We start from the raw sequence: 143,507 nt of genomic DNA on the forward strand, positions 1-143,507 counted from the left end.
CCTGAACACCAACTTCCATTATTCCAGGAACCACGAGGCCTCACGGCACACAGCTCAACAATTACTTCCATAAATATTAATAAGCTAATCTGCACATACTGTGAGCTGGTTGCTGCATCTGTAAAAGGGTCAGATACTCTCAAGAACATCAAATCCATTTAAATTTTAAGCTCAGTTTGCATATGCAGACTTTTTTTTTTCTTTCCTCCAAAAAGGCTCTCACAATATGTCGTTTTCCTCCCGCCATCATCACATTCTGAGAGCGCATTTTGTATTCACGCGCTGATTGGATTCTTGATGAGATCTTCAGGGTGGCTTCTCACACTCCAGAGGTGATGAGAGAGAGAGAGAGAGAGAGAGAGAGAGAGAGAGAGAGAGAGAGAGAAGCAAGATGGAGTGGATGAGAGGTGTGTATGTGGGATCAATCCAATTCTGTCTGAGCTGAAGTGGTCAGCTCTGTCATCGGGCGACTGCGCGGCCTCCTCTGCGGTTTCGCTGCAGTGCTGGGGACGTGCGGCTCGGGGTATAATGAGACGCTGTAAAAAAGGGAGGAGAGGCGCGGTATACATTCCTCCTCTGCTCTTACACATACTGTGGCTGCAAACTAAAGCAGGCCTCTTTGGTAAAATCGTATTAGACACTCCGGAGTATTCTCTTGAAAGATATGAATAATGCAACGCGGAAATCTGCATGGAAAGTGGCGATGCAGACGCGAGTAAAGAGAGAGGGAAGAGAGAGTGAGATCAAGAGGAACTCAAAAGATATTGATTCATTTTTGTTCTAGTGGGAGTACAGATGTGTGGACACCAGAGCTTTTCAGATACAGCTGCCATTCGTGCATGATAACTTACATTACGAGCACTATATGTACTTAAACGTGTCAGGAGGAATACCTTTATGGTCAATTTGGTCTCTTTTGCATGTGTATCCCCAGTAGTTGTGTATCAGGTGGAAATCAACACACGACGGTGCCTGAGCACTCACACACTTCTCCGGAGATCCAGTTTAATGAGTTGTAAACGGATATGAAGGCACTAAATGCCCCCTACACACTGTGCAATTTCAACAATGGTGTACGACATGAACCTGATAAACTCTTTCAAACCTTCTGTCATGATTCGTGTAATTGTTGGAATTGAGTGGTTAGAATTACAAGAATCGAATCGAATTGAATAGAAATAGAAATAGTCTATTAATCCCAGAGGTAAATTCTGGATTATATCACAATGGAGTGTTAAAGTCTGATAAGATTTAAAATTGATATTGTAGTTCTTGATTAAAAAAAAAAAAAAAAAAAAAAAAAGGTTTAACTGTTTGATGATTATATTTTTGAAATGACCTAAACAGCCACATCCAGCTGAAAGAAGCCCCACAAAAGGATGTGGATTAAAAATAAATAAATAAATAAAAAAAATGACTGCAGCTGATTGAAGATCAACATATTGCGCTAGGCACTTCAAGTGTTTCTGGTCTTTTTATTTAGCATGTTTAAGAGAGCAGCAGAAAGTGGTTTTGGACGACTACTACAATATTATAATTGTGTATGTGAAACAAAGAAAAATAGATGTGATCATTTTGAATCATGAGTAAAACAAATTCAACGCTTTGATCTGACTTTAAGCATCAACATTTGAACTAGTTTGAGTCATAGAGGCAATGATCACTGACGTTTCCAGTAACATTCTTTTTCTGAGGAAAACGATTCAATTAATCCATTATGTCAACAGGCACCCGTTTTCTTAAAATATTAAAATGTAAGTATTTAGTCACACGATCGAGATTGCACGGCGGTCGAAGTTGACAGTCTTTCCCCCACAGGTTTGATTCTGAGCATAGGTGCCATTTTATTGCGGAGTATTCCCCCTGTGAATGCGTGGGTTTCCTCCCACAGCTCAGAAACATGCATTTAAGGGTAACTGGTGTGTGTAGTCTGTGAGTGTGATTGTGGGTTTGTCTTTCTCACTCTCTCCGTGTTTGCCCTGTGATGGACTGCTCAGCTGTCCAAGGTATAGCGTGTATGGAAAAGGAATGGATGGAGCAATATGATTCAATCCCGGGCTCTGGGCCTTTCGGTGCAGAGTTTGCATGCACAGGGTGTTTCTGGGGACTTCTGCTTTGTCATCTGGCTCAGAAAAGCATTTCTATTATGATATGTCATTTTTGGGAAACATTTTTTTCTTCTTCATGTTTGTCTTAATAAAAAAAAATAAAAATACAAATTTATAAAGAGCCTGTTGCAAATCAAGACAATGCAATATTGTTGGCGTGTCATTCAATATCTCTGCCTTGGCGCAATAGCGGCAGATAAAAGCTGGCTATCAAATCAAACGTTTACTGAACTAATTAAGAATTGTATATTTTTGCGAGGAATCGCCAAAGGACACACCAAAACTCCCACAAAGACAAAAAAGACTCTTGCACTTGCACACGATCCCAGCGTCACGAGCGCACACGATTGCGTCTAAAGGCGCTGCTGGTAGTAGTAAACATTAGAAAGGAACGGGGGTAATTCACTTGATAAATGTCAAGCCAAATGAAGCTATCAGCTGAAAGCAATTTCCTTGTGCTTGCCTGTGTTCTGCGCCAGAGACTTGGGAGATTTTCACCCCTCCATCGATCATGAAGCCTCTGTTTTAGGCCAAGGTACACAATGCCCTCAAATTGCTGACATATGGACCCTCGAATCACCACAAAAACCTGCCATTTCCACCCCGCTCCTCCTCTGTCCCAACGCTGCCACTCCTCTGCTAAACTCTTGTTTATCCAATGACTCTGGCCTGTTTAGACCATTAAAGCAAAGCCATTGAAAGAGACGGAGCACTGAGGGCAAAAAGGAGTACATGCCACTACATGTGGATACCAGCGAGTGCTCATCATGAGAGAAAATACCACCATAAAATCTGATTTGTCACTATTTCTTCATCTCCCTGGTTGCAAAGGATTTTGATAGAAACCTAATTAGGATTTTGCAAAGCTGGAGCGCTGCAATCATCAAATGACTGTGTGGCTTTAACACCAAGTGTGTGGGCAAACTTAAAATAAAGCCTGTCTGACTTGTGGGCCGCCTGCGACCAGTAGCGGAAGCAGCAAAACAAATCACGATGAAGATGATGACACTGACCGCATAATGGCACGGAAAGCCTGGAGCTGGTGTAAACAGCAGTGAGATGAAAGCAGAGCTGTGTGTGTGTGTGTGGGGCTGGTTTCTCAAACAATTCCTGTTATCGTCTCGATTTCAACAAGTGCTCAAACTACAATTCCTGACTGTGGCTTTTAAAAGGCCGCTATTTAAAGGCAAAGACAGCCAAGTGCGCAGCGTTAAAAGCCTCTTTTCCTGAACCGTGGTGCCAGCAGCCGGGGCCTCCAGGTCCACGCACAGGAAAAGTCCATTATCACTCGGACTAATGGAGGAGGGGGCAAACTTCAAACCAAACGCGGAGAAAAAGAAAAGAAAACAGGAGAGGGGAAAAAAAGATGACGCACATGGTACAAAGCAGTGTTTCTTTAATGGAGACCATCAATTATGTTACTTTCCTGACTTTATTGTGTTTAAAAGAGAGAAACCATATTATCAATCCTCTACACGGACAGAAATTAAAGGTCGTTTCCCCCCCCCCCTGCCTTCAAGTGCATTTTTAACAGACTTGGAATCAATGCGAAACAAATGTTTGGCAACACGCAAACAGCGTCTGCTGGGCCGACTCCCACGTATCTGGAACAAACTCTCTTGTGCTCTCGCCACCGAGAAAAACCCGCAGCCAGTTTACATTCGGACGGGTGCGCTCGCTTTATATAAACAGACAGCTCCTGTGGCAAGAAGTTTGATTAGGAGGAGGCCCACAAATCCCATTAAAAGTCGATTCGTCCTATGCGTGGTGTTTGTTTGAAGACGGGAAGCGTAACAGGGGAAGATGGAGGTGACAGGCGATCTGTCCCTGTTGTTTCCGTGCCAGTTTCTGTGGATGCTCGATGGCAGCCAAACACAAATATCACACAAGACCTTTAGAGGAGATGAGATAAGAGGCAGAGAGCCTGTTATTGACTCAAATAATGTCCTTGCCGGAGGAGATGTGTGTGACTCCGTCACTACCGTGATCCAGTCTATTATCAGCGTGTTATAAGCTGCTGTTGCGTGTGTCACCAAACCAATACGAGTTCAATACAAGACCTTGTGTGTTTCTTGTAATCGTCCCGGTCACCCTAACAACTCCTTAGTCTTGGCTGCAAGGAGTTTGTCAATGTCCACCGCACTGCTGTCTGCCATCTGCTGAATCTGTGCAGGCAAAGAGGGAAAGATGGGAGAGAAACAGCATGAGGAGCAACCCGCTGATCCCGACACGAGGTGGGGGGTGTAGGGTTAGTGTGGGGGCGGGGGTCAGATGACCAGTCCTTCTCCCGGGGTTGGTAATGGGCCAGACTGAGGTGTTCGAAAAGCAGGCGGTAAATGTTGACCAATTGTTTATAGATAGAAACGCCAATGACGATGAACTGGCAAGATGAGGAGACAGATTTGTGGTGCCAGCCACCAGACGACTGACCCGATGATGGGTTTAGTCTATTTTTTTTTTTTCCACGAGGATTTTTCACTTTAGATATTGCTTTTGCTTGTAATCATTTCTTTCCTCAGTTGTTATAAAAACGACTTGTCCTCTACAATAGATACCCGGTAAAGTTTTCATGCACCAAATATTTTGAAAAAGGAAGACTTGAACTCTGAGCTCAATTAAAACACGGCGGAGTAGCTTTCTGTTTTCGGTTGCCTTTCAGTAAAGCAATTCTTCATTTCATTCCACACTATTATCTTTACCTGTTGTATTCAATTCACTTTATTATTCCCATTATTCATCTCGTGGTATATTTTCAAAAATGCTTTCATCTTCTCCTGGTACTCATTCATCTTTCCCAATAATAATAATTAAAAAAAAGTTGAGATGCATCACATCCATGAGATGCAAAGCAAAAAGGTTTTTTTGCATCTCATGGGGAGTGTTCTTTACACGGAGTTTCATTTCTACTTTTCCTCAAACGCTCCTCTTTCGGTTTTTATGACTAACTTTTCCTTTGCTCTTCCCGTCCCGTCTCATACCTGTTTTTCGACGAGTCTTAGCGTGTCCTCCGAGTGTCCCTCCTTGGACTTTTTCACCTGGGTGACAGCAGTGGAGCGCACTTTCCTCAGCGTCTCTTTAGCCTTGTTGCTGAACTGTTTGGCCAGCTTGACGAGGCCCTCTCTGTGTTCCCGTGTCACTCTGCAGGGGAAAAGTGGAGGTGAGTTTTCCACAGTTAGGACAGAAGTCATCAGAGAACAAAATCTAGGAACTGCACAACATTAGGCAAAAATGACACCGCAAAACTCATTGTAGAATGACGGCTGTGATTCCGAGGAGTGCATCTGAATAAAAAAATGCACTTTTAATACTGGAAATGTGTATGAGGCTCAGCACTGGTTTCATTTCTATCGTTCAGTAATCCGTCCATTCGACCCACCCCCCCCAAAACAAAAATACAGAAAGCTCCCCAAATTAAGCCAGTGTCAAGGTTTTTAATGTGCAGTGTAATTGCTGGCTCATTACTAATTAATTATTACCCTCCTGTGATCTGAACAATGTTATGTACCGCCAGAGGTTTGCAGGCCAAAGGCTGACATATTAGTTGAATTCACGTTGCTGCATTATAGTACTGAGTGGGTATGTGGTGTAGTCAGTATCCTTTAGATCCAATGAAATGAGGAATTAGTTGAGTTTTGTATCTTTCAGATAATTGTTTATGAGAGAGAGAGAGAGAGAGAGAGAGAGAGAGAGAGAGAGAGAGAGAGAGAGAGAGAGAGAGAGAGAGAGAGAGAGAGAGAGAGAGAGAGAGAGAGAGAGAGAGAGAGAGAGAGAGAGATCACTTCGGCTGCTCCTTTCTAGGGCTGTTATAGCAGATCCTGTGACTCGTACATTTGATTGGGGATAGTTTTACACTGTATACCCGTTCTCATTCTGCACTTAAATCTGTTTCTATTAGCATATCCAGCTTCATCTGTTGTTCCTCTCCACCGACAGGTTTGATATTGGCTCAGATTGGCATGGGCTCACTCACTCACTTTGTTTAAATAAATACACTTGATGTGATGACCAAATGCAATGTTGATGCTGAAATGATGTAGTGAATTCCTAGAGTAGTATTCAAAATAATTCTGCCTTCTCATTGAACCAGTTTAAATGTGTTACAAAACTGATCATTATCTGATATCTGGAGCTAATCGATAAGTGAATATCTAACCATGTAATGTGATTTCCTTAATCAGATTACAGCTTTATTGGATTACTTTATCTGATACTGACAAATAGGATTCGCACACATAGATTTTTCCCGATCATGTTGATGTGCTTGTGCATATATAATTAAACAAACAAGGATTTTTTTCATTTAATTCTTTCATTTCTAAATGCATATAAACCCGTCAGATCTGATTATTGCAATTATCTGATTATTCCCACTTATCGTATTTTTACTGTCATGTAAACAAGATTCTGTATCTCTGTTAAGAAAACAAAACACAAAGGGAGTCACGCAACTTTGTCATTGATGCACAACTGAAACAAAAACTGAGAAACTCAAAAACAAGCAGAAACAACATGATGAAAAGCCGAGTCCTCACTAGTGCAAAAAGAGATGGTAAGTGTTTGTAAGCATGAAATGTAAGTCTTTTAGTTGTGATCAGGGAAACCTGGCGATAATCACGTCTCCCAGACTCAAACCTAACGCGGAGAAATCTGTCATCTCGGCAACTTTGCATTCACTTTGCATTTGTTAATCACGCAGAAAGTCCCACTTCCCATTTCACTCGGCCTCTTTGTCCTTAATTGGCTTTTTTTTATTTCTGCGTTGTTTTTGCCTTGGGGACTATTTGCAAACAATCCAAGTGCGGCGTCTATTTACTGCAAACAATACGGCCTAATTACTGATTCCAGGGCCAATCAAGGAGCGCCTTCTCTTTGGAAATGCAAATGGAGGCTTGGAGCGTGCCGAGACTGATTGCAGGGGGAAAGCAGTCTGACTCTTGTGTCCCTCCTCTGCCAGACTAACACCTGCTGCTGCTGCTCCACACACACACACACACACACACACACACACACACACACACACACACACACACACACACACACACACACACACACACACACACACACACACACACACACACACACACACACACACACACACACACAAGGTGGCACTGATTCGTGTGGACTCACATGCACGTGTGTATATGTAAAAAAACATACTTTATATACACAGGCAGAGTGGTTTAGTGAGTGACTGACAGATTGTTTTGTGGGAGGTTGTTTGAATTGGCTGAGAGGGAAGAAAGAAAGCGAGAGAGATCCAGACACAATACACAGAGTAGAGAGAGCCTGACCCAACCCTCACATCAGCTCACAGAGGCGCTCGATACTTCTACAATTCTACACGCAAAAGTGAATAAAACCTGTCAGCTACAGCAAAGGGAAGCCAGGAGTGGACGCATTAATGGGGGTGCAACACAAAATGATGGGTGAGACTAAAGTTAGTTGTGACCATTTATACATGGGTTATTTTATTCATTTATTGATCATTTTCTTGGTGTCTTGAAAGAGTTTCCAAACCAGACAAACAAAACATTTAAAACCAAAAACTTGAGCCTGATTATTGCATGAGCAGATCATCCAGACATGTCCTAACTTCCAGGAGTGTAAATATGTACTTTATTTAATAATTTCAAAGAAAACAGATCAAGGTGAAAGTAAAAGGGAAAACATGGAAACTGCTTAACAGATGAGGACATTTTAAGCTGAAAGCCTGTGTGTGTGTGTGTGTGTGTGTGTGTGTGTGTGTGTGTGTGTGTGTGTGTGTGTGTGTGTGTGTGTGTGTGTGTGTGTGTGTGTGTGTGTGTGTGTGTGTGTGTGTGTGTGTGTGTGTGTGTGTGTGTGTCTCAAAAGTAACTCACTTGGGAACAGGCACCTTGATGATTGTCCCGTCCACCTCTGGGTTGAGGTTCATGCTGCTCTCTCTTAGGGAACGGGCAGCCGCCGCTGTTGCCTGGAGGCACGCACACACACACAAATATGATTTCAACACTGGTGTGAATGAACAAGCAGGTAGTCGCTCAGCTCCAGCTGGCAATCATTAAGGTGTTGTGTACGCAGCGTGTGTGTGTGTGTGTGTGTGTGTGTGTGTGTGTGTGTGTGTGTGTGTGTGTGTGTGTGTGTGTGTGTGTGTGTGTGTGTGTGTGTAGGGCATGCAGTGTGTCAGGGGAAGCCCAGAGAGTGGAAGCGCCTTGGGCCACTGTCAGCTCTGAGCCCTGTGGAACAAGACTGAGGGGATGCAGGGCACGGTGTTGACCCCTTATGACCCCGCTGGAGAGTCTGCTTGGCCTTGTGGGTGATGAACACACACACATTTTTCTATGTCCCAACTCAAATTTTCAATTAAATTTGGTAATTGTTATGGAAGCAGCTTTAATCTGGTGTACAGTTAAAATCCTGCAAGTTGGCAGAGCCTAAACGTGAGAGTTTCTTATTTAATGTGTGCAGGATGGAGACGAGTGTCGCTCGTTCTCTTCAGGAAGTGTGAAACCATTCAAGTCGGAGGCAGAACTCAACACATTTAGAGGTTTGCAGGGATTTAGTTTCCACATGTAAGACATAATGCAGACATATCCTCCTGTTTTCCATCAGGCACAACAAACAAGATAGTGACATAGCAACAGGATTCAGAGTAAATGAGTCACAACTAATGCACTTATTTCTGTCATGTTAAGCCATTAAGACTAGAATGACCCCAAATTTTTTTCGAAATTTACTGAAAAACATTATTCTCCATTGCCTGTGCAACACATATTCAGCATACACTGAATGACAGGAGCATATAAATTGTCATTTTTGTAATTATTCATCATATTGACAGCGAGTGTGATTGAACTCGTGTGTTACTTTAACATTGTATCACTGCTGTTTCTTCTTACTTTCAAGCTGACATAAAGCAACTAGTAAGACTCATGCACAAGTCTGTTTGAGCCTCAATTCCTCACATCCTGAGGTTGATGAAGTTTTTTTTTTTAAAAGTTGAAAAACAATCAGTGCATTACAAGCTCTATTTCGTCCCATCTTTATTCTACTAAAAACAAAGTGAAATACCTGAATTCTAACCACATTTTACCCAGATTATTCTGCTTCTGAAGCCACATCGTGTTTATACTCAGGCTTTTGAAGTTTATTGTCTAGTTTTTTGTAAGTACTGAGTTCTTGGCTATTCCAACATGCAGAAGCACGGGTTGGAGCTTATCAAGGGGCCACGTTATGGTGTAATTGTTAGCACTCTCGCTTTATTGCTAGAAGGTTCAGTCTGGGCCTTTCTATGTGGAGTTTCCATGTTATTCCTGTCTATTCTTGGGGTACTACAGCGGCACAAAGCAGGATGGATGGTAGATGGATGAATGGAGCGTATCTGTATTAACCTCATGCAGTGATTGTATTTAGTCAAATATTGTTTTTACTGCTGATGATTTCATTTGAGTTCTAAAAATATTGAGCTGATCTTGTCACTAAGCAAACTATTATAACGTTCAACAAACGGTTTAACCTGCACAACAATCCAAAATCCAGGGGAAGTGAGTCTGAATCGTTTTTGGAACAGGAAGATCATCTGGCATAAAAACAATCCATGTCCATGGTACAAGATGCAATGACCCCTAAGACACAATCGTCATCCTTAGATTTTTACTTGGTTTTAATGTAGTGATGAACAACTGCTGCGTCATTTAAAAATAAAAATGAAAACATACAAAAAGACTGTATCTCAATAGTTGTTCAAAGTATCTTTTTGAAGAAACTTTTCGAAGCTAATATTACCCCCAAAACACCATCTGTGATGTTTGTAAAGGATAAAGATAATCAGATGGAGATGAAAAGAAGCTCATTATGTGTTAATGGAGCGGACAAGTGGTCCAGTGTCGGTGTGGACATTGGCTGGAGAGGCAGCTGTGCTGTGTAAATATAACACAACACCAGAGCAGACAAAGACGTGGATAAGAGCATCTGAGAAGCGCTGGTCACACAACCCTCATTTGGTATCGGTTAACTGGTCGAGTGGCTGCTCAGGAATTTATTCAAAAGTAAAATTTTTGGCAGCAAAACGGGAAAAGAATCCAGCTTGAATCTTTAGTGGTAAATATCATAAAAGCACTCACATATGTGAAACCCTTATCATCTTATATTGTGCATTTGTGATACTGGATTTTATAATGTGTGTATTATCCTAGATTGAATTCATATGATCAAAATTTCAGATTCTATATTCAGTATATATACTATTTTACATTGTATATACATTAGTCTATATTGTGTAGTAATTACTTTATAGTGTATAACGTATACTCTTCTTTCATACATCACACATCTTTGTTACATAGCTCTGTACTCTTTTGCACGCTCTCCCCTCTTCTGTCACAACACCTGGAATTTCCCCTCTGTGGAATTAAATAAAAAAAAAAATTGCAATCTAATTTAATCATATCTAAGCATTAAGAAATTCTTCCCTATATACACATTCTGCTGCATGTTAACCAGCTGAACCGAGCCTACACACCATAGAGAGGCCGCCAAGTCCTTAGAATTCCTGAACAGAAATTCCCACAACTCATAGTATTTCTATGTTGCATGAGAATTCCCTTTGCTGAGCTCAAACGTGCAAACACAAGGAGAAAAAGAAAAATAAGACCGTATCGTTTCCTCCTCTTTTTCGATCCCACACACTGTCCAGCTCGAGCTTTTCGACAGCTCCTTCTGGCCTCTCATCCACCGGGGAAAAGAAATGGCCGCAAGATTAAAGGAATTTATTTGTGTGCATTAAATTAATTCATGAGGGTTCGTTTCCTTTGTTAAAATCATCCGGAAAGCCTCTGGTTGCTCTCCTTTGAGTGTGGGGTGATAGATTCATCCCATACCAATGTTTGATCGTTCTCAGCCTCAAATTCATCACCGTTTCCCCTCTCTGACGACCACTCCGGCGGTTTCCAAAAGGTAAAGAAAAAAAAAAAAGGAGCAGGTTCTGGTTAATATGTGGAAGAGAAAGAGAAATTACAGTGAAGTCTCACATCAAACGCTCCCGGCCTGGTTCAAAGCAAATAATCGAGCGGAGAGGAATGCAAGTATGTGTGCTTGTGAGTCTGTGTGTGTGTGTGTGTGTGTCTTTACAAAGACACTTTACCAACACAGTGGTGGGATACTTAAACATGAAAACACAATTCAAATTTCCTCCGGATCTAAGCATGGTGGTAGATGTTGTTAGTTCCTCTTCTCAGTCGCCTCTTAATGAATGAATGGAAAACAATGGCTGGGCCTCTGCGGTGCCCAGTAATGGAGTAATGGATCGGGTTCATTATAAGCCTATTAACTCTGGGTACCGAGGACTCACCTCGGAGTGGGACATGGTTGACTTAGGGTGGAGAGAGAGCGAGAGAGAGAGTGTGTGCGCGTGTGTGTGTGTGTGTGTGTGTGTGTGTGTGTGTGTGTGTGTGTGTGTGTGTGTGTGTGTGTGTGTGTGTGTGTGTGTGTGTGTGTGTGTGTGTGTGTGTGTGTGTGTGTGTGTGTGTGTGTGTGGTCCGTGGTTAGTTTCTAGGAAGGGAAAACAAGAGCTTTTAATCTGATTCATGTATAAAACTGGATTTCCACATCAGATGTGTCGATAAAAACTCTTTCTGAGTTGTGATTTCAGGCAGGTTGAAACACTGAAGGTGCAGGAGCACATTCATTTCCCCTTTTCATGAGTACTGTTTGCTAGATAGATAGAGCTTGATTAATATGGATGATTTTTAAACCTCTGGATACGATACATGCTTTTAAAAACTGGTGACTGTATCAAAAGACAAAATAATCTACATTCGACTACTCCAGAAAACACGATGACAGAATAGAATAGAATAGAAATGAGTTATCAATCCCAGAGGGAAAGTCTTTGCAGCGTTGCTCCACACAGAAAAGCACAGAATGAAAATAAGTTAAAACATCATTAAGACTGATGAGTGTGTAGCTGAAGGTGTTTCTGACCAGGACATCATGGAGACATTGTTCTGGATGCACCTCAGTTTCAGAACCTCTTCTCTCACTGATGCGATGCTGATTAGTCAGATTTAGTATCTTGTTCTCTTCATAATCTCTTCCAACTGTCTTTATTTTCCACTTTGTCTCAATTTTGTTCCGAATAAGCCGTTGTCATTTAATTTCATTTTTTTAGGAATAACATCTTCTCCCTGATGTTTTGGACAAATATCTTTAACCTTTGGACATGGGGCTAACATACAGTATTGTGAGGTCAGTGTCATGTGTGAAGTTGCAGTAATCACAACTCTTTTTCTCACCAAAGTGGCCTCAGTCTTCATTTCTTTTATTGCTTATTATTTATGAAACAAATAAAGAGAAAGCTTGAGAACACTTGATGACTGCATTTAAATACACTTTCCAGGTAACCGTACCAATTGTGTTTCAAAATCAACACAAAAAGGGCCTTCTGCATCGCCGCGTCCTTTTACAACATCAAGACTGATCAAACGTTGAGCTGAGACAGCAAAACATTTACACCACTGCGCCATGAAAGATCAATAGTTGCCCTTTAAAAAAAATATCATACATCACTCTCTGTTAGAAAAATAATCAGTTGCAGGAATTAATTTCTCATTGAGTGTGTGCCAGTTATGTGATGACAGGCGACTCTAAAATATTCCTGAATGTGTTGCAGCAGGTTGCTCATATCCTTGTTAGTTCGAGACAATTACAATTTGTGATGAATGTGGAGCAGTGGCAGGTCAGTGATGGACAACAACATCAAAGGTAGAAGAATTCGTTCCAAACTGGGACTTGGACAATAATCTGACACTGATGAAAGCTCCAGTATTGGTGGTGAATCACTTTTACTGGTGAATAACGGCACTGACTCAGGTGTTGCTGGTGTGTCATCACAAACAGTGTTTAACTGTGTGCTGATCCCAATCACACTGAAACTGACCGCCCATTATTTAAAAACAAGGGTTCATTTGTTAGTGATCAGACTGAGAATCACAAAATACACTGAGAACAAAACAACTCAACTGACGCAACACCCCACTGTGGTACAGAAACACCCACTGGGATACAGAAACACCCACTGTGATACAGAAACACCCACTGGGATACAGAAACACCCACTGGGATACAGAAACACCCACTGTGACACAGAAACACCCACTGTGATACAGAAACACCCACTGGGATACAGAAACACCCACTGTGACACAGAAACACCCACTGGGATACAGAAACACCCACTGGGATACAGAAACACCCACTGGGATACAGAAACACCCACTGGGATACAGAAACACCCACTGTGACACAGAAACACCCACTGGGATACAGAAACACCCACTGGGATACAGAAACACCGACTGGGATACAGAAACACCCACTGGGATACAGAAACACCGACTGGGATACAGAAACACCCACTGGGATACAGAAACACCCACTGTGGTGGAGACATTACTTTTAACGTGGCAAAAGTGTACCACAAGATAATCTTTGATATTTAATGGGGAAAAAAAAACTTGAGTTCACTGAGACCAGGTTGAAAAACACTAGTACAGACGATCACTTATCATGTATTTGCTGAAGAATTTGATGTCCAAAAGTATTAAAAAAATAGAGAGGAAAGACAAAAACAAAGTAAGAGGAGGGAATTATCATTCAAAGAGGAAACTTACCAACTCCAATTTTACATATTAAATAGTATTTAATTCTTTGCCTTTTTGCATCATCTTGTTGTGGTTTCAAACACATTACTTGTTTTGAGTTAAGTCAAGAAACTTACATTGCCTTAACTTAAATTCTAATTCAAGCCTTTGTCGACTTTTCAAGCATTTGCAAGATGATCAGACTACAAGTCAATATAAGTTGAACGTATGTTTGGTGGAAAGGAAATATGATCCTACATCCTATGTTAATTTTAGATATTGGTCCTTTGTGTTTTTGTGAAGAGCATGACTACTCTCACAAGCGTTTCCTCACAGAGCGTGAGAATGAAAACGATGAATGTTTGAAGTTGAACTTTGCAAGTGAAGCTCTGATACGATGAAAACATGATGAATATAATGTAGATGCTCAGTGGCTCAAGAGATCAAAGAGAGCTGATTCTATCAGTCATGACTGCCTCTGGATATACGATTACATAATACTGCGTGCAACCCCCCCCCCAACAAAAAAAAAGACTTGCATATTTAGATTTTCCAGACCACCACAGAGTCTGCTGCTAAAAATGTGAGTGGACTAAACCTTCGAAGGAAACAAGAGAAAGAAAAGAAGTGAAAAGAAGAAAGAAAAATAATCCGTTCCTTCCTAACCGGGGGGTAAGATGAGGTCATTTCCTCTTCTGTGACAACTCATGCACAGACATAACCACACTGCAGAGCGAGCATACATACATGGTGTTTTGTTGCCATCTTTCACCCCATGAACAAAGGGCTGCCCCAGTGATCAATCAATAAGCTTGCGAGACGCAGCTGGACAGGGACAGGCGGGTCGAGTTTCATCCACATGGAGCGGTTGTGGGATTCGAGTCCTGGTCTGGCTCACTTTTCCTTCTGCGTGAACCATCTATCTGCCTGTGCGGTGGCTTTTTTTTTTTTTTTTTTTTTTTACAAAGCTTAGTTACTGCAGATTTGTCCGGCAGACACAAAGTGGTACTTGGTGGAAAACGTTTGGTGCACGTGAGCTCCTTGCGTTTTGCTTGTGTTTTTGTTTAAGTGATCGTCTTACCTCAGGGAAGCCGCTCATGTTGACCATAATGAACAGAGGTGACTTCATGGAGATCTGACCCAGCTGGTTGAGAGGGAACTTCCCATCTTGAGTTGTCACCACGATGTGATCCAGAGCTCCTAAACAAATGTAGAACAATACAAATACAGAATTACTTTTATTCATTCATGTGATTTTTTATTTTTTTTTTTTTCATTGGTGATTGGTACCAAAACAATAACTGGCCAGAAACACTAAGATAAACATCAGTGAGCCACCACATGATAAACACCTGCCTAATATGATGTAGGTCTACAGCTATGCAGCCCTATAAACAACAAACTGTGATGCACTATGTATTCTGACAGCTGTTTATGAGAATCAGCTTCAACTTCTGCAGCGGTTTGAATCACAGTAGTTCATCGGTTAGATCGCATCTCATGTGCCCAGATTTCACTCTTCACGTGCGTCAATAAATTCCCATGAACCTGTTGCTGGATCTACCTTTTCACCCCTTTGGACCGCTGTTAGATACAAACCAGTGCCGACTGGGAACCCCACAAGCATGGCAACCTCATCTAGCCATCACAAACTCCCTGGCATCCTGACACTTTTGGTTCGTTTTTCCTGCTTCTAACACGTCAACTTGAAAACACAAAGTTCACCTGCTGCCAAATACATCACAACTGTCATCAAAGAAAAAATAGCTATTATTTATGTTACCAGTCAGTGGGTCATAATGATATAATGCTGGCTGATTAGTGTTTAATTGCATTAAAATACAGTTTAAGAAATTTATGTTTCAGTAAGAAATGATAATAAATTTAATAAGGCTAATTAAAATAATAGTCATGACGCAAAATCCTGAGTGTAATGGGTCTGACATTTGCAGGAATGAGCACTATCAAAGTAAAAGTCTCTGCTCTTAATGAAATTCCTACTCAGTATGTGACTGCAGATTAATACTGTGAGTTTAGAGTTTATAGAGCGTCACTCCCAATGCATTACATTAGTCTGCTTTACTTGTATGTATGTGTTTTACATGTCACTGATGGTTTAATATGACGAAATCTGTGTTCTTCCGTTATCATCCTCGATTATCACAAAATGTTTGCTGATGTGATCCATTTATACAACATGTTTATTTGCAGTACAGTTCCCACATGTATTTGCTGCTTTCCTGTGGCAACACGGTTTCCATACCGAAAAAAGGATGAATGAAAACAGAGTCAATCATTTAGCCACTCAGACAGATAGTCAGACAGATAGTCAGAAGAAAATGTGCAGCAGAAGCCACAAATTGCAGTAGTAGGTTCGAGAAAAAACAAAAGAAGAAAATTAGAGCCTGCTGTCAGAAAGTTTCCATGGTATCTTGTCTCTTTTCACTGTCAGAGAGAAACAAAGGTAAGACTGCCAACACACACCGACTTCAGCCCCACACCCTCCCTCTTTTCCTCCGTCCCTTCATCCAACCGTCCACCCCGCTCCGTCTCCTCCTCCTGGCTAACCTCAGACGCAGTTGTTTCCTTCTTTATCCACCTCTGCCTTACATCACTGCCGGCCTGGTTACTCAGTGGGGGTTTGTGTATTGGCGCTATGTGTGTAAAAAGTGGGGTGAATGGGAGGTGAGCCAGGAGGGTCGTTTTCTTTATAAAATCAATTCATCACACGGATTTAATCGCGGAAACGGGTAACATATGATGTTACACTAGTATTTATTTCACAACAATGCCAACCTGGGAGCCAATGATACCATCCCCCTCAACTCACCAGCTTGCCCCAGTGCTTCTGTGTGCATGTGGCCCATTCGTACTCATATCTGTCACAGTCTGCCTGTCTGTCTTTGTTACCTGGGCCTCGACAATGAGCACCAGCACATCTGCAAGCACTTTAGCGGGGCAGACAGACATTCAGTCATTTCTTTAACTACGAAGATGGATGATAAGGAAGGGGTACGCCGAGGTTGAGATATGGGCAGCAGAAGGTGGCTTTAAAAAAAAGCACTAAGCCAAATTATGTTTTAAAATAATACCTTATAACCGTTTCTTTGAATATATTTCAAAAGCAACATATATCTTAGAGTGCTTACCATGTACATTGTATTGGTACTTAAAAGAAAAAAAATGTGAGAAATGTTTCTATCAATAATGTAAAAAAAAACCTCACTGTACAACTGAACGAGGGTCATATTGTTAAGGTAGTGGTTAGTAGGTTTGTCTTATGGTTACAACCTGTCTGGGTCAAGTCTGGGCGTCGGGGTCTCTCTGGGTGGAATCTGGACGCTCTCCCTGTTTGTATACGATTTTCCCTGGATACTTCAGTGTAACTACAAAGTTCATAAACATGCATTTGAGGTTAATTGCTGACTTTTGACTGCCCATGGGGTGATTGTCTGTCTTCCCCCGCCTTCCCCCACAGTCTGCTGGCATCGGTTCCAGCGCACCATGACACCGAGTTGGATATAGAAGATGGATGGATGAGTGCTATTGTTTTCTAATAAAAACTAAATTTAACATTAAAAAAAATCCTCAGAATTGTTTAGTAGCTTGTGATGGACACCAATAAATGCATTAAAAAAAATGGATGTTACAACATCAGTTGTTTAGTTCAGATTATATTCCATTAATAGGCCAAAAGAAATCTTATAATCACCCGTATCATTTGTATCTATCTTTTAGAAAAATGATGCTAATGGTTACCATGATCTGCATTTTATATTTTTTGTGGTCACCATTAGTTCTCTTTCAGGCTTAAATGTATTCAGCTCGCTGTAATTTGAACTCTCACTAATAGATTGTGCAGAGTGTTCCTCTATTCTTTGGAGAGAGTAAGATTTGTAGTTTTCCAGTTATTAACACTAACGCTAAGGAAGGCTAACTCTCTGTTGGCTTCGGATACGAGAAAGTAAACAAAGATAAAATCCCAAAATGCTGAACTGCACAATTAACAATGTTTTCATGGAAACAGACTGAGTTTCCAAGCCAGATTAGCTATTTGTGATTACCACAACATGGTGGACGTAACACTGATCCCCGCCTCACTGCATTTATCGGGTCTAACTTTCAGCTATACATCAGCTGCATACAAACACACACACACAAGTATGCACAACAGCACAGATCTGTACACACACTCTTAAGGTTAATGAGAGCCAGATGAGAGGCCCAGGGAACGAACACACACACACACACACACACACACACACACACACACACACACACACACACACACACACACACACACACACACACACACACACACACACACACACACACACACACACACACACACACACACACACACACACACACACACACACACACACACACACACACACACACACACACACACACACACACACACACACACACTTGCATGAGACAAACACACAAAGATTCGGACCGCTGACGTCATTTCATTCCACCATCTCATCTCGTTGTCAGCCCTAAGTCCTGCTGCCTCCCTGGATTACTGTGCAGCTGGACAGAAGAGAGGGGATGAACGGAGCGGAGGAGAGCAGCGAAGGGATAGACAGACTGAGGGAACGACAGGAAGGATGACAGAACAGAGGGATGGAGGCACAAAGGATGAAAGACACAGAGAGAGGAGTGAGGAGTGGACACCGGTGATGAAGGAAGTGAAGAAGGAAACTCTCGAGAATGTTTTTCTGTGGATCGATTACTAATTTTAATTCGTTAAGGATGAGGCGGAGATAGCAAAATGCTTTGGCAAAATAGAAAATTGTAGGAAAAATGAACAGGAAGAGTAAGAAATGGAAGGAAGTGCTGAAGATAGAAAATAGCGTCACGAGAACAAAATCCTAAGTGGTGAAAGAAGGTTGGAAGTTTACAGGACACGGCACTAAAGGTTCAATTATAAAAATCAAGGATGGAATTGTGCTTCTGTTGTCTACATTTCTATATAAAAGGGAAACCTCAAAACAAAAAAAACAAAGTCTATTTATATCTGAGAAGAAAAGGTGGAATGAATTCAAGATTATTTCGGATTGAGGCGGCTGCCTCATCCCTCGGGAGCTTCTATTATACAGCCCACCTCTGACTCCTCCAGCCCTGCTCCCATCTGCTAGAAGCCAGAAGCAAAGGGTCACGACCTGGATGTAGTTGGGGAAATGGAGGCCACACCAGGGTCAGGGGAACATCACGTGTCGATCTCCTCAGGTTAAACCCCTGGGCGCTTTGTCAGGTAAATGCAAAAGGCAGAGAAACACTTTGAACCCAAAGTAAAACGTCTGATGTGCAGAGTGCAGGACACACACACACAGAACAAATTTCACATGAAGTTACTTTATTGATTATTTCTCATCTTATTCATAGTTAACCTTGAATACACATACGAGGAGGAGTGGGCTGCCACAGTGCAGCGCCCCAAGAACATTTTTCTCATACTGCCCATAAGTGTGATTTTGGCCAAAATTGTGTTTCTTCATGTCTCACTGTTACTCCTCATGGCCAGATGAGATCTGCTCTCAGGCCTGCGACTGTGCATCAGACAAAGTTTGTACACAAGATGACTGGATCTACTCATGATGTCTGACAAATGAAGTATTCCGAAGCAAACCATTTGCAGGCAAACACTCCCTGAAGTCCTTGTTTCATAAAGTTTCCCATACGCTTTGTGTCTGACTTGGTGTTTTCAATTCCGAGCCGTTTGTAAAGCGTTCGTGTCCACAAACAATTCAAAGGTGGAACACATGACAACAGTGCAACTGGCCAAGTACTTTTGGCTGAGACTTTTAGTATACAGACAAAAAAATTAATTATGGGGGTAAAAGTAAAATTTTCAGTTGGATTGTTATTGTGCAAGGTAAATGTATTTCAGGTTTGTCTTATATATTTTTCGTTTTTCAACCAACTAAAAATGTAACTTACAAATCCATCCATCTTCTTTACCTCTTAATCCAGTTCAGAACCTATTTTTAACTGAAAGACACAATTAAGTTGTTTTTTTTTTTTTACTTGAAACTAACTTTTTGAGATATTTGATTATTTTGGATGCACTTATACATGTTGAGGGCAGAAATTTGCCATAACACTTGGAAGTCAGCAGTACGAATAGGATCTACTTTGCCACTGAAGACAACACATGTGAATCAAAAAAAGAAGTGAGGTTATGAGACATTAAGCAGATTGACAATGAGAAAAAGCCAATCAAGAGACGAGCTGACTACCTGGTGAAGTCCTGATGCTGAGGTTGCGTGTGAAATCGTCTTTGAGCGCGCCGAGGATGGCGGCCATGTCCTGCTTCACCTCATCCAAACTGATGATGTCTTCCACCAGAGCGGCATTAATATTCACCTTCCCTGACTGGCCCTTTGCCTTGGCTTGAAAGATGAAAGGAAGGGAAGGAACTTAAAGATGAGCAGATGATCAAACTCATATCTAAGACAAATAGCATCTAATCAGCAAACTCACTTCTGGGCCAACAGGAACACAAGCAAAAGGACGGACCGCAGAATCTGTGATCTCCTTACTGACCTTTTGCCTTCTTGGTGGCGTACAGCCTGGTGCATGCAGCAGCAGCAGGGGGCCAACGAGTGGTGCCGGGGCAAAGAAGTGGACAAACATTGACTCTGGAGGAGACTGCGAGGGGAGCCCTGAAATGCCGGACCACGGAGTGACACAGAAGAGGTCGCAGCAGGCTCAGGTTGTTCAAAGCCATGTCTGCACACAAACAGAAGGGGTAAAATAAGAGTGTCAGGTAAAACAAAATTCAGGAGAAACACACAAATGCAACTAATTTGAGTTGTATGGGACAACAACTGACTACCTTTGACAGCTTTAAATCATTTAACAATCAGGTGAATGTGCTGCTGGTGATGCACATCCAAGGAGGTAATAGCTCACATCAGCCAGCAGGAGGTAGGCCGACATCTTCTTTTAACTTAACCCAGTGGCAGCATCTTTTTACTCCTTTCCCATTGAAAGGTGAAATGCTATTTAACCCAAGTTATGTCACTGAGAACGGGATTGAATTCTTAAGACGGACCTGCCATACATATACATACATTACACACTGAAATCAGAGCGATTTCAGTATGAAAAGCTACATTCAAGCCTTTTCTATAAACAGTTTGAGAGGAATTATTGTGGCAAATGTGAAAAAATTGAGGCTTTGCATTGGAGCAGTGGTTAGAACCATCATACTTGCTCATACTTGGTATGAAGAACCAAGTTTGATTCCAGTAGATCCCTTTTTCTGTTGTTTTTTTTTTTTTTTTTTTAAATGGAGGTTCTCCTTATGTCTGCCAAAGGTTTCTTTAACTGCTCAGGCTTTGTTCCAGAATTTAAAGAGATACTCTTTCAGTTTAAAGATAAGCATATGAGACTGAATATATGTGTTGGAGCATCTTCTATTCTGCTTTATTCAACTTGGGGTGAGTGAGGGCTGGAGGTGATCCACCCTGGCCGGGCTTCCTGTCCATTAGGTCAACACAAAGACAGACACACACTCACAATCACACCAACGGGCAACTTAGAGCCACCAATCAACCTCGGATGCATGATTTTGGGCTGTGGGAGAAAACCAGAGGACCCAGAGAAAACCGATGCATGCCCGAGGAGAATATGCGAACTCCGCACAAAAAAGACCTCGAGCCTGGATTGGAAGTGGGGATGACCTCACCGCAAGGCGAGAGTGCTCACCATTACACTTTTAGGTGGTGCAGAAGATGGATAGATCTGTGGAAAATCTTTCAAATGTTCATTGAGATCGTATTCACAACAGTTGGGAAAAGGTTTAAAGTAACCATGACCTTGAATAATGAAAATAAACAGAGTTCATCTTTGATTCCACACTTAAAACAATTGTTCCCAAGAGATTCTGCTGGAAAGGACAGCGGTGACGGATAACAAGTTATTTATATTTATAATTATTTTGGAATAATTACCACAACTGCTGTAAATCAGGGCCTTTCATGCTACTTGACTGATTAATTACTAAAGAATTAGTTTGGGTTTTGATTAGCATCTTAAAAGAACCACTGAAAAGAGGATCACTGTGGGTTATAATTTAGTGGTGGAGCAACATTTTCAACTGTGAGCAACAATTATTTGTGCTACGTGTTTAATCAAGCTCCTTTGGTCTCTAAATAAATAGTTGTTTTTTTAAAATTGCCTGTATAATTTACATAAAGTCAAAATCACATGAAAATATGAAGGTGACAATTTCATGGAACAAAAAAGTTGATTTCTCAATTTTGAGAGGATGAAGATTGACATGTTGGCTTGAAACAAATAAATGAATTAATGGCAGTTGCTTATTTTGCTGTATATAAAATTAAGAATCTGACACTCAATTTAGCATTTAAGTCAGATCACAGATATTTTCTTTACCCAGAATTTCTACAGGAAATTCCAGAACTCGAGAAGATATCCTTGCGACTATATTCACTATTTATGCTGCTCAAAAGCTTCCTGCAATCAACACTACAGGCTGCATCACTCATATTCACACGAACATGCTTTCTTTTCCTCTTCCACTCTCAAATCGGTGCAATGAAACTACGTCTGCTCCCAGCTTGTTTGGGCATTCCTGAAGGAGAACCTCCCATTCGAACACACAACAATACCAGACTGACCCCCTCCCCTGCCTTTCTATGGACGGATTGTACCCCATCTCACAAACTAGCTCTCAGTCAGTGACCCTCAGTGTGTACACACACAGGTACAGACAAACTCATAGATATTCAAGCCCACAGATGCAAACAAACACCAAAGCACATCTTTCACAGTCAATGGCTGTGAACAGCTCGCAGTTCTCTATTGTCTGGAGAGTATTTATAACTTACCTGTGGGAAGAGACATTCAGTCCTATACTGCGTCAACACAGTAATATACTACAACTTACCGAGCTACAAAACTGGAATCCATGCAAGTACTATTTAGACTACATTGTGGACCACCACCTTGTATAAAAACCCTGGACCGGGCATCGATGGCTGGCAGGTTTCCTGACGAGCTGATATGATACACCACAGTGTGGCAGAGCAGACAGGCAGCGATGTGGGATGGTGACAGATCCCTTTAGAGGGGAAGTCGAGCAGAAAAAGTGAAGCACAGGTGTTCAGTGGGATACTGTAGTCTCATATCCTGTAGATTACACACACACACACACACACACACACACACACACACACACGCGCGCACGCACAGCAGCAGCTGCAGACACACCTCTGTTTCATCCAGCTGGTGAGCCCGCATGCTCACAATGTTCCCTTCACAGATCAGGCAGAAAACAACCCTGCAGACTTTCTGATAATGTTCTGCCTCCTCAAACAAACTGTGAGCACTGGGGGTTATATTAATTGTTTCGAATGTTTTTCATCAATCATTAATTTCTTGATGAAATTGATTAATTGTTGAGGTGATAAAGAGCGAAGGTCTTGAAGCTCTCGAGCTTCAGCTGGCAGCCTTTGAATGTCTAGTTAGAACTTGAAAATATTCTGAAAACAATTAAAGTTTCATAGGTACTGTACATGATAGGCAAGCCCATCTGAAGGGTCACCATGCATGAATGGATGCATGCATGCATCCATCCATCCATCCATCCATCCATCCACCCATATACTCAAATTCACACCCATGAGCAAATTAGGGCCATAAATTAGGTTCAAATGCATGGGGGGGGGGGGGGGGGGGGGTTGACAATGGGAGAAAAGCCAGAAAGGCCCTCCAACAGACTCAAAACAATTATATTGTTGCTGTGAGGTGTGGTCCATTCACTATTACCTCACAAAATCGTGGATAAATGCTGCATTCTGAAAATTTCCAATGTGGGATAATTCAGGACAAAATGGATAAACCCCAAATCAATTGAGAACATCATCTTAATGTGTGATCATTATCCTCAACAAGCACTTATTTGCAGATATGACCAGGTTGATTCAGTGTTTGACTGGTACTTTGGTCTAAGAAGTTCAGGAAAGGTTAAAGATTGCTGCTAATCTTGACTCCATGTCACTGGAGACAACAAAAACAAACAGAAATCTCGGTGTAATTATTGACTCAGACCTGAAATTCAACAACAGCATTCAGACAATAACAAAGTCAGCTGACTATCATCTGAACAATAATGCAGGCTTTCAACAATAGATTTTATTTATTTGATGATCTTTATCTTAATAAAGCTTTTGCTTTATTCTTTTTTAATTCCTTTCTTAATTACCTTGTTTTAATGTATCGCATATTAATCGCTTACGATTAAGTTCCTTAATCACCTTGTTTTCATGAATTCTCTTTATTTACTTCTAAAGCACTGTGTCTGAATGCTGGTATGTATACATTTGTCTCTAATAATCTAGGATGTAGAAGACAGTCATTGTTTGATTAAATAAACCCGGTAGATATTTCTCGTTTGTGTCTCTGAGGCGGTGTGAAGGTCGGTGTCATGGGGCCGTGCATGCAACACTTTTAGGCTAAATAAACCACTGTTATATTATATATTGGAGTGAATATCTGCGACGAGATATTTAAACGACATTCCAGCTAAAATTAAGTTAAAAAGCACACTTACTTTGAACCCACAGCCTTTTTTACAGCCGCATGTTACCTGAAGAGGGGAAACAGAAAAAGTCAACGTGTGGCGTCATCGCCCAGCGCCGGTGCGCTCCGGCACTGTGTTGAGTTCAAAGGGTTACCCCGAGTGAGCGGTGCTTATCGAGTGTGGCAGCCACTCATCATCGACAGTAGACATATACGGAAGATCCCAACTAGTAAAACGAGCGCTCCTAACGCTCCCCCTCACGGTAAAACAAACTACAGCATCAGCATGCGTCTTTGTTGTCAGACTGTAGCAGAGAGCTCACCTTGTCGGGGATAAAGGAGGAAAATCAGGCCGTGAAATGATTACTATTTCGTTCTGATGTAACCCAAGCATCCCAAAAGAGGGATCAGTGGCGAATTGAGTCGACGAAGTCGCAGCTGTCTGGACATTTGTCGGAACAACGAGGTAAACGGAAACTATATGCGCTAGCAGAGCTAATTGCTACAGTGCAGCTGCAGCTAGTAAACAACAGACTTGTCATTTTGACGTGTTTACTGGAGATGTGACTTCGTGGATCGAATTTGGATTAATCTTAGGCAATGAGTTTTATCTTTGAAATACAGTACCATAATCCAGGAGTGAAAATTAACTAACGGGCTTGTGATTAGCCAGGATAACGTTTGGTGCTACTTCTTTCTTTGGTGTTTCAAAGTAAAGCTTCATCATATTGTTGACTGACTCTGCTTAAGAAGACATTTAGAAATATTGATTCAAACAATAAATCAATAAAGAAGAGTACTTTTTTTTTACAGTGTTCTTCAATTGGGTTTTATTCTTTACTGACACAATACAGATTCAAAGCTTGCACTATCCACTGTCTGAAGGCTCAGTTTTCTCAGTGCCAATGCCAATTTTAGCATCAGTGAGATAAGTTGTGCACAAGTGTTGAAATATTTACACGAGAGTTTACAACACACAAATTATTATTGGCTTTTTAAATATAGTAAATAGTTTAGCCAGTTATGTATGGGTTGATTTCCTTTAGTGCTTTCTTTACTACTTTGTTACTTGTGTTTTCTATATTTTATTAGTACATGTGAAGGTTGCTATACAGGCTAAATGTGTTTACTACCTTTTATGGATAATTGTTTTTCAGAACAAATGAGCAACTCCCATGTTAGTCATTCTAAATATAGTTTGCTATCTTCAACCTGTGTTTACCTCCAGTTGTGTTATCAACTAGGAATGAATATCGGTTAACAAGCACTTTACTCGCAATTCAGTTCATAATTGCAATCTCATATTCTTCATATTCTAGACAGTTTACCAAATTTTGTGAAATCACTTTGCTGGGATAACATGCTGTTTAACCCATTTGTGGCACAGCACCCGTATGACAGTTGATATCATGTTTATTTAAATTATTGCTCATGGGTTGATTAAGCAATGCCATCACATCTGTATCTAAAGGGAGAGTTGCATGAATGTTGTTCTAGATTGTAATGGGTTAAACATTTAATCCGCATTTCACAAAGTTGTATGGGTATTGTTTAGAGTTATTTGGAACAAACTAAAATTCCACCTGTATTTTCTTTGTGGACCTGTCTTCTCCAGAATACACATGTCGTCTGCAGCAGAGACGGTGGAGAATGCCTCTATTATCTCAGAGAGCGTGTCTCATGATGGAAACCGCTTGTGGATAGGAAACATCGATCCCAAAATCACAGAGTGAGTAAATCGGCTGCAGTATTAATGTTTTTCTCAACACATTTCAAACTCTGTCCAGCTTTCTTTGTAAGACATGCTCTTCATTTATCCAACAACTAGCCTTTAATGGCTTGCTAAAGACCATCCATTGAAAATATAAGAAAAGCTGTAGTACTCCTACTCAACAAAGTGATCCATGTTAGCTTTTTATTTCGATTTTTATAGAGATATATCATCGTGTTTGACAGCAGTGGCCTGGAGGTTGAATAAATTCCCACCTGCTCCCTGAGCACTGCACTGCAGCAGTGATCCAAGGAGATCAATAAAGTAACCTAAATCTTTTAAGAATATATATAGAATCGCCGTAGTGACTGCAGAAGTACTGTGCAATACAATTCTGCTGACCTATTTCAGGTGACACACTCCAAGCCAATGGAATTAAAAACACATCTCCTTGTCGCAACTGAATCACATGTGAATCAACCAGCTGAATGAAAAACAACAGTTGTTGTTGATTTTAGTGGCAACCAGTGTTCGATTTAAGGGAGCCGTAATTTATTCCATATTCTGAACCTCTGGCGTTGGAGTTTTTTAACATGCCAGGCTCGGCCTCACAGAGAGGCAATGTATTGTCTGTGCATAAATGATTGATTAGCTGTGTGCGTGTTGTGTGAGCGTGTGTGTGTGTGTGTGTGTGTCACAGGCTGAGACAGAGCAGACGGGGCTGGGTGTGTGAAAGAGAGGCAGTGAGGCGCGGAGACCTGCTCCGTTAAGGAGCAGCCGTCATTCTTCACTCACCTGCCCTGTTTACTCTCTCTGTGTCAACCCGCAGCGAATTGTGTGTGTCTGAGTGTGTGTTTAAATACACAGTTGACGTTTGGGTGGCAGCTGGTAGAGAGGCACAGGCTTCAACACATCGAGGAGTCCTTGTACATTATCAGTCTCTCTCAGTTGAGACAGCATCACGTGTCCATGCAAAACAGTTTTCTGTTATTGTGTTTGTCTGCAAGGGTGTGTGTGTGTGTGTGTGTGTGTGTGTGTCGGGAACATCCCGACATATGATGTGATGGAGAGAAGGGTGTTTTTTGGGTTGAGGGGTGTGTGGGGGGGCGCTGCTGGAGAATGTTCGGGCTGCAGCTCTGGTGGGCGTCTAGACAGGCGTTTCCTTCCCCTCTCCTCTCCCCTGCTCTGCTCTACTTCTCTTTAAATAGCCCACTACTTTGCACTGTAGAGGGAAAACAAGAGAAATGCCCGTGGCCCCTGTTGCTGATTGGGAAGATTAATTAGCTCCACGGTGGCAAATGTAGTGACTGTGTTTGTCCTGGTAAACCGAACTCAGTGGTCAGGCAAAATGTAGACCAGAGGTACGGGGTGTTGGATGAATGAGGCCAAATACCTGAAAAGCTGATATTAATTCAAAAATTTTAATAGTCAGTAGAATTCCTGGTTTTATGACCTATTTGTTTGGATTTGGTGTGAAAAAAGCAGGAAAACACTTGGCGGTGAATTCACGAACAGCTGAGTAGTAGAAAAGTTTTTAACTTCCAAACAGGAAAATGAAATAAGACATTTTTTAAAATTAAAATACTTAACAAAAAAGATCATAAAAACTTAACACATACACATTGATCACCAAACAAACAAATAAATAAATAAAAAATTGATAAACTCAGAATTTTATGCATTTAACAGGCTGAACTAAGCTGATGTGGAGACTTAATTCAAATGAAAGCCAGGTCATTATTCTTTGGTAAAGTTGTACAAAAGGAGAACTAGAGGGGCGAAATAATGAGTAACAAAAAAAGACGGGGGATCAAATGATTTACGGGAGGTCATTTATTAAAGATTATCTATGCGGACCATCTGATAAACCAATTTTGAGTCAACAGGTGTGACAGGTGACAAAAGAGCATTTGTGTATTTCTTAATGATGCACTCTTGTGTCTGCGGGTGCAATGTGAAGGAATAGCACTCCTCTTCCAGGTCATGGGAAGCGTTTTGGTGAAACTACCCAAACTAACGTGTCTGTTATTATGTTATTAATTCACCAGCATGCAGTGTATTCTAATGTTTTACTTCCCGAGCTATATTTCATTAATATGCTGGTCCTCATTCAGGAATCTGCATTATCCCGTTTAGTTTTGCAACTAATAAATACAGTAGAATGCATAGCATCTGCCATAACTACACCCCAATGTGCGGCCCTCCAGTCAGATTCAGTCCGGATTATTTACTGACCATTGCAGGTCTGAGCCAGCAGGTGGTTTTTGTGGCTGCTGCGAAGGTTGCACTTCTCCACAGGTTTCTAGGAGATGTTGCCTGTTAATTGTGTTCACACACAATTCTCTAATAAGTGCGACATTGATCAATGTGAGCTTTTCCAGTTTTGAGCTGCACAAACTCACCCCAGACGAGGGTCTAAACTAAACTTTAAATCAGGATTGGATATCTCAAGTTTCCTGATGAGATTCTTTAGGACAAGCCTCTGTGTGATCAGAGGTTATATGCTCTAGGTGAATATGTGTTTCGTTCGGTATAATTTATTGTTCTTTATCAGATTATTCAATTGGAGCCTGCATGTAGCCATGATTGATTAAGAGCTTCCGCTCTGGAAGAATGGTGGAAGACTCCTCCTTCATGGTATCTTAAAATGATGGGCTTCACTCTGGCAACTATTGGACTCTTGAAAATAAATTCAAGCTCTGCTTTGTTTCTTAGAATGTGTAGTTGGAACGCGTATTACAAGAAAACAGACTTGTTGAAGAGCCAGCGATCAATCCCAAACTCAAACCTACACGGACAAGCTTCCCTCCTCAGAGCTGACGTGATCATCCTGTCTCATACTTTCCCTCACAGCAGGTGGAACTGAAGCTGTCACCACATATTCATTGTTTTTGTGTCTTTCCCTGCTGAGCAATAATCTATCAAATGCGCCCTCTTTCTTCCCCCCTTCTGGACGTCTTCTTACATGTAAACACTGCAACTACAAGCGGAGCGCAGACATGAACTATGTTCTAACCTGGTCTGCGGCGTTGGATGTCAATTAAAAAAAAAAGTCCAGAGGAAACTGCAGATCGCTGCATTGCGTAAGGAGGAATCCTCAGACCCCTTCTCTGTCAACACTTTCCCTGCTGACCTGTGACTTTTCTGGACTGGACTGCACGTCTTATCTTTATCTGGACTTCCCCCTCCTTTCCCTCCCCCCCTTCCTTCCTCTTCTGCTTCCCCTCTCTTGTATCTTCCTCACCTGGCTTCTCACCTCCTCTCTTCTTTGGCTCATCCTCTTTTTTTTTTTTTTTCTTTTCTTTCCCCCCTACACCTTTCACCCCACTGTCAACATCCCCCTCACTGAACTTTACTCTCCCTTTGCCCACCTTTCCCTCCCTTTCCTCTCTCTTCTCTCCCTCCTCTTCCTCCGGTGGTTTTTACAGCCCCCAGGAGGTGCGGTCCATTGTGGTTCAGCTCGCTCGCATCCAAAAATGTTCTTGGAGTGTATGCTATGTAATTTCTCCGATAAACACACATGCTGAAACGTGCAGTACGTATGTGATTTTAGAGCCATATCAAAAAACAACAGTTCATGTTATCTTTGCAGACTGAGTTGTTGCGTTTGGATGGAATGTGCTCATTTCCCAATCAGTGGTGCAGAAAACAACAAGATGCTCTATTCGTGCATGAGAATCGTGATCTAATTTGTATTTTGGGATTCGTTTCACTTGAGCGCCGTCTGCATTGGGCAGCCTCGTGCAGGATGAGCCAGCATCACATGCGTGGCCTGCAGGGTGTTGTCTGGGAAAAGCACAAGTCCTTGTCTGCCTAAAGACCCCCCGGGGAGTCGTAGAAGGGGGTTTGTACAACCTGTGGCTTAAACCCTCGCGTCAGCCTCAGCATCCCACATTCAGCCCCATTCATACACTCACAACACTTACGTCATGCCATCAGTTTCACTGGCGACACACACAGATTCAGTATTAAAAATAATAGGCGCCTAAACAATAAAGTCATCAATTCCTCTTTAACAGTCATTCAAAACGCTTGAGGTCAGGATGCTCACACAAGGCGGCGGCATCCAAACAAAAACACGAGCTCATGCGTGTTGATGTTTGTGCACACAACAGAAAAGTGACAATAATGGCATCAGATTGTCAGTTTCTCCTTTACCCTTTCATATTAGTGCCAGTATCCATTGGTAATAACAACCTGTACAACATATTGTACATGTCCTGACATAGCTGCTCTTTAAATAGTACTCGATTACTTTTTGTTGTGCATTAAGTTTCTCTTTCCCAACGATTCATCGACAAGCTCTACAGAAGCACCAGGAACCTGTAGTCACAGTAAAGCAGCGGGTCCACATCATTTTTCCCACTAAAGGTTTGTTTGGTTAAAGTGTGTAAATCAAATTTGTGGAGCCTCAGAGCAGACAAAGTTCCCCTATGATCTTTGAAGTCTCTGCTCAGATTCCACTTTGGCAAATAGTAAAACGGCTCCTTGGAATGAGAATGTGGACAAAAATACGATGGGAAATTATTATTAAATCTATTTATTTCTGAAAGGAGGGTACTTGCGAGACAGGACACACACACACACACACACACACACACACACACACACACACACACTGCATAGCTCCTCAATGAGCACATATCTCTTCATTTGTAGTGCAGCCGTCCCCCTGGCTGCTCCACACAGTCGGCGTGGTTTGTTTGTGCAGAGAGCCGGTGCTCAGGGGGGATTTGAAGCTTCCTCTGTTTTATTCCCTCATTGTCCTGCTACTGTATCCTCAGTATTGTCTCAATAAGAGATTTACTGTCACCCTCCTGCCGCAGCAGCTGGCCTGCTGCTAAAAAGGTGTCAGGGAGAGAAAGCTGTCATTCTCATTAGCTCCAGTTGACAGATTCACACGTCGCACGGTGGCATGTGCGGCGTGGAGCCGATCCATGTAGCTGTTTCACATGGACGATCTGCAGCAGGACATGTTGTTAATCATCGCGATATAAGTATCTTCTGATATGATAACTGATCTTGGTGCCTATTTTATCACGTTTAACTTCTTCTGTGTCTATCTGAAGAGACTTTTCCAGATTAAACGCTCGTTTAACGGCTTGTTTTTACATTTTCCTCACACATCTTCCTGCTTTCTTTACGTGCTTCTTTTCCTGACAGATATCACCTCGTGAAGCTGTTGGAGAAGTTTGGCAAAGTTAAACAGTTTGACTTCTTGTTTCACAAATCTGGGCCTTTGGAAGGACAGCCACGGGGCTACTGCTTCGTCAACTTCAGCACCAGAGAGGTACATGAAAGACGACTCTACCCTGTTGATGTGTTTTGTTTCATGTTGTTTATCTTTTAGTTGTGTACTTATGTAATAGCGTGTACGGGTATTACAAACTGAGCTGTGTTTTACTACAGGATTTAAATATCGGTTTGTTAGAGTATAAATAGTATTCAGTCAGAATAAGGGATTCTTTTTCAACTCTAAGTCTCATGCTCACGGAATAAAAAGAAAAAAGCCACGTTCAACAAAAATGTTATATTCCTTCATACACTCCAACACTGTATACTAAAACCAATGGAGTTTATTTATATAAACGTGATAATGCCTTAAGATTTAAATACTTCCACTAACTTCCCAAGACGTCTTTCAGGAGTCGAGACCTCAGTATGTGTGTGTGTTACTGAAGAGAGCTGTATTTCTAAAAACAGGACTTAAAAGGAGCCCGCTCAGCCTCACCGGTTCAGCAGGCAGTATTTGATTTTGAAGTGCGCCTGGGGATCATGATAAGCATCTAGTTTCACAGCTAGTGTCTATCAGTGGGATATGAAGCCCTCCCAGAAGAATTATACCGAGGAAGTGTGTGTTTATTTTACACACTCGCACACACTTAAATGTAGACACACTCAGATAAAGAACTTCATTAATATAATTTAACATCAGAGCCACTTACATGTTTGATTAGACAAAAACTGTGTTTTTTTCCCCACATACACAGCAGAGACACACACTCATTGAAACAACACAGTGATGGCCTTCTGCAGGCAGAGTGGCACATCATCAACTATTATTGATTCTGCCATCTCTCCGTTGTGGCGACTAATGATTTAATGACCCGGGTGCAATAATCAAGACTTGATTTTTAATCAGAATTGTAAAGAACATGTTCTTCTGTCTTTCTGTCCCCTCCTCCTGTCTTGCTCCCTCTCTGTGGCTGTTTACAGGAGGCAGAAAGGGCCATCCAGTGTTTGAACGGAAAACTAGCTTTGTCCAAAAAGCTGGTCGTGCGCTGGGCGCACGCACAGGTGAGGGTAAGTGTCAAAATCAATCCCAACACACACTCCAAAATGATTTTTTTTAAGGGGACATGGCGCACAATAGCTCCTAGCGATGTGAGTGTAGTGATATCTGTGATGTCCTCTGGAGGCTAAACGTTGATTCGTAAACGTATATTTATTTGACTTCAAGAGGTGAAAGTTAAGGAAAAATATCAAATAAAAATAATCTCGAATTAAGCTCATTCTTGAATGCATGTTGTGGGGCGTGAACAGAACATTATTCTTCTATTTTCATTACTTTGAAATTTAATTTGTAGTAGCTTTATAGAGAGCACATCGATCTCAGTACAAACTACCGGTGTGCTTGTTCCTTAACAATAGACAGCCTACTGGCTAAGGGTAAAGGATATCCTGTATAGAGATGAAACACACACACACACACACACACACACACACACACACACACACACACACACACACACACACACACACACACACACACACAGAGGAGGTCAAGGTCAATGTTTCTGCCTCTAAGACAACATGTTGTCTTAGAGGCAGCATGTTGTGAGATAAATCTGCTTACAGAATTATTCCAGTCAAACACAGCTGTCTTTATTTATGCTGTGTAATGAAGTGGTATTTGTATCACAGATGATCCAATCATACTAACACTGCCGTGTCTTTGGGTAACTGAAATTCAAAACAACAACAGACTTCGCTTGGACACACCATTGCTTGTATGTTGTTCCCTCGCGTTCGCCACTGGATTTTCAGATTTAATACAATACAAACACAGCTGTAGTTCATGGTGCTGATTCACTGACATTACAGAATATCTTTACGGGAAGTTTTGTGGAAGTTGGTTGTTGTCTGTTTCTCTCGCCTCTTCTGTCCCGGCAAATGTGTGGTATTGTGGACATAAAGACCTGTTCAAATTAATAAATCTAACTTTTTATTCTTCAACTGAAGAAGTAATGAAAAGGACCTCTACTGTGTTAACTGGTCGATTTGGCCTCATGGCCTCTGGTCAGTGGGCTTCATCAAGCACCACAGACCAGAACAGACTGGGCCAGTGACATGTTGCCACAGACTTTGTTCTTTAGCTGACTGTGTTTTGTCTTTTGGATGTTTGAACGGCATCCTTTTAAAGCTGAATATTTGACCTTCCAGGATGGAATAACTGCGATTCGAAATTGAAGGTGCGGGTTCTTTATTTTATTTATTTACCATAAATCATTTTATGGGGTGGTATAGTGAAGTGGTGAATACCTCTGTCACCACACACACAAAAAAAAAAAAAAACACACCTCAGACCCATTCTATGTGGATTTTGCATGTTCTTTTTACTTTCTTAATCTATGTATCTTAGATGGCATTAGTAACTCCAAATATAGTTTGAATGGATTGTCTGCCTCTTTGATGGACTGCCCAGAGTGTTCCCTCTCTCTTATGTCAGCTGGTTTTGGCTCCAGCCCACCATGACGCCCGTCTGGGTGAAGCAGATATCCTGGGTCAGAGCGTGCCTCCACTTTTAAAAAGTACAAGTAAACCACAGTGCGGTTACCAGCTAATCTTCCATCTAAATCAAGGATGGGCAACTCTGATCGTTGAGAGGGCCACCAAAGTTCTCTCCTCACGACCAGTGAGGCCAAATTGGGATAGAACAACTACCAGCAGGATATCTGAGAAACCTGGATCCAAACTACCTATAATTCCACTGTTTAATTTCAAAACATCAACATTGGATGTGTTTCACTTTGAAATCGGTTGAGTGAGTCAGTAGTACAAATCAGGTTAGTGAGTCTGGCCTTCTTTCCTCCATCAATGGTGAAAGGAATCATTTAATGAGATTCCTAAACCAGCTCAAAGGCCACAAAGAATTACGATGCCGCCTGCATGTGGCCTGTGGGCGGCTTGTTGCCCATGTCTGAATGAAATGGAGAAATGAACAGAAGTTACAGACTGAATGATTTTGTCAAAACTGATTTTAAGACAATGAATCTCCATGTGTTTCATATGAATTACAGTTGATCAACACACCATGTGAATTGGTGTTCTCAGTTTGTGGTGTCATTTCACTCTCACAGGGTTATAGTAGGCAAGACAGCTAGCAGAACAAACAGGCTCTGCCCTTGCACAATTTGTTGTGATATTACAGTTTGATTTGTGTATCGATGACTCAAGTTTCTACCAAGACAATATCTTGTAGGATCTATATACGCCTGATTGGCACTGCATCTGGAACTTTGTTTTAAGTTAGTACCACGTCAAGGTGTTTTTGGCAGACTGTAGTTTTTTCCCCTTTCACACACTTAAATATTGGCCAAATCTGTATATCCTGATAGTATAGCATAAATGACTGTACGGTTTGAATGAAACATGAATTTTTTTGTGTTTCTGTTTGTGAACATGAGCTTATTTTGAGTAATTAGACATTGTAATGGAGGAAAAGCTGATTATTGTTCCCCACTATATCATATTACACAAATCCTTACAGAGATCCCCTAAAATCTTGAAAATGTATTCCGCCAAAATATGACACATCATCGAACCAGTGTGTGAGGCATGAAGCTCATTGACACTTGCTTTTTCCATTTTTTAAGCATTTGCTGAGCCTTGATGGATTGTTCAGTTTAGCCTCTGAGCTCATTCCTCTCTCGCTCTCTCACACACACACACACACACACACACACACACACACACACACACACACACACACACACACACACACACACACACACACACACACACACACACACACACACACACACATACACACACAGAGCTATCTTCCTCCAGAGGAGCCAGTTCAGGTCAGATTGGAAGAGATATTTCTCCTTCTCTTCTGACTTTGACCCAGAGGAGATGATCTGGGATGAATGAGTCAGACGCAGGCCGTGTTGAAGTAGTTGTCAGATTCCCAGGGTCACATCTTGATTTTATTACAAATCTTTGAAATAGAGGAAATCGTACTGATGAGCATTTATTGAATTATTCCCTCAATGCTTTATTTAGAAATCCCTAGATTTCCAATCCGATAGTTCAGTTGTTCAAAGATTTTGGCTTCAATTATTACTGTAGCAGTTTGTTTTTATTACTATACAGTCAGTTTTGTCAGATAATCGCAGATTACATATCGCTGTGTTATTTTTGTCAGGACATCTCTTGTCCAGTGAAACATTTCTCAGAGATGATGACTTTTTTTTTTTTTTTAACAGACAACCCAAGTTATTTTGGCGGAAGTGTGTTTGTTGCATCAGGCTCTGGGTTGTTTACGGGTTCAGTTTGAGCTTAATGGCTCTGTGTAGGTCTCTGTGCATTCCAGCTCCATGCCTTTAGGAATAGGTGGAAGGGCAGTGTCCTGGCTGGCGGACTGGTCATTGTTTAACACTTATTCTTGGCCATACGCATTATTTATTAATTTCATGGTACAGTATGTGAGGATGTATGTGTTCTTTTGTGCATTTATGTAACTTCATGTCATTTGATTCTGTTCCAACACCATGTCCCTCCAAATGGAAGCTGTTGCACCATCGACAGGATGCCGTAGTGCCCATCATGTGACCATTGTTTTGTTTGTGTGTGTGTGTGTGTGTGTGTGTGTGTTTTGTTTTGTTTTTCTCACAGGTTTCCACTAGAACTCTGTGTTGGCTGGTGGAGATGTTTGGAGGAGAAGGTTTTTTGAAAGGAATGAGTGCAGACGTGGGTTGTTGCTCATGAGCTGGTCCCACTTTGTCCTCCGACAGTCCTGCTTGGTTACCGTCTGTGTGACCACACACAAACAGGACCAATACACTTCTTTAATAGCGTTTGTATTTGTTGGAGAAAGCGGGAGTTGAGTCTTCAGAGAGCCACTGTCAGTGTTTATTAGGCGGTGTTACGGGGTTTCTCAATGCCTCGGTGACACGATTCCTTCTTAATCTTATTGCTCGCTTCTCTTTCTCTTCCTCCCTTTTTCCCTTAAATGTGATAAAAGGTGAAGCAAAATATAGTCATTGAATTAAGCAAAAAAGCAAATTGTAATCTTTCTCAATCAGTTTAAACATTTACTTTTTGATTTAATGATATAGTAACTGTAATCTCTGAAACAGGTTTGAAGATTACAGGTTCTTTTTTTTTTTTTTTTTTTCCACTGTCCATTTCTTTCCTGCGTTTTATTACTATATGCACATTGTCCCTGTTGTTTCTTCCTTGACCTGCTATTTCACTCACTTTTTTTATTCTCTCTCCATGTCTGTTCATGTTTCCATCACTGTCTGTGTGGATCTTTGGGCTTTTGTTTGGGGTTTTTTCTTTCTCTCTCTCTCTCTCTCTCTCTCTCTCTCTCTCTCTCTCTCTCTCTCTCTCTCTCTCTGTCTATTTTTTGGCCACCTGTATCGTTGACAGAGGTTTGAAGGTTTCCGTAATGACAAGGCGATGCCTTCGAGCCTGGAACCATCGTGCAGCGGCTCAACAGAGGAAGGATCCATCACAACCAGCCACCTCAGGTGAGCGTGAGAGACGTAAACACAGCATCATCCTTCATGCTGGCAGGGCGATATTAGCTCAGACCACGAAAAGATTCTTCACACTGAAACTACCAAGTCAGAAAAAGTCTTTTTGTTCGGTTCCTCTGTCTTCACTTACATTGAATATCTTCAACTGCTAATCTCACGTTTGTTTTGTTTTCACATTTCACAAACTCCATGCATGATCTCCTGAGGAGGCGATTCTTTGTGAAATCCTAAAGATCATATGAAGGAACTCTTGTGGAGCTAAAGAATTCCTAAAAACTATAATCGACACATTCAGAAAAAGCAATAATTTCACAAGGCTTTAACTATTTGAATGTCACAATTGTTCTAATTGTTCAAGGACAGTCTAGCTTTGGTTTTCCATTGGCGCTCAGGTGTGAACATTCGTTACATTCAAAATGGCATGCGGGTCACATTCTCAAGCGTAACTCTGAAATTGGAGCTTTCATTCAAGTCGGTTCATCTCGGCACAACTGGACAAAAACTTTGGCTTCAAAACCCTCTGACTATAACCAGATACTGCTTATTTGTGACCACATTTTTCAACTAGTGTTCAAGTGCGCGGACACACACTTAAGTTGACTGGTTAAATTGAGCGCCGCGAGATCAGAATGTAACGTCCAGTGTGTGTAACCAGGAATCAGATTCTTCACCGCCGGCACACTTCAGTCCTAGTGTAAACTTACAACTCTCTCCACTCTGCACAAGAGGGGGTACATGTCACCCCACACCCCACCCCACCTCCCACTGATGCGCCCTCTTTTCTTTTCTCCCCCCTGTTTGTAAGATACTTCTCACACACTTACTCGTTCCCTCCTCGGCGCTTCCTTTCACGAGCACCCTCATTTTTCTCGCTCTCTTCACTCACTTGCCGCTCCATATTCTGTTCCTCCATTTAAATACAAGTTCTTCTCTTTCTGTCATGCGGCACAACCACTGATCTATTGCTTGTGCCTCGCTTGCCTGTCATTTGTCCCTCCTCTCGCTGAGGGTGCTGATACTGTACCGTCCTCCCACCCCCCCATTAGCTCAAGCTAAAATCTGTCCATCACTCAGTTTGTCCGTCACTCTCAGTGCCAGCACTGGTATTTCCCTCTCCTCTCACAGCTAACTTCTTCTTTCTCCCTCTTCCTTTTTTTTTTTTCCTCTCCTTTCTTCCCCCTCAAGTACGAGTGCTAAGATCCGAGCAATCGAGGCCAAGCTCCAGATGATGGACGAGAATCCAGATGATAACTACTCAGGCCCGTCACCCTACGTTTACAACAAACCGCCAGAGAGGAAGCGCTGGGAGCCCTACTCTAAATCAAACCACAATAACCAGAGCAGGCCCTTCCGCAGGTTTCGGAGATGACCCATCCTCCAGCGTTCTCCAGAGATATACCCCCTACCCCCACCCCACACCCCCCTCCCTTCACTCTACGTTATTTACATCTCATCAAAAACAGTCTCTCCAGTAGATGCTATAGAGACGTTACACATTGTATCTGGGAGGAAAAGCTTTTGAAGTGGAACCAGGTGAACCAGGCACGGTTGTGTTGGGAGGAAAACCCACAGTCCACACAACACAGTGTTGGTTAGTTCTTTCAGGTTACAGTATGGGTTGGTTGTCATGTGATCAGATACATGACCCACACACACACACATCACAAGGCTGCGGCGTGCTGTCGGGTCCCTCGCCAATCTTCCTCGCCACTTTTGCAGAGTTTTAACGACAGACGAGCCAATAAAGCTGCAAGTTGAATGATGCACGGTCCCCACTGCAAAGAGAAGATTAATTGTTAAGGAGACGAGTCTGCTTAATGTCTGATCACATTATTTATTGACTTTCTTTTTTGGAGTGCTTACTTTTCAGTCCGGCTTTTTTTTTTGGGGGGGGGGGGGGGGGGACTTGTGATTAGTTTGTAATAAAGAAGATCTACTAATAAGCCACACACCACTCAGAGATACTGTGGTGTTATTTTGTGTGTCGTTTTTTTGTTTTTGTTTTGTTTTTTCTCCCCTCAGACCGTTTTTATGACTCTTTTTACTGACCTTTGTGTAGTGTTTGGAGTTTTGGTATTTCCCCGGCCACAATCTTTTTGTGTTATTTTTTTAATTAAAGGAAATCAAGTCTTTGAACCTGCCAAGTGTTTTGTTTGAGAGTTTTATGTTGCTGTTTAAACAGATGAATCCGATTAATGAGTTGTCAGTAAACTGTTTAGATTTGCAGGGAGATTCACTAAAAGCTGATCCAACCAAACTACAATTTATAGAGTCCTAATAGGCTTCCATAAAAAAACTAAATGTGCATTTAACAACATGATACATTCCAGTGTTATTCTAATCAGACAGAAATTGTGAATTATAACAAGATTCTTTTTGTTGATATTTGTAATATTTTGGGGCCTTTTTATGCATTCTATTGTAAAGGAGGTATTTGATATTAAGTAAGTTGCTGTTATTGTGTTCTCGATTGTTCTTTGCAGCATTTTACAGCTTTGGAAAACGACACAAAAAAAATTAATATCCAGCAGAATGAGTTTCAAGGCGACACAACTTTTTTTCTTCACGTCACTGTCACATTTCTCTCAGACAGCGTTTTGTATCGACGCAGCAACAACCAAAACCTACCTCTTCATCATTAAAAGCTCTGTCGAAGTCATTTGTTCTTAAAATAATACATTTCTCCACACGATATCTGCAAGTTCCTCCAGATTAATGATTTATCTGCGCTGTCTGCCTTTTTGTTTTGAATTAATAGTTTGAAGAAGAAAGAAAAAGGCCTCAACGTGTATTTTTGTGATCTGATGAAAATGAATCTGCGAACTAGAAATGTTTATTTTGATGGGATGGCTCCCATATGGATAATTGTAGAATATGTGGATGATTGGCACGTTGATCTGAATCAGTATAGCCTCACAAACAGATCCTGCAATTATCAGGCTTCCCTTCCGTTAGGTTAAAGTGAGCTTCATCTGCATCGATTCCTGCTCGCATTAATTAATCCCCGCTTCTGACAAAGTGTGGCTGTGTAAGGATGCCAAGAACGTAAAAGTCACATCAACTGTTAATAAACTTTCCATTTGTTTTCTCATTTATGTAAAGGGATGCAAATTCTGTGCTATTTAAATAAAGATAATTATTTTTAAAGGAATACCATGAATTAAAAAAATGATTATTTTTCAACTTTATATTTCTATTTAATTTCTACAATGTACTTCATTTGGACCATTAAATAACTGACTAGAAATACAAATTTACGTAGATACATACATCTTACGTACTGATATTAATTAAAATATTTGAACTAGATTGACAATTGTCATTAAAATTAACATCAACTAACTAAATAATACTTTACATAAAACCAATTGAATAAACGAGGTTGGATAGTTTCCTTTGAGGCGTGTTTTAATGCTGCACTCAATGGTCTGAAATTATAAGACGCCTTCTTCTTTAGTTCATGAGCCAATAAGTCGGATAATTGCTGCCTGCATACAGTGAGCTCCAGTTGTATATTCCCAGGAGGGAAGAAAAATGGAAATTATACAAACAACTGCGATTTAGTTTTAGTCCTATTTTTTCTCTGCCTGTCGCAATAAATGTCTGAGATATCAAACACACAGCAGCGGAGTCTGAGTAAGTTTCTGTCCTCGCCGTTTCCAAACTGCGTCCACCCTTCTCACGCACATGAAACTCTTTCCTCACCCTCCCCCTTTTTAAACTATAAGGCAGGCCAGGGAGTCCTACAAACTTTCACTACAGCTGCCTCTCCTCCTTGTTGCACCCTGGTCGCCTCTGCAAAGCCCTGCAGCCTCTCCTGGAGCATCTGAAGCCTTGGAGTTTAAAAAAATATATAAAAAAATCCTGTAGCCAGACTCCTGCTCCAAAGTGGCGAGAGGAGGATATACGGAGGAAAGGAAGAAATCCTTCGGGTCTAAATAAGACTGAGAGCAGCAAGCAACGTCTCGGCTCCGCACAGCTCCGTCGTTGCACTTTGTGTCAGATCGGTGCGCGCATTGTAACGAGAAAACAGTCGACCGTTTTTTTTTGTTTTTGTTTTTTTCATTGCGTTCAAAAAAAAAAAAAAAAGCACTAAACTGCGCGCGGGTTTCGCTCCAGTCCGTGCGCGCTGTACGGATGGTACCAGTTCTGACGCCCATCGCCGACGCTTCCTCCTGATCCAGGACACCCGGTTTGGAGACACCAGCACGCGGCGAGACTCCGGGGGTTCATGTACTGGAAAAATGAAGTTTTGTCCCCTCTTTCAGAGGGAAACAAGATTCTGTCCGATGGAATCCCCACGAAGCAGGTATATCAACTCACTGAGCCGCTGAGCTTTGTGCGTAAAAATGGTTCCCACTTCACTCGCGCGCTGTTTGGGCCTTTACTCGTCGGTCTATACTGACTTCTTACAATTTCATGGAGTGCAGCTTTTTGATTTGCGGTGTGTTGTGAAAAAAATTTGGCAATAATCTGAATTCTTATTTTTTTTAGCCGTTTCTAATTTTGAGCTGATGAGTTAAAATGTGTGTATTTGCATCCAGCAGCATCGTTTGTGTGTGGGTTTTGTTGTGTCTCTCTCTCTCTCTCTGTGATGTCACGAGAATCACGGCTTGTGTACTGAGATCAGCTGCACGCGCCAGCCGCTCTGAAGAGGCACGCGCCTTCTCTTGTTATGAATAGCGTGATTTTCGGTCCGCGAGCCTCTCGAGCGTTGCCAATTCGCCTGAAGAGAATTAGATTTTAATTACAGCCATTAAAAATCAAATTTGCAATTCTTTGGGTGACCCGTTGCCTTTTTCTGATTGACAGCTGAAATTGACACTCCGGGTCCCTCTTATCTACTGCGTTTCAAGCTATTTGTAATTACAGGTAGTTTTTTTTTTTCTTCTTACCCCCCCCCCCCCCCCCCCCCCCCCCCCCACTCACGTGTCCTGGATTGCGAAGAAAATACTATTATTCTGAGAGGCATGGGTTAAGGGCAGGGAAAATCAATTCAAATTGAAATGGCTTCATTAAAAATGTGCCTTTTGTTGCGGGGGCCCTTTAAACAGTTCTAACCGGGGTTTATTGTCAGGAACACTTTATATAGGACTAGCCTTATGAAGACTTGCCTGCAAATGTCCTCCAGAGGAAGGTGAGAAGGGGAAAGTGATGAAGACCTGCAGTTTACTGAACGTTTTCTTGTAGGTGATCTCTACCGAACATCAGAGTACACCGGGAGCCTCGCGCTGCAGTGTGGACTCTAAACACACACCAATGGTGAGAAGCTTTATATTGCCTCTTTACGCTTTTTAAATCCACGGATCATCCACTGCACCGAGTGTGCACGAGCACTTCGCCATTTGACATATGCATAACGGTGCCGAAATGCACATTAGGACAAGCGGTTGTTTTTACATTTGTGAATTAAGCGCACCAATAAATAAAGCGTAACGTTAAAAAAAAAAAATAAAAAATGGCGACTCCTGCAAACATGCAGATGGATTATTGGTGTGTGTGACTGAACTGTGCTGATGCCCCCTTGCAGTCTCACTCGGACGGAGAATCCCAGCGGTCCAACATGGAGCGGGACGACACCCGCTCGTCCCCCAGCACCCCGTCCACCCCCTCCGTGTGCTCGCCAATCTCCACCACCAGCTCGGTTCCGTCCACCGGGAAGAACCTGTGCGCCAGCTGCGGGCTGGAGATCCTGGACAGATACTTGCTCAAGGTGAGTAGGAACAACCAGGGGAATTCTATGATTTTTTTTTGTATTTTTTGGGGGGGTGGGGTGGGGGGGCGTGTTTGTTTGTTTTGTTTTTACTCTGACGGCAAAAGTTTGGCTGCACATACGGAGAAGGATGTCATGTTGAGCCGGATCTGATTTTGGGTGTTCAGGGGCGTGTTTGCACTCGTCTACTGGAAATTAAATAAATACAGATTTTATGAAATAAATCTGCTATCGACCTTGAAATCAGTGCTTTTTAACTGATACGTTTGCAGCCATGCACGAGCAAACAACAAAGCCCTGCAGCTGAAGCAGGCCATCTGTGTTACTGATGTTATCTCCATGTAGAATCTGGTGTCGCGGTGTTTTCGCGATGGCGCAGACACAACAGGGATGTTTCGCTTCATGTTTGACATCCTTACCGTCACTCCACGCCACGTCTTGTCGCGTGCGCTCGCGTGCTCCCAATCAAAACAAAGTCCACGCTCGCGCGTAAATGGCTGCTGATGCCCGTGAGGAAGTGAGAAGATCATTAGTCCGTTTTCTCACTTTGTTCCTCGTTCGAATGACAGAAAACACACAGGAAGCACAGTCAGGATTAAAACTGAATGTAAGTAAGGAATAGCTATTTAGTGTTTATATTTAAAAGAAAATAAATAAATAAAACTAATTGTTCTTTCGTTGTTGCCCAAATCGATCAGGGTATTATCTCTGAATTTATAGAGCCCAGTTGCTGTTTAATAACAATCTAAATCGGATGAAACTAAATTCAATTTGTTCTGCCACTAGTTATTACTATTAATTACAATTAGAAGAAATAGACTATAAATAGCCAAAATTATGCACCATTTATTCTGTCCCACATTTGCATTGTATCTTTTTCGATGATCTTTTAGTCTGTAAAACACACTGGAAACGTAACCTAAAATGCTTTTAAATTGCGTATGTGTTTGTAAATCATTCAAAATAGTTTAAGAGCGTAGAAAGGTTACACTGTATTTTAACACTTTGTTACAATAAATTGTTAAAAATAATTTATGTCGAAATTCTAATTATTGATCAACAAGTTCCAATACCTTTTTACAGATTAATTTATATTTTGAGGAGAAAAATCTGTAATATAGTTTCTTAAATATTAATTCTACGTTCAATTGAGAAGGTAAAAAAATTCAGAAACGTATTACATGACGAGTATTTGCTAAATACACAAATACATTGTAAATATTTAAATTTCTGTCGATCAATTAATTGTCTCATCTGACAATGACTTGATGTATTTTTCTTATTTACATAAACATTACAAAATTGTCGGTAAACGAAAATATCTCCCTCTTTTCCAGAAAATAGGAATTATAGACGGATTTACATGTAGAATATTTTTTTGTAAAACTCACAAAAAACGACTACATGAAAATAATAATATTAATAAAAATAGAATGAGCACTTTTCCCAGCAAAATATTTTTTTCTGCGTACGTGACAGAAATGAGGAGAAACCTCACGACAACAACAAGCAACCGCCCGAAGTTTGCCTCCTTAAGTGTCAGGCCATAATAAATACCGTGAAATACTAAAGAAACGACGCAATATTATTAAGAAACATTCCTATAGGGGAAAACAAAGGTTTTGCACTCTGATCCGCAGCTGTCAATAAAATAGAACAAAAGCAGTTAAGAATGTATCTGTTTCAGGAGATTTCAAGATGAGATGAGTCCAATTGCGCGTGCGCACTTATCGAGATGAATTACGCCCAAATTTAACAATTTAACAGAATTTCCTGTAAGAATAATGATTTCACACGATGCAGGAGTAATTACGCACACATTTACGCCTTTTTCCACAGGTAGTAACCGGTGTGTGTGTGTGTGTGTGTGTGTGTGTGTGTGCGTGCGTGCGTGTGTGTGTGTGTGTGTGTGTGTGTGTGTGTGTGTGTGTGTGTGTGTGTGTCTTTTGCAGGTGAATAACCTGATCTGGCACGTGCGCTGTCTGGAGTGCTCGGTGTGCAGGACGTCGCTGCGTCAGCACAGCAGCTGCTACATCAAAAACAAAGAGATCTTCTGTAAAATGGATTATTTCAGGTAGGGTAAGTTTTTGGCCATCTTTTCAAAATACCCCCCCACACACACACACACCTTTTCCCTCCTATACCCTCTCTCACACTATATTATTTGACACAAGCGTTCATCCTAAGCTTTGACATTGATGTGGGTTGCCTCTTGTACTTATCAAAGGCCTTTTCAAAAACTGAAAGTGTGGAACAAAATAGTCTTTACCTACAGTGAAGAGCTGAAAGATCCGTAGCTGTGTTATGGCTATCAACAACACATTTCCAGACGCTTTAAAAAAACAGCATCAGTAGAAAGAACACCTTAAAACAGTGTGTTGGTGTATGGAAGAATTCCATATATGTGAGAATATACAGTATTTTGAGGGGGCAGTTCTAAATATATTATTATCCGCGAAATATCATTTATCATTTGAAGGTTTAAAAGCCCCATTAAAGACACTTGAGGTTATTCTATTAGTTTCCGCTCTACTACGTTCAAGAGAATTTAACGCAACAAATGTTTTCAAAGGTTTGTGCAGCAAAATACAAGTTCACGGAGAGAGAGAGAGAGAGAGAGAGAGAGAGAGAGAGAGAGAGAGAGAGAGAGATTGCAGTAGTTAAACTATCATTACGCCGTTGACGCACCACGTGCAGCCAGGCGAGCGGTGGCAGGTCGGTAACCTTGTTGTGGACACGTGAAATTTTCCATTCGATTTTGTTTTATTCTATTGTCCAGCGAGACGTTGTTATAATTCTACAAATACTATTAGGACAATATCATTATAACGTGCTCATTCATGAGACTTTAGCAGCATTTGTGGCAGGCTTTTTATAAATCGAATTTCTTGTCATAATCTATATTATTAATAATTTGTGAAGATACAATTGTTTTTTTGTTTTTTTTTCGTCAATGCAAAAATATTTAATAAAATGTATGTGCAGTGCGTGCTCATGCACTTGCGTGTGCAATGCCTGAATTTAAAGTAGGTTCACATTGGCAATAGTAACATTCTGTTCATTTAGCTACAAGTTGATAATACATTGTGTGCATGCCCAAGCCTGCTTAACACTGTGTGTGTGTGTGTGTGTGTGTGTGTGTGTGTGTGTGTGTGTGTGTGTGTGTGTGTGTGTGTGTGTGTGTGTGTGTGTGTGTGTGTGTGTGTGTGTGTGTGTGTGTGTGTGTGTGTGCCCGAGAGAGCTTTGGTGTAAGTCTGATCCAAACCTGACACCAAGCCACGGCTCTGAGGTTTATAATCACCAGCAATTAGTTGTCCTCCACCCCAGACCTTCAGGCCTCCAGACCAGCAATTAGACCGCCCTGAGTGTCTGGTCAGCATGTTCCTGATCTGAATGTGACTCCAATCCAAACTGAACACACACACACACACACACACTTTTAATGTGAATATATATTTGAATCATGCACAAATCAGTTTCACACACACACACACACACACACACACACACACACACACACACACACACACACACACACACACACACACACACACACACACACACACACACACACACACACACACACACACACACACAGTGAGATCTGTGTTTATTTGTGCATGCATAGCAGCTGCCAATCATCCAGCTAATTTTTTCACAAAATGGAGACTCCTGTGTTTACTCTGCCACACCATGATAATATTTTACCTGACCCGTCCCTATTTAAATTCCCCCTCAAAATTCACCTCTTTCACCCCCAACTCTGTAAACTGTGAGACACTGATGGGATTTAAAATATGTCCAATTGAGAAATATTTTGAAATGGTCATGAATAGGTCAATGTAGCTGAGATCATTGGGTTTCAAGACCTCCATTGTTGGAATTATTTCTATTTTGTTAAAAAGTTCAGTAAGATTAAACTGATAACTCTTAACTAATTAGCACATACAAAACATTAATTTATCATTGATTAAATTTATTTCCTCTGGTAAAATAATATTAAGAGCATTCTTCTGAAGCCTAAGTTCACTATTATTGTTATAGATTGATGAGCACCCAGAAGCAACATATGTTCAAATATAAAACCATCAGCATTGTTGTGCTGCAGAACGAGCTTTTTATCGCTACAATACCGGATCTTTTCTGATTTCCCAATGAGTGTACTTCGTTATGAGACTCCACATGAGCAATTGGTGATGATAATTTGACTCTGGTTGTAGTTTGGCCACGGATAAATATTGAAAAATCTATTCAAATGTTCAGGTGAATTAGACAGCTCAAATATTCTCTTAGACAGTTACATACAAAGATAAAAAAAAAAGATATCCAGTCCGTTTTGAACTGTAATTCTTTGTTAAATTTCTAAAGAGTGCTACTAATCCAAATGGTTTTTAATTCCAACACAATTCAAAACACGTTTTCAGTCTAGTTTTATTCTCAGAAGAAATGAGTAAGAGAAAATAAACTTTATGATACAATTTCCATGCTTGTCTCTCAATAGTTTTTGAGTTGAAGAGAAAAATAATGACTTTTATTTTTTTTTATTGTAGATAAGCTGAAAGTCTATTGCAAAAACAAGAGTATCATCTCCCTCACATTCGCATGATCATTTTCAAAACAAGTATTCATATTTGCAGAATTATATTCCTAGGTTTGAGCTTTCTTGTCCATATAAGTCCCCCTGATGGAGAAACCATTTAAAAAATGTTTGTAGTCACAGTGGAGCGTTGCTGCAGGGCCAGGGGCCTGTGCGACAGTTACTCCTGTAAATATAAACTGTGATCTGGGTGTAGGCCAGATTCAAACTAGTCTCAGTACCATTGTGAGTCCAGATCCTCTGGGCTGCTTTCTCAAACCTCTGGAGATATTTCCTCATCTGTGTCAGCCTCTCATCTGGCTTTGGACTGACAGCTGCTTTAATGGGGCGTAATAGCAGGAAATCAGAGTGGGTTTTCCTCCATATACATGTGTATGTGTATGTGTGTGCTGGGGGTGGGGGTGGCGGGGTCGGGGGTTTTGGGGGGTGAGGGGGGGTGGCGATGGGGTGCAAGTTAGCACGGGTTGGGGGCGGGGGGGAAAGGACAGAGCCCCTGCTGTGCCTCTCAAACCCAGGTCAGGCTTTGGACTCTCTCTCTCTCTCTCTCTCTCTCTCTCTCTCTCTCTCTCTCTCTCTCTCTCTCTCTCTCTCTCTCACAAACATTTTCTTTATTAGTATCCTACCAATTTTGCTAAGTAACCCCCCCCCCCCCCCCCACACACACACACACACACGGTTTTGCTGCTCAAAAGAAATCTCAACCATGTCTGTGAGCTGCAGGCCACACAGGAAGTTGCATTGCACTAATCAGCGGCACCCTGGGATACAGACACTGTAACCAGAGTCCATGTATGTAATGAACTTTGGGACTGTGTATGTACATTTAGGTGTGTGTGTGTGTGTGTGTGTGTGTGTGTGTGTGTGTGTGTGTGTGTGTGTGTGTGTGTGTGTGTGTGTGTGTGTGTGTGTGTGTGTGTGCGCGCGCGCGCGCGCGTGTGCCTGCGCGGTGCACATCTTTGTCGGGTTTTTTTCCGTAATAATCATTATTCATCAACCACCCACCTCTGGATAGTTGATTAGGTCTCCATAGCAACAAAGACAAGCAGCAGCTAAGCAGGGCATGGTTGGAGTTTTATTAAGGAACGAATCAATTAAAATTGTAATAAGACATCTGTCACACAGTTCTTTAAATAAAAAGACCTCAGTTGGAGCATTTAAATAGATCGTTCAGATTGGCTATTACAAAGAAAACTACATTCCTTCACGGTTACTGTAATTTTACTGAGTGCACATTCAATATGTCAAGGATCGTCTTTTAAAGTATCAGAGCGTGTTGTATCTGTTAGAAAAGAGCTCCCTGTAAAAAATCTGAATCACTTCTCCTCCTTCCTCATCTCTGTTCAACCTTGTGCCACAAAACTGCACACCTCTCTTAGAATAAATACAATACAGATTAAGACATTCTCGCAGCATAGGAGAAATAATCCAAACAGTGTGCCTGTCGTTCAGCAGCAGGTGAATAAATGTGTAGAAGAAAGAGACATTAGTTGAAAGTAGGGCCAATACGTGCAGTCTAGAGGTAACTGGGCCGTGTTGTGGTGTAGGAATCCTCTAGTGAGTGTGATAGGGGGCTGTGAAGATTAACATGGCTCCAATACAGTTATCAGATTTGTAGTTACAAGGAGAAAACAAGATAGTCACAAGCTGTGTGGTGGTATGACGGTGGGAGGGGATGGAGATAGAGGAGGGTTAAAAAAACGAGGGATGATTTGCAGCTTTTCTGGGTTGTGTCTCACAGCATGAAACTGACAAGCTGTCATGCTCGATTAGCCGCAATGTTCCACAATGTTTTCCTCTTTACTGTAAGAAAAAGAAAAAGAAAAAAGAAAAATCTGGAATTCGCCACGAGAGAATGAGACGATGTGTGCATGCTGAACAGTGAGCCACAGAGTCGATTTGTCTCTGGAATGGCTTTATTGGCTTATAAGAGGTTGTTTGGTTAAGCTGAACATGTCTGTGACAACTTAAGCTCTCGGAAGGTGCTGTGCCAGCCAATTTTATTTTCAAGGTCAACACAAGGACTTGCTGTCATGATTTCTGCTGCTTTAATCTTGACCTGAGTATGTTTGTTACAATGCCTATTGCATCTGTTCTGAATCGAGATGATCTGTTTTCCATTTGTCGTGCAACATTGAACCATGATGATAAAAAAAAAAAAATAATGAGATAAGCAGGCAAATAGATGCCGAGCTGAGCAGGTACGGAGCTAATCCTCCAACGGTAGTTGTCTGATGATGACATATACATGTGCTCCAGCTCACTACTACATGCATGAAAATGAAACCTCTGGCAAACACGCTTGTACAAGGAGGGCTATTTGCTTGTGAGATGTCAGGACTATAGTATGCTTTCATCCTAGATAGAGTGGACTTGAGTGCACTGATACTCTGCCAAACCCACTCACTTGGCAGCCATCGTGCTCTCCTGCACCACCGTCCTCCCGCTCGCTGCCTCTGCCACTGACGCTCTTCACTCTGCCATTTCCCCCAGCACTACAACTCCCGGCTTCAGTCACTCACCTCCTCTCTAGAGGTCTATTCTTTTCCCGCTCCCTCTCTTTTCCACTCCTCCAGACCTCTTCATCGCTCTCCGATTACGGCTCATGTTTGTGATAGTTTGCTCTGTCGCATGCTGAGGCGGCTTCGCCAAGGAAAGTCTGCCCATTGCTGAGACTGACGGCAAGTCTTTTATTGGCCGTCTGCTGATGTAAATTAAAAATCTGTCCCATACAGTCACACATATTGTGCCTGTTTTTGCCCCCTCCCCCTCAGTTTTGTCCCTCGAGTACTTTCTTCTAAATGTAGCCTTCTTCAAGAGATCTGGCAGCTGCTGACCTCAACAATGGCTCTTAACCTCAGCATAACCATCTCAAACCTAAAGCATTTTATACCCATTATAACCCGTAATGTGGCCCTTGAATGTGGAGCTTAAGCTCTTTTTATTCTTGTGCAAAACAGGGAATTTGTCTAATATTTCAGTCGTGCTGAAGGAGAGGTTTATTTGGATGCCTTGCACTGCCAGCTGTTCATTTCGCCCAATCACGGATAATGTTGTGTGTCTTTCTTATTTTCAACAAATCCCCCAAAACAAACCCAGAATTCAGCAATGAATTGATCCTGTTAAAATGTGTTGTGAAAATTTATTTTAAATATGTCAGAAATGTTGTCTCAAGGTATCACAGACTGTATCACTACAGGATAATGTGAGGTAAATTTACCAAGATATCTAAAATAGCTGAAAAAAAGCAAAGCTGGCTTACATCATCAAGTTCTCTCCCTCAACTAACCCCTCTCTTTCAATAACGTGATGGCTACTTATTGTTCTCTGTGCCCCTTCAATCATCCCCTCCACCAGCCAGTCATCCAGAACAGTAAGTCAGGTGGTTTCAGTTTATTCACCATCGACCTCACTGTTGCTATCAGTTACAGTCGGTCGATCCCAAATGATGTCATACAGGCCCCCTTCACCTCATCCCTGAGTGTGTGTGTGTGTGTGTGTGTGGGGGGGGGGGGGGGGGGGGGGTGCTGCTCCCCTGTGTGTCTCTCTGTGTGTATATGTCAGGGCCTTCATGCAACAGCCAGGAAATTGCAGGTGTTGGTTTGTTTGCATTCAAGGCTCGCCTTGCAGCCGCACTCAGAAGTCTTTTCTGAAAGCCATATCCTCCTCCAAAATGTCTTCCTTATAAACTCTTTTTGAGTTCTGCCAGCACTCTGAGCTTAAAAACATTCACCTATAACGTCATCCAACTCAAAATATCGTCAGAGGAAAAAGGTGGCTTATTTACTTTTATTTTACGATTTCAAAGCTACTGCTACAACTTCCTTCATCAAAGAGCATTTAACCCCTGTTCCCCACTGTGTTTGTCTCTCCTTCCTCTCATCCTCTGCTTTCTTTGCTCTCTCCTTCTCTCCCTCACAGTAGGTTTGGTACTAAGTGTGCCCGCTGTGGGCGGCAGATATACGCCAGCGACTGGGTGCGTCGTGCGAGGGGCAACGCGTACCACTTGGCTTGTTTCGCCTGCTATTCGTGCAAGAGGCAGCTGTCCACGGGAGAGGAGTTCGGGTTGGTGGAGGAGAAGGTCTTGTGCAGGATCCACTACGACACCATGGTGGAGAACCTCAAGCGAGCGGCTGAGAGCGGTGAGTAAGGATGGACTCCAAGATAGAATTTATTTTTTCCTTCAGAAATTTTACCTTTCTTTGCATTTCCTCTTCTTCTGTGTGTTACTAACGTTAACCTTTAAATTAGGAAAGTCGGTCCACCGTCGGTCAACATGTTTCCTGTGATTAAACTGTGACTATCTTCTGTGTTTTTCAGGCAATGGGATCACGTTAGAGGGAGCAGTCCCAACAGAACAAGACAGCCAGCCCAAACCAGCCAAAAGGGCACGGACATCTTTTACTGCTGAGCAGCTTCAGGTGAGACTGGTCAGGAGGTCACAGACGAGCTTCAAGTGCAGTTTACGTCCCATTTTGTAAAACTGCAATTTATGACCAACAATCTTTTGCTCATTTACTCTTTATGTCTAGTGAATTAACAATGATGACAATGGCAGCACATTAAAAAAAGGTGCTGCTTGCATTGGATAATTTCAATTTGTGTGAATCAAAGCATCAACATTCTGCTTTAAACACCTTATAAAGGCCTAGCAAAAGCACTTTCTTCCTACAGTTAGCACAGAAAGTGACATGGTTACATTAATATATTCCACTCAGACTTATTTCTAAGCTATAAATGTGACAGTTGTGTGTTTTTGGTCATTTATATAGCTTTACCCACAGACTTTAGTGGTTATAGGCATCATGTTTTCTCTAATGTACTGGCTGCAGCAGCAGATGATTTGATGCTGATATATTGTCCCACTCTGCAGATCATGCAGGCTCAGTTTGCTCAGGACAACAATCCCGATGCCCAGACGCTACAGAAACTAGCCGACATGACGGGCCTAAGCAGGAGAGTTATACAGGTTAGTACAGTCAGTGATCCAGACTCTCCTTGGCTGGTACACATAAAGCTGTGTGTGTGTTGAAAAATCACAGTCACATCATTTTAACACTTGACCCAGGTACACAATAGTGGCTTCATGGAGAACCTTTTGTTCATTAAACAAAACAATTTGGAGACTATAGCCACACAGTGTCTGATTTCATTGCATCTTCATAGGTGTGGTTTCAAAACTGCAGAGCAAGACATAAAAAGCACACACCTCAGCACAGCGGGGCTCCCCAAGGTCATCCTCAGTCCAGGATACCGTCATCAATGCCTGATGAGCTGCATTACTCCCCCTTTGGCAGTCCTGAGCGAGCGCGCATGGTGGCCCTTCACGGTTACATCGACAGTGAGTTGTGATTTGCTTTTGCGTGGTTGACAAGCACTAAAATCTAGACTTTTTATTGCATTTTCTCTGACAAATGAATGCTTATTGTGTGATTTCTTTTTTTTTTCTGTCTTTCCCAGGTCATCCCTTCTCCGTCCTGACCTCCCAGAATCTTCCTCACCAGGCCATGTCGTTGCCACAGCTCCCCCTCAGCCGCTAAGGTTCCACCGTGGCCCCTATGACCCCCTAACCTCCAGATCCTAACCCTCTGACCTCCCAACAAGTGTGACGTCTGCCGACCTCACGCAGAAGGTCACACGGGAGTTAACGTGGAGGAAAGACAAATCTTTACAGGAGCTCTGCCGAGTGCAGAAATGGAAGAAAGACGCACAAACTGTCATGCTCTTCTTCCTCCGTGGACAGGAATATCCCACCTGCAGCAGCTATGCTGTCAAAAATGACTGTGAAGCATTATCCATGAACAGGAACTCGCTGACCGTGTTCTACACCACCAAACGGACCCATTTCAATTAGTGTGTACAGCATCCTCCACTTTTAACTTCCAGCTGAAGAGTTTTAAACTGACCAAGGAAGCAGGACTGAAGCTTCTTTAATGCAGTCAGAATATTGAGGATGAACTTTAAGAGGGAAAAGTCATTGTGGCCCGAGGGCTGGGCCCACACAGTAGACCACGCGAGAGGTAAGACTCCTGTCTTTTCTCTTTAACCAACTATGAAGGAAACTTTAAATGCAGACGTGAACTCTGATTGTTGAAATTGTTGTTTTTTTTTGTTTGTTTTTTCTTATTTGGAATGACATACTGACTTTATGACATCTCAAAATACCACAAACTTCCCACTTCCATTTTTTGGTAACTTTTATGATAAATTGAGTTAAATTAAAAAAAGAAGAATAATGATGATGTGCCTTACCGTTTCCATTATTAATGGAAACCAAACATAAAGTGATTGTTAAGCAACTATTAGGATGGTTTTAAATTGAATTATAGATGTAAATTTATGAGGGTTCGGTTAATTTAGTCAATCAAAAACTGGCCGACTGACTGTCGTTTGTTTTTCATCTATTGGGTCAAACCACAAAGTCCAGCACTGAAGTTGTGCTTTACTAAACCATGTTTTAACATACAAAGTAGATTTTAAATCGTCACAATCCTGAAAACAGGGGGAAGCCTAACATGATGCGTAATAGTCTAAGTTCACATTCCTACAAAATTGGACGAGTTACTTTTTTTAAATGTTTCCCAACAAGTGTATTGTCACTAATTTATAATTTATATGGTTGCCTGTTCAGCCTTTGTGTGTTTCACACAAGGAGGAAAATGGAGTATTGGTACATTATGGACAGTATACAACTGAGTGGCTTTGTACATAGTAATACGTATGGTATGTGTGTGTGATTCTGTGTGTATGTGTGTGTATTGGCAGGGGTAGTGAGTGTGCATCTGTATTTTAGTGCCATGGCCATTGTGTGAAGAACAGGATCCAACAAGACCTCAATGTCCTAGTATTTATTGAGATGGTTAATCCCTGTAAAGCACTTTTCCCTCCTCTTGAAATGGTTTTGTTTTGTTAAAAAACATGAAATTAAACAAAAAGTTTATTTGATAGACTGTGCATCATAAATGTTTTGTGTACTACAATGCAATAAAATAGAATGTGATAATTTTGTGGCTTTGGTATCATTTCTATAAGAAAAAAAAATGCAAAGTCATATTTTGTTTTGTAACAAAACTAAATGTTTGACATAAGACACAGAAAAGTGAGTAGAGCATTTAAATGGCACTCAAATGAAAACACTCATTCAAACAAAAAATAAAATGCATGAGTTGTATTGCTTTTTATGAAGGCTTAATATGTTTATGTGTGTGTCTCTTAAAAGCTTTCATTTTTATTCTATTCCTTTTTTTTAAATAAGTAACTTAGCATCCACTGATACTCTGCTTTGTTCTGGAAAGTCCATGATCGTCACCAAGTATAGGCAAGTACCATGTGTATGTTATTTGTACAACCACAATACAAAATATTGAGAATATTCAGCTTCAAAGGTAATATTTTGCCTGCAACAATGTATTTAAGTCCATGAATGGTCCGCAGCAGCTTACAGCCTATCTGCAAGCATTCTTCCTATAGCTATAAATATGGAGTTGTTTGTGCCTTTGGAACATCCATGAACCCTAAAATGTATTTATTATGGTAAAACTGAACGAGTTATTGTATCCACTAAACACCAGCAGTACATTTAGTTGAACAAATTACACAAAATTAAAACTTAATTCATTCAGTAAAATATGTTTAAAAAAGATTGCAGTTCTTTTACTGTTCTTAATCTTAAGTATCAGTCAATTGGAAAATGACTGCAATTGGCCAAATCTAGTGAAATGTGTGGCTTTTTTCCCCTTTACAATCAGAAGAATCCAAAAGATCTACTCTGATTTCAAACTTATATACAACACAATTGAAATTGAAGTGAATACACAAATAGGGAGGTGTTACTACTGTAAAGGTAAAATGGCAAAATACAGCAGGAAAGGCTAATCAATTTTTTTATTAAATTTTTCTTGCATGCTTGAAAAGTTCACAGTCAGACTGTGTCACTTTGCTCCATTCCTCCGGAGGAGGCTGGTTCTGGATCCACCCCTGCAGATGCATTGCAGGCCCTCCGACAAGTTCGCACAATCCACTCATGTTCAGAGTCATCTGCAGGAGAAAGAATATGAGGTTGTTTTTCATTTGTGCTTTTGAAAAAAAAGAAAAAGAAAAGTGGCGTAAAGGTGAAATGCTAATCCAGTTGTTTGACTTGTTCACAAATCAATACAGTGAACCAAAGAAAAAGAAAAAAATGCATGCGATCGAGCCTAAAAAGTGGTTGCACTTATTTTGTGTGTGCTGGGTTAAATGGTTTAAATTAAAACGTGTAACCACCAGTAACCTGCGTGATTAAACTGCAGGTCATCTGAAGTGTGAGGCTGCAGTGTGAAGTGCCATTCATGTCTGGGGAAGATAAGCGTGACGATTAGTAGAAAATAACTTCTCAGAGCCACTTCAGACACGGATAAATAATAACCCCCCCCCCCAAAAATGGACACCAGTTTTTTTTTTAAGCGAAACGACTGCCAGAGGAGCTGATAATAAACCAGTTTTTTCGTTGTTAAAAAGTGAAACGAGTAGCTAATTGCAGGGGGAAGTGAGCTTTCTGTGAGGAGCGCGCGCAGCTGCACGCACTTGAGAGGCTCGCGGGGCCTCACCCCCGGGGTCCACCGCGCGCGGGGCTCCATTGTGCGGGGGAGCAGGTCTGCGGCTCTCCCACTGATTGGACGTAATTACCAGCGAGGGGCGTCAACACTAACAGCCACTTCAAATCCAGCACACCTCCTCCTCCTCCTCCTCCTGTCTGCTGCTCCTTTTTTACCTGCTCCGACCGAGAAGGTCAATTTGAACTCCGGCGGACACCCGGACAGCTGCCGTGGCGAGCGCGCGCTCTTTGTGACGCTCTCGTTAGCGGAAACAGGTCATTATTAAAGCCTATACATATCACCGTGTTGCCATGGGACTGACCTCAATTAACCACCACCGGCAACCTGCATTAATGATAATTAGATTGGGACTATTTTATATATTTGGCTGTAATTCCGCCCACTTGAGATTGTAAAGCAGCGTTTATGTCGGGATTGAAGTCACGTGTAATAGGCATGTAAGTTATCTAAGGGCACAGGTGGCTGATGTTTTTAGGCTGATCCCTGCAATCTGAAGACACATGAACATTTCTGAGGGGAAATCGAGGTTTACCAGTGTTTAGCAGTTACTACAATTAACTTAAAGACAGCTGAGGACTGCCAGGTTGCAGAGACTCCTTTATTTTTTACAGTGTAAACATGATGATTTTTTATTTTTTGAAAGAGAACGATTTTATTTAAAAATAATTGTGAAGTTAAGCAAGCTTATAGTTCATTCTCTATACTGAATAATATAAGGGGACAAAGATGAAACAAACATAACGGTGATTTAAGAAAGTAAAAATAGAAGAAATATATTTAGATAGAAAATAATAATTGTATGCACATATACAGCATTTCAAATTAATGCTTGAATGAAAAAAAAAGGGAAGGAACGTAGCTACTAAAGTTATGCAGACAAAATACATGATCATAATTAATCCAAGAGGTGCACTACAAGTTGCAAAGAATATTTACTTTGAAAGTGAAAACCTCCCGATACAGCCATCATTAAATACCCTCTATTTCTAAAGTATAAACTGCTTAGGTTTCCCTGTGTGTAGTGAAAGATAACAGCTATGCTTTACATTTTTAACTACATTTTATTTTCGTTTTATTCTTTTTGCTGGTGAAATTATCTTTAATAGCTGGTGGGGGGTGGATGGGGGGGGGGGGGGGGGGGGGGTATCACCCTCTAGCAAGAGACAGGAGCATGGCTATTTGTGATGACGCAGTGGGAATATTCTACAATCATCAACAGGCTTTTGTAGTGACTTAAAATGACCACTAAGACCAACAAGTGTGTATGATATTTTAAGTTCTTAAAGAGTTTGTGAAACCAAGTATTGGGCTGAATGACCTATTTTTTCAAGGGTAACTCAAGTACATTTTTAAGGATGGAATGATCGAGCACAATGACCTTTTAGCTGAACTGACGTGAGTTTAAAAATCCTTACAGTGTATGGCGCTCTAATTTAGGCAATAAAATTGGATTTGTATACAAGTTTATTTTAATCTGCTTTTATTTTTATTGCAGTTGACTTGTTAAAATAAATTGCAATGAGTGAGTCCTTTTTGCAAAGATAACTTCACCTATCTAGAGTTATTCCCTCTAATTGTGTTTTTCTATACAGAGACGCTTATGTTACAAATGTTCCCTGTCAATTTTATTTGTGATGGGCTCTTATTGCAGAAGTTCTGAGGTCCACCATAATGATGAGTGCATAGCCACAAAGCTTCATATCTCTGCTTCCTGTTTTAATTTCAAAGGCATCATAGGCCATCTAAGATTTGTGGTTATGAGAGGTACACATGCCAAACCTGTTCGCGGCGACAGGATAGGAATATAAGGGCCGAATGACCTCCTCTTCCTATCATCATTTTAAAGTAATGTGTAGCGGCTGATAGTGCAAGGACCATTTCAGAACACAAATGTAAGTGTAAAACAGACACACCATACGTTCTTTCTTTGGCTGATATCCTTCTGGACCAGGAACCAGCATGGACAACCTTTATGCAATGTACACAGGAGAGAGTGTGTGTGGAAGCGATAATGGCACCTTGTTAAAGTCTGTTTATCTTAATCCTTAAAATACACTCAGAGGGAAAAGTGTTTCCTTCCAGTCTAATGGTGGTGATTTAACACTCAAACACACGTTTATATACCACGACCTACACACTGGATTAATTACAAATATGAAAATCCTTTTTCTATCGTAGAAATATGCATAACAAACAATAGAGTTTGGCCAGGTTGGAAGGTGAGAGTATGACATCATTTCTGTAATATTAATAGGAGAAAGGAATGACTCAGTGACAATATGAGATCCAACTCTGAAACTGCTCCACTGACAGAAACCAGGTACTTAACTTAGTGGACTAACTCAGGGTTTATTATATGATAACATAAGCACAATTTGTGGTTTCAAAGAGGAGGCCCTACAGTGAAAACTAAATGTGACTCACTTGGACATCTACGTACGAGTCCATCTCTTTCATCAACGGAAATGCTGGATGCTTTTGCTCAGTGAAGACTGGTGGGTTTTACTGTGAAAGGGAAATGCTGGCTTTGATTAACTTTAGTCTGTTTTGTTAAGACGAGATTTTTTTTATTTTTTATTTTTTGAAAAGCAGTGTTACGGTTGGTTCCACTTCTCAGAGTCCGGCCTGATTTTATCTGTCTATGAAACACCTCGCCTGGACGGGGACAAAGGGAGGGGCTGTGGCTTGGTCACCCGAGGTGTTTTCCTTGGCAGTGGAATGTTTTTCAGTGTGGACCTCTTTCTGTGCAGAGTTTCAAATGGAAGCGCTCGCTGCCGAAACAGGAAAGTGCTACAAATAATATGGCAACACATGGCTCCTTCTGAAGCTGCCTGTTGCCAAGTGCAAACACAGCGTACACAACTGAGAGTGTGTGTGTTTGTTTGTCATAACAGAACACGTTCAATCAGCCAGTGGCGGGGATCTGATTGTGCAGATGTGCCCTATGTTTCTTTTTGCTCATTCTTTTTTTTAATTACAGCAAATGCAAATGTCGTACATTGTACCTCCAAACTTAAGCATTGATCATCATCAGCAAGGCCAAATTATGGTTATGTTACCGACGTTTGCTGGGAAGGAGATAAAAATAACCTCTTTAGCTTTTTTGTTTACGAAATGCAGTACTTAGTTTGTTGATTGTGTGATTTGTATCTCAGATTTACCCGTAATCATTCCCTTGTGTTGTAGCCTGTTGGCTTGTTGTTTGTGACACCCCAAGGTAAAAGTACATGCTTGGTGCAAATACTCTCACATCATATCGAAAGAGAAAATTCATGAAATGATAAAGAACTAAGCCAAAGCCACAATCTGAATCACTCTTAATACACAGTATGTTATATACAGTTCTGTTCTTAACTATTCCTGGTCCTCACTTGTTTCAATATGCCAAATGTGTCAAAAGGAAAGTTTCCACATCCTCATAAAACTTTAAAGTTTCACCCAGAGCTTCAATCACACCCGATATCTGCCACCAGTGACCAGTGTGTGTGATTGTTTTTTCTGTAGGAATTTTGTTTATTTCCATGGAACAGACAGATTGACAAAGAACCAACATCCAAAAATCATTTTTCAAATGAGAATTAAAGGACAAATTTGCTCCAGTTGGACATTTCCTGCTTTACAAATTTCTTTGTTTACCCATCAGAGGAGAGATCCGTTGAGGAGACAACAGATGGCAGATGAATAATAAAGTTGTGGTAAGCTGTTGCTAATCTACGATAAAGGTGGGGAAGACCTTCGGCCAATAAACCGCTCATTGTGTCTGGTTTTGTGGCTTTAACCACTTTCAGCTAGGTCCCATTTACAGAGACCAAAGAGTTTGTCTGTGTTTTTGGGGTCCTCACGTTGAAAATATTTTACATTAATCCCTTATATTGCTCTATTCTTAACATTCCTAACATTTGGCCAAATCGAACAAGATTGTAACCATCGTTCTAAAAGCTATCTTAACCTTTGTGCCACTTGTTTGTGTTGTCCCAGTGTTGGGTTGGTTAGGTTGTGAGCTCAAAAACCTTCGCAAACTACATCTACTTGCCATCATTCAGGAACCAAACCAAACTATTTTCGGCATCATTAGATTCCAATGAGTTCTTGGATCACTTGAAGGAAGTGGATTATTATCGGCACTTTTTTTATATGGGAGTCTTTCAAATAAAATACTGTACATCGTTAGTTAAAATAATTAAAAAATAATACTAATCACGGAGACATTATAGAAAGATAGTTCAATAATTAAATGACACAGTAAATAAGTTGATTTAAATTTTTTTTTTTAAATGCCCACAGAGCAGGCCTGTCTGATATCGACATGTTGACTTTTTTTGTTTTGCTTTTATAATATTGATGTTCTGCTCTATCTGATCAGACCGGATGTATTATTTTCAGGCAGACCTGATTTGATAACATTACAGTAGCCAATGCAAGATGTAACAAAAGCTGGTATGTGCAGTTCAGCATTCTCAAATGACATTCGGTCGTATTTTGGCTGCGATTCTGAGTCACATTTAAATAAACACCAAGATTGAATATGATGTGTTTGTAAGATTAACGGAGGATCATGGATTAAAACTATTTTTATAGTCACAATTTCTGTTGCAACTCTTTGATACACATTTTACTCCAGAGTACGTCATATTTTGGAACTTGTTTTTCAGTTCAGCTCAAGTTTATGTTCGACAAAAGGAGCAACCCACCACTCCTAAAATATATTAAAAAAACACACACATTCTTCACACAGAAAGGCCTTGAGACCACACTGAACCACGGATAATCTGTGGGGTGTGAGTGCTGAACACACTTTACAGCTCACCACCTGAACTGATTATTATAAGTGACAGTATTGCGTATGAAGAAATAAGGTCACTATTAAGACTGGGTGTAAATGGACTGACTCAGTCCTTTGAGTCTGCTTGCACTACTTTTTAAATCCTTCTGTCACGCTACATTTCTACACTTGTGCACCAGAATTCTACACATATTCCTGCACACATGCAGGCGTTGATGACAAGAAATTGCCTCAACTCCAAAAATAATCCATACCCTCTTGGGAAATATTAGCAACGGATCCTATTGTTTTGCTCTTTGGCACTGTTCCAGGAAGAACTGTTTGTCCAAGTTAGCAACAGTAACTAAGAAGGGGGAGCAAGGTTTTGTAAAAGGTCAGCTTCGGCCAGTACGCGAAGTCTCGCCGGATATTTCCTAGCAACAACATGTAGTTCCTGGATGCAAAATCTGAATCATGTGTGTTAAAACAATTCCATATGCAATCATTTTTGCAACTTTTGTTAATCTGAGTGCGTGTCCTCGCCAACTCCGCTACACTGGGAGCTCCTTCCTCTTTCTTGCAGCAGCAAGCTCCCCCATTGGGAGGGTGGGTCTTCCCTGTGTCCCATCATCCTTTCAGTCCCCATCCTGGGCGGAAGCCACACGGCAATAAATTCAGTCTTCACACCCACTCTGACAAATATACCTTCACCTCCCAGGGTTGGAAAATAAATCCATACAGGATAAGGGAGCATTCTTCTCAAGAATTGTATACCAAGACAAAAAGGGAGAGCGCGCGCAGGCATAAATAGTGTCGGTAATGCACGAGCATACACAGCAGCACACATCCCACCGCACACATGAACACTGCCAAACATTGCACACATGAATTAAACAGTTCCTGTCTGACTCCACATTCAACTAAATCATAACCGAGAATCAGAGTCTTGTTGGAAAGTGTTCAGTTCCTCTTGTTTTTCATCTCAACTTCCAAAACTCCCCTCCAAAAAAAAAAAATCCTCTTTTTGTTTCTATCCTCTCTTGTTGTCTTCATCTATGTCTTTTTTTCTCCATTCATCCACTGATCAGTCTCAGAACTAAAATGATAACTTACAACTGCCGTCAAGGAAATAATTACAAAGCATATTTCTGTCTTCTTACAGATGCTGAGGACATGCGGAGGATCTTCTGCTATTTCTGCACTTATGTAAATGTGACATTTGTACTTGTGAAATTAAAAATTGATTGTGTTGCAAAGTAGCTCATCTGAATACAAATACTGTGGCAAAAGAAGTTTTAGGGAATCCATTTGGATGAACACCAGGGCCTTGGTGTAGTGGTTAGCACTACAGTTAGCAGCCAGTTTGGGTCCCGGCTTGAGTCCTTTCTGGGACTGAGCATGTTCTCCCTGTGGGAGTTTTCCATGACTATTCAGGGTTTCTCCTACAGCCCAAAAACGTGCATTTGAAGGTCAACCGGAAACTCAAATTGTCTGGGGGTGTTTGTCCCTGTTTGAGTTTTTATTTGATAGAAAGGTGACTTCTCACAGCTGGGAACAGTCGGCGACCCTGAGTTGGATCAAGTCGCACAGAAGATGGATGAACTGATGGAGAGAGGAATGCACAAAAGGGCCTAAAAGGCACTGCAAATAAGAAGAAGCAGAAATGACCAACTGGGAGATGCAAAAAGCATCTGGATGAATACATGAAACATCTATAGAATTCTCTGTTATTGCCAAAGCCTCTGCAACAAAATGTGTAAGGAAGGTTTTCAAAAACTGGCTCAGACTTATACTCTTTGTTTAGTTGTTTTTCAAACATTTTGATGAAATGCAATCAATTTATTGGCATTCACTCAGGATGTTCTAAATGATGTCTTCAGAAATCAAACACAAGTAATTCTGTTCAGCATTGTACCTGTAAGCATTTTTCAGTCTGGGCCAAGGCAGCGGATCGACAAACAGCACATCTTCCAACAACTTAATATTACAATCCCTGAAGCTATGATGTGAGCTGGGTCTAATATTCTTTAACTGTCTAACATTGTCTGGTGATGTAAAATCATGGCAGATACAAGATGAGCACAGCATGCCAGAACATTTAAGTTTCTTCCTAGACACCTGACAGACTGCATTCACTTCAAATCAGGAGTTCAAAACTGGGCACTCATTCAGCTAAAGAAACGTGTCTTCAATTTTCCACTTTTTTACAAAAACCAAAAGAATAGTCTATAGAGGCATGTTTATCAGATCTGGAACCTCCCATCAGATAATACAGGGGTCTTCCATTAAAATCACTCCACAGGCTTTGTCTCAGTCAAAGCCTTACCAGAGTCAACAGGCACACGTTCAGGCTTGTTAAAAGGTCAGATTTGAGCTCTATATGAGATTGTTGTGTTGTTGCTGCCATTTTAAAAGCAGTTATTTGCTCCTGGTTCTTGTCATCTGCTGTTTCAGTGTGAGGCCAGTGGTATCCACAGTGTTCAGTAGAATTGTTCTGCTCGTCCAAGCTGAGCTCATCAGCGGTTCTAACCCCACAACACTAAACCACCAGCAGGTTTTTAGCTCCATTATGATGGGATTTAACTCTGAAAGACTTTTGAGACTTTCCTGGTTGTAAGGAATTTAGCCTTTTCAAAGAAACATTTTGCGTATTGTTTAGACAGAGTTACTATCTTACTTCAGCAAGACTTTTAGTCAATTATACCAACAGTAAGACAATTGTAGGAATGACTGTTGTACAAAACAATGTACAAGTTCATGAAACACGCTAGTCGTAAACCTTTGTGGTCTTGTGCACGTAATTAGAAATAAAAGTGTCATTTCTTTTTCATCACTTTATCTGAGTACAACAGGCTATGATGTGTGAATAACTCTCAATTGTCAGTTGGAGCCAATTGGGCTGCATTTTAAAATCCACACGAAATACAAACATCCTTAATTAATACATGCAGAAAAGCAAATAGTTACCGTCCCGATAATAAAATGTGAATTGTGGCCTTCAGCATGTCCACTTTTATTGAGCTCATACTCTGGGCGTAATCCACTAAATATCTCCAGATAAAATGTAAACACTTAGAAACATACTTATTTCGACACATCTCCTGTTGTCAGCTATATTTGCCATGAAAGTGATACTTAAGTGACATAAATAGCACATTTTCTGCTCACCTGCATTTCTGAGGAATCTGCCAGCGTAGGAAGTGACGACTCTGGTTTTTGGGTCATAGAAACCATCGCCACAATCGAAACATCCATCAGGGATGGCTCTTGGAGGATGTAGATCAGTTATCTGAGATTCTCCTGTGTGGACACAATGATTGTTTTGTATCGAAATATAAAATTTACTTTTTTTTAATTTTGTAAGACTCATACTAAAATCCCATTTACATAAGCCTGCCAGTTGTTTTAGTGTTTCATAATGTTACGAATTAATCTTCAGATTCTGAGTCCTCAAACCTTTCTAATGGGTTTTGATGGGTATCATGACAAAGGGAAGTAAAAACAGCTCCAGAGCTCCAAGAAGCATACTGTACATTTGTTTCGTTTCCAGCATGTATGCTCATCAAGTTTCTGGAATTTGATGAGACTTATGTTATTTTGACATCCTCCAGCATCATTTGTTAATGTTGTGTTTCCACCCTGGATTCCAGCTAAACTGCATTGTGTTCTTTTGGGAGTGGGAATAATGAAGAAATTGTGTGACACAGTGAGCAAATAAATAAATTCTGACCTGAAGGTCTGAGTCCGTTGCACCTCTCACTGTAGAAACGTCTGTCATAATTGTCACAGTAGTCCCAATTCTTCTCCTCGTACTGCAGGCCATCAGCAAAGGTCAATGACCCCTTGAAAGGAAGCAGAATGAGAACAGGGGCCTCGACAGTTTGATTTGATCAGAAAAATAAATCGAATTAAACCTGTAAATGGTAATATTTTTGAAAGAATGTTTTTTTTTTGGGGGGGGGTTACATTCAATCATTTTTATTGCAATATCCTTTCTGAACAAACAGGAATTTTCTTCAGGAAAAAAGTGAAATACACCTGCAACACTGTTTCTCAGACGTTTGCCATCAAAAGCGTGCCACTTGTCAGAACACATTTCAGCAGCCTGCAACTACCAAGTGTGTAAGAACTCACCATCATGGTATGGCTTTGACTTGACTGTTATCTTGGCAGCACTAGATGAGTTAGCTTTCGGTGATGCAAATAAGGGACATCAATTTAATTAAATTTTTTTCAAACCTTTTACACTTTGCCAGGTTGTCTCTCCTTGAACCCACTTGCAGGTAAGTCTGTGCTGGCAGGTAACACAAGTGACGCCCCTGCTAATTCTCAAGCTGGCAAAATATTATTAAGAAATTAATGTTCGTCGCTACTGATAAATGGTGTTAACTTGTGATATTTGCATCTTCCGCCACCATAGTTTATAAAACACTGAAAAAGACAGAATTCAAGAACTGAAACAAAAGCAGAGATACTTATGACAATACACAGGCCTCACTGTTGACAGGACTGCTACATTCAAGATCTGAAGGCTATCCTACGTACCCCAGACATGGTTTCTGGAAAGATAAGTTGCTATTGAGGTTTTCAAATGCCACTTTTCGACGTACCAGGCTCTGCAAAAGAATTTAAATTTCCCTCTATTGTCTTTGAATGGAGAATTCTTAGTGATAGATATCTGAAGACCTCAGCAGATAAAACCCAAACTGTCTGAATAGATGAGTATCACTTGAGAAAAGCAGAAAAATATGTCTTTTGGTATTTTGGGTGAACTGAAAACCGGCGTGTGTGTGTGTGTGTGTGTGTGTGTGTGTGTGTGTGTGTGTGTGTGTGTGTGTGTGTGTGTGTGTGTGTGTGTGTGTGTGTGTGTGTGTGTGTGTGTGTGTGTGTGTGGACTCAACAGTTAACATATGCTGAGAAAAGCATTAGATACAATATCTCTTTGTATTACCAGTGCAGTATGGAGTCACTAAATGAAGAGAAGAAAAGACTCATTAATTTAGTCACTGTGCAACAATCATCTCACAAAGAGATGTTTTTACAGTATGTATTTAAACCTGTCTCTCCTGGAAAAGTACAGGTGTTCCTAATGACAATAATTCCCCTGTGGCACTAAAATGTTCTACATGTCAGTGGACCTCTGAGCACTATGCGCCTATCGAACAGCGACACACTGCACCCATAATTATGGCTGTGAGCTGTACAGAAAATGTGTAAAAATGTAGAAAGTTTCATGGGTATACAAGAACTCTCCAATTTACTGGTACTGATCTGGTTCCTTTGACCCCAGAGTAGTATATATGACATAGTATGTATATTATAATATAGAAGATAGGAGGATATTGCATTTTAAACATTAAAAACCTAATGAGTGTCAACCTTTTACATCTTGGTTTAAAATGCTTCAACCTCTAACCTCTGTCAAAAGTAATAAAACAAAGCTAGGATTCTTTTTGCATAACTGCAATTCACATCCACATGTTGAAATTGAGTCTTTGAATAAAGGGGTTGCATAATTAGCTCTAACTATGCAGATATCCCTTTCTGAGTATGAGTTTCTCGGGTCAATGGGTTGTTTTGGTCTGCCTTGTGTATGGAGGTGTATTTCTTTCTTTTGGGCTGGCATAAAATACAGGTGTGGGGTATTCCTGGGCCGGGGTTAGTTATGGTTCAGAGCCGTGATCAATTCAAATGAACCACAACTGCAGTGATGATAATAATTGGAGTGATCACTATTGTGGCAAAGCCCATGAAAGACTGGATCAGTTCTGAGTGGACTGAACTTTACTAGGTGGGGGGGTGGGGGGTGGGGGAACCAAATTACTACGACAATAACGGTGAGTGATTGCTAAAAGGGACCAGATGGACTATCCACTATAACCAATGTGAAACACACAGTCATGCATGTGAATGCGTACATTCTGACATGCATGCGAGGACACACACACACACACACACACACACACACACACACACACACACACACACACACACACACACACACACACACACACACACACACACACACACACACACACACACACACACACACACACCTGGTTGGCTATGCCGTTTTCCCAGGTGGTCTCATATTTGCTTCCATTAGGAAAGAGTAGCACTCCTCTGCCATGGAACGTCCCGTCTTTCATCTCACCCACATACTTAGTGTCTGTGGGAAAGGTGTACTCTACTTTGCCATCCATCCTGAGAGAGAGAAGAGGCCACACAGCAGGTTAAATTGCTCACTGTCACTTATAGCAGTCATCCATTTAATTTGTTTTTTTAATCTAACGGGATAGTAACAATCGTCTTTATTTACCTGCCATTTTTAGTTCCTCCTTTAAAGTTGCTTCCAATGAACTCCATTAAGACACCAGTTTGGAGCTGCTGTTATTTTCCCCAAAAAGAAGAAGAATTAAACAGATTTATTAAAGCTGCAAGCAGCGTTGAATGCGTCCTCGCTACTCCAACTGAGAATGCCATCTGAATAGTGGACCGATATGGCAACATTTTAAAAGTTAAATGAAGTTTCTCGCTGAAAGTATGGCGAAGATGTTGTGGTTCAAAGTTGAAGAAGAATAAAGATAAGTTGAAAGGTTTTCCCATCCACTTCACTGTTAAAAATAATTCTAAAAACTTTTTTAAAAAAGTTTAAAAGATATGAAGAACTTTAAAGATGACTAAAAAAAAGGTCAGTGTTTTAAAAGTTGAATTGTTTAAATTGGTGAAGGTTTTAAAGAGGTATGGCTTGAGTCTTAAACAAAGTATAATGATTATGTCATCACAGGACTGTATGCTTACCAGCAAGCTAAATATTTCAGTAGCACTCACAGGTGCATGGTTTAATATTTTTATATTGGTCAAAATATATTTGATTGTGGTGAAAAAAATGCATTTACTTAGGTTGTATTGGCAATTAAGCTGGTTCTTTCAGTAACAACTTTCTGACATGAAAAAAACAAGACGAATAATGTGACAAAATCTACTCACTTTTTAATATCAGATGATTAAAATGCAAAAATGACTAGTTTTAGCATTATATAATTATACTTCTTATTGTTATACCTCTTACTAAAACCTTAAGTAAAACACTAGATAGTAAAATAGACCTCCTCAGTTTGAAACTCAATTCAGTAAATTTGGACAAAGAAAATAAACAAGATTTGTTATTTTCCAATAACTCATATGGTTCAGTGCAAAAGTCTGGCCATCAAACATTTCAGGGTAATTCATAATTTATTTGAATAATAAAACATTAAACTAGCGCTTTTTTGGGCCCCTCAAACTCGATTTACATAAAGAAAAAACACAAATACAGGAAAATTATACTGGAAGGTTTATGGAAACGCCAGTTTAGATTATTTTTCATGTACTTACGGAAGTTACGCTTGAAATGTGATGGATGCACCCTTTGAAAAGCGATTTGTACAGCGCTCTATATTCAGTCAGGCTCCTTGACGTTGTTTTGCCACTACCGGAAGTCAGAGCTTATTGCGCGCCTCAAACAGGCCAAACCCGTGGTCTTCGGGATATTATATGGGTGGTTTGCGCAACTTGTTGAGTCTGAGTGGGCTTTACCTTAGCATATCGTCCCGGCCCGCTCTGCTCCGGCACGTACTGCTCAGTGGGACTGAGCTTTATTATTATTAACCCGGAATACAAAATACTGGGCTCCTCGTGAGTGTACGGTTACCATGGCAATGATGCGACTTCCAGTTAAAGTGAGTGATGATAGCTTGAACGAAAAGTGACATGTTTATTTTTAATGTTTTATTTTTCACCACTAATTTTCGACTTCCCGACGCAAACGAAAACTTAAACGTAAAAAACGATTCATTGGTTTTGGATTTTTTTGTTTCCCAGTGCGCATGCGTCTCTCTTCTGCGTCATCAGTACGCGCGTGCCCGCTGTCAGGAGGAGGCGGCGCAGTAAACTGACCTTCTCCGCGGCCTCGTCAGTTGTCCTGGAGCCTGACGGGGACCTTGAATGTTTTTCTTGATTATCTGTTGTTGTTTTGATTGTTAGCCATGCCCACGGCAGTGGAAGTCCCTTCTCTGCAGGAGCTCAAGGTGGACGAGGTGAGCAACGAATCTTGTTTCGCCTTTAACACACAAAGACGGAGGAGCTAACAAGCTAACCGGCTAGCTGCTGGGATTTCTCCACATTTTGCACAGCTGCTGATGTTGTCATTTACCTTATCCGTGCAGCGGTAGTGCTCAAACACCAGCATTTGATACTTGTCAGTAGGATATCTCCCCGTCGACGTAAATCTATTCTATTACCTCGCTACATTTACCATATCAAACTTAGCGCTAACTTTTCGCAGGCTTCAAATTGATCATTTTACAGTCTTCAATAACATTAATTCATCCCAGTGGGAACCGTAACTTTTATACGACGTCTCATATTTGTGTCAGCAGTGTTGTTTGACACACTTAACTTGTCCTTGGAAGTCGGGTGACGACTGTCGGGCAGCCAGCGTCCTGTAGCAGTAACGACGATATCGAGGCTATAACAAACTAGTGTAAATAAGCAGCACGTTTTTTTAGTTAATGGATTATTTAAAATTATACTATATAATGCACTGATCTTGGTATTGATGGTTTGAATATCTTGACACAGTTTATGGATTACATGTCCTGTCCGTGCCACTTGATGATAATAATTTCCTATGATATGAATTATGTCCTACGTTGAATCGGTTAAGGATAGGATAGTCGACACATATTCAAGTGTCTTTTAAAAAAAAAATCTGTTCAGACTCGAAATGGAGTTCACAAAACAAAGCTGATCAGTATTGATGTGTTGTGGATTAGGATTAGTACAAACCCAGCATATATAGAAATCACCATGCTCACACCTGACTGCGCACCTTTCAATGTATGACAGTATCTTTGGACTGTCATTAGTGGATATTTAGAGAAATGTGTCACCTAATGTAATAGATAAAAAAGAATGGTTCAGTACTGTACTAGGTGATATTAAGATTCCAAGTTCAGTGTGAATCTGTTTTTTGTTGAGTGATGCTTTCAGTTGACTAATTTCTTTAAGATGCATCTGTCTTTTTGTTCGTCCAGGTCAAGGTGTCGTCTGCAGTGTTGAAAGCCGCTGCTCACCATTATGGCTCTCAGTGTGACAAACCCAACAAAGAGTTTATGCTCTGCCGCTGGGAGGAAAAAGACCCCAGGAAGTGTCTCGAGGAAGGGAGGAAGATCAATGAGTGTGCACTGAACTTCTTCAGGTGAGATTTTGGTATCAAATACAATGTTTATATAGAAACAAAATGTGAAACATTCGTATGGAAAGGTCAAAACAAAAAGGAAGTTAGCATACATTTTAAAAAGCAGAATAATTGCTCAAACTGAGGGTTGCACTTTATGTATTCTTTAGGTTTTATATATATATATATGTATATATATATATATATATATGTAATTATACACATATTTATATCAGAAGCTCAAATTTGCTTATGTTCAGTTATACACATTCATAGGTAGCAGTGTGAGACGGATTAGGACACTGTTCATTTTGGCACTGTTGTTGGAATATGGGAAACTGAACATTGTCCTCGTGATCAAGGGACATTTACAATGTGGCTGAATTATAGAGAAAACAGAGCCAAAATTTGAGCTGTGTGATGGCAAAACTGCTGTTGGACACTGAAAATAAATATACTAAGCTCCACAGTTGATATCACTTTCCTAGTGTACTTTGTCCTGCTCACAGCTTTACACTCAATCACAGAAGTGAATTATTGTAGTCAATTGAAATAAAACAGTCCAAGCAAAGGTCATGTTTCTATTTAAAACTAGTGATTCAAATTTTCGTGCACAAATTGAAATTGAGTGGAGAATCTACATTTTACAGAAAAGGTTGACTGCAACCCAAAATGATTTGTTGATCTCTGTTAGTAATTTTTCTCTTCACTGCCTTGAGTGAATGGTCTGGTACAGGACAGAGAGAAACGAGCCATCCAACGAGATGTCCAAGGTCTCTCTGGTCGTCTTCAGGGTGTCTCCATAAGTCAGGGCAAACATTTTTCACACTGCTCCGAATAATCGCAAATGATTAATGAGTTCCATGGACTTTTACTATTCAACGTGGCCTGAACAGATTTGTGACGAATATTCAGTGGAAGTTTCAAACAGATCTTTAACAGCTCCCTTTTCAGGATTTTGATAATTTCCTGTTTTATAAGGTCGATAAAGAGAATGTCTTGGATCTTCATGGTAATACTAACACCTCATGGTCAGATACAGAAGGTCTTGTGCAGGTCTGCTGCTGTTGTGATGTTGTCTGCATTGCAGAATCTTTGATCCCCCTGCATTTTATTTGTGTCCTGTGGGAAAGCACTCGTGACAAAAGCAACAGTTACAGAAATATGTTGTTGTTAAATAAATACACTGAGAGTAGAAAGACATGTGCAAGTAATATAATACAGCTGTTTATATTGTTTATATTAAGTTATTCAACCATAGTTTGCTCCAAAGTTGTTGTTTTTTGATTATTTCAAGTTCTTCCGTGTATCATCACATGTAGTTAATGAAAATGTATAACAGGTCGGAGTTTCTGGTTGCTAAATCCAATGCAGGCATCAGTAATCAATAAAAACTTGTTATTCAGGACTAATATGAACCATCAGCGAGATTTAACTAACACATTTTTCTTTCTTTAGCAGAAAAAAAAGCTTATGGGTGTGTGAACTAGTGATTAGTGTATGTTAGCCCTGGAGCCTATTGCATGTGTGTGTGAGAGCCTGAGGAGGTGGTCTGGCATCTTTCACTCTTAACTGCTGTGTCTGTGTTTACTGAAAGTTTGAGACTGAGCTTCAGTTATCTCCTGATGATTCTGCAGTAACTAAGGTGCTTTTGTAAGTGTGCAACAAACAGGTTGTGTTTTTGGTTCCCCTCCTCCTCTAAAAATAAAAAAAAAAATCCTCTAAAACCACATGACCCTTCAAGAAGTACCTGCAATTATTATAATGGGGACAGATTTGCGAAAAGTTGTAATTGCTGTCGGGGCCTGGTTTGATTCTCAAGTGCTTCTGGCAACTGCCAGCCGCCGGCATGTGTGTTATCATAGTTCTTGTTAAAGGCTACCCACAGTGATCGAATGTTTTAATAACTCAAAACCTTTATTAAAGAGTTGTACAATATTTCTGTATATATTTATATATTTTAGAACAGATCACAGCTGTCAGTGTGTATGTTTTGGCTATATCTTGGTATACCTGCACGAGCATGTTATCAATGTATTGTTGAAATCTTTGGCCTCTGCAATGATAGGTGATGACATGAATTCGTTCAGCTTGTAAATATTGGGCTATTTCCACTTGATCACCACAAATAGTCGTTAGTGAGCTTGCAGATTAGCACATTATGTTAAAAGCTCTCGCCATTAATTTTCACCATGTGTCCAGTTTCGCAGTCAACCAGCATCTTCTGTTTGACCTCCCGTTTAGGTTTTTACACAGAACACCTCGTACTGCTCCGTATATCCGTATGCAGGAGTAGATCACCTTTCAACATTATCTGGGTGTGTTCGTCCAGCTTGGGGAAAAAAATGTTGGTTTCTATGTGCTAAAAACGACCACGAGCGTATGAAATTTACAAAGAAATAAAATCAGTTCACAAGTTCAGCAGACTCGGGAAATCCCTACCTCACTTGGTCCCGTTTCTTATTTTAAATACCATCAATTGTTTCAAGGAGATCTCAAGCTTATGTACCAAAGCGTCACATTATCGCCTTCTCTATGTCACAGATGTCTGATTTTCACAGGTTGCTATTTTTCTTCTTTTATTTTGGGTACCTTTTAGGCAAATCAAGGGGAACTGTGCCGAGTCCTTCACAGAGTACTGGACCTGTCTGGATTATACAGGCATGGCGGAGCTGCGTTACTGCCGCAAGCAGCAGCACGCCTTCGACAGCTGTGTCCTGGACAAATTGGGATGGGAAAGACCTGACCTGGGAGATCTGTCTAAGGTGAGACTCGTGAGGGATTGTGTGCTTTTACAATGTGAGCACCTTGGTTGATGGGCTCTATTCTTGCTGATTGTGGGCTGTGCAAGACGGCCTGATTGCATCTGTGTACGAGCCTCATTCAACTACAGTTCGTGGAAGGCAAATCATAGGTTTTTGGTTTTCCCTTGGACAAGAGTGCCATTTTTAAGACTTGTAGGGCTACGTGCATCACTAATTAGGTATCAGAGAGCAAAACAAGCTCAAAAGCCGATCTTAATACAGGATTTTTGGACATTCATTTATGTTGTCTTTTAAAAGACGCTTTCAAAAACCTGGAAATCTATGAATGGCTGTAATCAACCTTCTGGTTGTTTTACACTGGCTCACTGCCGTGTGTGTGTGGAGCAAAACAAAGGAACCGAAATCTGTATATAGTGACCTTAACTAATGCCTCATTGCATATTTTTGAGATATAAAGAATGAACACAGTTTTAAACAGCTCTGTTTGAGCCGCCCACTAAGCTTCCTCATGTCTGTTGTACAGTGACGCTTCAACTCACTGACCCAGCAGTCCACTCTTCACCTCAGTTGGTGGGGGCTGGGTTAGTTGGGTGTTTAACTGTCATTGGGTCTATCTTCACAGTTGGTCACAGGTTGGACTCTGGTCAGTTGATAAATGAAGAGCAGACACCATAAAATTTGAACCAGCTCAAAACACTTGTCAATGGAAGCAGCCACTACCAACAAGCGAGCTCATTGTATTGGAGGACATTTGTGTGCGAGTTACCGGGACCGCGAGAGGCACTTCGTTTGCTTTGCTGTGTTCTGTCACTGCAGTGACAATGTCACAACTTGTGCACCAGGGTGGGAAGATGCAGCCCACCTCTTTTAATTTCAACCTAAGCCGGCCATCTATCTGAAATTTGCCAAACTGTGGACGCATCACAGACTTTCGCCCGTTGCAAAGATCACTTAATGTATCTGGTTCACTGTGGAAATGGTATGTTTGATAAGTTCAAATGATTTTTTTGTGTGAACATTATTTATTTATTGTCTGTTTATTGATTTTAATTCATTTTTAAATTGCCTTGTTTTTATCCTACATGCTTTATCTTTTATGTTATCAGGTTTAATCTTGCTCTATGACTTGTTTATTTGGGCTACTTACAATGTTCTTACATTTCCCTTTGTCCCATGCTTAGATATACTTCTTTGACAGATTGATGTTGTGACTGACTGTATACATGAATGTACACTGTGGAGCTATAAATGAATTGCCTCATGTGGAATGAATAAAGTTGTCTGAACTGAACAGAACTGAGGTCTTTCCATTCATGTTTGTTCCTTGTTGTTTTTATTTGTTTTGTTTTTCTAGATCACCAAAGTGGCGACCGCACGACCTCTCCCAGAGAACCCCTACCACTCGAGACCTCGCCCCGAGCCCAACCTACCTATAGAGGCCAAGCTGGAGCCTTCCAAGCACGGCAGCAGGTTATTCTTCTGGAACTGGTGAGGCGGGTCCAGAAAATCAGTCAATCCTCCAAATCCCTGAGCTCTGTCCAAAAACAGCAAGACTACCTGAGACGATTGCAAATGTATAATCCCACGCAGTAAGGATGCGCTTTCTTTGCACCTTCATCCTCACAAGGTCTGAGTGTTGGGTTTGGACAGGGCTCATGTCCTAACAGTCTTTTCAGAACAGTTCGATAAAGGAAAGAAGGATGGACGATTGTGAGAACAAAACCATGAATCTACAGCTTTCCAGACCACCTCTGTAAATGTGATAAGTGAACAGAAACAACATGCTGTTATCGTTGTTGTCAGATAATAAAGACATAAATTATAAGATTTGAATTTGTTGTATTTTTTTCAAAGCTTCCTTCAGTGACTATAAAAGATTATGGCACAAAGAGAACCTATTTTGTACATTCATGTATTTTCCCTTTTGTATTTCAGGCTCGCATTTGATTAGAATCCATCCTTGTCATATTGGCCTCTGAATCTACTAAACATGCCTCATAGTCTTGTTGGTTTTATTCTGCAGCACGTCGATGTCAACTTTTCCAAACTGAGAGCTCAAGTGTTTAAGTTAAAACACAATGTTCTTTCCTAAAGGAGCTGCTGAAACATCCACAATTATTACAAACCCTCAGTGTGACATATTTGGATTTGGAAAAATTGGAATAACTAAAGAGGCTGTATTTATATTTAAAAAAAACATTTACCACCAAAGTACAGGACTTCTGAAGCAATGAATCTGTGTTTTGTCAAGGGTGTATTGTCAGACTGGTGTAGCGTGAGGTTGAAGGTCAAGGTTTGGGGTCACTACCTGCAGCCAGAGAGGGCTGCTTCTGCTTCCTCCTTTTCTTACAGCTCTTTTCCTGCCTCTGACCTGGACTGGACGAAGACCACAGGAACACTTTTCAGAGATGCACAGCCAAGTGTGATTTTTTTTTTCTTTTCTTTTCTCTCACTGTCTGCACACGGGTGTCTTTGACCTTGAATGAATGCAGAGGAGAAACCATTTCAAAGACACAATTGAAGGACCGCCAGCGAATGCTTGTGTGTACTCACGCACGACTGGGTGGCTGATGAAAAGTTACCGTAAACGCTGAATTAGTTTCAGTGTACACACTGTATCTAAAATCTAGAGCAGTAGTAGTTATAGTTTGACGTGCTCCTTCACAGACGTCAGAAAACTTGACTCCTTAACCTTGATTTCATTAGGGACCAATAGCAGTATAAGATTTGACAGCTTTCTCATACTGAACAAGCAGAGATGTGGCCCAAGGGTTTTTTTTTTTTTTTTTTTTTGCATATGATTTAAAAACATCTTTATTCAGAGCACAAAATCACAGGGATTTTCATATATGAAGGAGGCTGACAGCCATCTGCAGACAGTCACTCAGATTTCATTCAGAACGAGGGAAAAATACACATTGTGCTCACTTTTGTTTTTGCTTGTTTTAGATAGATTGTTGATATGATGCCTGTTGGGCGTCTTATCTCTATGTTCTCAACATTTTTCCCACCGGTTCCTCCTTAACCTACAGACGGCGAGGTCAGCAGAACACAGTCGCAACCTATTTCCAGAAACGACCGCATACATTTTCACTGAGTACAGATGCACAGAGGAGATTGGCAGCCGGGAGCGTGCGCGTCTCCGTGTCTCTGTGGGGGCGTCCCTGGCGATGGTTGCTGAAATCCCCTCTCAAGGTGTGGTCTGGAACTGCGGCTTGCACAGGAAACGTCTGACAGACCCTCTTCTGACCTGGACCGCGGGACAAAGGGAGGAGGGAAGGAGAGATGCAGAGAGGAAAGGAGGTGTGGACAGAGGGAAACCCGAAGGAGAGAGGGGCGAGGGACAGACGGGAGGCAGTAAGTGGGGAGGGAGGGGCGCGAGATAAGATTGGAAACTGCAAAGAGGTGGCTGGTAGTGAAAATATGGATTAACTGTTAATAGAAGGCAAAAAAAAACAAAAAAAAACAACAACAACCAGAAGGTGAGTGAAGGAAAAAAGATCCAGAGAGGGCAAGGTGGAGAATGGCATGGACACGGGCCGACAGAGCGGGGGTCTCTGAGGTTGTTTGGAGGCTGGCGGCGAGGCCCCGGGGCTCGTGGCAGGCCCTTCTCCATGCGACTTACAGGAAGCAGAGGGTCATCGTTGTTTGACACAGCTCCGCCACAGGAAACGGGCTCTGGCACAGGAAAGAAATACAATACGGGGCTTTCATGAAGCTACAGCCCGCCTGGGAGCCCCGTGTGCTAAAATACTCAAACAGCCGAGCTCGTTCATAACACATAACTGTCAATATTCCCATTGTTCAATGTCAAGTTTGACATCATTAAATGAACGTTTGAAGTGGTGAATAGCACCAGCAGTCAAAGCTAAGAGATTTTTGTTCTCTTTCGATAATTAACTTTCAAACAGATGTCAAAAAATTTGATTTTCAAGCCGTTCGCCATGGAGCGTCACATTAAATTTGTGATCAGTGTATCAAGACGAATTAAACCCTGTGTGGAAAATCTACTCAATAAAATTGCAATTGAATTCTCTTTTCTTCTTCTTTCTAAATGAATACATAAATATGGTGTTGTTGACACTACAAGGTACTTTTCATCCTCGACACATCTGCTGCATCAGTACCGCTAAGAGCCCCGAACATGTGAGTGCACTCCACCAGACAAACTCCGCAATGTAGGTGCGTTTGACTTGTTTATGTTGGTGAGCCGTCCTCGCCGTGTGGCTCTGTGATCTTAGACGGTGCCGAGTGCTGCTTTCATGTCTCCTCTCGACCCCCCTCCACCCCCACCCCTCCTGCATGAGGTGGCTTTGAACTGGAATGCAGGTTGCAGAATGAAACACCCACCTACTCTGTCACAAGTGCCACCACCACCACCACCACCCCCTGCTCAGAGGTTACTAATCTGAGAGCTTCAAAAGGCTAAACTTCCCAGGAAACACTCACAAACATGCACATGTGCTCACTTAGATGGTGGACGTTGTTGTTTTTAATCTTCCTAACGTGAGCGATGGAGGCACCGTCACATAGAAATAGATTTCAGCATCACTTCTGTCGGGGTCGCTTCTTCAATCATCAGAGCAAACAGAAACTACATTAACATGGTGTGTTGGTTTTTTTGGGGGGGTTTTGTGTTTGAAAGCACCAAACTTTAATACAATATGAAATAAATGTATCTTATTTATAGACGCTCATATTCAAAATAGCTTTTCTTGAAAAACCTGGCTGAAGGTGTAAACAATTAACCTCAAACCACATTTTTGGACTTTCAGAGGGACGCGGAGCGCCTGGAGAAAATATATGATGTAACATGCTTTCTGCTATCTGCATCTATATTTCACAATTGAAAATAAAATAAAATTACATTTGAAACATTTTATAGACACAGAAATTTTATTTTGACAGTATTCAATAGAGATATCCTGCTGCATATATTCCAATGAGCTTCAAGAACAATATAAGTACGGTTAAACCTCCAAATGTTGTTCGTGAGCTTTATATTCTGTTCCTGTAGTTTGCTCAACAACAGCATCGGCAGAAGATTGGAGTAAACCCTTGGCCTCAGCAGTTGATATTGCCCCATTTTTACACAAATAAGTTCTTAGGGTTGTTTTGCTTAATTATCCATCAGTTTCTAAAACTGGCGTGCTGAAAAATTTACCCATCATCCCATGTGAAATTCCATCAGTCGAGGAATATTTGTGGGAGCCAAACTCTGGGCTTGGACTAAACTGTCCCAAAACCTGTAATTTCTTCTTCATGAACTGTTCTATAGAAGATTTGCTTGTATGCGCGGGATCACTAAAAGTTCTTTTCCGGTTCAACTTTAGCTTTCAATGGCCTCACATTATCTTCAAGGGCTCTTTGATATGATGCAAAATTTAATCTGCTCCTTGGGTTGAATTTGCTGGGGCGGGAAATCCCAGACAAATTGGCAGGCGTTTGAAATCTACACCACTTGTCGATGATTACAGTTTAATGATTTGTCCAAAGAAAAAGATGGAGATCTGTTTAAATCCTTTTCCAGACTAATGGAGATTAAAATAAATCACTTTTTTTTTGAAAACCTTAGAAAGGTTTTTAAAATGTTGACATAACGTCACCATCCACTTCAATACTAAAGCTTAAATGTCCCAGGTAAAACTTTCCACCTTTGGATTGGAAGGTGACCCAGTCTACCAACTCAGCCACAGTTAGCTATTTAAATTCTCTGTGTCCCGTTAATGAAACATTGGCTTTGCATTTGGGATGAGTTTGCACAATGTTCGACAATTGCATTAATCTTTACCATGCCATTGCCATTTGGGACTATGGGTCTCGACATGGTCAGTGTTCACAAAGGTTTAAGGTCCCATAGAGGTCAAGAGAACATGTACATACATATATTCATGGAGCACAGGTCCTCGCAGTGTAGATCTGCTGCGAGGCGACAGACTGATGACCATGACCCGTGTTTTGAATTCCAGCCCGACATGCTTCACAGATGCTCTTTCATGCTGCAGTTTCGCCTCTGAATGCCACGCTTAAGATAACATTTAGCCGACTTTAAAGTTGCACTCAAGGTGTTAGCTGGTCAAAGGCAAGACAGAGCAGGAGGGAGTTCTCGCTTCATGGCACACTAATGAAGCACACACTCACGCAAACACAACAAAAGCCACCGAACGCAGAAAAACACTCTTGCAAGCAGGTAAAAAAAATAAAAATATGTGTTGGTCATTTAAGAATCCAGATTAAATCTGGAGGGCACAGCTGGCGGCTTTGTTTTTCCAGAATTTATGATAATTATATGTTGGTTTTTTTCTTCTCTGAGGGAGAGAGTACAATTTTGAAATGAATCCGCCAAAACACAAGGGGTGATTTTCTGAGGGCTCCATGAACCCATGGGTCTGTTTATTCCACACGTTCAAAAATAAAACTCCGACCATTTCTTTTCGCTTCATGTTTACACTGTGGTATCTGAGCAAATGCGCTAATGTGAAGTGTGTGATGAAATGAGATGTCAAAATGACAGCGCAGTCTGTTGTCGCACAGCTTAGTACTCAATAAGTTGTGGTCGGGGGAAACATACATAACACTGTTTATTTTTCTGCAGGTGTGTGTGTGTGTGTGTGTGTGTGTGTGTGTGTGTGTGTGTGTGTGTGTGTGTGTGTGTGTGTGTGTGTGTGTGTGTGTGTGTGTGTGTGTGTGTGTGTGTGTGTGTGTGTGCGTGTGTGCGTGTGTGTGTGCGTGTGTATGATTGTTTAGATATTTCTGCATCTGTACATGTATGTGTTGTGTGTGTGGTGTGGTGTGTGTGTGTGTGTGTGTGTGTGTGTGTGTGTGTGTGTGTGTGTGTGTGTGTGTGTGTGTGTGTGTGTGTGTGTGTGTGTGTGTGTGTGTGTGTTGCCACAGCTCCTTCTGGGCTGGCTTGTGTTTATCTTGGCCTGATCCCAGACCTTCATCACTTCTCTGCTGATAGCTCCATTCCTCCATCCCTCTGTCCCTCCGGCTATTTACAAGTCTACCGCAGACAGCCTCTCCCTGCGTGCCAACATCCAATCCTTTTTCTTCTCTTCTCCTCTCCTCTCCTCTCCTCTCCTCTCCTCTCCTCTCCTCTCCTCTCCTCTCCTCTCCTCTCCTCTCCTCTCCTTCCACGTATTACTCTTCTTCCTCATAGCCAAACAGATCAAATGATGGCAAAGTGCACGCTCACATCCACCCTCTGCCCATTCTCTCCTTTGTCTGATTGATTGTTTCCATATTAATTTGTCTTGCCGTGTTTTGCGTCACGACCAAAATACAAGTGACGTTACCGAACATTTATTTGCTGGGCAGGTACCAACTGTCAGATTTGCTGCATGTTACTGTAAGGCTTGCACTGTTGCATGAGAAGGGGCTTTTATTATGAAAAGCTTGGTTCACCAGCCCACCATGTATCCTTGGCAGGAGCAGAGCTTCATTGGGACATGGGCATAACCTGTAATCCTATACCATTTTTGTTATTCATGCTGGAATAATAATTGTGCCAGAGGAATACATATTCAAATATCAAAGGAAATGCAAAAATGCATAAATAGTGTCATTTTAAAATACAGAAGTAGTTAGCTCATAGTAAAACAAATATGATTTAGTGAACGCTGGGTGGGCAGGGAGCTGCATGGTATCCATGTAGATTTTCTTTTTGACCTACAAAGTTAATCCTCAATAATAAGTCATTAGGATTTTGGAACAAACCAAAATTTTCTTCACCCAGGAAAATAATAACAATGACATAATAAGTAATAATATCAAAACATGTCTAAATTAATATTGATATTGACAGTGGAAGTCATTCACACCTCTTTAAGAAGAGAACAAATGAACTTGATGAATAAAGGTAATATAAAAAAAAAAAAATACAATAAAATACACAAACTGAACAATTAAAACCGTTTCCTTACATTTAATGGTGAATATACTGAAGAGAAGGCTCTGTGGCCACCTTTCATTTGATCAGTTTTTAGGGTAATTTTAGATTTAACTCATAATATCCCATGTAACTCCCTCTTTGGTCAATTTGTTGTAGTTTACACATCCATTTAAATCTGTATAAGTCAATAAGGTGATAAAATCAGTAAGCTTATACCAATATCTTTACCCAGACACAACTAACTGGAGACATTCTCCAGTTAGTTGTGTCTGGAGGCACAGGCGTGAGCTGGTGGACCAATGACCTTTTAATCAGGTTTGAACCACATAAAAATTGTCATTGCATCTTTTTGCATTCCAAGGGGAAAATATCAAATGCACACATTTTTATTTGATGAACTTGATTCACAAACTGTTATTTCTAAATCACCGAATGGCCACAATTCTCACATGTCCTTTTGGAGGGAATACTTTGGCCTATACAGTCACAGTTTTTCTGGCCCTCAAAATGATCCAAGTTGCTCATCCTTGTCGGAGTAAACAATGGAATATAAGCTGCGAAAACAAAGCATTTGTTAATTCATCTTCTCTTTGTAAAACAGCCAGGCGGTTCTTTCAGGAGTCGTTTGTTTCATTCGTTTGAAGCAGTTTGATTTGATATTCTAAGTATAGCCACTAATTAACTAAACCGACGGAGGAAACTGAGCTTAAAGAGTAAAAATCCTCTTTTCCCTTGTGTGGTGAATTAAATCTAATGTCCCTGTAAGTCATGACAGTGATACGCAACGTACAGGATCGCTGGAGCAGCTAAATGGAATTCAGCCAGGATGAATGAAATTGACAGCCATGCTTTTTGTGCTGTAACGTGCTGATATGTCTTCTGGGAAAAGGCCTATTAGATAGTTCCATTTATATTAAAAAATACATTAATAAATCAAATCATCAGAATATAGTTATAATAGGTGGTTTATAAAATTTACTGTTGGACAAGTTACTAGAAATGTATACTTATTTGAAAAAGTGATGGATTTATTTAAACAGAATATAAGTTAGTATTTATAACAAGCAACATCTGCATTAATAGTACTTTTCCACATATGTTATTGTTTTTTTTATTGTAATTTGTAGTTATTTTACAGTATCTTTTGCTGTTTGAGTTCTTTAAAGTTAAGAACTTTGAATTTGCCCTGATGTTGAAATATTCAGTACTAATAAAGCTGCCTTGGTTTTTAGTTGTTTCTCTTATTTAGGAAGTTTTGATAGTGTCCATGTCATTGGACACAATTGCTGAGCTGTCCGCACCGTGTGGCTGATTTACTCATTAAGTGCCGATGAGGTTTGTCGGAAGTGGATTTTTGACACGCACATGTTATTTTAATCTGTTGGTGTTAATGATTTTAGCAAATGGCTGCAATATAAGAGAATGAAAAATAGAAGGAATCTGAATACTTTCTGTACAGACAGCAGCAGACAGTTGTTATTAAGGTAAACTGATGTTTATTTAGAGGCTGCAAATGTGAATCCTGCTAATGCCAACAGCTGAGAGACAGCAGCTCTGAACTGTAATCAACTATGACAAAAATATAGACTAGCGAGTGTGTTGATGTTGAAAGTAGTAGTGTTGCAGTATTGTTTGACTTTATAATATATTATATTTCAAAGATGAAGTTATGTAACTGGTATTTGTGTTAAAACCATATTGAATTAAAGAAACCCTTTGTATTGATTTACTCCCAAAATGAAATGTGTTATCTATTTTTAAGACCATGATAGTTTTATATTCATAATCGAATGAGACGTTTTTGGACAAAAGAGAAGTTTCAAATCTAGATTTTATTGGGCTGAAATTAAACATTTCATTGACCGAAATCGAATTAGTAATATAGCTGTCAGCATTTAGTGGGACAGTATCTGCAACATCACTTTAGATTTTTACAATCTGCGATTCCCAGCTGACAATGTGGGATGTATGATCGTTCGGCTCGCGTCTTTTATTGTTCCTCTCTTTCCATCTTATCAGAAAATAAGTACTGCATTATGTCAAACCCATACTTTACCAAAACGGTGTCAGATTGATTTTTACTGATGGATATTGTATGCACACGACAGTTGACATGCGTGCACACATACAGTATAGCACACACACATGCATTCACAGCAGTTTGTTATCCGGCAAGTAGCCGGAGTTGTCTTACTCCCATGGAATTCCCTTGAAAGTTGACGTGGCCCTAATTCTGTTGTGCTTGTGGTTTCTGCAAGGTATACTGCAGCATTCCTCCGCCGTGTGTTCATCTAAACACAGCTAGTTAAGAAGGACGCGCCGCGGCTCGGGCTACACAGTTATGGCGGGGCTCCTCTGGGTGGTTCCTATCTGACAGAGGGCTCCCAAAGTTTTGGGTTTCCTACGCATGTCAAGGTAAGTTAGCTGTTCCCAGCGTCGGCCCGCTCTGAGGCCCTGGTGGGCCATCAGTCACAGCGTGCCCAGCCCCTCTCTCTCTCTCTCTCTCTCTCTCTCTCTCTCTCTCTCTCTCTCTCTCTCTCTCTCCTCTTTCCCTCCCTACACACCCTCCTCCCACACACCACCTTGCCTCCGCTGACGCACAGGCCGTCTTCTGGCTGTCGTCCCTAGTTTACATGTCAGATTTCTCCCTTTTTTTCCATTTTTTGGTGTCTCTCAGCCCTTGTCCCCCCCCCCCCCCCCCCTTCTGTCTCGCTGTTTCTGTTTTCCACTCAGATCACAGTGTGTCAAAGTATAGTCCTCACTTGTCATCCTCAATTTCCATTAGCATTAAGGAGGACTGGCTGCTTTCTCATTGTCTGCCCTACTTAATGAGCCACAGGGGAAGCAAGGTTTTCATATCCGGAGGTGTCGCTTAGTGTTTTCATTGTTTTTCCTAGAAACTTCTTCCTTTCAAGTTTTTGAGACATAAAGTAAAAATTTTTTAAAAACTTTTGTTGCATCTGATTTAGAAATCCTAAAGCACACACAGGGAACAAAAGCAGCTCAAAGTGAAGAATTTTTTATCAGCGTCTCCATTTCCAGCGTTTGAGCATCCGTGTGGTTCTCCTATCTCCTATCTCCTCACGCCTCAACGCACAAATAATCACCGCACTTCCCGGTTTACCTTGCCCATTAGTGCCCCGCGCTACACAATCAGGGTTCCAACAGCGTAGCTTAATTGCGAATGCAGACAGTTTGTGAGTCAAAACTAAAATAACTTTATGCACTAGCAAAATAAACTGACAGGGATTTTTCCTGAGAGGAAACCTTTAGTTTACTATATGACATGTTTCTTAATAGTGCTAAAGTGTTCAGTGTTCTTTAAATAAACAATGTGGAGTTTTGCATAGTGGGGCATGAAAGAATGCAGGAGTCTCACTGCCCCTCTCACACATGTCTGCAATTTGGCTGCCTTGTGTATTTTGGATGTTGAAAAAAAAAAAAAAAAAAAAAAAGGAGCATTTCAAAGTAAACGAAAGAAGGAAAGTCTTATCCGCCTGGCAGCTGCGCTCTGGACCAAATTGCTTTCAGCTGATGCGCTGCAGCTCAAACTTGCTTGGGTAATGTCAAGTGATGCATTGCAATACTGAGAAAACAACACAGACAAAAAAATAAATAAGAAGGAAAAGAAATGCCGGAAAGTTCCCGTGCTTATTCAGGCAAAGCTCACAACCGCGCAACAAGCCGGCCATGCTCGTGGAGTTTGTCGTCTGTTCAGTCGTTTTGGTCAGTTGTTCACTTTTTTGAAACGGGTCACGATAACGATCAAACATTACAAATACATTGCATGTCGAGTTGAGATATAAAACACTTAAGTGGCTTCTCATACCAACATTGCAAGAGTGAATTGATGAAAATTAAATAAGTATTATGATATATATATATGATATATTCATCAAGTTGAATGAGAGTGAGAACGTGAGAAAGTCAGTTTAGAGTTATTTGCATGAGTGCAAAGAAAAAGGGGGGAGGGGGAATCTTTATTTAACCAATGGTCATTTCCATGATTTGTTGTAATTTTAATGTAAACTTGGCTCTGCGCTGCTTAATTTATATTGACCGTTTTTATCAACATGACTGATGTCAAGCTTGTGTTACATAAAAATGCTCGATGCTCATAACTATGGCAGAAAAGTTAAATCATCATATTCAGAACATTCTATCTCATTTAGAAATGTTATAAATGCATCAGAGTAACACACCTAAATCTTGTGCATTTATAACTCTTCACCTGACTTGTTTTGTTCTTTGACATCGGCACATGCAAAATAAAATATTGTAGGAAATGGAAGTGACGCTGAGTGAAAAGCAAACATGATGTAAGCAGTACTTCTGGAGCAAAGATGAGATTATGTTCATGTTGAATGAAAAGAAAACTCTCAACACATCTAAAGCTGAGATTGCAGGTGTTCAAGCAACCATAGTGTTTTGAAAATAACTGGCAGTTTAATCCTTATCTTAAGAAATCCATTAATAACCAGAAACATTGAAATAACATTTCTTAAATGCGTCGAAACACATCAGAAGTGATTATTACACTCATCTGATTTCTCCCTGTTACCAGTCTTTTATTCATGTTCCTGTAGAAGAGACGTTCTGAAAACAATAACATAAGATTGTGTTTTTAGTTTCAATGAAACGTCATGAATATTTTTGTCCTCTAACATTGTTTCAGTGTTTTAGGTATTTCCCTTTAATGTCTGAGTCCACCACACCACACAAGCTTTTCTTCTGAACTTTATGGAGTCATTATTTATAATATGCTCAGAGGGTCAATGTGAAATCCCCGGATTCCAGACATAACATTTTGGGCTGCACCAGTAGGGATTATTCACTATTTAAATAGAAATGACAGAACATGCATGAAAATGGTATTTCCTTGATCAGTCTGAGCGTTCCAATTCCATCCTCCGAGAATTGGTGGCAGATGGAATGCTTGAGATTATTTTGTCCTCATGACTTATTGTAAATGTTTATGGTGCAAAAAAACTCTTCCTGCCTATTGATAAGAGATAGCGATTGATCGCTTCCATCTTTATTGTGACTCATCACTGTAATCATATAACTAAAATGACTTCACTTGGGAGGATTTCCCTTGTTTTACATGGACATAACGAAAAAGGGGCAAACGCAGTATAGTTTTGCACGCAACAACCGACTTGAATCAGGGACAGTGAACTTATATGGTAAGTATCGTATTCTCCTGAACGGCCACCAAAGCGCCCAGACGGGCCATTTCTTTAATGACACGTCTCGGAGGAAAACACAGCCTTGCATTTCTCACCATTTTTAATTTCAGACATGAAGAAATCACAGGCAAAATATATGCGCGTCTGCTTCATCTCAGTGTACGAGTTCTGACAAAATATTTCCCCATCAGGAGTCACCACCTGCACACCCTTGACTCTTCTGTGTAAAGACAACATGTTTCTTTTAACAGGGAAGGGGTTTTTGGGGTTTTTTGTTTTTTTAAACCTTGGTCCTTGCCAGACAAACCAAACCAGGCTGAGCTGTCCGAGCTCTGGTGTGCGACAAGAACACAACAGGTTCTCTCTCTCTCTCTCTCTCTCTCTCTCTCTCTCTCTCTCTCTCTCTCTCTCTCTCTCTCTCTCTCTCTCTCTCTCTCTCTCTCTCTCCCAGCCTCGGTTCTGTTTACATTGTACTGGCAGGGGGATCTGGAAGTGTTTGGCTCAGCTCTGCACTCACTGGGAACTATCAGACAATTCTCATTTTAAACTATTTTGATATCAGCTCTGTGGAGAGTTGCCATTTCCCTGAGAACATGACTTGCCTCTGGGCTCTGGGGCCCGCTACACCAGCAGAAGAATAAACAGAAAGAGGGGAAGGCAGAGAGAGAGAGAGAGAGAGAGAGAGCGAGAGAGCATGGAGTGTGGCACTGTGGAGAGCAACAGCTTAAAAAAAAAAAAAGGTTGAAGCACATTATTAGAGAAATATGAGTCCAATTCAAAATCAAGATCAAATCAGGGATGAGGATGAGAAACCAAAATGTCTCATGCTGATCACTCAGTGGAAAAACACAATGACTTGGAACTCACAGAGATCACAGGCGAGTAGCTGCAGTGAGCTTGAGGTCAAGGTTTGCTGGTGAGTGGCTGCCTCTTATGTGGAGGTTAAAGGTGCTGGAATTAGAGAGGAAACCTTCAGCCTGTGTTAATTAGGTGAGTAGTTATGTTTCACCCAGCCCATTTATAGCCTGAAGCTCAGTGTGTGTCTGTGTGTGTGTGCAAATTTGGTTACGGACAAAACAGTTAAAAAAATATATATATAAATAAAAAAAAAGCCCAAACATACAGAATATGTTTAACTCCAGTAACATCTTGTATTGATTCTACAGCAGGCTGGATTAAAAACACTTTTTGTGGTGTGATCACTCGTCATGTCCAGAAAAATGCTATTCTGGTCCCACAGTGTGGACTTAATAAGTACACAACGCAGGATGTCGTGTCTTTGTTGTTCATTGGTTGATGTTGAGTCACTTCAGTACCCGTCTGTACTTCACCTGGCTTCCAGACTTTTGGCTCCTGTTCACTTAACTTCTGTCTTTCTTTCTTTTCTCTTTTTTATTTTGGTTGCTAGTTGCAGTGCTACACATTATATCCAGTGTGTATTCTGTGTAAATATGTCCAGGACTACCCCACTTATTAGCAGCAAAGACCTTCTTTAAGAAACTCTATATCATCTTGTGGTGCAAACTTGTGCTTCTGTTCTAAACAGGGGCGGGTGTAAGTTAGATGAATCGTTGATTTTGGTGCGTGCACCAGCAGTATGGAACTAAACTGTCTTTAAATTCTTGTTTTGTCTCATTCTGAAGTTTGAAGTTACATAATAATTTGGAATTCAACAAACACATTACCTATTGCACCCTTTAAAGTCTCAACGTAAAGTGAAAAAAAATTACAATAGTTAGTATAGAATAGTATAACAAGATATATTATGATATAATATAACAGAGTCTAATAATGGTACAGTATATAGTATTCGTTTCCATTGACTGAAAGAAGAACTAGTTTTTTATTGATTAAGACTTTATGATTAAAGGCATTGTAATATAAAGTTTTATATGGCAGACTATGAGACTTTTCAGTGGTAAGAGGTAAACCAACATGATGGGATGCCCATGCTGCATTAAATACCTTTAATTGTATGAAAATTACATTTACTTCACAAATTTTAAATTAAGTGCTTTTTATTTTCTGCTCCTTTTTCTTAACTCAACAAGCTGTAAAGACACTTGGTGACCTGTTTTGGATATGTAATGCAAAATTAATAATTTAATTTATGTTTTTGTTTTAGTTCTAAACTTGCATTTACATTATTTTAGGTGTTTATTGTTGTTGTTTTTTTGTCCTTAGCTTGGTTCTGCTGTGTTTTTCAAGGTGTCACTGTTTTATCAGCAGGTACACAGATACAGTAGGTGTTGTACACTGAAGTTACCTGTGTCTATATTAAAAAGCAGCTTCTTTATAACAGGTTTTTTTTAATATGTTAAATTGATATAAATCAAACTACTTAGAGGGTGCACTGAACAATGTGCTTTACAACAAACAAATTGAGAGCACAATAAAGACTTCGTAAATATATGGAGAAATTGCCTCACACACAAATGTAAGTGTAATTCTTAGGTTATGATGTATTTCTGTGATTCGAGCCGTTATAGATACTAAAAGCCCTGACACATTACTGCTCATTAGTGAATGTTGTATGTATGTATGTAAGCCAAGTTTTTTTTTTGTTTTTTTTTGTTACATGTATAATCGGATCCTTTTTCAATCGTATGGACTCATTGTCCTGCATAAATGAAACTAATGGCCATCCCAGTGCAGTTGTCCGTTCTTGTGCAACGTTTTGAGCCATTCTCCATTTTCAACATACAAAATTAGACTAACAAACCATGAACTCAGTGAGAAACTGCTTTGGTTTGCCTTGAGAGCTATTGAAGCTGACACACAGGCTGCTAATTGGGAATCGGCTCTGTGAGTCATTTGTGCTGCTTGTTTCCCTTGAAATTGCAATTCACAGTTGCAATAATTCCTCATGACAGTCTCAACCAAACAGAACTCTTCACAACAAACACAAAGTCTACAATCTGGTGTAGGAACGGGTTTTTTTTCTTGTGTGTCTATTTCCATGAAAGTATTTGAGATCAGAATGAGCGCACGTAGTCATGCTGCTGGTTCAAGCACTTAAAACAACCTTCTGGCCAATCAGCAGACCCACCTTCTCCGCTTCAGGTTTGAATGACCTATTAGCCAAATGTGTTTATTCAGTGTTTAGTCACTATTACCCTCGGTATGATCCCGACGCTAAACGGCTAATGGCTGAACATTTTCCCCCCAAGTTCGACTTCCACGTAAAATAATTGATTGCATGTGAGAGGGACTGGCACGCGTTCCTCCAGAGGTGATATCATGTGGTCAGGTCGCTTGTTCCTCACCAAGATAGTGTGATTGTTTCCGGTTCGGAGGAAACAAAAGCAGAGATGTATGGGAGAGGGCAAACTGCAGCAGTAAATCACAGATCAAATCAATCGGCGTTATCGTAGAAAAGGCCCATGAGTCTGGAACAGAGCCAAAGTCAGAACGTGATTTTGTTTTTAAACCTGCATTTCAAATGCCCCATCATTACATGGGCAGGAAACGATCCGCTATCAGAAACTAAACTTAGAGCCCTTGTTTTTGGTTTATCCTCAGAAGAACTTTCAGCTGGTGATATAGAAAGTAAAAAAAAACAAAGTAGTTGAAGAAGGTAGGGAGATACATTTTTTGACAATTAAAAAAAAAGTTTCATTTTCATCTTTCTCAGTGCAGCTCCAGTTTTTTTGATGCATCGTTGACACTTTATCACTGCTTTAAATGGGTGTTTCGATACCTTTTACTGTGTTTTTAGCTACAACAACGTAAAATATCATAGATGAGAACAAATTTTCCCTTTCCATGTATCTCTCTGTGGTTAGTCAATGTAAATGCGTTCCGAAAGTTATGCATGTTTTTGTGGCAACCCTCCAGATATTCAGGAGAAGTTCATACGTTCTTTTGATGTTGTGTTTATATTTGCAATTATTCATTGTGTGCATCCCATGTAATACAACTCTAAGCTTGTCGTGGGTGTCCAGTAAGGATGAGAAGGGACTGTGTGTGTGTGTGTGTGTGTGTGTGTGTGTGTGTGTGTGTGTGTGTGTGTGTGTGTGTGTGTGTGTGTGTGTGTGTGTGTGTGTGTGTGTGTGTGTGTGTCCTATATGTTACATTTGCCTAAACTGCCGCTCTCTCTTTTTCCTGCTTCATTTTGACAAATTTGCGTTTCCAGGAAGTCTCTGAGGTCAGCACAGCATCTGTTGCTACTTAGGTCCAAGATGCAGTTATGAGCACACACACACACACACACACACACACACACACACACACACACACACACACACACACACACACACACACACACACACACACACACACACACACACACACACACACACACACGGGTCGGTATAAGTTACTAAGGAACTGAGAACTAAACATGAAGGTGTATTTCCCAAAGTGATTTTCCACATTTTAAATGTGTTGGGAAAAAAAATTATAGCATTGTGTTTTTAGTATTTACAATATCCACTGTGGTTTTAGCCAACTGCCTAAGCACTGAAAAAAAATCTTCTGTATATTAAAAGATTTAAATTTTCTCTACCCGAATGCGCTCAAATCAAACTTTGAACTTTCTAATCTTCCTATTTTCATGAGTGCATGACCAGCCTGTATGTGTTTTTACTTTATGTATTAAATTACTGACATGCAGACAGTAGTGCCTTTCGAAGAGTTCACCAAAAGCAAACAGAGTTTCTCTGGCTGCTGCGTTGGTCTGGCCAGAACTGCCCACTGCATCAGCTCTTCACCTTCAAGTGTTTAACTCTGTCAGTTCTTATTCTCTCTCAGACATGTCTCCTTGCCCCAAACCACATTCATGACCAAACAAGGCCTGATCCCATCAAAGTGATGCTTCAGCATACTTCACTGAAAACAATCCAGTATTTTAGCTGCGCCACAGCGGTGGAAGCGGCGAAGAGGTAAAAAGTACATTTTGCTCTGATGATTTTCTGGATCACGACCGAGAAGACACTGAGCGGTGCGATGCGAGGAGCCAGAGAAAAGCCAGACATCGAGGAGAAGGACGAGGGTTTCTGTCCTTGGTTTGGTTTGAAGCCACAGGAACTGCGCTTCACGGCCAAGTCTCCGAGCAGAACCGACGTAAATACAACCCAGAACTGTGGCGCTCTGTCTCCACTTAAACCTCATATTTGTTTTCACATTCAAGCCATGATGAGAGGTAATGGCTGAAGCATATATTCTGAAAATCATTATGTACGTTGATAATCCAACCATGGATGGATGGATGGATGGATGGATGGATGGATGGATGGATGGATGGATCTTCACTCTGTGGTGGATTGATCACCTGGCTGGTGTTAGTTCAGCGATAAATTCAGCTTGCGGTGTGATGTCTCACCTCGTGAGACTTCCTCCTGCTTAACCCATTCATTCATCCATTTACGCTACTGCCTTATTCCACGTAGGGTCACAGGTCACTGGAGCTGATCCCAGCTGACCTTTACAGGTCCAACAGAGAAATTCACACACACACACACACACACACACTCACACCCGAGTGTGTGTTTCTAGCATATAGGGTTAAAACCAGAGATAACCTCACTCCGGGTGAACATGAAAACTCCACATTCAAAAGAATAGCTTCAGTGCTCTGCAGAGCTTGTTAATTACTTTTTAATTGCACCAACTTGAGAAACACCAGTATCTTAAATTGTTTTTTTAAATTTTCGCACTGTGCAGCTCAAACATTAATCTTTCTCTTTTTAAGAAAAACTTAAAAAACCAAACTGCACGTCTCCATCAGCCTCTGTTGTGTAGTTCAACTTTTTTTTTTTAAAGTTTGTTATGAGCTGTTTTTTTTCATTGCAGTGACTACTGCAGAAATGCTCAGGGATGAGATGTTGAGATGTTAAGACGTTAAGGTGCTGCCCTGCAGGGTGATGGACTCACCGTGGCCTGCTGTGTTAACAGGGCAGACGTGTTAGAGAAGCGAGGACCACCCAACTTCAGCTTCCCTGCACACAAAATTCAACCAGATGTGTAATGAAGGCCAGTGAGGATGCAGTGTGGACTTGTGGGTGTGTGTGTGTCTGTATGTGTGTGTGTGTGTGTGTGTAATCATTCTCACCTGCATTGCGTGTGCTGATATAACCCCCCCCCCCCCCCCCCCCCCCCCCGGTGTGGAGGCTAATGGATGCAACCCTGGGATACCGTGTTATAACTGAATAAGCTGTTTCAGCCTGTCTTCCTTCATTCACCCCCACCGTTCACCCTCAGCGCACCTTTTTACTCGTCACATCTCTGCAGAACTTACATCACGTCATTTTACATTTTCCTTTCTACCGTGTCCAAAATTTTCTTTTTCTATTTGCTATGTGTTTGAGGTTCCTCCGGGCTTACATACGGAATTAATTTTCGTATTCCACTTCCCTTTTCCCCCCTAAATTCCACACCAACCTCCCTGCTTCGCCTCCCCTCCACCCCTCCGCCTCCTCCCTCATCCCTACCTTACAGCTGTTGTTTTGGATTAGTCAAATAGCTCCTGTCAGATCCAGTGATCCCTCTCCTTTGCCACCCACAGAGCTACACTGCACACTGTTGCTCACTCCTTTTGGCTGGCTCTCGTGCGCGGGCACACAAACCCCACTGATGTGTCTGACAGGTGCGTGTCAAGGTGCGTCTGTGGGCAGGGCCGAGAGGTTGTGCCGGTTTCAGGGAGCTCGGCAGACTTCACTTCTTTTCAGTTCCACAGAGGCGAGACGGTGTTGGCATACCACTCACACCTCTCAACAACAATAAAATAAAAGAGAAAAAAAAGTGGGTTTGTTGTTCTAAACCGGACAAGGAGTCTCTCCTGGTAAATTCCCAGCTTTTGACTTCTCTGAAATTCACCTTTTATTTTTCTTCTTTTTCTCCGTGTCTGCTTGTTCACAACCAACTTTTTTATTTTTCCACTTATTTTTTCTTTTTTTTGGGAGGAATTTTGACAGCTGCAAGTCTGGTTGTCCATGCTGGAGCAGACAGAACGACACTGGAAAGGTCTCTGACATGATGATGGCTGCAGTAATAGTGTTATTTCAGTCATTTGGAGAAAGGGAGTTACTGTGTGTGCAGAGTCCAGTTGCAAAAGCATGACAGAGATATGCATCCAGGCAGAAATGGGAGAGGTGCTACATAATGATTTGACAGAGACATGTCAAATCAATGATGTTGTTTCAGCGAATACAGAAATAAGTTCGCTTTAGTTTTGGGTTTCAGGGGTGGGGTGCTAAGATAACAAGAAGACGAGTTGTGGCGGTGACAGAAATCTGTATCTTTGTGGTGTTAAAATGTTAGAATAATGTATGGGGGATTTCTTGGGGTTTTGTTTTGTCTGGCGTTTGTGTTTATGTTTGAGGTTGGACACAACGTGCAGCAATCACAGATGAAAATTCATCAATAAGCATTAAAGCAACTGATAAGTCACATGAGTTAATTGTAATTGTTGCATTCATGTTAGTTATCAGTGACACAGCTCATAAGCATGATATTGTTTTGATCACAGTTCAATGTTCCAGGAGAAAAGACACCTGCCACCTCCCTGTGACAGTCGGGAACCATGCTGGAAGTTTACATCACATGCGACAAAGTGTGCAAAGTGCAAAAAGCAAGTCAATTTAAATATACTGTATACTTTACAGTCCCCTGGAAAAAAACAATGAAAACAAGATATTCTCTTTGTTTGTTTTACTTTTTCATATAAATAATAAGAATCCCCCCCCCCCCCAGCTGAGGATACGAACCCACCTTCTCCTTCACTTGCAGGCTTCCTCTGCAGGACAATAGCAGGGCAGAGGAGCTGGATGTGCAGAGGCCTCTCTATGTTTTCCTTAGCTCACAAATGCATCATCTTTTTTTTTTTTTTTTTTTTTTTTTTTTTTATTAGTTGCACATATATTTGCAGGTCTGTGTGTGTGTGTGGGGTGAAGGGTGGAGGGTGGAGGGTGGAGGGTGTTGATGTAAAACAATAGAAATTCACGGTGCTACTGTGAAACGCACACATCATACAGCTCTTGTGCCAGTTGCACATCTTCTTGTCAACAGTAAAGGTTAATAAATATATGACTGAAGCACAGGACCACTGACCCCGGTGGAGCACTGGGTTAAGTCTTCACCTTGAGCGCGGGGGAACCCATGTTTGAATCCCAGTCGCAGCAGGAAGGGCGTCCGGTGTCAAAAGCAGCCAAGTGTGCGGTGCAAGTTGCTGCGTGACCCCTGCTGACGGGGAGCAGCCGACACTCCCTGACTGATGACAGAGGACACGGGATATAGAAGTGAGAATTGCATCCACATACCAGCCGTCGGAATTATTTACGAAGGAGATTGGCGGAGGCGAGAAAAGTGTCAGGTGTGTTTCGTGCACGCACATTAAAATAACTCCCCAATTTGACCACATCTCATATGCAGCCATGTTGCAATCACTGCATTATTGTTGCAAGGAAAATGATAGATTTGCAGGGTGGCTTGCGTTAGCCTATAGCCCACCAACTGCCTATAATCGCCATGAGACAATGGCCTTGAGTGCCAGTGTTCTCTTAAAGAGGCATGATAAGCTTTCTTTCATGTTACCCCCTCCTTACCCCCACCTCCATTTGGGTGAAAGCGATGACAAGTCCACTTCAGATGGGCAAAGACGCCACGGACACTGTCCTCTTTCTCTGTGTGAATCACCCGTTGATAAAAGGTGATATGAAATCTGAGAGATTACGTTTGTTTCATTGAGCTTTTCCTCGGGTTCTCTTCCACAATGCAATAACAGTCAATCACCTGCATAAAACAGCCTAAATATAGGGTTTAAGACTTGTTACACCACTACCCACAGCCTTGGCTTATAATTGAAACTTTTCCATTCTGTTATTGTTGTTGTTGTTTTTTTTGTTGTTTTTTTTTCTTCCCCCTTCGAATGCTTTGGCTGCTGAGCGGAGATTGGCAGCTCAGAGTGGCCAGCAGATGAAGCGGCTGGCGCGGTAATGAATAGAACGCTGATTGCAAGATCCCCAAGATGCAAATTACCAGGCCTGCCACCCCTGACGACCGGCAATTACCGGGCCGCCATGGCGGACGCCTCGTGCATATTCATCGCACCCGCTGGGCATATTGATCAACAACTTACTTCAAGCAAGAAGCACTGAAATATATCATGTCGCTCTGTCAGTGCTAAAGAAATGCTCTTTTTCCCTTTCCTGTGTGTCAAAATTGACGCGGTAATATCTGGTCGGACGAGCCCTCTGCCGATGTAAGGAGTATTTATTTTAATCAGGCTCAAGGATAGGCTAATTGTTAATATGTTACATCCAAGGAAAAGTGACACAACATTTCAATCATGAGAAAATAGTCTTAATTCATACTTTAATTTCTGCTTGTGTTTCACCTAATTAACTGCACTCAAAGGTCACCGCTCCCAGTAGATGTCATCAAGGTTCAATTTTACAACCTTCATCCTGCTAAAAAAAAAAGAAAAAAAAAAAGTCATTTTTTTTAACAAATCTGAACACGGCGCGCTTTTTCTTATCTGAATTCCAGCAGAGTTCATCAGCAGGAGTTTGAGATGCGGTGTGTTTTTGTGGCTTACGCTACAACTTCTCGTTAAAAATTAGTCACATTTTGTTCGCTCTTTTCAACAGCGTTGTCATCACTGTAACATCTGTTCAGAAGGGATTCTGTTTAAGTAGTATTCATCCTGGTTTTATCATTTCGGCTCAATATTTTTATCTGGACGGGAAAGGACTTACAAAAAAAAAAATGGAATCACTAGTAAAGACACACACACACACACACACACACACACACACACACACACACACACACACACACACACACACACACACACACACACACACACACACACACACACACACACACACACACACACACACACTCAAACGGAGTGCAGACTTCAGAACATGGCATATGAATATGAAAGGGCTTCTTTCAACAACAACGGAAAAACAAGAGCGCTGCCAGCAGTTAATGGGACCAAATGAAGGAAAGCTGAGCAACATCGGATTTTGAGTTCTCCCCCTCAAAACAAACATCCAATGATCACATTAGCGATGGATCACGGAGCTATATCATTATTGTCTTGTGTGTCTTGTCTGGTTTGTAGCCTTGGTTTTGGTCATTTTCAGTTTAAAAAGGAAAAAAAAAAGGTTCAAATGTTGAAATGGCCTGTTTCGAGAGTTGAATAAAAATTCAAGTCTTGTCCCGGTTTCCTTCAGCTGTTCACGGAGCGTACACATGGCCTTGTACTGTGCACTGTAAGCACTGCCATGATCAGATAACACACAATTTCAGCACATAGCAGCTCACTGGTACTAATACTATAAATTCCTGCTTCAAAACTGGCTCAGCACTTCATGCACATGTTCGCGAAGAGTCTTTTTCAACTATTTAGTCGAAATGTCAAATTTCCACTTATCAGTTGTGTTGTTGTTTTTCATATTGTTTGAGTTTATTGAGACTATTGTGAAAAACCTAAACAACCTAATAACTGATGCTGTTTGATTTTCCCAGTTCGTGTCCTGTACATCATTTCTTCTGAACTCGGGGTCCGGGATACCTCTGTGAGCGCGCCAAAAAAAATCAATGAGGTATGTCACATCGAGAATCGGGCTCTATCTGGAGTCCGGAGGAGACGGTAGAAACTGCTCACTGCTTTTTCATGTTGATGGGAGGTGGTGTTTGGATTTACAGGAATGTTTTGGTAATCAGAGATCAGGAAGGGGGTCAGCAGGTTTTCCACAAAGGCTATAACCATCGTCGTAACATCACATATCCTCAAGAATAACCTTTTCCTCAAGTCAGGGGTGCAAAATAACCTAACATTTGTGTTCTATTTCAATCCTTTCCTCTATAGGGCCTTACCTTTTACAAGGCCATCATTGTAAATAAGATTTTATTTTTAATGACTTATCTGGTTGAACAAATATCAAATTGAATAAATAACAAAGGAGGAAAAACATTTGCTCATAAATTAACCAGCAACGTTCCAACTTGAACACATATTAAAAAAGAGAAAACGTTTTGGGATTTACCCAACCTTATCTTATAAAACCTACAATATACTACAGTTGATTTTAAACTTACATAACTAATGTTGTTTCAGTTCTCAACATGGCTGTAGTGGCGATTTCAAGCAGCTCCCGGAGGTGCTGCCCGGCCTCCTTCTGCTGCCACTTCCACAGGTCATGTACAGGATAAGACTGTGTTTTTAGTAGCCAAGTTTCCATCTTGAGTGAGGGTTATCAGACACACACACACACACACACACACACACACACACACACACACACACACACGCACACACACACACACACACACACACACACACACACACACACACACACACACACACACACACACACAGCGATCTCATTCTCTTTCAAGTTTTCATACAGTCACCAGCTATGCATATAGATCCGTATCTTAAATATTACCAACCCCTCTGATGATAATCTACACACACACACACACACTCACGCACACACACACACACACTTATTGAGTAGTTTGACGTGTTTCCGTCGCACAAAAGCGAGCAGCACTTAGAGAAAAAGGGGGGGGGAGGAAAGCCCGAATGAAAGCAGGAAAAAAAAAAAAAAGATATTTAAAGTGAAAGAAAAGAAAGAGCGAGTGCAGGTGCTGACCTCCAGAGTGGGCTCACATACGTTGTTATCTGCGTGTAATTTCTCCACGGCAGATCCTTATCTTCTTATCACAGGCCGACGTCACCCATCAAACAGTGACTTGGGCCCCAGATTACATCAATCAGGTTCTTGGAGGGGGCGCCGCGCTTTGAGCTCGGTACATTGATGGAACAACGGATCCGTTTCCACCCGTTACCTCCGATTTAAACTGTTGACAAGGAACTGTGAGAAACACGAAAGAGGCACATTTTGGGGGGAGAAGAACGGGAGGTGTATTTCCATTATACTTAGAGTTTCAGAACAATAAAGCCCCGTGCTGCAAAACTTGGTGTGATCGGGTGGTGACCAATAAAGTGAGGAGGTCTCAGAAGTCAGCCACATTTAAAAACTAATGATCACCCTTACGTTGCTTTGTGCAGGCTGATTGATCCCGACTGAAGTGTTTAAGTGGTCTCGCCTAAAGTTTCAATATTTCTCATGAAGCAGTCATTAAATAGCAAGAGGAAAACTTAGTGGACTCTGTAACTTTCTAACATTCATTTCAAATGAGTCAATATTTCAACCATATGTCACAATGTTCGGACATTTTCTGCACAAATGTTCTGCACAACTGCGCCTCTGCTTTATGACCACACAAGAAGCATGGGTTTGGGTGAATGCCTCAATATACAATTTTCATTCAAAACTGGCTCGGCAAAAAACGCGAATACTCTGGAACTCTATTTAACACGTGTCAGACTCCATCTGTTGGTTTGTAGCGGATAATAGTCATAGTGAGAAAGTCCCCAGTTTGGTTTCTCTGTCTTCTCATGTAGATTTTCTTTAGACACTTTGGTTTTGAACACACAGTCCCAAAACAAGTGTGTGAGCTTATATGGTGTCTCTAAAGTGCCTCTAGGTGTGTGTGTGTGTGTGTGTGTGTGTGTGTGTGTTTAGGGAATACCCTGTTCTGAACTGGATAAAGTAATATGGTTGAAGGATGAATAGATATTTGTCACTCTGCACAGGAAATGCATGTGGAAAGCAAATGAAAGCTCACCCAATTTTTCATAAATCAGACGTCTGACCAAGCGATCTGGGCTTGGAATCTTGGCTGTGATGTCTAAACGTGTAAGGGAAACCTGTTCACGCTGCTTTGGCTCTTTACTCGAATGTGTCGGAGTGTGTGTTAGTGCTCACGGGCCAGCAGCAGAGTTGTAACAGGAAGCAATCACTTTAGGAGCGAAATGACCATCGAGAGGCATCAGTCATGCTCAGAGCCAAAGCACTGAGGCTTGAAGTTGAAATTATTTACTTAGTTTCTCCATGATGTCCTCAGTCTCTGACGTTGCTGAGTCAGCCCTCACTGTCATATTTGTGTATTTGTTAAGACTTATTAGTGTACGCCCACATCATGTCATCCCATATGCACAGAATGTCCTCCAAAGTTACCCTCTGCAAAGAAGTATATATTATCTTTCACGTGTTTGTTTTGACTCCAACGTCATGCAGATTCAGTCAAACTGAGACGTATCATTTCAGCCTGCGTAGTTTATTGTATATTATTGCAGCGTTATGACTGTGATGACCTAACCTGAATGTCGTGCGTATCTCCGTGTGAGCGCTCTTTTAATGCTGCCGCGGTCACATGATCGCATGTGACAGGGGTCACCAGGGGTCAAGTGGGGTCATGAGTAGTATCCTGACATCCTGCCAGTCTAATCATTCGTTTATTTATTTAAAGGCCAAACTCTGATCGACACGGACTGAGGGAGAGAGAAGGAGAGAGTGAGGAGGAGAAAGTGAAAGTAGGTGTAGGAGGTTGATTGAGGTTCAGCTTGACCACGGCTGATTTCATGCTGGGATGATTATCTCACGTTTAATTACATGCTTACTATAAATGTTGTACTTTACAACATTGTGCAACATTCAGTTTTGTTTTGGAAAACCCGACAGGTTCCAAACGAGGCCACACATTTTAGGAGCTATTTTCATCAAAGTTTAGCGTGCATTTGTAAAACCATCTTTTACAGGTTAATTAAGTTCAAAAGAAGAAGAAGAATGCTTGTAGAATTCATTTAAATTCACAAGTGACTGTACTTTTCCCAAGTTTTCAATCTGCAGGTATATTTGACTATAAAATACTTATTTTGTTATTTAAAATTGTGTACCTTGAAATCAACATCTACATCATGTCTGCATTAATTATGTATATTTTTAATAAGAATACTGTTTTGTTTTTTGTTTTTCGTTTTTAGTTTTAGCCAAGGTTTCTCTTAGTTTCTTCTGACCAAATTTAAAAAAAAAATGTGTCTGGACTTTCAGCGGTAACACAAGCGGAGTTCAGCAGGAGCTGAAGTATAGCGAAGTGCAGCTTTCTGCTGCCCTCTTCAGGAAAGTACTGGTATTACTCCTGGTGTTACCTTAATGTATTTACCATCTTTCACCGCATGAGGGCAGTAGATGACAGCTCTGAAAACCGATGGAGCAACAGGTTGTATGTTTTTTTTAAACGATTTGTATGTATGTATGTATGTATGTATGTATGTATGTATGTATGTATGTATGTATGTATGTATGTATGTATGTATGTATGTATGTATGTATGTATTTATTTTTTTATTTATTTTATTTATTTTATTTTTTTATTTGTTTATTTATTTACTTGTTTATTTATTCATTCATTCCTTTTTAATCAATGAATTTAAATAATTGTGGTTGAAAATGTTATTGAAATTGTCATGAGAAATAGAAAATAGACAATACAGTACAGCTGTATCTGATGTTGGGTCACGAAAGGCAAAGTACACCTTAGAAAGGGGACCAGACCATCACAGGGCAAACACAAGAGTCACACACTTGTGTGCAATTAAATTCACCACTAAGCCTCATGGGCACGTTTGAGGAAACCAGATCACCTGGAGAAAACTGGTGCACGCACAGGGAGGACATGCGAAGTACTCACAAAAATACTTTTTTTTTTTTTTTTTTTTTTTACTATTTTACATATTTTGAAGGGGAAACCAAAATTGTGTATTCAACACTAGATACCATTCTTTTGATTATATGGTTATTGTATTATTACTGTATAATATCAAATCATCTGCAAAATACAACTCGTGGGAACAAAAAGCTAAATGAATGTGATGTAAATGCAGACATTTGCAATGCTGCATTGAATTTTAATATTATAATCTGTTGAAAACACTTCCTGGACCCACATGTTTTTAGTATCACTGTGCTGCTATAACACTTTGCATGGTCAAGGTTCACAGAAATGACAGTTTGAGTGGACATGTGAAGTAGTATCAGGTCTCTGTACATTTATGTATCGCTGCAGGAAACCCAATATGATACACTGGAGTGAGCCTCAGACATGTTAACATTGAACCAGTCTCCTCGAATGCAACACTTTAGAGACTTGTATGTATGTGAATGTTTGTTTCCTGTTGAAGTGCACCTGTATCATGTTCGTATGAAAGTGCTCCACCCGGCGGGTTGTTGAATATTTTATCTCCAGCAGCTAGACGGAGGGTCGGGTTACTGCAAGATGACTGACTGCAAGACAGTGGGTCTACAGAAAGCTACAGGTGGGGCTTCACACACCTGCAGCTCAGCAGCAGTAAAGGGATGGTAAGAATAATGGGATAATTGTGCAGATACATGAGAGGGCATGTATTGTTATGATCAGAGAGGCTCCTAAAAGCTGAATCTTTGAATTACTGACAGGATGTCAAAATGGATGTTGGAATTGAATCGTCTGGATGGTTAATAGCAGAAAGAAATTGGATTTATAACATGAATGTAGTCACTTGAATCATCACTCATCTCTATCAAGCCTTTGTACGTCTCTTGGGTTTCGGTTTTGCAGCTTGTGTATCGACCCAAAACCTATCCATCCATCTGTATCATTAATTCATCCAGTTGCTATGCAGCTTGTGAGGAGCTGCAGCTTCTTGGCTCGATATGAGTGAAGGCAGGGTCCAGGGGAGGTTGACAGTCTATCACACGGCAAACACAGAGGGACAGGCGACAAACACACCTTAACATTCAAATCTAAGGGTAATTTATAGTTACCAATTAACTTCCCATGTATGCTTTCAGACCGTGTGAGGAAACAGGAGCACCCAGGGAAAAGCTCCTATAAGAGATAAGCCCCTCAGCACAGAATGTTAACCACTAAATGACCCCATCTCGCTTCAGTGACGCACAAAAATGTTTCTCTTGTTACTTTACTTGACTTCACTAATCTTACACCAATCAGGGAGGTAGAAGCCATTTGTAAAATATAACTAATGCATACATTGTGGAAATCGCTACATTTCAAAATGTGTATATTGTGCATTTACACTAAAGTGATCTTCAAAAACAAATCAGACCTACAATATTGCTCAAAACGTATGTATTAAATCAACCGTGAAACCTGACGGCATTGATTGAGTTCAAAAATATTTACTTTAAGTTTAATTACTGAAACAAAAATGCTTCAGGTACCAAAATATAGATTTTGTAAAAGAAAAAGGGTCTCTTCAGATCCTCAAGAAAATGTGTCATCCTCCATTCACACTGCACATCACAGAAAACGAGTGTTTTGTTATGCTACACACGATCCTTCCAGGTGTAGTGAACACCTCCGGAGAGTTATCTCCGCCCACTTCCCCGCACACCTGTATTTAAGCTCACCTGTAGCATCAGCAGCGCAGAACCTCAGGTTTCCCTCTGGATCCCATCTTGACTCCATCTGAAGCCAAACCAGGTAAGACATTTGTATTTTAAGCAATTCTTAAACCACCAGGCTTCATAAAATGTCAAATCTAACTATTATCAAATGTAAATGCGTTCAGCTTTAATGAATGGAGTTACCTGCTGAAATTTTTTCCCAAATATGATTATGGGATTTTCCAAATGTAGTTCAGCTGTTTTGTTGTAGATTATTTTTTGCCCTATATTTGACATTCAGAGTTGTCATCAGAGCCCGTTGACAGCTGATGACAAGATGATCTCAAAAATATGAAATGAGAGTTCATTTCCTGCCAAACAAAGTGTCTCATTGTGCCGCTGGAATTCACTCTGAATATTTTCTAGATCATTTTCCCAAGCTCTATCTTTCATCTGAACAAGGACTGTCTGTCTCCTGCTGGTGTCCTTTGTGGCGTTGTGGGAACGGTGTTGCGAGGATCAAGTGACAGAGAGACAGAGAGGTTCCCTTGACCGCTAATCTGCCACTGAAACTCTCCTCACACACACACACACACACACACACACACACACACACACACACACACACACACACACACACACACACACACACACACACACACACACACACCACAAAAAAAAAAAAATCACGTCTTTAAGTCTTGTTCTATGTTTGGCATCAAGACAACTCGTTTGGTAATGTGAGCGCCTGGTAAATGATATGAAATGTACAAGAGTATTTACATGAAGCAATCAGCAATCAGCAAACAGTCAACTTTTTACTTTTTATTTAAGATCATTCAGTCAAGGTGTGATAATTGAAAACCTACATACATTCATATACGTTTTCTAATTTTGTTAACCTTCTCCTCTGATTATATTTATAAAATGCTCTATTAATGTCTTCTTGGCTTTAAAATTCATCTCATCATCATCATAAATGACTTTCCGAGAGCGTTTTCTCTTCAGATGAGAGCCTCTTCCTCGGCTCGGAGCTGAGCTCTGGTCATTTACATTTAGATTTTATGCTGACTTGAGTTGAAGTTGTGTTTGCACAGAGCTGAGAATGGCAGACTGAAGTGGCTTTGACCATAACGCCGCTGCTCTCGTCGACGCAGACGGTTAGTTTGAATAGCCACTAGTCCACCGTTGATACGCCCATTGAAAGGCTCCTTTCATCATTTTCATGCAGCGATCAGTGGTTTTGGATTTAAGACCCTACTTGTATTTCCATTAAAGTCGGGCCGAACGCTATTATAAAGCACATTTGCTTAAGGGCCCCAGAAGAGCGTTTCCAAAAGCAGATCTCATGTAACACTATATCTTTAAATGACTGCCACAAGTCAAGCAGTCTTTTGTTATGACGTCTGTAATTTGAACGTTCATTCGTTTCCTCTTCAGTGGGATGGATCTTTTAAGAGATTGTGCCGTTTGAGACTGTGCATTACTATTTACCTCCGCAGCCATCCATCATGGCCTCCAGCATCTCAGTGAGAAGTTTCTCCATCAACCGCCAGCCCTCCTTCTCCAGTCGCTCCCTGATGGACACCGGCAGAGCTCGCTCCCGGGCTTCTGTCTCCTTCGCCGCAGCCAGCCCTCTGAGCCGTTCAGCCTCTATCGGCCAGGATCTCAACGGGCCCATCAGCCTCCCGCTCAATGGACTGCACGGCAACAGCACCAACGAAAAAGAAGCCATGCAGAGCCTCAACTCTCGTCTGGCCAACTACCTGGACAAGGTCTGATGCCGAGGCAACGAAACTGTGCGCTAGTCAAAGCGCTGAAACATTTGGTAACCAAGCTCCCTCCCCTCCTTTTGGGTTTCTTCCCCCAGGTGCACTCGCTGGAGCGCTCCAATGCCGACCTGGAGATGAAAATTAAGCAGCTGATGCTTGACCGCATTCCCAAAGGTCATGACCTCGATTCCATGATGGCCCAAGCTCATGCTGTTGAGCAGGAGGTTGGTATGAAGAGGGCACATGCCATGTAGGAATGAAGCATGAAACACCCAGTGCCAAACATTTGATGAGCAACACTCAAGGTTATAAGAACTCTGAATATGAATATTTTACATAAACAAAACCGTGCAAATGCTATCGTGCCTTTCACTCACCTGAAGCTCAAGCTTGCGCCGAATGGAGCCAAGGAGACGTTAGTCATTATTCTCCCCATTAGACTGGAATAGTTACAGTTTAAAGGAGCTGGAATGTGCTACCTAATTGTACATGCAATGTATATTTGTGTAATCTTTAACAAGCCCACCGTAGACTATTACCACAACCCATGAGAGAATGTGCATTTAATCAAACGTAGAAGACAGTTTTAGTGTAGAATTGAGTACAAACATGAAGGATTGCTGAATATGTACTGCAATTCACTGTTTGATAATGTTTGTCAGGTGAGGAAGAAGACCTTGGAAAATGCTCGGCTCATGTTAGAGATCGATAATGCTAAACTGGCTGCCGATGACTTCAGAATCAAGTGAGTGTTTAATGATTACACAGTCTTCTGTGACGTGCAACACAGAGCTCCTGCTTTCAGCTCATTGTGTCTGCTCCCCGCAGTTAACAACCTCCACTTATCTGTTGAAGTTATTGATGCAAATGTCTTCAGCTATCTCTTAAAACACTTTACACCATGTCTGATTAGTTTAAATTATCTGTTAGCCTGGATGCAAACACATTTCAAATTATTCTGTATAATGAATGTTATGGGAACAGAAGTCATGTTCTGATCCACACGTATGTAAATGTTTCTTCGTTACTTATCCATTTATCTTCAATACTGATTGATCCAATTTAGCCTCTCAGGCCGTTGGCGCCGGTCCTAGCTTACTATGGTTAAAGTCAGGAAATACTCTCTAGTCCATCACAACAACACAAAGAGACAATCGCCCACATTCACATCCAGACGTGCAGGTAGTTTTAGAGTCACCAGTTCGCCGCATGCTGTATGTATTGACTGTGACGAGGCAGAAGAAAAAAAAACCCCACCTGCACAGCGAGAACGTACATAAGAATGTTGAGATGTTTGATTCGTCTCCTCTTTCTAAGGTGGGAGACTGAAATGGTGATGTGTCAGTCTGTGGAGCGAGACTGTGTTGCCCTGAAAAAGGCCAAGACGGATCACGAGCAGATCATTTCTTCTCTGAGGGGAGACTTGGACAGTCTGAAAGAGGAGCTGTACTTCCTGAAGAGAAACCACGAAGAGGTACATTTGTTTGCCACATCTCTCTCGGCCTCACTTTTCTACCGACGGGACTTGACATTTGTGCCGTCTCACTTTCATTTTGGCCCCTTGTTCATACCCTCCAACTTCCCCTCACTAATAGCAACTTGTTTGATAGCAGCCTGACCCACTTTGGACAACTCGGTAAGTGTTTATTCTAGGGCCCGGGTCGACAGAAAAGGATGTGTGGCGAGAGGGAGGATATAAAGGGTGGCGGTCATCTGGTTACAGGGGACAAAAGGAGCAGGTGGATCTGGTTGCTAAAACCTGCTCTTTGTGTAAAATCAGCTGATTCAAGGTGTCCTCTGAGGGAAAGATAAAGATACACTCACTGCCTCATACTAACGTAAACAAAGCTCCCTTTTACTCGCATTGTGGCATAAAAGAATAATCGTATGACTGGTGTAACTGCGTAGGGCCTTTGGATATTTCAAGATTAGTAACCACTCATTTTCTCATCTAATGTCGATATGAGAAGGAATTTTATTTTCTAGGTTGCTTAAATTTGGAGGACATAATTCACACATACTAATCATAAGTACTACTCCACTCATCAGAGTTTGAACCTAATATGACAAAAAACTTCTGGAGTATTGTCTATAAATCTATAAATATTGTCTACAAATCTACATATATGTAGCACATTAATGAAAAACCTTGCGAAGAAAATGTGAGAGAGGAAAGCGTGACAGAGATCCAGTGAGGCCATGTGTGGATGAGAGCTGAATGGCCACGGGGTAAGGTGAGCTCCGTCCCATCAAGTATTTACGAAGAACGTCTAAATAATGAAAATGCCGTCACATCCTCTCTGCCCTGCCGCGGTGTAGGATTCACGGGCTTGTCCGTGGTTCCATATGCTGCCTGTTTACACAGATGTTAAACACACTACAACTTCTAATCCACTTTGATTAGACGTGACATTCGATACACAATGTATCTGGGACGGTTTTCTTGAAGACATGAACTTGGCTTGACTCATATTCCTGCAGGAACTCGAGCAAATGAAGTCCCGCATCGCCAGAGATGAGGTGAACGTGGAAGTGGACTCCGCCACAGGGCCGGAGCTGGGCACCATTCTTTCTGATCTACGCTCCCAGTATGAGGGGATTGTGAAGAAGAACAAGGAGCAGGCTGAGCACTGGTACCGCAAGAAGGTGAGACGACAAAGCATTTTGAACATCTAACTCACAGGTTTATGTCGTGACTAAGAATGTTTGCGTCCTGTCCAGCTGGAGACGGTGCAGAATGAGGTGAAAGAGAGCAACGAGGCTCTGAGGGGAGCCCATGGAGAGCTGACCGAGAGGCAGCGCTTCCTGCAGACCCTGGAGGTGGAACTGGAGAGTCTGCACAAACAGGTGAGTTGCTACGTCGCCGGGATGGAAGTCACCGGAGAAGACATTATCAACATAAACTTTCTGGGAGACGGAGTCTGACGAGCTCGTGTTTCTGTACAACAATCATCAGTTTGGAGTACAAACAAGGTGCAATGCATGATAGGTTGTAGAGACATTGCAAAAATAGGATTAAAAGTATATGTTTCATAAAAGCGACAAGGAATTCTAATTACTGTGGTAATTAATCACTGTTTTTGAAAGGAATTTGTCTAACAACACGGAAGACACTTAAAGGAGTTCAGATTGCAACAGGATCACATCATCTGGGGGGGAAAAAAATCTTGTTTTTCTTTCTTGTAATCTTGTGTTGACAGTAAATATGTCGATAAGTCAAGCAAGGACATCCAGGATTCAGTTGCTAAATAGCATGGGGGTGAGTTTCGGTGGTGAGACGTGTAATCGTGTCTGAGCGGCGAATGTTTGCTTTGTGCTGACGAGGCCTCGTCAGTTGGCAGGTGTTTGTTGATAATGGTTCGGGAAGCAATTTCAGAAGCAGGAGACATTCTTGAGGTTTGATCTCTGCTGGCAAACATCTTCTGAGGAAATGGGAAGAGGCTGACGAGCCGGCCAACCTGGGAGATTATCTGACTGAACACCGCAGTCATAGAGCAGTCAGTCCGATGAAAGTATGTCAGACATTTGCCAGATTGTGATCCTATCTATGGTAAATCATATCGTTTGTTTCTCCCCTTTTCTCCTCAGACATCAGCTCTGGAGGTGAACCTGGGTGAGACCGGTCAGAAGTATTCGTCTGAGATGGAGCGACTGCAGGCCACCCTCAGCCACCTGGAGGACGACCTCTCGCAGCTCAGGCTGGACATGCAGCGCACCAAGACCGACTACGAGCAGCTCCTCCGCATCAAGCAGAACCTGGAAATGGAGATTGCCACCTACAGGCGCCTGCTGGAGGGAGAGGAAACGTGAGCATTAATAATAACAATACAGAAGCCAAGTTGAATTCAGTTATGTAGCTTAGGTGCATACTAACTAAATTATTAATGTTGACACCACAATGTCCTTATCTAAAACAAGTGGCAACAACCAGCCGTCATTGGTGAGGTCTCATGTGTGGACTTATTGTTTGGCATCAGTCAAAGCTGCAAAACACATTTCTTTATCATTTGAGCAGCCGAAGGGTGTTTTCTTCTTTTTTTTAAAGTCCCTACAGATAAGAAAGATAATATAATACACATAATAAACTACGTACTACAATTTTTAAACATTGCATCCTCAGTATTATGGTCACTAATTGGTTTATCAGTTTAACCGATTTGTTGTTTTCCAGAGAGCATTTTGCAAAGAACGGAAACAATCATGATGATTGTTGCCACTATCTGATACATGTTACAAGGAAATATAGTTTAAGGCTTCACTTCATAGTGGCAGCTTCTCAATATGCGGGCCAGACGTCCCCTTGGGGGCGCTAGAGAGCTTAAGAGGGATAAAATAATAGGTCAAATCTGTGGGTCAGAGGGATGTCTTTTTCCAGCATTGTGCTTTAATTTATTAAAAAAAACAAAAAACAAACACAACTTACATTTTATAACAGTGTGTATTTTAAATGTAATGGAGATTAATTTAAGTTCCTAGACAAGTTTTAGTGGAAAGTCAAAAGAGGAACATTGTGAGAGCAAAACAAGTTGTTTTCTTAAAAATAATTCAAATTGTTACTTTCAGTGTGTTGGTCTTGTTTTCAGATGATTTCAGGAAAACTCTGTTTTTCTCTTTTCTGTCCATCAGAGTCAAAGAAGTCCCCCCTCCACCAAAAAGTGAGTCTTTGACTGATCGAAGAAAAAGCTATACTTCTCCTCCTTTCCCAGCATTACATAACACCATAAACACCACAGCCATGGTCAGTGCCGTGTTCATAGAGAAACAGGTAGAGAGCTAAAGAGTCACGAATGATGAATGAGAGGATTTATGATAATTGTTCACAAATGTTTACCTAACTGCTGCTGCACAATAGCTAAACTTGATTTGGATTTGGGTTGGAATCACTGATTTATCTTGAGTTTACGGTACTGGTGAGACACATATATTGTTTGACACACCCAAGACGTCCAGGGATAATGATAGTTTTGGGTAAGAATGCAAACACCATTAACCGCTGGGCTCCTATAGCGTCTCATGAGGGGGAAGCGTTTATACCTATAATTGAACTCCTTTACACTGTTGCAGCAATAAACTGAAAAGTGTTCTTTCATTGTCTCTTGACAAAGAAAGGAGGCATTTTTTGGAATACTTTAAGTTGTTCTAACAAACAACTGATACAGTGAGACTTCACTGTTTTCTCATCTCTTCCCGTCTCAACCACTCCCTCTCTACCTTCTGTGCAGAGGAGCCTGACGTCCGCACCAGGAAGATCGTGAAGGTGGTGACCCAGACGATGGTCAACGGGAAGGTGGTGGATGAATCCAGCGAAGTGGAGCAGATCGAAGAGACAAAGAAATAAAAAGAGCTCCGGGAAAAAGCAAATCATTTAGGACATAAAGGGAAAAACCATTAACTGGAGAGGAAGATTGGTGTCATTACACGTGAATTGTGGAGTTACAGCGCCATTCAATTTTACAGAAAAATGTTTTGAATGATGGATTCTGGCAGCATTACTTCGTCCTGTTCTGTATTTTCAGAGAAATGCCTCTCAACATCTGTTTATCAGTCACGTATTATTATTCTTTTGTTCTTTTACAAGCATAACTATTAACAAATACCTATTTACTGCAGTAACCATGCATGAGTTAATGAAAATAGACATGTGTGTGCAAGGAACTGACTAACTTGTTTTATCAATAGGAAATGTATAGCTAAACGACTTATTTATTTCCTAGTGTGGTAAAGTCTTTAACTCAAGTGAAGTTTTTGTCTTTTTCCAAGAATACTCTTGGTGTTTTCTTTTTGTTTGTACTCGGAATAAACATTATATATCTACCCATGGCACTTTTACTGGTGTAGCTTTTTTTTTTTAACACTATGTGCAGTGTCTCTCCATAGTCCTGAGTTTGTTGGCACAGAGGTGGTGTTTGTAGCATGGAGCCTCCCCACAGTCATTATGTGGGTGGACACATCTGAGGTTATTGAGGTGAGGTGTGAAGTAACGTCTCCTTCAGACAGAAAACATCCATTAAAGGCTTAGCTTAAATGATAGATAGATAGATAGATAGATAGATAGATAGATAGATAGATAGATAGATAGATAGATAGATAGATAGATAGATAGATAGATAGAGAGAGAAATAAGAAAGAATGAGCACTAGTGCAGACATTGTCCAAGCACATGCAAAACATTATGTAAATTGGGATCATGTGATTACTCTCATGTGGTTTTTATGGCTGCTAAGTGCTAATACCAGTTATGTGGTTTTTTTCTTTTTTTTTCCCACTCCTTTAATAAGCTTGTTCTTTGACCAGAGCAGAAATTCTGTCTGTGCCAATGAAGAAATAACCCCACCGTGACCTCTGTCAGCCCTATAATTTGAGAAGTAATAAAAGATTTGCATTTAAATGAGTCTTTGTCAGGTCACCGTTTATCACCAAATTGATACAAGACCATGGTGATTGAGCCTCATTGATGAAATCTCCTGTTTAAATGTTGCAACACCAACAGAAAAAAAAATATCACATTTAGTGGCATGAGCTATCATTAAGCAATGACTGATTCACTCATGAAGACAGGGAGACGCCATGCAGCCATTTTGAACGGGAAGTTAATTAGTTGCTAAAACAATCTGTTCATTAAAGTTATACTTGCACAGACAGAAAAAAGAGAATGAATGATTACCAAAATATAGGTAGTAGAAGAGTGGACCACTGAAGTTGAAAGACTGGCGTAGAAAAAAAAGAAATATGAGGGACAGTGGAATCTTTTACTGCTTTATGGCACCCCACACCTTCTGCTGGACGGTTTTCACAGGGCTGTGCACGACACTCAAGTAAGGAATGGGGATCAAACCATCAACCTTTGGATAGAGGATGACAAGCTTGAGCAGTTCAACTATAGCTACTCCATGTCTGCCTACTGTGATGAGCTCATGTTTCAGATTTTCAGGTTAGATAGCTGAATTAAATTCCCTGCCTCTAGTCCACATATCAAGCTCATTATAGTGAGTTAGTTATAGTATAGGTAGTTGAAGCACAGTTTTGCAACATAATGCCCTCTGGTAAGTCTCATCCTGGTTTGTAATTGAACCCCATTCTCTGCTGACCCTCAGCAGTACCAGCTTTATGAGACACCACAGAGCAAACTCTAATTCAATTGTATATCTGAAACTATTGAGGCTTTTGAATATTGAATGTTTTATTTTTAAAGAATTCAAAAATAAACATAGTAAAACATATAAATAATAAAAAAAAAAAATACCATTTTAAATACATGCAGTTTCTAATTGCAGGTCCGCCCCTCACGTGCTACTACAATGATTGACAGTAAATATCTGACCAATCGGCTGTCCAGAGCTGACACCTGATCCAGGCGCTTGCAGGTGAAGAGATGACGTCAGAAACTCGTTTAATCCAAAGAAATCAACAAGAAGACAAAAAGAAGAAACTCAAGCTTCAGTCGCAGGTGTGGTTAATGTTAAAGCGACACGAGTTCGTGCTAATTCTACTCAACCAAAGTCTTAATGCAGTCTGTTCATGCTTCTAAATACTCAGTTACATCTATTAACACAGCACTTTGTCTTCAGAAGCACGAGGCACGAGCGCTTCACATTATCTTATTGTATTAGTGGATTTTTTTTTTCTCGAAAAAAAAAAGACCAAACGTGTTCAATTGGAAGTGCCAACAAAATACACAAAAACTAAGGAAATATGTGTTTGTTAGGTTGTTTCTTTGTAGTGACAGTGCTTCTTTTAAAATGAATCTTTAGGAAGCTTGATTAATTTCAATTTTTCAAACGAAGAAAATACAAATACAAATTTACCACACACACACACGCACGCATACAAAGTCTTAAACAAACAAACAAACAACAAAGTCAGACAGTGATGATTCAGAGGAGCACAACAGAGACGCAGCTGGTCAATAAAATAAATGTAGACTTACATGTGAGCAGGAAGATTATAAAACAGAAACTCGGAGGACAGTGGTAGTCTTTATTGTTGTGTACCCCTTCAATTGTAGTGGTAAAACTAATTTAATTTGTAGATTCACAGAATGACAATGTGTGTATTTGTACATTAACACTAACATTCAAACCAGTGAACCCCTGACATAAAAGCTCTTATTATTTTGTGTGGTAAACAACTTTTGATTCCTTTTTATTTGTAGGAAGAAAAGACTGGATTTGTGAATTATGTTTCAAACAACTGTATCTGGTTGGGTCTAGTTCTTTATTGCCAGGTGGTTTAATGTGTTTAAGACATACGAGTTATCACTGCATATTTCAACACAAAAGAAGTACCACTCTCCTAAGATAAAACAATTTATTGACCGTAAAATACACCAACATACAGGCAACACACTGAGCATTTAAAAGTACAGCAGACTGTGACATATTTGCAATGTATACTACATTTTGTAATGTACTGTAAATAACGCATTTACGTTTTAATCCTCCTCAACAAACTGTTACTTCCTCCTTTACCCATATAATTCTTGTCTGCTGTTTTAGTCTACGTGATGGACACCTTCTAATGAAAAAACAACAACAAAACTTCACTTTCTTTTTTCAAATTAAAACCCCCAAAAAGAGACGCCTGTAACCCCACGCATCTATGACAAAGAATGTTTTATATGTCTAAAAACAAATTTCTTCAAAGTGTGCTCTGGGATTTTTTATCTCCGCTCAGGGGTTCTGGTAACTGTGTTTTGTTTAAAGAACTCTTGCTGTTGAGATTTATGGAACATCAGGCAGTCGGTCATTCGTTTATTTGTCTTGTTTTCACAGAGGAAAGCCAGAGAGAGGGAGGGAGCGAAAGAGGGAAACAGATTATTGGATCAAGCAGTCTGGTGATGTTTCAGAAACAAGCGTACACACAGATATAAGTGTTAATGATGTAGGTGTTGATTCAACTTTGCGGGAGTCGATCTGAGTACACATTTTCATCCTTGTTCAGAAAAAAACTAGACGTTGAACCCAACTGAATACAAACATCATTTAATCGATCTGAACCTATGTTAAAGTTAAAAACCTGACTGTTAAAACAAACTACATGCCCATGCTTTGTTATGCAACTGTGATGAAATATTGCTCAGATTTCTACCCATGTGCAGCCACACACAATGCAAACAGGTTCATCTCCAGCTTTTAGTTTAGATTAAGAAAGAAATTACATTAAAAAAAAATCTTGGATGAAGTTAGATTCCAATGAAAAAGACTCAAAACAGCAGTTGGCGGTAGAACAAGGCTGATTGTTTATTAGAAATGATTCATACTCAAATATCCACGTTAAGGAAAACTGAGCGGATCGTTTATTTTCATTGCAGTTTAAGAAGGAAGCTTGTTCCCAGGATGTGGCTGGATTAAAGCACCTCTTCAGTCCCTTGTGGACCTTCACCCACTGTCAGCTGGGATTGGCTCCAACCCAGAATTTGATAATAGTGTCGAAGATGGACTGGTGAGTGAAGAGAATGGGTTTGCATGCTGAGAAATGATATACCCAAGAGTATCAGTAAAGTATGAGTGAGAATCAAGACCACTTTATCAATGAAGGAGAAATGGTTAGAATATTAGAAAAGTAATGACAGAAAATAAAAATAAAAACCACCTTGAACTACACAAAATGTAAACTTAGTGCTCAGTGATAGTTGTAGCGTGACTGCCATCTAGTGGATACAGATTATTTCTATGTACAGTTTGACTACTACAGTTCATTGTGCTGAGCAGAGCTTGTTCTGCCCACTTCATCAGATTAAAGCACAATTTCCTATAACTTTATTATTATATGAGCACTTTATCTGCTTGCAAGAACGACATCAAGACGACCCCGTCAATAACCCTGTCATTCCAGACAGGGTTATTGACGCTACTTTACGTGCAAATTACCTCCGAAATAAGAGTGGACACCGGACAATGTTTATTATTTACACTTTTTCTGACCTTTGCGCTATTATTCCACAATGAGGTGTGGGATTTATAGTAATCTCAGACATGGCAAAAAAAAAAACATGTCGTAGGGCTGAAGCTTCTTGTCACGCCTTGCCTCTCTTTAACAGCGGAGTACACTCTGTCATGGTTTTATCTTTCTTATTTCTGGAGACTTACATGTGATCTGTGTCCTCGTAAGGTCAAACTACTGATCCTCTCAGAGTTAAGCTAGTTTACAAACAGACTATGTGGAGTTCACACTGTCCCGCCAACCAGTGTCATTAGTCACAGACGACGCCCACAATCCGCTGCTCACCCTCAGCCACACATGCTGTACTCTGGCTTTTCAGCCGTTTGGCTTCCCCACTGAACACTAAAGAGACCTCACAGCACAAATATAGCACATAAGTAGCAGGTAAATCTTTGGAATTTAATTCAGCATAATTCAGATGATATAATTGGCTGGTAAAAACTCACACTCTGTGACACTATTAGCAAAAAGAGTTCCGTAAAATGTGTCGAGGCCAAACTGCAAAAAGTGACCATGACGTTTTGCCAAAACATCATGAGCGACACAGTGGGTTAGTAGTTAGCGCTGTCACTTCACAGCAAGAACATTCTTTGTTCGAGTTGGAATTATTCTCCGAGTCCTAAAAAAAAAAAAACACCCAATGCATTTAAGGTCAATTAGTGACTGTAAATATCAAGAAGGTGTCTTTGGGTTTTTCTTCGTATTAATTCTCAGGTTGGCTGGTAACCAACTATAGTGGACATGTAATTCCAGATTCGAGAGTAAAGATCATTTGCATTCAGCCCATCCATCCCATCCTTCCTTCCATCATCCTTTTATAAGAGGTTGCATCAGGCCGGAGACGAACCCAGCCAACACCAAGTGAAAAATGAGGTACATCCTGGTCATCCTAGTGCCAACATTTAACCTTATCTGCATGGTTTCGGATCATGAAAGAGAGCTGAAGTACTTGGAGAGAAAAAACCCACAGAATCTGGCCTGCAAGTTTGAATCGGGAGCTTTTTTACTTTGAAGTATTTCCAGGTATTTGTTCCATCTGCTGATAATTTATCTTGTTGGACAACTTACTAAAATTACATATTTAAAAAGTAAATGAAAAATAGGATGTTGGTGAAGTATTACTTAAGATGTATTCCTGTTATGTAGGATGTCCTAATAGAGTGAATCGTATTGCTGTCAGTAAAAGCTATTAACTATTAGCACTGTATGGTTAGTTATTGATTCAGCCATTAAGTTCAACTAAAGTTACATCAATAAGCTGGAAGTCAAATGTTGGTTCACACATTTTACTGTGGTCTGCTAAAGTTAATCAGTAGTGAATAAAATCAGATATTTTATACTGCTGGTGCTCCACTGCATGTGCTCCCTCAAAGAGGATACAATTTTCAGCAATCATTCACAACTTGGCATAACATCTGTTCTTGAAAGAAGCAGATTCGTGAGCTCCTAATACGTATAGAGCGGTAGACCGCTCTCCTGAGGGCAGGCTCATGGTTATTTAGAGGCTGCTGGTACATGTACAGCACATAGGATGAACACCAGTGTCTGCTTGCACTAAAGCGAATAGCCACCTCAGAGAGCAAGATAAAGAGAGGTGGCAGCTCTCCAAATGTTTAGTTCTGTGGTAAAAGTAATGAGTAATAGGCTCAAGATAGTTTCATGGATTGACTCGAGTTCATCTCATGTTATGTCATCATGTGGTGATGATATCATTCATCCATTTATTCCCAACATGGATGAGGAGTGAAAAAAAACTAAAATTGTTGCATCTTTCCCAAATAAGAAAATAGAAATGTAAAATGATGTATAGAAATGTTGAAATGGGTAAACATGTGAAAGTAACTTTGAGTAGAAATGACTGAAAACTTTACTCGAGTACATTGACAAAGTCTTCACTTGTTGCTTTTCCCCATTTCTGATGAACACAGCAGATTGCTGCCCAGCTTGTTGTGTAACATCAACAGGATTAGACACCACAATGTTCCCGTCTGTTCCTCAGCTCAATAGCTGAACTGTGAGAGCTGATTTTTATGTCTGATGTAACGTCACAAAGACTGACCGAGAAGCTCCCGTGAGCTCTCCAATCCTAAACAAGACGTGGCTTCCCGAAAACTCCTGACTTGATCGTTGACCCTCCAGTTCACTGAGCGGACTAACAGTTGAGTTTGCCTAATAGGCCTGCGATCTCACGACATCAGACCACCAGTAAGCCCATTACTGCTCCGAGCGTATTGTGTTGGGTTTGGCTGCATTTTCCTGGGCTCAGGAGGGATTAGCCACTTACATGACCAAAGTGCAGCCCGTTACAGTGTTTTCAAACACGAGCACATGAGAACAGATCAGCTGTGTTCTCTTCATGTATGATGGCATTGTGTATTTACAAGAGTCGGCACAAAGCACCAATGTTTGTTTAGAAAAATATTTTTTGTTTTATTTTCTCATTCAATTAAAACACCACTGCAAACAGCAACATTTTCCTTTTGATTAAAAAAAGAAAAGAAAAAAATAGGTGAACTTGTAGTTGCTAGTTCTTTTATATCTGACATTCTTTTACATACACATGCATGCTCTCTCATTCTCCCTCTTGGTGCTGTCAGACCACGCAGACTGCAGCTCGCTGATTTCACACTGCTGCTGTCGTGTCTCTGCTTCCTTTCTCTTGCAGTTTAGCAGGCTCCCGACTGCAGGACGGGCTGGAACTGTCCCGCCATGCAGACGTCATCCTGTTTCTGGCGGACGACGCGCTGGATGGCCGGAGGCAGGCCGCGGGGGTTCCTGGAGAAGACGATGGCGTAGCCGTCCTCGCAGCTGCCGTCGTCTTTGATGGTGCGGCAGGCGTAGGTGATGGCGTAGTTGTCATAGTCGGTGTCGATGACCCAGTAGTTGTCACCTGATTAGAAAGAAAGCGAGAGTGTGAGGAGGAATGAAGGTACGGGATAAGATGTGTGAGGCTGGTGGGATGTTCAGGACTGACCTCCACTGGACAGATAGCTGGCCAGTCCCTGGTAGTTCATGAACATCTTGCCGGGTGTAGTAGGGTCCGGGACAGAGTACTGCGCAGCCATGTCGGCACACACCACCCAGAAACTGCAAAGACAAACACAAACATGCTTTCAAATTGCAGCACGTGTGACATTTGTTTTATTTCAGTAGTTATTAGACTAAAAGGGGCTGAGCGCCAGAGTCCACTGTTAAAACGCCTCCATGTTTTTAATGTGCATTACTTCTAAGTCCTTCATAATCCTAGGATTGTACTAATATCTGTCAAAAAGGTTCCCTGTTACACCATGGCTCAATACTTTTGATCGAACATTTAAGTTGCTTAGAGAGTCAAAGTATGAACTTTTGTCCAAAGAGAGGTGGATGAGCTCAGCATGTCTTGCATTAGCTAATCTGTAGTGTGTGCAAAACATCCTCTCCGGCTCTCTAACTTACCCAAACAGAGTGACGCGTCCCTTGGACGCGGCCGTCATCGAGCCATCATCATCGATGGTGTACTCGGCAGAGATGTTGTCCTGCAGGAACAAGCCCTCGGGGTCCTTCTTCTGCAGTGCATACCACTTCCCAGCGTACTGCGGAGAAAGGGTAAAGAGGACATTAGCAATCGTTTTAGACTTTTATGTTCAGTGTACATTGTACGAGTGCGTTTCGAATAGACTCACCCTCTTGGGGTCAAAGTCCTCTTTCACTGTGAAGCTATCAACAACACAGGAGGCAGACAGGCAGCGCTCTATGCAGGACACCAGGACCAGCAACAGGGCCAGCTTAGAAGATCCCATTCTGTAAAAATCATCACAGTTTTCTTAATTCTTGTGGTACTTTTTACTCTTTACAAGAAGTTTATCTTAAAACTGTGTTTAATAATAATAAGGAACCGGGCACAGTCTGCTCATGTTGCTGAGGCAACAGTTTATGTCACTCAGTTCAGAAATAATCTCCATTGATTTTATTTCTCCTGAACATGACTTCAAATGACTAATTTCTAAAGTTCACATACTTTCTGATCAATACCACTCATAAAACCTAAAGTCTTGAAGAAGCAGTTGCCTCATATTAAAAAGTACTTCATTGTCTTACCTGCTTTGTTTCTCAGTAGTGACCGTGCTGAAGCCTGATGCCGTGTATGTGGTTATCCTCCAGATCGACTCTTGTGTCAAAGGCTGCCCTTATATACATGTACCACAGACAAGCTTATGGCTGATTTTCATTGCTGGGAACTAAATAAGGTGCTTAAATCTAGAGGTAATCCTGTTGGGTAGAAATCCGTACTGTAATCTGGCTTCTACATTTAAACCTGCCCAAGACTTACCATAAAAACAATTAGACCTTTATGTAACTGGCTGGAAGTGCAGCAAAACATGCTGACAATTAAGATGTTTTGGAATTTTCATTAAACTCCTGAGAAACTGTTGTTTTAACTGTAAAATGGAAGAACATTACTTTTCTAGGAGATTTGATGCTGTTAAAAAAAGGCTTCTCAAAAATATAGAAGAATAATTATTGAAGCTCAGGAAACATAAAAGGGACATAGAGCCAGGATGCATGTTTCATCCATAGAATATTAAAACACCAAGCACTTTGTTTTATAAGTGCTGCGTCACAAAAAAGCATTATGTTTGAAAGAAGAAAAAAAAAAAGAATTCCAGCTTAAAAGAAATAGTTATTTAAATGCATGCAATCAAAGTATCAATATAGACACGTGGTTTTCAACTTAAAATTATTACAAGCATTTTTCTTTCATTTTCTTTTTGATGTTGCAATTTTAAGCCATTTTTAAATGAATCTGAAAACTTGTTTGTTTTCAATCATAACACAGAAAGTTCACATGATTTATTGCACAAATGTGTCCAAGTCCAATTAGGTTGTTGAAATAAATCACTTGGACTTATGTAAACAACTCAAAGCTCCCCTTAAGCATATGTGCTGATTAGCAGCTTTAATAGCACAGCATTTTCTCTTGACGTGGTTTACCCACGGGGCTGAAGCTGAAGTAAATCTCTATTTCAGTGGTTGTGCTTGGGCAGTCCTGTTCTTCTGAGTTTGCATGTTCTCACTGTTCATGCGTGGGTTTTCTCCAGGTGTGGTTGTGAGTGTTTGTCCTGTGATGGCCTGGTCTCCTTCTCACGGTGTGTCCTTCCTACATCTTGATGGAGCAGTGTCGACGACGGCTGGATGATTTACTCTTGAGAAACCACCATCATCAATATTCTTCAATTTCTAAAATTTCTTCGAGAAAACGTCCTGCAATTTAATCAACAATGGTGCAAAAAGTGAAGCCAAGATCAGTGTGAGTTTATGTCAGAGCTTAAGAATGGTTATCACTGGGTCATATTAAGATCACAACATAACCTAATTGATATAGACATCTGCTATATCAAAGCTATAAATGTAAATAATGTTTTGACAATAAGTTGATGACAATGTTACTGAAACTTACAAATGATGATTGTGTAAAATCTAATGCAACAAGCATGAAGTGCATTAAACTTCACCTTATAAGTCATGATAGTATCACACAGCCTGATAAACTGCCACTTTTTGCATTTTAGAAAACAGTTACAATGTGCTCTCAGTATTTTAAGCACGATGGAATATTCTTTTGATTATTGACAAACCAGTTCTTCACATTCTACTATCAGAGTAATATATGTATGAAACCATCACGTTGCTGTGTCGGATGTATTCCGACAATCCTTTAAACGGGTAGTTGGGGGAGGACGGTGGAGGCGTTGGGACACAACACACGTCAGCCAAGTGTGTAAAGAGAGTTGGACTGCCAAATTGTGTTGTCGTCTTTTGGTTGAGCAATCAAGTTGTAATCCTTCCTATTCGTAGTCTTTAATCACACCCAGGTAATACAGTTAGATAATTTGTTCAACGCATTTTTAAAGTAGTTACAATTTTAAGTATGCACCCAATAATGATTGAAACCAACAATTCAGAAAAAAATATGTAAAAAATATGAATATAAAAAAATATTTAGATGTCACAGGAGGTATTTTGTGTATTTAGTGCTCACTCTTGCCAACATCAACATGCGTCATCCACCAACACTTGGTGATAAAGACATGGTGAAAAATTCTCATTTCCTGGATTAACTCTGTTCACTTGAGATTACTGCTGGCATGATATATTATGTAGCAACATCCAAAGTTGTTCTTTACATTCGACGTGCACTTTTTTCTGTTTTTTATCTGATGGAACTTGACAACTCAATATAATAGCATTGTATCACTGTGCTATAAAGTCGTCACTGAGGAAAGACACTTGATATAGATCAGTCAAGATGGCTCCCCTTTTTGTCATGAGCAGTATTGCTTAGCAGTACGGTCCTACTTCCACATCCTGGAATAGGTTATAGATAATAAAGATCATCTTTTAGTATCTTTACTTCAAAGTTAAACATGTCAAATAATATTTATTTAAACCCATTGGTTATTGAGTTAACTATAACAAAACATCTATTTTTCAGTAATTCTTTAACCATTGCAAATTTAGAGAAGTAATTAAATGTACATAAGTACAAACAAGTAGATTATGCATGACTTTATCTCTGTAAAGACAGACAGAAAACTTTCTCAAAGTCATGTGGCCCTGCAAACATAAAAAACAACATAATTTCAGTGCAGTCAGCATTATAGATAGATGTACAGACATTGAGGAGTTTCTTCTGTTTTGTTTAGTTTTTAACATTTTCTTGTTTTTGTGTGCTTGACAAGGAAAACGAGACATCTGAAGTGTTTTTTTTTTTTTTTTTAAGTCAATCAAGTTCTTGCACTGGTCTTGCTCTTCTTGTTCCTTTCAATACATTCTGTGTCCTCCTTCACACCAATCACCAGCACGTCCCACCTCACAGCATCCATGCACCGACTCATTGGACCCCTTTCCCATTTTATCCCTGGCAAATCCAGCCTCAGCATCTTTTTCCCTACTTCGCTATGAAAACCTCCACATCCTCAGGTCTGCGACCTCCACTTCAGCCTCCTGTCACCAGTGCCACTGTTTCTAAACCATACAAGCTTGTGTCATTATTTTCCTGTAGAAATTCCCTTTCAACTTTCCTTTGTCCACAGGAATGTGAAGAAACAACTGCCGACCAGTGATGCTTATACTCCTTTCTTGACTGCATTGACAAGGTATGTAGGTGCTGCCATCTGGTGGTGAATGTCAGCAATGCAACTTTAAGCTCAAACTCTCATTGTGAGAGAAATACTTGATGATGAAAACACAAAAGCATGTTGCGCTTTTAGAAAGTACATAAGCAGGAAATTATTTGTTTTCAGGAAATCACAAGATAATGGTGTCAATATTTGTTATTCTTTGCCAACATAATCTCACTAACAGTATAGTCTAAGAAGCTCCATGCATCACTTATCCGTCACAATCAACATGCATCTCAGCCTTAAACATGTTATTAGTACATCTGTGTACAGCTCTGGAAATAGCAGGTGACCTTCTGCTTTGAGGGCTGTTAAATCTATGGAAAATGTGCTATAGAACTAAACTCCATTTACCATGTACATGAACTTATCCTCATTTGGTATCAGTGGCATTGCTAGTTTTGGAGCTTTTATGCCGGTTCTGATGCTGGTTGAGGTAGAGAACCAACACTCTCATCCTCAGCAGTACGCTACTACCACAACACAACATGTGCTGCATGCATGTCCTCTGGACCTGTGAAGAAGTTGTCTAAGAAAGACCCCAACTCAACAGCCATTAACGTTACACCTCAGAAAGATTTTATTGCCAAGTACTATAAAAATCTACCTTTCCACAGTCACCTGAACCAAAAGAACAAATTATTTGAAGCCTTTGAAAGATCTAGGTCCTCACAACAGGAATACACACACACACACACACACACTGGACCGCTGTAATCTATTATAGTGGATACAGATTATCTATCTGACCTTTTGTTTAAGGTGTTTATGAAGCCTTATTATAGACTGGTCCTCCCTGCTCTCAATGAATGGATTAATTTTCTTAACGAACCACTGAACATTTCTTCACACTTTGCTCTGCACGTCGACTGCATTAACAATTCCATGTGAGGAGTGACAGTTGCTGAGGTAAACAATGAGTATTATAAATAAATGAGCCTTTCACCGGAGGAAGCCTTGTTTGTGCAGGCAGCTGCGAATGAGAGGTCCATACGAAATATAATGAGTATGGAGGAGATATGTCAGGCATGTGTGCATGTAGACTGTCTCATTTGTGGCATCCATCCATCCATCATCCAGGATACGCCATGGACAGGCCGCCAGTCGTTCACATCGCAATAGCTTCACTAAATCTATTCAGGGTCTATTCAGTCCATTGATTAATACAGTTTCAACATCTGTTTTTCAATTGATATCTTACAGTTGGTAATATTTTGCATAAAACTATATTTCTTGTTATTTGTAAGGCTTTTAAACTTGTATGTCAACAATATAACAAAGTTGCTTGTATAGAAATTCCACTTTTTTCTTTTTACAAAAATATCACTGATATCCCAGTTAAAAAGAGAATTTTTTTTTTGCAATGAAACATTACAAGCCATACAGGGTTTTTTTGTCATGATAGTTTGATGTCTTTCATGTCTCTCATTTTTACTCTTAATGCAAATGTGTGTGTGACTGAACTGAATTGGGCTTCAGTATCAGATTGAATGTGCTGAGGTGCAGTGGAGGCTGGAGCCTTTGGCCCACATATCCTTTACTACATGATCAGCTGATGAGTTTAGTATAGGCAGATCCCTGCTAACCTTCAGCTCTATCTGCTGATGACAGAAGGATTGTTTGGATTGAGCTCTCTGCCTTCTCCTGAGGGCTCTCTCCTGCTCACTTCGCTCATCCCACTAGCAGAGAGGGATTATAATTTTTTTTTAAACGTTCATTTGAATGTGTCCTCTGTCCGCCCCCTGTCTGTGTAACACCTGGGTAAGATTTCATGGTTTCTACAAGAGTTAACGATAGTTTTTAATCCATTTTGATAGTTTTGTGATTGTTGTTTCTCACTGGAGTGGTTGGAGGCAGCTCCCTCTGAGCAGTGGTGGACTCGACAGGATCTCTGTCACTAAACTGAGGAGGGGAAAGAAAGAAACGTTTGGGGAGCAAAAGAGGAAGAAGGAACCATGGGCGTGCAAAAGGAAGACGTGGAGAAGTTCCTCAATGGAAACCCTGATTTTGCTAAAAAGTACTTTGCCAAGAAAATGACCCCTTCTTCAATATCGAAGATTTCAGGACTTCCAGAGAAACAGATCGACTTTACCCAGTTTCAGGAGCTCAGCCAGGTAAAGTATTGAAAGTTTTCTCAACTTTTCTCACCATGGCTTACCAGTATCGAGGGGCTGAATTCATCTGATCTAATCCTGAGAAATTCTAAAGAAAATGTTTATTTTCACTGTTTTTCAAGGTTGAAGAAAGCCGAATCATGTATGATCTGATCAAAGACATGCAGGAGAACATCAACGTGGAGAAGGTGGTTTTCAAGATCCTGAAGCGGATCAGTGCCCTCATCCAAGCTGACCGCTGCAGCTTGTTCATGTACCGGCAGAGGAATGGCATCGGAGAGCTGGCCACGAGGCTCTTCAACATCAGCACGGAGTCCGAGCTGGACGACTGTGTGGTCCCGCCGGACTCTGAGATCGTCTATCCTCTAGACATGGGAATAGTCGGCCACGTGGCCCAGACCAAGAAGACCGTCAATGTGAAAGATGTCACACAGGTAAGGAGGGCAAGCTACTGATCAAGAAGAAAACAAGGCACCAATAAACATTATTGTCATTCCTGAATACAGTTTAATTTTGCCAACTGTCAGTGTAATTCAGTATATGGCCACTGAGGGACACTAGAGGCATCCCCTTTCAAACTCTTAATTTAGTTTGGCTTCAACAAAGGGTTACAATGGTTGCCAAAAACTCAAAATGACAAATGCTTTTTTCCAAGTGAGGTAGCTGAGATACTTTTCCACCTGAACTGTGAGAGAACAAGCGTAGGTCAAGGTTTTAAATGTCATGTTGCAGATTAAAAGGTGCACATAGCTCATGAGTGATAACTGAGCGGTTTAAACAATGCAAGATGTGTTTATATTATATAGAGTCATGTCCTATAAGATATTTAAGGTGCAACCCTCAAGTCAAACTTTGCTAAGAGTATCTAGAAACAGTTCTGACGGGATATTGACAGTGATAATCCTTTTGAGATACATTATGCAAAGGAAATAAACCACCAATGGTTAGAATACAGTTGAAACATCCTGACACGCTTCTGTTTATATGAAAATGGAATAAACTCCTCAGAGAAAGATTCCTCATGTTGAGTGGCTATAATTAAAGGCCTAAAATTGTTCAAGACTTAGTCACACATCTATACTTGACCAAGTGAAGATACAAATCCCTTTGTCAGACATAATCCATTTATTTTCAGATCCCATCAGCCTCTGCTCAAGCTCTGGATTAGACACCCGTGGCATTTAGTTAGCTGTCAGCAAGAATCTAAAACAGATCAAAACCGGGCTCCATTGACCAAGGGGGTCTATGGCACACCTGTATATGAACATTTTAATGGTATTTTACAGGTGTATGGTGTCCTTTTTGAAGTCCTTAGCTTCACCTTGAAGTCACCCATCATAGCTGCGCAGCCACACTTACAGTATATGTCAATTCTTCTTTATATGCTGGACACGCGTCTTGAGATCTCATTGATTCACATTTGAAACACCTCTAAAATAGAGTGGAGTCATTATATCCTTCTGAAAGCATGAAATAAATATGAATATTGAGGACAAATGGTTATTTTATGTATATGGTGTTGGTAAATTATAATGTTTTCTAACGATGTCCTCACCTTACAGAATCAGAACTTCAGTTCATTCGTCGATGACCTCACAGAATACAAGACCAAGAATATTTTGGCTACGCCCATCCTGAACGGCAAAGACATGGTGGCAGTGATCATGGCCCTGAATAAGAAAACAGGACCACATTTCACTCCTGAGGATGAAGACGTGAGTCTCTCACAGACACAATAGAAACCCTGGAGGCACAGAGAGCAGATAAAGAGGGACTATGTTTTCATTAGTGGTGATTATAAAGAAGAGAAATAGTTGATTTGAAAATAGAAATGTCATCTGTGCAACAGGGGGGGAATTCCCCTGAGCAAACAAGTTGGTTGTTTAAGCTTTAATAGGTGAGGTGTAGTATGGCCCTTCTACATCAGCTCATTAAGAGATCATCTGTGAGCATGTCGTCTCATATGGGGATAAACCCATTGGATGGAAAAGAGCCAGAGCTGGCTGATGACGTCCCATGCAGAGTTGAATATCGAAGAGAATGATATTTGCAGAACCATGCTTAAAATCATCCCTTGTTAAGTTTGTGTAAAATATTATAGTCTGACTACAGGATTTTCTGGGTTTTTAAAATGTGAAGTAGTGCCAGGACATCCTTTTCATCACACGTGTGAAGATGCTTTTGGTTTATTGACAGGCTTCTTAATGGTTTTCACACCTGGTGTCCAAAGTGTTAGAGATTTATGATTTATTCCTTCTTCATTACACTTAGAATTTAAAATGTTTTTAAATAAGACCGTCGTGAGACAGGTTTGCTTTACCCTACTGAGGATGTGTTGTTGCAATAGTAATCCTAATACTAGCCTGTCTCACGACAGTCTAACTGTACCACATGTTTTCATTTCTTTTATAATGAATCTTCCCTATAATTTAAAGGAGACTGTAGTTTTGGGAACAGACATCCCCTGAGATTTTTCTTGCTGCTGCCATCCAGATGAAGCCCATTCTCCATTTGGAAAACCACTGTCCTTTATTACGCATTTATAGGATGTCTTCCCCCCCCCCCCTCTTTGTTCATTCAGCTTTTCTTAAAATATCTGAAAATTGCTTCTTTGAACTTGAAGATCTACCACCTGAGTTACCTCCACAGCTGTGAGACACGTAAAGGACAGGTACAGGCCTTTTCAACCTGCACAACTTTTAATCAACCTTTGCATTTTAATTCTGTGTATCTAATGTTAATGCATCAATACATCACTCGGTTTATATATGTTGTAAGATCTCCGATTCCCTGTGTGTTTCTGGTGTGTATTAGCTGCTTCTGTGGTCCGCCAACAAGGTGTTTGAAGAGCTGACAGATATTGAGCGACAGTTTCACAAAGCCTTGTACACAGTCCGAGCCTACCTCAACTGTGACCGCTACTCTGTTGGGTTACTAGACATGACAAAGGAAAAGGTAATGGTCATTATTCCTGCGATGGGCTACATTCAGTTCATTTATTACCGGGAAGTTTTGCACCTTTTCTCAACATTTCTGTCTCCATCCAGGAGTTCTTTGACATCTGGCCTGTGTTGATGGGAGAACAGGCTCCGTACTCTGGCCCTGTGACACCAGATGGAAGGGTGCGTTCTAATTTTTTTGTTTAACTGTCAGCAGGTTGTTTGATAGTACATTTTGATATGTTGGTTTGGTCTTTTCGTGTGATATTCATTTTGCGTTCTTCCTGTAGGAGGTAATTTTCTACAAAGTGATTGACTATATTTTACATGGAAAAGAAGACATCAAAGTCATACCGTATGTAAATCCTGTTTTTCTTCGATTTGTGTGACTATTCATCTTTATTTGTTCAAGACTTGGTGACCTGAGAAAATGTTATTTTATGTTTTTATATATATTTATTGAAAATACCCGATCAAGCAGATGACTTACAAAACACATCTGGTCACTTCATTATTGTCCTTCACACAGAAATCCAACCGCTGATCATTGGGCCCTGAGCAGTGGCCTCCCTACGTATGTGGCTGAGAGTGGCTTTGTGAGTTTCTTTTCCATGACTTTTTATTCAGTGATTTTCTGACCAATGCACCTCCACATCTATCAAACTGATCAGTTTTTTACTTTCTGATCTGTAGATTTGTAACATCATGAATGCACCAGCTGATGAGACGTTCCAGTTTCAGGTAGGATGCCCATAAGGATCACCGATTAGACTGGAAAGTAAACTACCGTACGACATTCCAAAAACACAGCTTGAGAGATATTGTTCTGTCATGATTTATCGTTGCAGACGGAGCCACTGGACAGCAGTGGGTGGACCATAAAAAATGTCCTGTCCCTGCCAATCGTCAACAAAAAAGAAGAAATAGTGGGTGTGGCCACATTTTACAACAGAAAAGATGGAAAACCCTTCGATGATCAGGATGAACAGCTCATGGAGGTAATTTAGTCTTTCAGTGTATGTATGAAAGAGGCAGCGCACTTGTGACTCGTACTGTTTGTGATTGGCTTTAGAAATCAACGTCTTCATTTTGGTGGGACTTGGCCAAAATGTCTATTGTTTTTGCTTTTTCTCAGGCGTTGACCCAGTTCCTGGGATGGTCGGCTTTGAACACAGACACCTATGACAAGATGAACAAGCTCGAGAATCGAAAAGACATCGCTCAGGACATGGTGCTCTATCACGTCAAATGCCGTGATGATGAGATTCAGAATGTCCTGGTCAGTCCTGTGACATCATTTTGTTTTAACATCAACCTCCGTGGGACTTAGACATGATTAAAACCTGAAGTTAGACTTGTGCTTAATAATACCAGAAACAGTCCTGAGCAGTCCTGCAGGCAATCATGCTTAATAATAAATGTTTTATTTTCAGTATGACCACTTGACTTTGTGGGAGGCTGAACTTCGTAAAACAGTCTTTGTCCTACTGCTGGTTTGCACAGTTCATGTATGTAGAAATCACAAATTTATTCACCACATTTCTTACAGAATACCCGCGAGCTCCATGGCTGTGAACCGAGAGAGTGTGAAGAGGACGAGCTCTTAGATATCTTGGTAATTTGATAAAAGTACACTCTGGTATTCATTCATAAAATCAAAGTGCCAATGTCAAATTGTCAAATTTCACATCTACCAGTCCCATAATTGGACAGACACATTTTAATTTTTTTTTTACTATGTCCTCCTTTTAGAAAAAAGAACTACCTCCAATGATCAAGAAGTTTGAGATCTATCAGTTCCACTTTTCGGATTTAAAGTGTACCGAGATGGAGCTGGTTAAATGTGGGATTCAGATGTACTATGAAGTTGGAGTAGTTAGGAAATTCCAAGTCCCTCAAGAGGTATCATTAGAAACACACATAAAAACAGGTAGTTAGTTCTTGCTTGATTTTTTGTTTTGCTCAGGAATGATAATTCCCTCCTTTCAGGTGCTGGTTCGCTTCATGTACTCAGTCAGTAAAGGTTACCGAAAGATCACCTACCACAACTGGCGTCATGGCTTCAACGTGGGACAAACCATGTTTACACTACTAACGGTAAAATCTGTCGGCTCCATTCTTAGTCAAAATATTTATATTAGAGTTGTACAAAAACTGAGTGTACAAAGTGAATGTGTTTTCTAACTGCTTTGTGTGTTCAGACGGGAATGTTGAAGCGGTATTACACGGATTTGGAGGTGATGGCCATGATCACTGCAGGATTCCTTCACGATATCGATCACAGGGGGACAAACAACTTGTATCAAGTCAAGTAAGTGCTGCTAAAAGGTTTTGCCTCTTCAGTGATTAATACTATGGTGAATACAAATATTATCAAACAGAAGTTAAATCACTGTTTGCTGTCTGTGCTACCAGAATGTATTTACACTCACGGCTTCACAATCGGTTAATATTTTTTGCAACAATATTTGTGCATACTAGAGTGGGAATGATACCAGGAAGATGGTGTGCTTGTGTGTTGGTTGAATATCGTTCCATAAGTCTATTGAATATGGTCGTAATTAACAATAACAAGAGCACTATTATCATGAATGACAACAGTAATAACAAGCATTTTAACCAAACATTTACCATAAATGAGGACTGTTGTTCATTTGTTTTGTTTATAGGATTTATTCTTAGTGATTTTAACATATTGTGATAATAAATAATCCAATAGGTTTTTGTTGGTTTGAAGACTGCACAAATAATATTTACTTTGATTCAAACAATCTAATTGTGTTAATATAAAAATTCATTGATTTGGATGTTCCATCCAATTCTTCCTCTGCTGCTTGGTAACATGGTGGCTACCACAGTGGCTACCACTCTCGCCTCATAGTGAGAAGGTTGTGGGTTTGAATTCAGGCTTCTCTGTTTGGAGTTTGTTTTTGCCTCCTTGCCCTAAAATATGCATGCAAAGTTAATTTGTGGCCCTAAACTGCTGTAGTTGCCTGTGTGCCTGTGATGGACTGGAATGGCCTTTGGCCTTAGTTAGTTGGGATTTGCTCCAGCACATCAAATCCTGAACTGGATAAAGCAATATAGAACATGAATGGATACAAATCTTGATGCTGCCAAGTGTTTGTCATGTTCTCAGGTTAAATATGTAATATTTTGATATTTAATGACATGATATTGCTACCCAGCAATCACTGCCTGCTCATGTGGAAAGTTTGAGTTATTCTCCGTAAAACGACTCTGACATTAGTAATAGTCTTATTGGCCAAACTGAATTGAAATAATTTGTCGGAAGTACATGAGCATGACAACTGACGTCCATCTCTTGCTGATATTTTCCTTCACCAGATCTGGTAACCCTCTGGCCAAGTTACACGGCTCCTCCATCTTGGAACGACACCATCTAGAGTTTGGAAAGTTTCTCCTTGGTGATGAGGTGAGGAGAAAAAGAAGGTTTCTGTCAGAAAGTAGTTCTTATTATTGCCTGATGTAACATTTTGGTGACGTGCCCTGCTTTTTTCCTCGCCTTCTCTCATCTGCAGTCACTGAATATCTACCAGAACCTCAACAGGCGGCAGGTAGAGCACGTCATTCATCTCATGGACATCGCCATCATTGCCACCGACCTGGCTCTTTATTTTAAGTCAGTACAATCTATCATTCGCTCGCCATACTTAATTCAAGTTATCATGTTACTCTTGCTTTTCTGTCACAAACACAAATATAAATACAAAAATGGAGGGAAGAAGGAATAACGTGGTTCTTCTTCTTGCCAGGAAGCGAACAATGTTCCAGAAGATTGTGGACCTTTCACACACTTACGAGGACGAGAAGAAATGGGTTGATTTCATGTCTCTAGAAACAACCAGAAAAGAGATTGTCATGTGAGTGCAACAAATGCACACTTTCTCCTTTGTTCCTCCACAGAAGTTTGATCCTCTGCATGTTGTTTCCTTTTCAGGGCCATGATGATGACCGCATGTGACTTGTCTGCTATCACAAAGCCTTGGGAAGTACAGAGCAAGGTGAGGAGTGCAATAAATAAACCGGGGGGCCTAATGAGGAAAAAAACAAAATGATGTTGTAAAGTGAATTCATAAATATATAAAGACCTGTGACAGATACATTTTCTGCCACCATTGTTTGGAGCTGCTCCAACAGAGTTGTGTGTGTTTCAGGTCGCCTTGTCTGTGGCAGCAGAGTTCTGGGAGCAGGGTGACCTGGAGAGGACAGTACTGGAACAACAACCCATTGTGAGTTTTTAAATATTGATTCAATGTACATATGTGTGTGGAAAAATAGTTGTCTGTCCTATTGTGAGAAGAAAAAGGAGAAAAACATTTCTTCCATCATCAATAATCTACAACCAGACAGAAACTCACTATCAAACTCTGGTGGCACTTGTGTTTTGTAGCTTGTGTCGTTTTGATTTACTATCACATGTTGTTCTGCCATTTTCATTGTTGTAAAGGTACAGGTGTACACAGTAATGAGTTTTTTGTTGCAGAGTCTTTTTTTTTTTTACTGCAAGGAACCCCGGCTCGAGAACAGTATTGTAAATTTGCTCAAATTGTAAATGCTTCCAAATGTGTGGCGTTGACTTTACTAGATTTATTCACATCAGCAGCAGGTGATTTCCAGGTTTCTATAGCTCATAAAATGTTGACGATACCATATACAGGTGCATTTTGACAAATTAATTTTATTCAGATAATGAAACTTCAATATTTTACAGTATTCCACATGAAGTGGAAGTTTTCAAAGCTTTATGTTGTGTTCTTTATCATTTTTAGTTGCAAATTTGAAATATCAAAAGCATTGTATCTCATTGTATTGAAGCCCACAGTTATCACAATTTTTTTTTCTTTAAATTGAATGAAAATATTTATTTGAATGTCGAGATTACTGACAAAAATCCCAATGATGTTCTGCTTTCCTGGGCTGCACCTGCAGTTACGGTAGAAAGTATTTCACACTGTAATTAATGTTGTTACTGATTGTTTGAAGCGATAAATGCAAAAAGTATTGAAGAACAAGTTGCAGTGTGAGAAAACCGAGACATTATTTCTTAATGCTGACAGTTCCTGACCTCATAATGTCTGAGTGCTTCTAACGTCTTGTTCTCCTCCCAACAGCCCATGATGGACAGGAATAAATCAGCTGAGCTTCCTAAACTGCAGTGTGGTTTCATTGACTTCGTATGCACGTTTGTCTACAAGGTAACGTTTAACAATACCCTCCCTTTCAATCACAGCGTTACGTTTCTTTTCAGCTGATATATTTGAAATCAGATAATGTGAGTTTCACACTTCAGATGACTATTTTTAAGCGATCTTCTTTCTCTAATGTCACTTTGGTTTAATGAACATATAATGCACAAGAAAGCATTTTTAATTGAAATAGATCATTCATGGTAACCTCTGGTTCTATCTACCATATTCAGTAGTGACTGGACTCACTTCAGCTGGAACTGCCAGCAGAGGCTGTTTTAAGTTGAATATCAGCTGTAAAAGTGGCACAGTGGTGTAGCGACTAGCTCTGCAGACATATGGCAAGAAGACCCCAGTTAGATTCTGCTCCGGAGTCTTTCTGTGACAGTTTGAGTGACTTCCTCCCATAAGACAAGCTGGTTAGTTATTGGTGTGTTTGCTCTGTTGGACTAGTGACCTGTTCAAGGTTCACTGACATTTCTCCCTACGTCAGCGAGGAGCAGCTCCACATCTTCTTGATGGATAATAATAATAACAATAACAATATTAATAATAATCCTAGCAGTAAACAAAGAGTAATGGATTTTAATCAAGCTGTGACTAAGTCATCTGTGTTTGACTGATTAGCAGGCAGATATGTGACATAAAATATACATTTTAGATCAACAATAATATGAAATCTAATGCTGAATTGTCTTAAACGCAAGGCTGTCTGATTGAGAATGAATGAGACAGAAAAACTCAGTGTACATGTTAGGCTCAGGGAGAAAATTGAACTTATTCTGATTCAGAAACTCTGAGATATCTTGATCTCGGGCTTTCAGAGTTTTCACTGAGCCCTCTATCAGAATCAGGCCGATTCTCTTTAACGCTCTCTTATCTTCACTGTTGCATCATCGAGAGCCACCCCATTGTCATCTAAACTTGTTTTCTATGCGATTGCCTCTTCTCAGGAGTTCTCCCGCTTCCATCCGCAAATCCAGCCGATGCTGGACGGTATCCTGAACAACAGGAAGGAGTGGAATGCTAAAAAAGAAGAGTACGAGGCCACACTCAAAGCCATAGAGGATGAGAAGGCTGCCAAACAGGCAGCAGCAGCAACTAAAGGTAAAGCAGTCCTAAGAAAGAAGACGAAATGCAACAATAAATGTATCACTGTTGCTTATTTCTACCTGGACTCTGTGCAGTTTATTAATTGCATGATAAATGAAAATACAAGAAAAAAATGTATATTTCACAGGATGGGTGTTAACAGATGTTATTATGCTGATTTAAGACCTTCCAACATTTGTGCTTCCTAAATATACCAAGGTTGTAGTAAAACTGTCTTGCATACAGTTTCTTCCTATTATAGTTTCAAATTATTTCTCACTATACTTTTGCAGTGTTGGATAATCCTATTGACACCACATGTCCACTATTAAATACCTGAATTATGACTTAAAAGAAATATTGGGTGTGTGTTAGGATTGTATATACAATCATTTGTTCTACTTCTATAGGTATTTATGAGTAGGATTCATATGGTAACAGTATTTTCTTTTGAAAATCTTTTCAGGTTTATATAAATAGTCTGCTGCCAAACAGAAACAGAATGGAAACACTGATGTAAATAACTGGCAAAGCCATGGAATTGTGCATTATTTGATTCTCATTTAGTCAAAGAAATTAATAATAAGACATTAATAACCTAAATTCAGAAATTACTGCCAAATGCTCCTGATCCACCAGCGTATTGACTCTTTACCTGTTTGACAGCTGACGCCAGCTCCAGTGGCTCGGGCTCCAAGACCTGCTCCATGTGCTAAGAGATTGAGGGGAAGCGTTCATGATGGAGGTGCACACAGACGCTCACAATGGACTCCAGAGTTATAAGAGAAACTGCAGCCAGTCACCCTGCATCGCCGCCAAAGGAATGAAGTCAGGACGACAGACACACGAGTGCACGACCCGACAGTCCTCCATCAGGAAAACTCCTCACCAAGAAGAATAGAGCTTGATCCTTAGGGAAACTTTCCAGGTGAGCAAAGAATTAAGTTGAGAACAAGGCAGGCGATCATCAATAGGCTGATTGAAGAAAACCGAAGCAGTCATGACTTTCACATGATGACACGTAAGACACAATCGCAGCCCTTGTTTTTAGATTATTATGAATGAAGGGTGAAGGTGATTTTTGCATGTCAGGTTTCTCTTATCTTTTCAAACCGCTCATTCTTTAAGGATTCATATATCTGGCAGGGTGATTGAGTACCACATGTGTTTGTCTCATTTCTCAAATGTACAGAAAACCACAACTTTTTTTATATACATACTTCCTTACAGTATCTTAAAACTAGTTTGAATCCTGCATATATTTTAGGACTTGTCTTGTATATACTGTACATCTGTGTAGTGAATGATACTCGTGTACAGTTTGGACTATGCCAGAGTGAAGACAGCTTCCTGTTAATGTCTTTTTCTATCGAATCCTCTATCAAAATGTTTGATCAATGTTCATGGCTCGATCAGAAAATCTTCTATGTTCTGGTTCATGAGTTAACTCCTTCCAGTCAACTGATATTTACAAGTGAGAGAGTTTGTTTACCTTGACTGCAGAGAGCCAAAGGTAGACTAACAGTAACGCTCCAGTTGAGTAGAGTAACATTTCATGAGCATTAGTGCCGTTCAACAGAGATGAACGTTTACTATCCGCAGAAATCTGTAGACGCTTGTTCATGATGCCTTTTACACAGTGTGTGTGTGAGCGCGTGCATGTGTGTGTGAGAAACGAAGAAAGTGATCAGAGTCGACAATGTTTAGCGTTACTAACGTCTTATTAAATAAGAACAGGCTACATGCAGGAAATCACATGGTTTTTATTTTAATACTGGGTATTCTACTTTTTCAATCTGAAATTTGTTGTTTGTCTATATTGATTATAATTTCAAAGTTTTGAACTGGAGCAGAGGTCAGCCAGAGCCCGACGGCGGTATTTCTAATAAGAGAACTCCCCTGGTTTTGATGTAAGCGGAAACTCATATACAGGAAGCGACACACCAAAGGAATCAGGTCCAAGACCTGAGCCGGGGACTAATGTGCTGCGAGGCAGCAGCACTGAACACTGAGCCTTCAGCTACTCTTGACACCGACAGTACAGGCAACACAGCTGTTTGACACAGCGTGAAATCAGCAACTTTGCTTTGTGTGAGGACTTGTACATACCGCCCTCTTGTTGTAAACATATATATAAAAACTATTTTTCTAGATGAACTATAGATGCTTATTTCTCATTAGCGATATCAACTATTACTGACAGGTGAGGTATTAATTTCTTATTCGCCTTGTTTATTGAAAGATGAGTTTATTAAGCTTGTGTAATATTTCGTATGGGAGAAACGCACGGGTGTATCGGGGGAAAATAATATTAGGTATTACATGTGCTGAGAAATATACACATAACTTTCTTAAATAGATTTGACTTACCTTGTGGTCAGTATTTTAAAGCTTGCCTCACCACATGCGCCCTGTCTACAATGAGGAACCAAATAAAGCAAATGTATTTTTACCAAAGTATCCGAGTGAATTAATGGTTAATAATATTGGAGGGAAAATATGCTTGGAAGCACATTGAGTGCTGTCATCATGACATGTCGTGTACAAGAGACACTTGCGTTGTTGTAGTATAATCAACACAATGTTGTAATGCGAAGTAGAGTTCACAATGAAGGTTGCTATATTATACAACATGAGATTATTGAGGGAACACTTCTGTCCACACTGCACTTTCTACTACTGGTCCCTGACCTCAATCCTGGGATTGCTGCTAAACTAGGCCAGGATTACAACCCTGCTCTTTCTCCAGGCTCAGCTCCCACAGAAGGACAGGTAAGTGTACACACACGTATGCACTTACGCAAACACACACACACACATAATGCAGGTGCAGTTGAAATATATTTCTGATTCTGTATCGAGTCTGGTTTTTATTGAAGTTGGTTTTCTCCATCGTCCTTCGGAGTCATGAAGAGTTTGAAAAGTCAAAAATGGACTAACTTAAAATATTACATGTTGGATGTTTTTTTCTTCAAAATGGAGGCCACAATTGGTGACCCTAAACTGCCCCTAGGAGTGAAGGTGATTGTGTCTGTGTTTGCCCTGTGACAGAATGGCGACCTGTCCAATTTGTATCCGGCTCTCACCCGTAGTTAGCTGGGATCGGCTCCAGCACCACATAACCCTGGATGGATAGATGGATGGATGGATGGATATATGGATGGATGGATGGATATATGGATGGATGGATGGATGGGTGGATAGGTGGAATTTCTGTACAATCTTTTCTAATTCCAGGAAGCATTGCCATTAGATTAGGTGATCTACTGTATTGTGATTCAGCACAAAGGGATAATATATGTTCCATTCTTCCTTGCCTGAGTCAATTTTTCTGAGACACAAATCTGTCAAATTATCTATGTTTAGCATAATTCAGTAGTGATCTGAGCACCATTATTCACCGTGTTATCATATTTCCTCTCTCTAGAGGCTCCCCATTTAGTTCTTACCAAAAAAGTAATCATTGACTAATAGGTTGAACACACGTTATAAGCCTTTAAAAGCCTGCAAACACATCAAACCAAAGTTTTCAGTTATCAAACAAGAGTCCAGATAAATGTGACACGTACACATGGTCTCTGTTAAGAATTCCATTTATTTTCCTTGTATTGGGTCAGATTTCATTTCAATGACAGGATAAAGCAAGACGTGCAGAAGAAAATTAAAAACAAACAGACATTATGTAGTAATTTCTCAGAAGCGGTTTCTTGAAAATCTGCGCTTAACTTTACTCATAGCAAAGAAATGCACAAGTACAAAGTCAGATTATCACTTTCAATAAAAACAGCAATGGTAATTGAAGTAAGCTTGTAACCTGCAGTGACGGACCTGTAATCTGACTGAGCTCTCAAAATACGTACATTGACAGTGTTGTGGAATATTGGAATACAATCCAAAACGATATTATTATTTCCTTGTTTTGTGAGAAACATGTACAGTTTTTCAGCCATTCAGATAATAATAAATATCGAGAATTCTTCTGGTTTCAATATGATGTTTACTTACAGCTTTTCACAGTCAACATCATTGAAGAAATTCAATAAATAGCAAATCATGGAAATATCAGCATAAAACAATGCGGCCAATGCAGGTTTTCTTTCGCTCAGTCGTTGTCATAGATGCAGTCTGAAAAGAAAACCAGATTATATTGCAAAATTAACCAGTAAAAAGTGTTTTTCTCCCATGTGATATCCATACAATGATAATACGGAGATTAACATACCATCCCCGATGTCATCGTAGATTTCTCCATCACTGTCAACAAAAGCAAAACAATCAGCACAAACCACACGTCGTTTAATCTGTGTCCGTCAGTGTGGAGTTATCGATACTTACTCCGTCACGATGTGGGAGGTTGAAACATAACCAACTGCAAAGTACAGATTTCGGGGTTAAAATGAGAAGATGGAGTTCTGTGTTGAGCTTTTCTGTTCGGTCACGTTCATATTTTCATACAGACCGTCGAACACTGACACTGACGGCTGCCATGCAACAGGCTCTATCTCTCCTGGCGGCAAATTTGGAGTTCAGTCTTGCTCCACCAACTGAACCACAAGCCCCCATAATCACTTTATCCTCTTCGATCATAATAAACCGAATAAACAGAGACTCACGCTTCCCATCCTCATTGCGACATATCAGTTTGTTATCCACAGCTTCAACGATGACGTCCAGTTTCTCTCCGGCTTTTACCGACAGCTCTTTATAGCTCCACTTCTTATTGGTAAGCGTGTGGGCGATGGTTACCTGAAACAATGCCTGTATCTCCCCCTCATACTGAAAAAAGAATGAAGGTGACACTCTCAGTTCAGGTCCAATAAAACACTATCTACTGAAGCGAAAGGTGGGAACAGTTAAAAGGCATTTGAAGTACTCACTTTAAACTTTTTCCTAAACTCCTTTTCCTCCTTCTCAAACTTTTTCTGCTTCTTTGGATCCATTTCTTCAGGTCTGCTTTTACTTTTCATGCCTGGGAGGCTTTATGAAGACACACACACAAGAAGAAGATTACATTGGATTAAGATGTGTCAATTGATGAGAAAAGCTTGGTATCAATCTTTGTTTAATTTGATATATCTTCTTAAATATTGATGTTGCTGTACCTGCTGATGGGAGGGGGACGGGGTGCATCTTGATAGTCCACATCATCATAAATCTCATCAATCGCTCCTCCCAGCTGATCTGTACGTTTATAAACGGCTATTTTATTGAGACTGCATGCAATTAAACTGTCATTTCATTGTGTATAGATGAACTGTTTATTGATATGTTATTACAAATGATTAGTTACAATTGGTGAAACATCTAAATCTTCAACATTGCTTCCTTTAAGGCAAAAAATAATGGTGTATTAGTACTAGTGTGCTCACACTTAAAGCCTGAGGTAAGGTGGGTGGAGTTTTGACTGGAAGCAATAATCTCACAAGCACAGCTTCAATGAGAGTAAATTAATATGAGGAAGGTCTATATGAAATGGAATGAGGAATACCTGAGGGCCCCTCTACAGTGAACTGGCTGGGTGGAGGTACTCTGGCAAGACATAAGTAAAAAACAACATTAATATGGGACAGAGTTCCATCACTTCTTCTAGATATGTTAGAACTATGAGTTTTCAAAGTGTGAGGCAGGCTTTGCCCCGAGAGGCGCAAGGCCTTTTCCCAGCATGATTTTTCTCTTCTAATTTATTATAATTTTGATTTTCTTTTTTCAAAAACACAAGTAATAAAGGAGCTGAATTCAATATGCATTTAATATTTATCAAATCGATGTGGTTGAGGCTCTCTGGGGGGTAAAGCGTGAGTCCTTTGAAAACCTGTGTGAGAAGGTTAAAGCTTTATTTTATTGCCTTGGTTTTCGGATTGAGTCGCAAATCAAACACACATGCAGATTTTCTGTATTTTCAAGTTAGTAAAATCACCAATAATTCTCAGGCATGCACAATTTATCTTCTTGGACTGCAATAATCACAACAAAAATGGAGATGTTTCAGTGTTATTCGGACGGAGTGGTTTTATCTGGTGTTAATCCGGGGAAAGAAATTAGTGTTTGATTTGAAATTGATGACGGGACAGAAGATCTGTGATCAGTCTTACAACTGAGTGTATTTTACACTTTATTGCTTGAAAGGCGTCTGCTTCGGTCAAGAATTCGCAGGAAGACATTGGACTTCACAGGAGAAAACGTGGCTTCAGTGGGACTGGAAAACCAATGAGTGAAAAACTTCTATTTCATTATAGGTTTTTTTTTTGTTTTGTTTTTACCTTCATCTTACCAGACAGTGCTATGATCAATTGATCTGTTTTACAATTAAGGCCCGGCTGCTTCTTTAAGTGTCCTTCTCCGTTCATAGTAGCATCCAGAGTTAGGCAGTTCATCAAACACTTCAAATTTGTTTCACTGTAACAATCCTTCTTAAAACTTGAACCAGGTCCCACCTGACTTCCAGGTTTGGATCAACACAATCATCATATATTTCTCCTCCATCTCCCGGCAGAGGCGGAAGGACAACTGCAATAAGATGAAGTGTAGTTGATTATTTATATATATATTAATGACGAAACCATGATCCAATATATTATGAATTTGTAAGCGTACCTCCTGGTCCGTTGCCACTGAGGAGGAGAGGAAAAAATAGAAACATTTGAACAAATATGTCTTTTTTTTTTAATTATCACAACAAATTCAAGACATTTTCCTTATAGTAGCCAGTTTGAACTGGGCTTTAGATCCTGCTGGTAAAATGAGCCGATTCAGCTATTTGAATTATAGTGTGTACTTATTTTAAATAAGTCGCTTACAAATGAAAGTGGAAGCTGATTGTTTGACATGTTATGGTACCTGTTCCCAGAAGAGACCACGTCAATGTCATCGTAGATTTCAGGTTCGTAGGACTGCTGAGCCTGATGACTTTTCAGTGTGTTAAAATCGATTTCCATTGCGGTGGTCTTCACATAACCAACTGTAAGAGCAACATAAACTACTGGGTCAGTTGTCTAATTGATTTACAGTATTATTATTATTGTTTTGGTTTTTTTTTAGCTAAAATGAATAAGTTATAGTAAAGTATTCAGTTTGGAATTATCAGATGAGACTGAAAAATACTGTGGAAAATTAGAGAAGAAGTTAAAAGTCACAAGGCAAAGGTAGTGAGAAAGGGAGAAATGAAACGTACTCGATCCATCGGCCGTCCGTCCCAACCACTTTCCCTCCGGGTTTCCTTGGACACGAATAATGTCCAGACTCTCCCCTTGTTTCAGAGCCAGGTCCGTTTTATTGCCTTTACAGTCGGTGCGAGCCTTTCCCTGGTGAATGACCTCCAGAGGTCCAACCAACTGACACACGCACACACACACACACACACACACACACACACACACACACACACACACACACACACACACACACACACACACACACACACACACACACACACACACACACCCACCCACCCATGCACAAATGTCAGCACAAAAGCATAAAACTTAAGCTTTTTTTTATTGCTCGAAACAGAAAAGCTTCAGTTCACTCACTTTGAATTTCTTTCTTGCATCTTGTTCCTTCTTTTCTCGCTCTTTCTGCTCCTTTTTCTCAGCCTCCAGTCGCTTTTTCTCCTCCTTCTCTGCTTTCTCCTTCTTTTCTTGCTTTTGTTCAGCTGCTTCCCTTTCGAGACCATAAACACAAAGGAGTTGATGATAGATGGCAAAGTTGTTGTTGTAGTGTGATTCAAAGCTTTGGTGAATAGAATAGAATTAATTGTCATATATTCAGAAATGAGAAAACACTGGCAGTGAAAAATAGGAATAAATTCAAAATACAAATCAAATTTGGACGACTTGGGGTTTTTTGCTCATGAGATCTCATCTGGAGGGGGTTGATTATAAAAGTTGTTTTCTGGTGTGATTACAGAGGTTTTCAGGAGTCTGCGTCTTTTTCTGGAGCCTATTAGCCTTCACTAAAATAAAAATGTCATCTGGTCCTTTACGTCCATCACTGTTATTTGGTTTGATTCTTGTAGTACTGCATAACAACCACTAGAGTGTAGTATTGGTAGAATTAGACTTAAACAGCTGAACAACACTATAATCACGAGCTTAACCAGTTAACAACATTGCTAAACAAGTAAGAATGCATTTTGGACACTATTTTAAAAACTAAACTAAAACTAATAGAAAGGGCAAAAGAATATGTAACATTGTCTCACCATCGGTCATCAAGATCCTCATACATCTCTCCATCTCCGTCGTTGTCATCATCATTGTCATTTTCGACCTGGATGAAGTAGGTTCACAGCAGTAAAAACACAAAATATGCACAAATATACACATGTGCTGTCTTTCCAAATGATTTTTTAAAAATATTTTTCACAGCATTGCTATTTATATTTCTACCCGCATCAATTTGATCTTCTTCTTGATTAGTTGTCTCGTGCAGATCTTTTGCTGGTTCAAATTATGCACACAGTGCATTTAAATGTAATCATTTTTTATTATTATTTCATTGCATTCATGTATTTAGGAACTACTTCGTTTAGATTGTCTGTTTACTATAAACCAACAACCATGCTACTAAAACTAGTGCAACTGCTACAACAACTCAAAAATGCCACAACTACTACAACAATCACAATAACTAGTAGGTTTTACTAGTCCTACAGCTACTCAAATAATCACAATTACAACTCTGACAACTAATATAACAACTACTACACTCAATACAACAACATGTTACATCTACAGCTACTTTGACAATCACAACTCCAACAGCTTCAACAACTAAAGAACAATCACAACAACCTGCAAAGAGTACTTCTACAACTACTAAACCACTACAACAATCACAGCAACTTAATTGTTGAAAACTCCTAAAATTACCTTTACAACTCCTACAACCATTACATCAACCACAATACTGAGCTTCAACTCCCTCCTAGTTCTGCAACTCCAACCACAGCCACAACAATGGCATCTACTGCAATACAATCACTACAACTTGCCACAATTGCTACTAAACTACTTTGCAAAATAACTCACCTTTGCCCTCTGACTTGGATGGCCTGTAAAAGACAGAGAAGTCAGCAGGATTAGGAGACAGATTGCTATTTGATAATAGGTTTGATTGTCATATTTTTGATGATCAATGTCTTTCTAAATGTTAGTATATAATCTTCAAAATAACTGCTTGCCAAAAAGTTAAAATGAGACTGTTTTGCATAGTCGTCTTCCTTATTCATGTGGTACTAAGAGCATGGCAACATTGTGGCTGTAACACATATTTCACGAAGCACCGATGGTCACTGAACCTGCAGATGGTGGTAAAGGAGGAGGAGAGTCGGTCAGTTCTTCCACATCATCATAAAAGTCCTCCTGCGGGTTCCTGAAGGGCACATTAGGACACAGCTGCTGTTAACCAGCATAGAAAGGCTCATTTACAAGTAAGTTTGTCTCCGTTTGTGCATGAGGGCGGGACTGACATGGTTCCTGGGTGTCGTGGGGGCAGACTGGGTACAGCAGGAGAAGTAGGTTGACTCGGGGTCACATGGTTGCCGTGGTTACTGGGGTTAGAGGTCGTAGGAGTGAGCATGATGGGTTTCTTGTAACCAGGACCTGTAATAATGACATGATATTAAAATTGGACAATATGTAGCCCCATTAACCATCGGAACAGATATTTTTTTATTTGTGAACAGACTGATTTTCTCTGACCCTCAGATCTTTTCTGTTGCCCCCACCCCTCCTTAATTTGAATTGGAAATGTTAAGCACACTGATCCTAAATAAAAAAAAAAATGTATTTACATTACTGATTCTCATTTTGAGTCAATTGTTAAGTCCCAATTCGAAAAGCAATTAATATCATATAAACGTGGTGAATTTGAAATAAGAACAGCTCACCCTTCTCAAATCTATCCAAATGAACAGGAATAAATATAGAGATCAATGTCCGAGTACATTTTGTGCCCCACAAAATACCATCAAAACAAAATATACTCATCAGCAAAATCTTTTTTTTGCTTTCTTTGTCTAATTCGTTTATATTTTATGTTACATTTGAGGCAGAATTTCTGGTTCATCTTTGCCTACAACTACATTCAGATCAAGGGTTTGAGCCTCTTTTTCAGAGAGCTCTCTCCTTGAACTTACTGAACTTACTTCCCCATGTGGTGAAACAAGTTCAGCGAGGGAGGGGGGATGCAACGGGGGGGAGAAAGGAGAAACTAGACAGGGAACTTAGCTGGGGCAGATAGAGGAACTAAGCGTGTTTGTGGGACACTGTTCTAAAACAACTGCAGTTTTGGTGCAACTTGCACTTATTTTGGACAGTCGGTTAAAACAAACACATTTTGATACAACCAAAATGGACTGAATAATGATCACATGTCTGAAGAAGTGTTTTGTTCTTTATCTGAGAATCCACTCGACAACAGGAAGCTAACAACCAAAAACAATCACATCAGTCTGTGAGAAAAAACAAACACATTTCACACTTCTGAAATGTGTCACCAACGTCTGTTCCAAGGGAAGCTTCAAGCAACAGGAACACTCTCTTTTTCAAACATTCAAGAGACCTGCAAACTGTTTTAACTCTTCCACACACATATACGCATATTCATTTCATCCTCCGACCAGGAAGGACTCGCCTCGGCACAGAGAGCGTCCGTTAAGTCCTTCAAAGGAATTACGCTGACAGCTTTTTTTTTGCCTTGTTTGACATGTTGTGTTTGTTGTGTAGTGATTGGGAGCAGAAGAGCAATGGCATATCATACTAATGGGAAACAACTGGTGTGAATGCGTCCAAGTGGCTGAGGTATTATTGCCTGTGGGGCTGCATGTGTGCTCCTGCAGGCCGCCACAGGTTTCCCTCCTGAAGCACCGATCCTCTCGATTTCACTGTCTCTCGTCCAGCTTTCTGTATCACTATGATGCATTTGTTCACTACATGACCTTCCTCTATTCGAAGGAAGACCTAAAAAAGACATTATATTATTTAGAAATGTCAAAGTTTTGAAATTAAGTAAATTGGTTGTTGCGTATTAAGACCTGGATCACAGAGAGCTCATGAATGATTGACTGAATCACAATTAATCAGAAGTTGGAATTCAGCCGTCAAGTAAACAGTGAGATGTGGGCCCACTTTGTGTGCATTGTGCAGACTCCCTTGAAGTTTATTTCAACAACTAAAATACTTTTCTTTTGCAAAGTAAAAGATATTACGGGAAAAGTCATTATATTTCTACACTCATTAAATATAGAATAAATAGTTGAATATAAAGGAAATGTGATTACTATAAATGTTTGGCTTGACAGGAATATTGTGTAATATTTAGCTTTTTGATTTTCATGATTTAAAGGCTGAAATCATGAAGAACAAACCGAGGCCAAGGTAGAGGCCAGTATGGGAGGATTATTTATTATACACTTGAGTTATGCGTGCAGGTGAGCAAATAGAACTAACATGAATATTAAAATGTTTTCCCCACCATAACCCTGCATAGCAATCATGTGACAACGTCAACCGTGTGTTTTTATGTAGTATGGTAAA

General features: G+C 40.6%; 9 protein-coding genes across 15 annotated transcripts in view; 5 read left to right on the forward strand and 4 right to left on the reverse strand.

The window, feature by feature from the left end:
• Positions 1–3,488: 3,488 nt before the first annotated feature.
• mrrf (mitochondrial ribosome recycling factor) lies at positions 3,489–24,414 on the reverse strand. 2 transcript variants are annotated; one of them, XM_080477766.1, is made up of 7 exons: positions 24,318–24,414; positions 20,282–20,467; positions 19,975–20,127; positions 14,808–14,926; positions 7,970–8,061; positions 5,087–5,246; positions 3,489–4,273 (listed from the first exon to the last, which is right to left on the reverse strand). In XM_080477766.1, the coding sequence occupies exons 2-7, from the start codon at positions 20,463–20,465 to the stop codon at positions 4,196–4,198; spliced, it is 786 nt and encodes a 261-aa protein (XP_080333892.1). In that variant the 5' UTR covers positions 20,466–20,467; positions 24,318–24,414; the 3' UTR covers positions 3,489–4,195. The 2 variants fall into 2 exon arrangements, with proteins under 2 accessions (XP_080333892.1, XP_080333893.1); XM_080477767.1 differs by lacking the exon at positions 24,318–24,414 and adding an exon at positions 22,653–22,804.
• Positions 24,415–24,425: 11 nt separating this feature from the next.
• Positions 24,426–39,915, forward strand: rbm18 (RNA binding motif protein 18). Of its 2 annotated transcripts, none has more exons than XM_080477769.1 (6): positions 24,426–24,752; positions 25,902–26,015; positions 31,161–31,287; positions 32,214–32,294; positions 36,657–36,757; positions 37,952–39,915. In XM_080477769.1, exons 2-6 carry the CDS (start codon positions 25,909–25,911, stop codon positions 38,133–38,135), a joined length of 600 nt encoding a protein of 199 aa, XP_080333895.1. In that variant the 5' UTR covers positions 24,426–24,752; positions 25,902–25,908; the 3' UTR covers positions 38,136–39,915. The 2 variants fall into 2 exon arrangements, with proteins under 2 accessions (XP_080333895.1, XP_080333894.1); XM_080477768.1 differs by having other exon boundaries at positions 24,547–24,752; positions 32,214–32,300; positions 37,952–39,424.
• Positions 39,916–40,997: 1,082 nt separating this feature from the next.
• lhx6a (LIM homeobox 6a) lies at positions 40,998–54,068 on the forward strand (the record flags this gene model as incomplete). Of its 2 annotated transcripts, XM_080476420.1 has the most annotated exons (9): positions 40,998–41,075; positions 41,957–42,028; positions 42,297–42,479; positions 44,432–44,553; positions 50,995–51,215; positions 51,394–51,494; positions 51,947–52,042; positions 52,240–52,414; positions 52,534–54,068. In XM_080476420.1, the coding sequence occupies 9 exons, from the start codon at positions 40,998–41,000 to the stop codon at positions 52,611–52,613; spliced, it is 1,128 nt and encodes a 375-aa protein (XP_080332546.1). In that variant the 3' UTR covers positions 52,614–54,068. The 2 variants fall into 2 exon arrangements, with proteins under 2 accessions (XP_080332546.1, XP_080332547.1); XM_080476421.1 differs by lacking the exon at positions 41,957–42,028.
• Positions 54,069–54,994: 926 nt separating this feature from the next.
• Positions 54,995–66,795, reverse strand: morn5 (MORN repeat containing 5; the record flags this gene model as incomplete). Its single annotated transcript, XM_080477624.1, has 5 exons — positions 54,995–55,110; positions 63,598–63,729; positions 64,160–64,271; positions 66,486–66,633; positions 66,749–66,795. The coding sequence occupies 5 exons, from the start codon at positions 66,793–66,795 to the stop codon at positions 54,995–54,997; spliced, it is 555 nt and encodes a 184-aa protein (XP_080333750.1).
• A 1,528-nt stretch (positions 66,796–68,323) lies between these two features.
• ndufa8 (NADH:ubiquinone oxidoreductase subunit A8) lies at positions 68,324–74,245 on the forward strand. Its single transcript, XM_080476391.1, has 4 exons — positions 68,324–68,507; positions 69,507–69,670; positions 72,249–72,414; positions 73,769–74,245. Exons 1-4 carry the CDS (start codon positions 68,457–68,459, stop codon positions 73,904–73,906), a joined length of 519 nt encoding a protein of 172 aa, XP_080332517.1. The 5' UTR covers positions 68,324–68,456; the 3' UTR covers positions 73,907–74,245.
• Positions 74,246–101,781: 27,536 nt separating this feature from the next.
• Positions 101,782–109,340, forward strand: LOC308118153 (keratin, type I cytoskeletal 18). Its single transcript, XM_080477428.1, has 10 exons — positions 101,782–101,838; positions 103,244–103,516; positions 103,612–103,737; positions 104,176–104,258; positions 104,831–104,987; positions 105,995–106,159; positions 106,235–106,360; positions 107,102–107,319; positions 108,140–108,168; positions 108,736–109,340. Exons 2-10 carry the CDS (start codon positions 103,253–103,255, stop codon positions 108,849–108,851), a joined length of 1,284 nt encoding a protein of 427 aa, XP_080333554.1. The 5' UTR covers positions 101,782–101,838; positions 103,244–103,252; the 3' UTR covers positions 108,852–109,340.
• Positions 109,341–114,729: 5,389 nt separating this feature from the next.
• On the reverse strand, positions 114,730–117,648 carry rbp4l (retinol binding protein 4, like). Its single transcript, XM_080476958.1, has 5 exons — positions 117,533–117,648; positions 117,118–117,235; positions 116,891–117,027; positions 116,430–116,542; positions 114,730–116,345 (listed from the first exon to the last, which is right to left on the reverse strand). The coding sequence occupies exons 2-5, from the start codon at positions 117,232–117,234 to the stop codon at positions 116,122–116,124; spliced, it is 591 nt and encodes a 196-aa protein (XP_080333084.1). The 5' UTR covers position 117,235; positions 117,533–117,648; the 3' UTR covers positions 114,730–116,121.
• A 4,533-nt stretch (positions 117,649–122,181) lies between these two features.
• Positions 122,182–134,421, forward strand: pde6b (phosphodiesterase 6B, cGMP-specific, rod, beta). The gene is made up of 24 exons (XM_080477298.1): positions 122,182–122,376; positions 122,460–122,729; positions 122,852–123,163; positions 124,292–124,444; positions 125,311–125,400; positions 125,544–125,684; positions 125,777–125,851; positions 125,959–126,023; positions 126,198–126,264; positions 126,362–126,409; positions 126,517–126,666; positions 126,804–126,947; positions 127,218–127,283; positions 127,421–127,570; positions 127,658–127,765; positions 127,870–127,979; positions 129,017–129,104; positions 129,211–129,311; positions 129,445–129,552; positions 129,630–129,693; positions 129,847–129,921; positions 130,804–130,887; positions 131,832–131,985; positions 132,637–134,421. The coding sequence occupies exons 2-24, from the start codon at positions 122,571–122,573 to the stop codon at positions 132,684–132,686; spliced, it is 2,562 nt and encodes an 853-aa protein (XP_080333424.1). The 5' UTR covers positions 122,182–122,376; positions 122,460–122,570; the 3' UTR covers positions 132,687–134,421.
• A 1,124-nt stretch (positions 134,422–135,545) lies between these two features.
• Positions 135,546–143,507, reverse strand: part of fyb1b (FYN binding protein 1 b) — a 13,563-nt gene continuing 5,601 nt past the window's right edge. Inside the window, exons 3-19 of one of the 4 annotated variants that reach the window (XM_080476830.1) lie at positions 141,440–141,572; positions 141,269–141,342; positions 141,000–141,022; positions 140,171–140,238; positions 139,500–139,629; positions 139,142–139,301; positions 138,808–138,928; positions 138,565–138,581; positions 138,405–138,477; positions 138,080–138,166; positions 137,459–137,499; positions 137,073–137,151; positions 136,848–136,947; positions 136,584–136,746; positions 136,306–136,339; positions 136,193–136,224; positions 135,546–136,095 (exon numbers count right to left, since the gene is read on the reverse strand). In XM_080476830.1, coding sequence (XP_080332956.1) covers positions 136,073–136,095; positions 136,193–136,224; positions 136,306–136,339; positions 136,584–136,746; positions 136,848–136,947; positions 137,073–137,151; positions 137,459–137,499; positions 138,080–138,166; positions 138,405–138,477; positions 138,565–138,581; positions 138,808–138,928; positions 139,142–139,301; positions 139,500–139,629; positions 140,171–140,238; positions 141,000–141,022; positions 141,269–141,342; positions 141,440–141,572 — 1,358 coding nt within the window. In that variant the 3' untranslated portion in view covers positions 135,546–136,072. The other 3 variants (XM_080476832.1, XM_080476829.1, XM_080476831.1) reach the window with 3 other exon arrangements.

Source organism: Lipophrys pholis (assembly GCF_963383615.2).
Source record: "Lipophrys pholis genome assembly, chromosome: 12".
Taxonomy (NCBI): Eukaryota; Metazoa; Chordata; class Actinopteri; order Blenniiformes; family Blenniidae; genus Lipophrys; species Lipophrys pholis.

Excerpts from the sequence above, each read along its gene's own strand:
- LOC308118153 (XM_080477428.1), top strand. The coding sequence starts at position 103,253 with ATGGCCTCCAGCATCTCAGTGAGAAGTTTCTCCATCAACCGCCAGCCC. Across the intron at positions 104,988-105,994 it reads TGAAGAGAAACCACGAAGAG|GAACTCGAGCAAATGAAGTC; the intron begins GTACATTTGTTT and ends ATATTCCTGCAG. Across the intron at positions 107,320-108,139 it reads CTGCTGGAGGGAGAGGAAAC|AGTCAAAGAAGTCCCCCCTC; the intron begins GTGAGCATTAAT and ends TCTGTCCATCAG.
- rbm18 (XM_080477768.1), top strand. The coding sequence starts at position 25,909 with ATGTCGTCTGCAGCAGAGACGGTGGAGAATGCCTCTATTATCTCAGAG. Across the intron at positions 31,288-32,213 it reads TCAACTTCAGCACCAGAGAG|GAGGCAGAAAGGGCCATCCA; the intron begins GTACATGAAAGA and ends GGCTGTTTACAG. Across the intron at positions 32,301-36,656 it reads GGGCGCACGCACAGGTGAGG|AGGTTTGAAGGTTTCCGTAA; the intron begins GTAAGTGTCAAA and ends TATCGTTGACAG.
- ndufa8 (XM_080476391.1), top strand. The coding sequence starts at position 68,457 with ATGCCCACGGCAGTGGAAGTCCCTTCTCTGCAGGAGCTCAAGGTGGAC. Across the intron at positions 68,508-69,506 it reads AGGAGCTCAAGGTGGACGAG|GTCAAGGTGTCGTCTGCAGT; the intron begins GTGAGCAACGAA and ends TTGTTCGTCCAG. Across the intron at positions 69,671-72,248 it reads TGTGCACTGAACTTCTTCAG|GCAAATCAAGGGGAACTGTG; the intron begins GTGAGATTTTGG and ends GGTACCTTTTAG.
- mrrf (XM_080477766.1), bottom strand. The coding sequence starts at position 20,465 with ATGGCTTTGAACAACCTGAGCCTGCTGCGACCTCTTCTGTGTCACTCC. Across the intron at positions 20,128-20,281 it reads CGCCACCAAGAAGGCAAAAG|CCAAGGCAAAGGGCCAGTCA; the intron begins GTCAGTAAGGAG and ends TCATCTTTCAAG. Across the intron at positions 4,274-5,086 it reads TAAGACTCGTCGAAAAACAG|ATTCAGCAGATGGCAGACAG; the intron begins GTATGAGACGGG and ends TTGCCTGCACAG.
- rbp4l (XM_080476958.1), bottom strand. The coding sequence starts at position 117,234 with ATGGGATCTTCTAAGCTGGCCCTGTTGCTGGTCCTGGTGTCCTGCATA. Across the intron at positions 117,028-117,117 it reads AGGACTTTGACCCCAAGAGG|TACGCTGGGAAGTGGTATGC; the intron begins GTGAGTCTATTC and ends CTTTCTCCGCAG. Across the intron at positions 116,543-116,890 it reads GGACGCGTCACTCTGTTTGG|TTTCTGGGTGGTGTGTGCCG; the intron begins GTAAGTTAGAGA and ends TTGTCTTTGCAG.
- pde6b (XM_080477298.1), top strand. The coding sequence starts at position 122,571 with ATGGGCGTGCAAAAGGAAGACGTGGAGAAGTTCCTCAATGGAAACCCT. Across the intron at positions 125,685-125,776 it reads TAGACATGACAAAGGAAAAG|GAGTTCTTTGACATCTGGCC; the intron begins GTAATGGTCATT and ends GTCTCCATCCAG. Across the intron at positions 129,312-129,444 it reads GACCTGGCTCTTTATTTTAA|GAAGCGAACAATGTTCCAGA; the intron begins GTCAGTACAATC and ends TCTTCTTGCCAG.